The sequence below is a fragment of the Macrotis lagotis genome, chromosome 7 (genome assembly GCF_037893015.1).
Source record: "Macrotis lagotis isolate mMagLag1 chromosome 7, bilby.v1.9.chrom.fasta, whole genome shotgun sequence".
NCBI classification, from domain to species: Eukaryota; Metazoa; Chordata; class Mammalia; order Peramelemorphia; family Peramelidae; genus Macrotis; species Macrotis lagotis.
This window is the reverse complement of record NC_133664.1, coordinates 105360093-105504271: the sequence shown is the minus strand read 5'-3', so window position 1 is coordinate 105504271 and position 144179 is coordinate 105360093. Positions and strand designations below refer to the sequence as shown.

Here is a 144179-nt window from a genome sequence, read left to right as displayed (position 1 = left end):
AAGACTCTAGTTTCTAAACATGTATGTATTTAGATGGAATTCTATAGTGGAAAGAACAGTGAATTATTATAGGATGAAAGGGACTTTAGAGGTCATTTATTCCAGTATTCTTATTTTAAAGGAGGAAAAGGAAGCCCAGAGGAGTGAAATAATTTATAAAAAGTCACCAGGAAGTAAGTATTAGATTTGAGCTTTTTTTTTTAACCTATTCAGCAGCTTATTAGATATGTGATCTTGGGCAAGCCACTTAAACTTTTATACTTTTTTCACCCATTTGATAGTGAGACAATAATATTGGTATAACTCTTATGGCTGTTGGAAGGAACATTGAGATAAAATATGGGAAAATACTTTGAAAATGTGCTATACTATAATGTACAGATGCTTGTCTTGATGTATCAGCATGAATCATATATCCTTAGGGTTTGTAATATACTCCATAAATTAAGTTGGGATGGACCATTTTGAGGTTTCTCTTGTTCCTTCTTTCTAAGCCAATTTATGACCTTATCCTCCCCATCTTCTACTATGGTCTACTGCCACACCTTAGTTCCATGGGAACAAAAAGAAGCAAACCTCAAACTGGAAGATGTTGCACAGAAGAAGGTTCATTATTATCACTATCTCTGCTGCTTCTACCCCTTGCCCCTGGCACTAACATGTACTTAACCTCATGGGCATGACTTGTTTTTTTTTTTTTGTCATTAGGGATCAAAATCCTCCCCGCAGATAAATCACTAAATGTCTATGTAGGTATGGCAAGTAACATTCTTCAATTATCAAGGCTTCTTCCGTCTTTCCCCAACCCCACAACTCTAGAAGATGTCCCCTAGATAAAAGCTCTGATCATGTCACTGTCTCTCACCTCTCATATCCAAGATGTTTTCAAGATTTCCTGATTTCATCTTTGCAGCATCTCTCAAATATGCCCCCATCTCTCTTCTGATACCACTCTAGTGAATCACCTCATGCCTTGATTATAGCAGTTCTACCCATCTTAAATCTCTCCCCAATCCAATTCTTTCTTCATTCAGTTACTAATTTTTCCTAAAGCACAATAATATCACCATCTCCCCCCCCAAAAAAAGTCCAGTGGCTACTTGTTGCCTCTAGGAGCAATTATTCAATATTCTTCATAACCTAGCCTCTTCCTATCTTCCCAGTCTTCTTACAACTTATTCCCCCAAATGTTCTCTTCAATTCAGTAGCAATGAATTTATGACTGTTTTGTGAACAAAACACTCCATCTCTTGGCTCAGGGTATTTTCTCTGGCCATCCTCCATGTCTGGAATGCTCTCCTTCCTCTTCTCTGACTGCTGATCTCTCTCACAGAAATTATCCCAGCCAAAATCCTACATTCTATAAGGAAGCATTTTCCAACATTCTTAATTCCAATGTTTTACCTCTTTTCATTATACTCTTTTTTTATCCTGCATATAACTTGTTTCATATATATATATATATATATATATATATATATATATATATATTTGTTTGCATATTTTCTCCTCCTTATATTGTAAACTCATTGAGGGCAAGGACTATCTTTGGATTTTTTTTTGGTACCCCCTAGAGCTTAGCTCCCTATCAAACACATAGTATATATTAAAGAATATTTATTATTTTCTTGATTTCTTTCTCACATTCCTTTGTCAATAATATTTATATAAGTAACTGGGTGAATGTAATCCATGCTTTACAGGAATATTTACGGTCTTGTTGCAATTAAGGTATTCAAGTCTCCTACTACTTTCTAAGGTGGTGAATATCCATTTTGTATATGATGACCTGCCCTTTTGCCTTTTGATGTCTCTATCTATCTAACCTTCATTAGAACTCAACTTTTGTTCAAGTCTCACTGGGGAAACCCCTTTACTTTATTAGACTCACATATATTGTTCTCTTGGTTCTCCTTATTTTGAGGTTTTCTTGTTAAAAATACTAGAGTAGTTTTTCCATTTCCTTTTCTACCTTATTTTATAGATGAGGAAAGTGAAGCAAATAGGGTAAAGTGACTTATCCTGAGACACAAAGCTGATATCTGAAACTGAGTTTAAGCTCAGATCTTCTTGCAATTGGACCAGGCACTCTAACCATTGAAGCACCTAGTTCACATCCAGCCTCAAATACTTCCTAGCTGTGTGACTATGAGCAAGGCACTTAACCTCTGTTTGCCTCAGTTTCCTCATTTGTGAAATTGGAGTGATAACACTAGGATCTTTTTCCCAAGGTTGTTTTGAGGGAAAAAAATGATATATTTGTAAAGAATTCAGCACAATATCTGAAATGGTAGCTATTATTATCACTAACAAGCATGTATTAAGTACCAAACATTGTTTGGCTGTTCTGGGGATAGAAATGTAGGAAGTCCTCTCTCTGGTTTCTCTCTCTTTGGGTTCTAGTCAAATCCTCAAGCAATTTCTCTTACTAATGTTATGGCTTCAGTCCCTATTCTGGGTCTTTTTCTTTCATTGTTAACTATCAAGTCCCAGTCTGGACTTCTAGGTCTTGAAGCGATTAACTCTCCTGAGTTTTCAAAACTCACAAGATCATGGTCTATAATTTCCTTCAGCTAAAATAAAACAACAATAACAGCAAAAGCAAATATTGGGGGAAAAGACCAAGCCCTATATTTATGAAAACACAAGTCAGCCTCAGACAGAGGGAGAGAATCCAAAGTTTCTCCCTATACAGCATTGTTTCCCTTTTCTGGAACACTGACAGTTGGAAAGATGTCAGAAAAATTAATTGTTCCTGGTTAAGATGAATCCATATAGTAAAAATAACAGTACTACCTAATAATTTACTTAGTATTATATCATCCAAAATACCGAAGTATTCCTTTAGAAAGTTAGGAAAAATAATAACAAAATACATCTGGAGTAACAAAATATCATGAATGCCATGTTAATTTTTTAAAAAAGGTTGAAGTTTTAATGGGAGTTGAAGAATCTGTTAATAAAGAAGAGATTAGCATGTTTGAAGGGATAGAATGAAATCTATTAGAGTCCCCAAGCAGGTGAGGTTGAGTTGAAGAGAAAGGTTGTGATCTAAGGTTTGAACCTGAAAAACAGATAAGGTGAAGACCAACAGATTAAAAGAATCTGAACCAGTGAAATTGTGTGCTTACACTTAATCTAAGAGAAGAGTATATGGATTTAGATCTTTTTAGGTTAAGAGATAATAGCAATTGGAGCAGTAGATTTCCTTCACAAGCACATTTCTGATGCAAATCATTGACAAAATCAGGAAAACCTGAGTTCAAATCCAGCTTCAGATACTTACTAATGAAGTGATCCTATATTCCTGGACAATGTTCTTGAATCCCAATTTTCTTTGTAGGAGACAAATTGTTTTAATTTCCTAGGCAGTGTGATATCTTAATATAGTCATTCATCTAGAGATGTCACTCACCTTGGGGATTACCATAGATGACTCCAAGTTTGAGAATTCAAGAATCAGACCCTTTAGAGAAAAGAAGAATGTCCTCAAAATCTGTGAATGGCATCCATACAGTGGGTGGGTGGGAAGCATCATTCATGTGGTCCCTAAAGCTGAAGGACTAAAGCTATATCATATGGAGTGGGATATGGGAATGGCTAAGAGACATTTCCATGGAAAGAGTTTTGCTATTTGAGTGCTACAAAAATTATGTTTTGTAAGTTCAAGTTTTCAAAGGGTCTATTGGAAAAATGGAGGAGTCATTTGAAAATCAAAACCTCTGTGACTGCTCTGAGTATTTTCTGTATCTGTTTATGGAATTTTTCAGAACATTTTTGGATCCCTTAGTCATTTTTTTGTGTATATTAATTGATTCCCATGAATCTAGCAGCTATATGGCTCAGTGGATAGAATGCTGAATCAGGAGTCAGGAAGATCTGAGTTCAAATTTGACCCCAGAAACTTATTGGCTTTGTGATGCTAGGGAAGTCACTTAACTCTGCCTCAGTTTCATCTTCTGTAAAATGTTCTGGCAAAGAAAATGGCAAACCACTCCAGGATCCCTGATAAGAAAACCCCTGGTGTGCTCCGGTCCATGGGGTCATGGAGAATCAGAAACAACAACATTAATAAATCTTTCATTTTCTGTGAAATGATATACAGTATTTAATTAAGTCCTTGCAATGAGGTTTCTAAATATATTCTGTAGCTAACATCTGCATGAAGATTCCGAATAAACCACAAAGTAATGGCATAGACAAAGATTAAAAAAAAAAAAACCGTTGGAGATTGACCACCTCTCCTTTAGATTATCAGGATCAGGGGACCAGCTAAATTTGGGCTATAAATAAGATGACTGCCAAGCAGCATAAAATCCAATTGCAATTAGTTAAATTTGTAGGAAAACTAGTTAGCATAAGGTGGATGAATGAAGTGATTTAATTTTGGCGATTTGGCTGTGCTAGATTAGGACAAAGGGTGAGTGTATGAGTGTACAGTGGAGGATAAAGTATAGCTGAGTTGACTAGTTATATTAGTTATAGTTTCAAAAAAAGGGAAGAAAAGTGAAATCAAAGTGGTGGGCTATGAAAATGGGGAGAGATGAAGGGAATGAGAAAATAGTTCATGGGAATCTGAGAGAGATGAAAGGACAGGAGATTATATTCAGAGAGGAGAATTTCAGAGTTCAAAATGTTTTTGATAATAGGTCATTGTAAGAGTCCTTGTGGGTGACTGGGGTAGGTTGAAGTTTTAAGAGTAGAGGAGGTTGTTAATAAACAAAAGATCAGGATGTTTGAAGGGATAAGATCAAATCTATTGAAGTCACCAAGCAGGAGAGGTTGAGTTGAAGAAAAAGTTTGTGATGCACTTGATGAACTTCAAAAGCAGGTGAGGTGAAGACCAACAGATGAAAAGAATCTGGACCAGTGAAATTTTTTCTCTTTTTTGAATAGCTTGAGCAATTAATATGCCTGTTAGGTCAATTATAATATTTTCCCCCATATGATGTTTATTTGTGCAACAGGCAGCTAGATTAGTACTGGATAAACCACCAAGTCTAGAGTCAGGAAAACCTGAGTTCAAATCCAGTCTCAGATACTTACTAGCAATATGACTCTAAGCAAGTTACTTGATCCCTTTTTGCCTCAACTTCCTCGTCTACAAATTTGGGATAATAATCCCTACCTCTCAAGGTTGTGGGAAGGATCAAATGATCTCTGCAAAAAGTAACACACTATCTAGCACTTAGGGACTATTTAAATATTAGCTATTGTAATTGTTACTCTTATTATGGTTATTATTATTATTATCATGTTCACTCCTACTAGACCATAAGGCTGGCAAATAAGGGGCTATCTTTTCTTTCTTTTTCCCTCTCAGTAGGCAATAATGAAATAATTCTTGCTTTGTGTCTTCATTTTTCACTTTATACTGGTCCTTAATGAACTTCTCAACGAGCAAATTCTATAGTAGTTGACACTTGTCCTTTCACATTTACAAAGTATTTCACATAAATTATCTCATTTGATCTTTATGACAAGCTGTAAGAAAGATACCATTATTATTATTATTATACCTGTTTTACAGAAAGGATGAGAAAACTAAATCTAATTAGTGGTTATTCCATCAAATAACATTGTTGTTGTTAAGTGATTTCAATTGACTACATGACCACATTTTGGGTTTTCTTGGCAACGATGCTAGAGTGATTTACATTTGCTTCTTTGGCTCATTTTATAGATGAGGAAACTGAGGCAAACAGGGTAAAGTGATTTTTCCAAGATCACAAAGCTACGTAAGAGTCTGAGTCTGGATTTGAACTCAGGTACTCCTAATCCCACAATGGGTTCTCTATCCACTGTGCCACCTAGGTGCCCATTAACATTACCAAACCGTACTTTTGTTGGAAACCTATCTGAGTCAGGCTTTTCCTCAGAGTTTCTAGTCCTTTAGTACCTCATACCAGTCCCAACTCTGCCTGCTCTTCTCATCTCCTTGTCTTAGTGATAATGAGAAAAACTGTAGCAGTCTTGGGCATTGGATCAGGCCACTTGAGGCAAGGTAAGATCACTTTTGACCTTTTCTGGTCATTCTGAGTAGATGGTTCCCCTGAGTGGGGGTAGGCAATAGAGGAAAAGGTGTTCTACGATCTTTGTGGATCCCCTAGAGGGTGCTTTCCTTACTCATGGTTTGTCCTTGACCACTCCTGAACCAAGCTCACTTCAGCCTTAACCCTTGCCCTCAGCCATACATATGTTCAGTTCTCCCAAGCACTGAAGATCCAGTCTACTCCCTCATGGAAATCCAGATAAAGAGTTGGGAAAGGGAGTCTATGTCTTAGTGATTACAGTGACATGGGGTCCGAGTATCTGTGGCAGTGCACTCAACTCCATCCCATTTCCAGGGTCATCTACTTCCTTACCAGTCACAAAGTCACTGCCTCCATATTCCAACCCTTTTTCCAATTCTGGAACCATAGAGAAATCTAATCTGTCTTGCCCTTGGAAAGGGTATGCCAATTTACTTTGCTCTAACTACACCCATAATCCTTGTGTAACTCTCCAAACCAAAACATCCCTTCCTGGTCACCACTCCCTGATCTATTTTTGTTTCTCCTTATTAGAAAATAAGTTCCAGTAAGAGAGAGACAGCCTTCATCTTGGTATTTGTGTTCCTTGAGTTTAGCGCAGTACTTTGTATATTGTTATTGCTTAGTCATTTCATTCTTGTCCAACTTTTTTTGACCCATATGGGATTTTACTGGCAAAGATACTAGAGTGGTTTGCCATTTCCTTTACCATATCATTTTACAGATGAGAAAACTGAGGCAAACCTGGTTAAGTTACTTGCCCAGGGTCATACAGCTAGTAAATGTTTGAGACCAGATTTAAACTCCTCTGAATTCCACTGGAGAAGAAAATGGCAAAACATGACAGAATCTCTGCCAAGAAAATCCTCAAAAGGGGTCCCAAAGAGTTGGATAGGCCTGAAATGGCACAAATTAAAAGCCTTTAATGCATTTTTCATTCTTGTGTATGTTAGAGAGGGGAATGCTTATTCTTAATTAGGCTTTTAGAGACTGAAGGGATTAAATTCTCCACAAATTAAGCAGTTACTTGCAGAATATTGAATTAGGTGCTGGAGAGATGAATAGTTGAATTAATGAGATATAAAGCCTACCCTCAAGGAACCCATGATCTAGTGGGAGCAGAGAAAGATATATCCATAATAGATTTAAAAGACTTAAGAACTACAAAATGAAGTGCTATGTGAAGTACAGAGGGAGAAAGTTGTTATGGGAAAGCTGGGCATCAAAGATGTAAGTGGTTTATGAGTCAATCTCTATGTGATGGAGAAGAAATAAACCACAGAAGAGAGGGAGAGGAAGAGAAGGAACAGTAATTCATGTCTTTGGAACAGCATAAGTAGATCATGGAGACAACAAACTACCAGATTCTCATCTTGGAGATGAGAATTTTGCTAAAAGGTGAGTACATTGAATAAGTTAATATGAAAAAATCCAGAAGACAGGATAAAACCATATTCTGCAGGGCAGGAGGCTATAGAAAGTTAGCAAAGGTTTTAGAACAAAGAAATTACATGACTACATGTATGCATGAAGATTAGTCTGGGACTAGGATTTCTTATTAGGAACAGGAGTAGGAGGGAAAACAGGAGTCAGAAAACTTTAGACAGATCAGTTAAGTGCCGTCGTTGAGGGAACACTGGTCTGGTTACACTCAATCTGAACTGAGTTCAGATTTGCACTCAGACATTTATTGGCTGTGTAACCCAGAACAAGTCCAATATCTTTTAATTCTCAGTGTCTTCCTCTGTAAACGAGGATAACAGCCCCTACCTCCAAGGGATGTTGTGAGGATCAAATGAGATAGTCCATGTTTTACAAATCTTAAAGCTGTATATAAATACTATCTATTATTTCATTTGATTCTCACAACCATAATATTAAATAGGAATGACAGATACATATAAGACCCAGTCATTCTAAGTCAAATTTGTTCCTCTTTTTTGGACATAGATCAAGGAATAAGCTGGGTTCAGTACTAATTTTAATACTATTGTTTCATCCACTTCACTGTATGTGCTTATGTAATGAATCTTTGGCATTCAATTTTGCATATATGTCTCAATAAATAGAAGTCTCTCTATATATTGGATTGTGAATTCCTTAACAAAGAATATCCACACTCCCTGCCACATAATCAGACTCCCTCCCTACTCCTATTTCCCTGTGTGGTTCTCCACTCTTTCTTTTCTCAGAACTAAATTCCTAATATGGATCACAAGAGAAGTGAGGGGCTGTTGCACTAGGAAGTCTTGGTAGGATATTCCCATAGTGCCAGTACCATTTTGACTTCAGAAGGAAACAAAATAGAAAGTGAAGATGGAAAGATGAAGAATATATTAATAGTAATGCAACCTTATAGGCATAAAAACTGTCTTGTCTTCCCAAAAAGGTATAGTCCACAGAGAAAACTGATATTAGATATATGTGGGATGAGTTAGCCAGGATGAAGTAATAAAGACCAGATGGGGATATCAATTACACATTTTTATATATACACTTAATATGAGAAGTTACAAGTACTCATTCACACTTCTTAAATGCTAATGAGTATAGAAAGGGGACCATTCTTTCCTATTACAAACATACACCAATTCTACATAAGTTAGAAACCCTATTAAAGGAGAAAAGGAAATGGTGCATGTGTGCTTAGTGGGGGTATGAAGAAATATAAGGAAGAAGTGGAAGAGCTGAAAATCTACACCTGGCTCACATTCAGTTCTATGGAACCTAGCTGATTCAGTCAACTTCCATTCTTCTTCATCGGAGTTCAAGAGTGGATAAGGTAGGAAATCTAGAAGGAAAGAGTAAATTACTTCCCACATCATGGCTAATCCAAAACTTTAGTATCAATCCCCTCTTCCTCTGACTGAACTATAACTAAGTTATAGGTCATTTGACCCAATCCTTACTCCTTTGCCTAGGACTTTGGCAGAGGACTATTTCTTTAATCATTTCAGTATTTATTATATCATTTGCCTTCTATATTTGGTCAAAAATTTAATTAATTCACACCTAAAAAGTTCCTAGATTTATTGAATTTCAAGTCCTGCCTGTGGTTGTCATGGCAGTGCCAAATTGAAGGCAGACGTTATATGCCCCTGGCCTTAGGGACAGAAAGATCACTCTACATTGTTACAGAGGGATAAATTATCGAATGGGCTAGAATGACCCATATTCAACTGGTTACTTGGAACTCAGGATTAGTCACATTAAGATAAATGTTATTCTTCCTCTAGTCCCAAGTGTCCTGTGTCAAAAGTCCAAGAGTCAAGTATTTCTGAGTCATACATGGTAGATTTTCTCCTCTTCATCCCCATCTCTCAAATCAAAACCGTGGTTCACATGACCCAAGGTGTTTCTGCGAAGAACTTCCCAGCCCCAGTGACTAGAACTACTTTGAGATGTAGTTCGGGATAAAGAGGGTGTTGGGGCTACTAATGAGGCCTTTTTAATCTTTTTATTCTTCTGCTTGGATTGTATCTTCTCAGATAGATGTTCTTGTTCTGATTCATCTTGGTCAGATGATTTGAGGGCTTCCACATATCGGAGTACACGAAGATGGTTGTGATCCTGGAGGTTTTCAACCCTGCAAGGGCATGGGAAGAGAAGAGTCAAGGAACAAGCTATGGTGAAGGAATTAAGGAAGAAGGCCATCATGTAAATGAGGTAGAAAAGGACAGGAGGACAAAAGAATGAGTAAGTTTTAATACTAAGATTAGGGGGAAATGGCAACATAAAAAATGACATGGAAAATGAAAGGGAAATTAATTAGAAATATCAAAGAAAAAGATTGTGTGGAGTGAGATTTAAAGAACTGGAGAAAGGGAAGAAGACAGGAGGATTAGGGTATAGTGGGAAGAACAAGCTTAAGGGTTCAGATGAGTAATCTAGATAGCAGAGGATGATTGGATGCCCAGTTTTTGTTACAGACCATAAAAACTTAACATTATACTTTTATTTTTGGTAAGGCAATGGGGCCAAGTGACTTGTCCAAGGTCACAGTTAGGTAATTATTAAATATCGGAGTCTGCATTTGAACTCAGATCCTCCTGACTTCAGGTCTGATGCTCTATTCACTGCATCACCTAGCTGCCCCAAATAAATGAGGGCAGCTAGGCAGAGCATAGAGCCCTGGTCTTGGAGTTCAAATCTGGTCTCAAACACTTTACTCTTACTAACTATGTGACCTTGGGCAAGTTACTTAACCCTGATTGCCTTGCATCCAGGGCCATCTGGCCAACTAGTTGTCCTGATTCATATCTTGCCAATGGATCCAGATGGTTCTGGAGGAGAAAGTGAGACTGTTGACTTAGCACAGCACTCCCTTACTCAAATCCAATTCACATGCTTGTCATGGCATCATCTCCCTGATACTGTGGTCTTCTTCGAAAATGAAGGACAAACATCATCATCATCATCATCGTTATTATTATTATAAACCGTAAAGTAGAGACCAAAGAAAATGTTAACAGAAAATGAGTGATACATAAACACATAAAAATACACCTTTGCTCATACTCACATTCACACAGTCCTCACTCATATATTGACTATACGTTTTCCCCCCATTTCAGACTTCAGAACCCCAACTTTATAGAATGACTTCTCCCCCTAGTGGACCCAGGAGGAAATCTCATGAAAAGAACTAGGATTGTCAAAGACTGTAGGGAAAATGTGACTACCATATACACAGGCTCACCGCAAGAACCAGCGATCTCCAAGTCCAAATTCTCTCCCACAGATCCCTGAGCGAGGCCATAGACAACGTGGTAGTTTCTTCTCCAACATTACTGTGGTGGCCACAACCTATGTGGGGAGGGAAGAAAATTATCAGAAATGAACTAGGGGCGGCTAGGTGGCGCAGTGGATGGAGCACTGTCCCTGGAGTCAGGAGTACCTGAGTTCAAATCCAGCCTCAGACACTTAATAATTACCTAGCTGTGTGGCCTCAGGCAAGCCACTTTACACCATTTGCCTTTCAAAAACCTAAAAAAAATGGACTAGATATACTAAGAGAAATAACAGAAAGATGAAATGGGAATAAATAAAATTTCATAAGATAAGATGTTAAGAAATAGGAAAAACAGAAGATTATGCCTATTTAGAAAAGAATTTGGTAATCCTTTAGACATCATTAAAAGTTCATTTATAACAAATAATTTATTTTTCATGTTTTTTACATATGCTTAGATGAAGTAGTTGTGTGGATAATAGCATATTTTAATTTCAGCAAAGAATTTAAATTCTTTTTTTTTTGGCAAAGCAATGGGGTTAAGTGATTTGTCCAAGGTCACATAACTAAGCAAGTTTTAAGAGTCTGAGGTCCTATGCTCTAACTACTGTGCCATGTAGTTTCCCCTAAATGAATTCTTATGGGTAAAATAATTAATTGGAACTAGATAGAAATGATGTCAACTGCATTGGCAGGTGGTTGAACATTCAAACCTTAAATCAACAAATTTTTGATTAATGTCTTTGTTAATTTGAAGAAGGCTTTTCAGCAGTACCAATAAATTAGATGAAAACATAACAAAAATATTACAAGTAGCAAAAAAGTTAGAACAGATAACTAATATTAAAAAAAAAAGAAAATCACCCTGAGCAAGTCACTTAACCCCATTGCCTTGCAAAAACAAAAAAGAAAAAAAATCACAACCTGACTGAACTTCTGTTTTCTCAGCTGTCATATGGGGTTGGGGGTGTTCAGGATGATCTCTACAATAATAAGGTTATGGATTTAGAACTAGAAAGGACCTTAGAGGTCATCTAGTCAAAACCTGTTATTTTACACTCTGTTGTTATTGTTTGTCATTTATCTGGAAAAGGACCATGACATTGATAAGATGATGTCATGACTTGCAAATGAATTGGATTTAAATGAAGGAAGGCTGTGCAAAGTCACCAACCTTTCTCCTCCAGAGTCATCTTGGATCACTGGAATGGGGTCACAAAAGTGGCAAATATGGCATTTGAACCTGGATTCTTTAACTCCAAATCCAGCACCATGGGTCCCTTCAGTTTATATGTGTAAGTTATGGTGTTTATTAATTTGAGATTCTCAGTAGTTTGGCATGAACTAAAAATTGTAAGATTAGCTTTAAAATGGATCTATGTAAAATCCAATTGCATAAGTACAAGAAGTGGGAAAAACTGACCAAGTTGCTGTTGTGATCAAGATTTGGCAGTTCTCTGTAACTAAAAGCCAACAATATGATAAAGTTATGAAAAAGGATGTTAAAAACTTAGACTACATAAATAGAAGTAGGTATTAATGAAAGTCATCAATTAATGGAAAAAATAGTACAAATGATCTTACAACACTCTGTTCTGATCAGACCACACCTGAATTATTTTGTTTAGGTCTGGATGGAATTATTTAAGAGGGACAACACCTAGATGAGGGTAACCAGTAGAGTGAGGATTCTGTAAACTTTATTATCAGGAAATGATTGTTTAAAAAAGATGTATATTTAGCCTGAATGTTGTTGTTTAGTCATTACAGTTGTGTCCAACTCTTTATGACCCTATTTGGGGCTTTCTTGCCATTTCCTTCTCCAATTCATTTTACAGATGAGGAAAATAGAGGGAAATAGGGTTAAGCAACTTGTTCAGAGTCACATAGTACTTACTGAGACTAGATTTGAACTTAAAAAGGGGAGTCTCCCTGACTCCACGTCCAGCACACTATCCACTATACTACCAACTGCTCCTTTTAGTCTGAAAGCAAAATAGTTTTCCAAGTGTTTTCTATATGGTAGGTATTACGTTAAATTCCAGAAATCCAAATATGAACAAAATAAGACAGTAACCATCTTTAATATCTTCCTTTCTAGGGGCGGCTAGGTGGCGTAGTGGATAAAGCACCGGCCCTGGAGTCAGGAGTACTTGGGTTCAAATTCGGTCTCAGACACTTAATAATTACCTAGCTGTGTGGCCTTGGGCAAGCCACTTAACCCCGTTTGCCTTGCAAAAAACCTAAAAAAAAAAATCTTCCTTTCTAATGAAAAAAAGACAATAAATATAGCTATAACTGGGAATTATGTTATGGAGAAGAGTAGGAAGTGAGAAATGATGGGTGTTTTTAAAGATTTAAAGAGTTGCTTATTGAAGAGAAGTAGAATATAATGAAAGTCAGGGTAACCTATTGCTCCAAGGGAAAGAAAAAAGGCAAGGGAGTGCTGCAAGTTGTAGGGAGGTGGATTTTAGATTCATATAAAGGAAAAACTTTTTTAATAACTGAATCTGTCCAGCCACAGACTGATTCAAATTCATCAGCAGATAGATTAAAGTAAAAGTTGAATGAGCATAGAAATACTTTCTTGAAGAAGGAAATTGGATTAGATATCTATTATTTTCAACTTTTATATTCTGTAATGAATATGGACTTAGATACACCATAAGACAATGGTGAGAAATATGCAAACATATATCTCTTCTTCTAATTTAAAGTGGGGGTGAGGGTGGGATGACAGAGTAGAATATCTAAAAAGCTGTATGTCCAAGATGTAGTCAGTGTAAATTTGGGATAATTTAAGAGGTTATCAGTTTTCAAATTCTCTGCATTTTCTCTTCCATGTTCAGCATATCACCACTATAACTAAACTATTATTCTTCTAGTAGGAAGACAAATTCAAGGACAGGAAAAGACCTACAAGCAGTAAGACAGTTTTATTGTCCTCTCCTCTCATATCTTTCCATGTTTCTTTTCATCTTCTGTCCTTTTCTCCTTTTTCTTTTTCTTACCCTTTACACACTTTAGACTTATTTGGCAAATTTTATAAACAATATTCCTTTTTCAGTTGAAAGGTGTCATATATTTTGCTTGATACAACAGTGATCAATGTGTTTAGTCCCACTCTGGCTTTGAGATGCTAGAGGAATTTAGGAATTCCCTTTTATCCTTAAATCAGGTTTATTTAGAAACCAGTTTAAGGTGCCCTAAGAAACCAGAATTTACATCATGCTGAGAGCAAAACAATAGCAAAAATCAACCTTTTCCAGATTCTCCACCTGTTAATATGTTCTCTCCCCTCAATGATCAAGTATTTATTTCAAATTTATTCTTTTTTTTCTTTTTCTTTTCCCTTCTTCCCTCTATTTTTCCTCTCTCTGTTTGGTCTCTCTCTCTCTTTCCCTCCCTTCTTTCTCTGATCTTTCCCCTCTTACCCTCTAGTTCTTCTTCCTCCTCTTGCTCCTCCTCTTCCTCTTCCTTTTTTTCTCTCTCTCCTCTCACAATTATGTAAATATGTACATAAATAAACACATACACAAACATATATATATATATATATATATATACACACAAATGTTTGTGCTTGTATGTGTACTTACATATATTATCATCTCCAATAAGATGTAAGCTCCATCATGGCAATGAAGAGATTGAGCATCAGGAGTGTGGCAATGATGGCAAAGGAAAAGTAGATCACAGAGTACATGAAAGACAGATCCACATCATAGTTGGCAGGAGCTTACATCTTATTGGATATAGTAAATGCTATATACATTTATATAAATGCTTGCTATTAAGAGCAGAGACTATTCCATTTTTCTTCTTGTTTCCCTAGGACCTAGAATAATCTGATATAGACTAGTTACCTAATAAATGCTTATTTGTTAGTTTATTTAAAGTGACACCAACATCTTTTGTGTATGTCTTCCTCACCCCTCAAATACTGGGAAAACAAAGAGAGTCAAAAAACACAGATCTCACACTCAATGAACTCTCTTTCTCTTTTTTGTTTTTTGCAAAGCAATGGGGTTAAGTGACTTGCCCAAGGTCATGCAGTTAGTATCAAGTGTCTGAGACTGGATTTGAACTCTGGTCCTCCTGACTCCAGGGCTAGTGCTCTATCAACTGCACCATCTAACTTCCCCTCAATAAATTCAATATTCTAATTTTGAGGGTGAAGGTGGGATGACAGAGTAGAATATCTAAAAAACTGTATGTCCAAGATGTAGTCAATGTAAATTTGGGATAATTTAAGAGGTTATCAGTTTTCAAATTCTCTGCTACTTCCCTTCCATATTCAGCATATCACCACTATAACTAAGATATTTCATCACTCTCCCTTCAGTGTTTTCTGTCAACCAAGTACTTCTTGCTATTATGACTCATCTTATACAGGGGGCGGGGGCAGGGAGGAACTTACCTGGGCTCTCCAGAGCTCATCCCGTTCATGGGCCACTCGCCAGTGAGTATCACCCATCATGGCAATGAAGAGATTGAGCATCAGGAGTGTGGCAATGATGGCAAAGGAAAAGTAGATCACAGAGTACATGAAAGGCAGATCCACATCATAGTTGGCAGGGCCATCAATGATTGTAAGGAAGAGCTCAAAAGTGGAGAATAATGACATGGGATAATTGAAGAATTGGCCCAACTTGCTTGTATCCTCAGTCTGAAAGATGATATAAAACGCTGTCCCACCCAAGGGAAAAGGGTAGGTGAAAGGGTGGTTACCACAATTGTCACAAACTTGGGGTTAGCATTTTCCCAGTCCTTTCTCCCTTTGATATGGCTAATATTGGAACTTTCCATGACTGTATTGAGACATACTGCATTTCATACTAAAGACTATGCTAATATTAGAATTAGCATGGTATGGACTTTTGATATGATACAATCTAAAATGAGACATTGACTTGTCTTCACATATTAAGGAACTGAACAAGTAAAAATGACACTGTTGCATGAATAAATGACTAGATTCAACATGCACTAATCTTTGGGTATTATTCCTTTCCTCTATCTCATATTTGCATTTATGCATTTGTGAGTAAGTATGTATGTATTTATGGACACCAAAATTGGGATAAGAAAGACTAGAAATTACTGGTGGGTTAAAAAAAAATGATATTACCAGAGGCAAAGCCCAGGATAACCACAGCCATCAACCAGCAAAATCTTAATAGATCTCCAAAAAACATCTGCAGAGGACAGAGAAGAGAATGCAGGGCTGAGACAATCAGTTCCTAAATAGTTGCTTCTTCCTCCCCCAACACCATGGGTCTATCCCACCCTAAAGATCCACAGACTCCACAATAGTTTTTTTTTCATATTCCTTGTCTCCTAATCTCAGCAGTCTGCTCTCTTTGGAATAGCTTAAGCAAGAAGATCCTGTCCATACTAGAAGCTGGATGGAAGAAGACTCACCTTCTGGATCATGATGGTGAAGGGACCCAGCATCTGGAATCCTCTTGCAAAGTACATAACATTGCACCAGCCAAGCACCAAGGCAAAAGACATAGGCACCACTTCCCCAGATGTGCTGGTGAGCCGCATCACCATGGTCACTAGTACCATGCAAGCATAGATGATGCTTGGAAAAGAGGAGGGAATAAAACATATGTGAAAGGATGAACCAATAGAATGTTCTAGATCTTGCCTGCAATTAGTGTGTGACTCCCACTGTTCGCTTTTATTCATACACACATAATCACATACACAACACATATACATTCAAATTAAAGCACCCATAGTGCATCAATATAGACACATAGATTTTCTAGTGATGGGGTTCCTCAAATTGAAGCCTTGCTATGATGCAGAGTGAAGCAGCATTAGACTAGATGAATTCCAAGATAGGGAGGAAATAGAAGAGAAAGAACTCACATGATGACATGGAAAGGTCCTCCAAGGACAGTCTGTCCAAAGTATCGAGTGAACCCAAATCTGAAGATGTCTGGAATCTGAGGTGAACATAGATATAGTAGCAAAAGGGATAGCTTCTTTTAGGGATTCTAAAATTCCCCTGGAGAGTGGGGAAGAGGGGTTCTGCCTATTTTTCATTTTTCCCAATACCTTTAGTTTACCTTCTGAATCAGCATCAGTATTCTGGAGAGCCCTTATATCTACTTAGTCTCAAACTGTCAGGAAAGGATTCTGAGAAATGAATCAGGGACCCTCCCTAAAGGGAGAAATGAGGAAGCTTTGTCTAGGACCAATGAAAATATAAAAAGAGGTTAGAGAACCCTGATTCACAAGGGTCAAAATATTGGATGTAAATCTTAAAAGGAGGGGGATATTGGTAGGGAATATTTTTGGCCTTCAACATCCTTTGGAAACATATCTGTACATTCAGTTCTCTATCATTTCCCCTGCTATCATGGGCTCAAACTTGGCTCTCCTGACATTAGTGCCATTTCTTCTCCAGATCAAGTGGTTAAGAAAGACTTTTGATGCTTCTAGGACCTGGTGATACCATAAAGTGTTATCTGTCAATTTGCTTATCTTGATTTGAAGGGCTTCCTCATTTTGGTAAACAAAGGGTCAAGTCCTATCTACTCCTTGTCCTTATTTAATATGTGGGAAGGCTTTGCCCTCATTTTCTACCTGTTCTTGCCTAATGAGTCATTTGCCAATAATGATTCAGAAGTCGGGACAGGGAACAAGCCCTGGGTCACATAGAGCTCATTCTGAGAAATATCTTCATCCTTTTATCTAAGGATCCCCTACCTCTGAGAGTAAAATGGCCACCGCCCCAATGACAGACACCAGCTCCCCAACCAACCGAACATGATCTTCATGGGTCACATAGGATTCCTGTAGGGGAAATCAGGGTCAAAAGTTGGATGCAAAATGGGAATTGATCTCGGTCTATCAAACTTACCAACCTAGCTCCTCTCCCAACCACCCTTAATTATTTTTGCCCATTTGGCTATCTCTGTGGTAGAGACTTAATATACTATATATTCTATGTAAGCAAGTGCTAACCGAATTTTTTTTCTCATTTTTTTAAAATTCAAAATAACTTTATACATGATCCTGTCATGAGCAGAGATCATTCTAATCACAAGTTAACTATGAAGAACAAACCACAACGACTGGTTATATACAAACAAAGCTTCTTAGGGCTTGCATAAGAAGGTGAGAATCTCAGTTTTCTCTCCAAGTGAGAATGAATGCTAATCCAGGATGAAAGCTTGAGAAAGGGGACCAAAGAAACCATGGAGTGAATCATAGTCTGAATCCTAGTATAGTGAAGGATTGAAGCAGAGATCTGGTTTGGGAAAGAAGCAGAAGAGGCCTGAGATTGGGAATACATTTGGTAGTGGTGGTCATGGTGGTGGTAGTGGTTGGTAGATCAAATGATTACTATATGAGGAAGAAAACTGCTCCTAGGCCTCTGTAGAGAAAGCTCAGTCATTCATAACTTAGGGTGATAATTATAGCAGTATGGTTTTCTTATTAAGAGACTTAGAATTTTGAATGGGGTGGCAGAATCTTTGCCATTTTGATAAGAAATATCTTTGCTTACTCTTCTCCTACCAAAGATCAGATGGTTGGAAAACTACTTGTCAGAGATTCTGCAGAAAGTATTTATTCATGTTTTGGGTTGGGACTGCAGTAGATGATATCTAAGGTCCCTCCCAACCCTGACATCCTAGGATTCTATGAAAAACTCAGAGATCCAGAGATCTTAGAGATAAAGGCTGATGGTTTCTTTCTGAATATATACATACATACATATATATATATATACATATATATATATATATATATATATATATATATATATATATATAAAATAGTACTGAAAAGATTTTGCAGACTTACCAAATAACCAGAAAAAGTATGAATCTGTACCATGAAATGGATAAGGTGGACTTCAGTGGTTAGTAAACCACCTGGAGTTAGTCTCAGTACTAATTCTGTGTCTTTAATGACATTTTATATATTTTATATATCCTTAGCCTAATAGAGGAGTATTTCTCTAGGAAGGCAAGCAACTTAAGAATGTATTACTGTCATGTTGATTTGTTTACTAAGCAGAGAACAAGAAGAGGATGTAATAAAGGAAGGACTGTTCCTGAAACCATAGCTACAGAAAGCCGTTATGAGTATTATCCTAAGTCTCTTTTTGTTTCCTCTTTACTCTACCTGACATGGATGGATTTTACCTAACTCTGAGAGGAAGGAGAAAAAAAGAAGGGCTAAAGAAAAAAGAAGTTTAAGGCAGAGGCATGGAAGGGATAGAAAAGAAAAAATAAAGAAACCATTTGGAGTTCTAATTAGTCCTTTCAAGGAAAAGAAGGGTGCCCATGTAATTGGTTCTACATACTTTTGTCAAGGAAATATATCTGGTAATCAGCCCTACTTTCCAAAGACCAAAAAAATAAAAAAATAAAGAGATGAGACCCATTGAAAAATTGTGTCACAGTCTCAGGAATCAGGACTTTGTCCAGACCAATCAATACATCAAAACAGAATATATTCTCCCAAGAAATGTAAAGATATAGAAAGATGGAGTACATCTAGCCAAAGACTAACTCTTTTCTATGCCTTGATTTTCCTTATTTCATCTCTCAACTTCTCTGTTTTCCACATTCCCTTCTCCTTTACCATTTTTCCTCTAATCTTTCTCTATTTGGGGAGCTGTCTTTTGGCTATGGTAAAGAACAGAGACCTCCCCTCACCTTTTGTCCTCTCATGTAACAAACCATCTTCCCCTTAGACCAGGCTTCCTGAAACTAACCAAAGTTACAATACAGATCTGAGTACAGATCTGAGAATAAATAAAAAAAGAGAAGGAACTATATCTAGTTATCTAGATGTACAACACAGAGTTGATAAGGTACACAGTTTCGAATAGTTGAAGAAAAGTTTCCCTATGATTTTCCAATCAACCTAAACCTATTTTTGATTTGTGGTTCTTTTTTCAGTGATTAAAGTATCTCCAAAGTATTTATGCTCTCTTTTTGGGAGGAATCATTTTTATCTAATCATTGGCACACCTTTGTAAATTAGCTATAATCATTTAATATAATCAAACATCAACATGAGATGGTTGGAGAGGGGCATACCAGCTATATAAACATATTATCAATAGCTTCAATCTAGTTAATACTTCCATTCCCTTCCATTCATTCTCTCTGTTTCCATCTTTCTCTCTTCCTCTCCACTATCCTATCCCCTTCTCTTTTTCTTGAAGATTTCTACATAGGGAGAAGATGATAAAATCATAGAACCATGGAATCTTATAGTTGCAAGGGGCTTTAAAGGTCATTGTATCCAAACTTCAAGCTACAGAAGTCCTCCACCTTCATGACAAGTGGTCTGACAGGTGAAAAGTTATTGCATTGAGCTCATATTGACAGTATAGGCAGGAATGAATAAAGAACAATAGGTTATGTTTGTGTTGATTAGACGCAACAGAAGTGTACTCAAGCATGTCTGAATAGAATCTCCCTCCCTTGAAACAACAGAGTTCCCTTCCGACATCACAAAGGACTCAACCTCACTAAAGTGTGTATGAACATGCAAGTGGGACAGATAGGTGGTACAGTGGATGGAGCACTAAGTTTAAAAACTGGAAGATTCGGGGCGGCTAGGTGGCGCAGTGGATAGAGCACCAGCCCTGGAGTCAGGAATACCTGAGTTCAAATCTGGCCTCAGACACTTAATAATTACCTAGCTGTGTGGCCTTGAGGCAAGCCACTTAACCCTATTGCCTTGCAAAAACCTAAAAAAATAACCACAAAAAACTGGAAGATTCATCTTCCTGAGTTAAAATCTGGCTTCAAACGCTTAACTGTGTGACCCTAGGCAAGTCACTTAACCCTGTTTTTCTCAGTTTCCTCATCTGTAAAATGGCTGGAGAAGAAAATGGCTAGCTCTTCCAGAGTTAGCCATGACTGAAACATGACTGAAACAATCCAACAACGACAACAACAATATGCAAATGTAATACATTTTGCATAGTCATTTGAAACCATAAATGTTTCCTTATCTATTATCTCATGGAATCTGTCCTGACCTTCTGTTACTGTTATTCCTATCTCAGAGATAAGAAAATCAAAGTTTTAGGAAAGCTAAGTGATTTGTTCCAAGTCTACAAGTCATAAGACTAGATAATAAGTTTTATGGCTTCAAAGTCATTATCATTTACCCTACAGGAGAGAACAAGGGGAATGTAACAAATGTTTTATTGTGTCTTTCTTAAGTGCCAGTCACCATCTTTACTTCTATTATATCATTTAATCCTCTCAACAACCCTGGGAGATAGGTTCTGCTATGATAGTTACATGCTACAGGTGAAGAAACTAAGGCAAATAGAAGTTAAGCGATCAGGGTCACAGGGTTATACAGCCAACGATGTCTGAGGCTAGATTCAAACACCGATGTTAGTTCATCCAGTCCTGGTGCTCTATCCACCAAAGAAATATGTCCACATGTTTTTTCATCTGTAAGATGATGCGTGGGATAGACCAGATTTACTTTCATGATTACCTATAGCTATGTATCAATATCAGTAGTTCTTGGTTTGAAGAGGGTAAGGATGTGAGTGTAAAGACTTTCAGAAATAACAGGATAATATGTCTGAACCTATCATATATATATATATAATCAATTTTTTTCGTCCAGGAAGTTTTCTCAATCAAACTCATTAAGCTAGTTATCTTTCTACTTAACAGAGGTTATCCTTTAAGAATCTCCCTTCTTGCTAAGAACCAAACATTCTATCTGATATTATCCAGTCCTAGACCTTCAGTTTTTCTCTGGCTTTGTTCCATTTCTTATTCCCTCTCTTTAAGGCCTTCACTTTCATTATCTCTAATTTCTCTTTCATTTTTTCTTATTTTGATATTTTATCATTTAGTCATTGTCAGAATATGTTAGCATCCTCTAGGGCTCAATTATTTATTAGACCTAGACCTTTCCTCAACTCATACCTATGGACATGAGTGGTATGGACTGTTTAAGAGTAACTAGCTCAGAACATCTTGGGCTTAATGGGGAGACAGAATAGAAGAAAAATTATTGAACCTAATTTTTTTTAGGTAACTCCATTTTTTTTAATTGTCAGTACTCTGACCCCTTTTCCACATCTTTCCATCCCTCTCCCAGGGGCAGCAGGCACCTGAAGACATTTTTCTTGAAATATATTTATGTCTCGTGAACTGGTTTGGTTGTCTTTCCGAAGCTTGAGAGGACGGTAGATACAGCACATCGTGAAGCATATCATGTAGAGAACATAGATGGCAGCCAGCATATAGAAATATGGCCTCCCAAACTTGTTCCACTTGAGGCTCACCAATTCCTTCACAGGGGTCTGGTCCAGGATCTGGCGGGCCTGATAAGAAGGAGGAGGTGGGTCCTCAGGTTAAAAATATGAAGATCACTGACTCAACTCTAGGACTGTTCTTGTGGGGGAAAAACGAATAGACCATTATAAATGAGACTCATTCCTGCTTAACCCTACTCAAAATTTCTTTCAGGAAGTGTTCTCCATCCCTCCCTTTCTTCTCTCTTATTAATCTCCTTCATACAGAAATATGTCCTTAGTGTGCTCCATTTCATTTACACATCATTGATGTATAATTTTGTAAACATTCTTATGTCAGTTCAATTGAAAAAAAAACCATCATAGCAACATGGGTACAAGAGATAATAACATTATATGATAACTTAAGGCTTGCAAAGTATTTTTCACATTTGGTTCCCACAACAACCTATTTTATAGGTTTAGAAACTAAATCTTAAGAGATTTGAACAAGGTCCCTCAACTACTAAATATTTGAAAGAGGATCTGAATCCCCACCATTTGGTAAATAGAGCACAGGTCATAGGCTACAGAATCAAGGAAGGTGAGAGAGTGCTGACAGTTAGTAGAAGCAAGGGATGAAGATGTGGGGAGGGGTGTATTAAGCAGATAAGCAGACTTTACACAAACACTCATGTCATCAAGTTATATCTTCATAGCCTGCATTCATTGAGCTTTCTGACACTTTCTCACCACACTTGCTTATTTTGGTATTCATGTTGATGATTTCACTAACACCTGGCTTGGTTTTTGATTTCCTCAACTCTCATACTCTCTCTATTGCCATTTCACTTTAGACATCTATAACCATCATACCTTGGACCTTTTCATTCACATTTAAGAGAACTGAACCTTTTGATTTTCTCACATTCCTGTGCCCTTTCAGAGGTTATCTCATTATCCCTCTCTTGTTCCAAACCTTTCTCCCTCAACTTCTCTGATTCTCCCAGTCTATCAGTATCTTCCCAGTTTACTTGCCTTCTGACCAGGATGGACCACACTTTGATCAGCTTCTTAGAAACCTTTCTCTGCTTTAAACTTCTCTCATATTTGCCCCAATTCTGGGTAAATTACAAGACCCATTTTTTTCCCTACTTCCCATCCACAGCTACCAGTTGTTATAGGTGTTATTAGTACATTAAGTTAACCACAAATGCATGTTATTTAACTTCAACTAGGACTTAATAAACATCCAGGACTGTTTGACAATATTCTGTATATCACTAGTTGATTCTCTATTAAATTTTCCATATCTTCTAAAGTCAAACTTTTTCACTCTTGTTCAACACCCAATGAATCTTCATTCTATTTGTCAAGATAATATTCTTTCTATTTAACTAGGGTCATCCTTTAAGAGCTTCCCTCCTTTTTTTTGAAAAATTTTTTTAGTTGCTTTTTTTTTGCAAGGCAATGGGGTTAAGTGGCTTGCCCAAGGTCACATGGCTAGGTAATTATTAAGTGTCTGAGGCCGGATTTGAACTCAAGTACTCCTGACTCCAAGGCCAGTGTTCTATCCACTGCACCACCTAGCCACCCCACTTCCCTCCTTTCAAAGAACCACAAATTCCATCTGGTCTTCTCTAATCCTTGCCCTTCAATTTTTTTTCCTCTGGCCTCTTTCTATCAATTATCCTCTCTCTCTCTCTCTCTCTCTCTCTCTCTCTCTCTCTCTCTCTCTCTCTCTCTCTCTTGGACCTTCAGTTCCATCACCTTCAATTCTTCTTTCACTTTTACCTGTATTAGAATCATTCATAATTGTTCTATTATGTTATCAGAAGCGGCATCATCAATTCATTCCCTCAAGTTCCTCTTTTCTCATCTCTTTATTTTTGAAAAAAGAATTTTTTGAGGCCAAATGTTACAAAGGTATGCCCACCTCTCATTCACTCTTCAAATCTTTACAATCTGACTTCTCATCCTACCACTCAGTTGAAGCTATGAGTTCAGTGATTACTAATGTAACCACTTAATTGGCAAATTCAACTTCCTTTTTTGCAGTTGTCTTCCCTCCTTCAGGAAGTATTTAATGCAACTTGCCACCTCTTCTCTTCTCCTTGTCTCATGAACTTTTCTTCCTAGACTTCGTTGATGTGGCATTCTTTGCTATTAACTCTGAACAGATTTATCTCTATTTTTTTCCAGGGGCTCTTATTTCTCTTTCTTCCCCATCAGCGAAAATGTTTGGTCCTTGGGTATCTTCTGCCTTAGTAATTACTAGTATCATTTACTCTCCCATTTCAACTGTCCAGATTTCTAAATTCTCCAGAAATAATTGGCTTCTTCTTACATTCATTCCATTCTTATCCTCTTGAGACCTGATTAGGAAGACAATAATATATTTTCCAATTTTCTCCCCCCCCCATTTTTAAACATTTTTATTTAAAGTTTTGAGTTCTAAATTCTATCCCTTCCTTTCCCTCTTCCTGAGATGATAAGCAATTAGATATAGATTATACAAGTGCAATTATGTAAAACATTTCTGTAAGAGTCATTTTGTGCAAGAAAACTTGAATAAAAGAAATAAAAATGAAAGAATGAAAGTTAAAAAAATCACATGTTAAAAATAACATCCTTCAGTCTGTTTTAAGCTAACATCAGATCTTTCTCTGGAAACAGAAGGTATGCTTAATCATTAGTCCTTTGGGATTGTCTTGGTTCATTGTATTACTGAGAATAGCTAATTCTAATTCACAGTTCTTCATCAATCAATATTGTTGCTAACTGTGTACAAATGTTCTCCTGGTTCTGTTCACTTCACTATGCATCAATTTATATCAGTGTTTCTAGGTTTTTCTGAAATCATCCTGTTTGTCATTTCTTATAGCACAATAGTATTCCAGAACATTCATATATCATAACTTGTTCAGTCATTCTCCAATTGATGGGCATCCCTTTGATTTTCAATTCTTAGCCACCACAAAAAGAGCTGCCTTAAAAAAAACAACTTTTATACAAATAGGTTCTTTTTCATTTGGGGATGTTTTTGGTATGTAGAACAAGCAGTTAGCTACCAACTGCCCAAGCAAAAGTCCACAAGAGGAAGCCTTGCAAGCAAAGAATATACTAAATTTTTCTTCTTAAATGGTGAAGGTTTCCAGATAATCCTTCTCTTCCAATGAAAGGTCAAATTGTAATTACTTGTCTTCCCTGTTTAAAAACCTGATACAGCAGATTGTTGTACATACTTGTCCTAAAAGCAGCTACCTGGTGCAGTGGATATTGTTAGATGTGGAAACAGGAAGATGAGTTCAAATCTTCCCTCCCTTCATGACCTAGACAAGTCATTTAACCTTGCTCAGTCTCAATTTCTTCATCTCTAAAGTGGAGATAATAATAACACCTACTTTCGAGATTGTTATGTGAATTAAATGAGCTAATAATGGATAAAGAATTTTGCAAACTTTAAGTAGTATATATTTATATACTAGTTATTATTCTATTGTATAGGTTTGAGGAATAATTGAGGAGAGGAAGAAATAGGGAGCAATATAGGAACACCTTTTCCTAAAATATTTACTTATTACTTTAAAAAAAATTCAACATTTTTCAATGAAAAAGAGAAGCCATAAAAACGCTGTTTTCCCAGAAATCTTCATTTTTTTCTCCACCCTCACCCCTTGGGGATTTTTATATCTCTATTTCTTTTCCAATCCATTGTAGGCTTTGGCACGACATGGTCTCTCCTCCCTCCCCTCCTCCTTACTTCTGTTCATGACTTCCCCTCTTCCATCATGCCCCAGAGTCTTTCATTCCTCCCTCCCTCCTGCTTCACTGCTTCTCTGAAACATTTTAGCCTGCCAGGTCTGACAGCAAAGAAAGAGGCCCCTTTGTGTCCCTAGTAAGGAATGACTGGGGGCAGTTCCATACTCGGGCGCCCTTACTTGCTAAGGAGCTTCTAGGTTTCAAAAGATGGTTGGGGGTGGGGGAAGAAGAAAGTCAAAATCAACAAAGAGGCAGAGTCAGAAAAAATATCTCCTTCCAGATGAGCATGAAATCAACTGAGATCCCACCCCTATGCCCTAGAAAAGTAGGGATGGGATCAGAAGGTTTATTCCATGTCACCGAGTAGAAAGAAACGAAGGCATAGAAATAGGGCAAAATAAACCTTGGGTCTAAACCAAGAGAAAGATCGAGGAAAAAGGAGGCAAGTCCCAATTTTTGTCCAGTTTAGGTGAATTCACTTTGGCAAAAGAAAGTAAGTTCACTCCCTTTTAAGACCCTAAGTAAACTTGGAAACATATTGAGCCTTGGTATAATATTTCACTATGTTGTGATTGAGATCAGATAATTATAGCATTCTCTTCCCTTCTTTTCCCCTTCTGTGTGTCTTCTTTTAGGGAGAGAACCTGGATAAGAGACCACCTAGATCTGAGGGAGTAACAGTACCACCTGGAAGCAGAGATGTTGGCTAAGACAATGGTGAAAAACCTGAAGATACCCCATGACAATTAAAGGGGGCCACTCAACCTGGAAACAAAGTGGGGGATATGGTGTGGATCTGGATCCTTTTCCTTATAACGCCAGCTTTAGCCCATGAAGGTAAGAGAAATGAGCAAAGGATAGAGGGATAATTCCTCTCTCCTCCCCAAAGATAATAGGAGGAAGAGTTGGTGCTTATAGAGTAGGAAAGAGGAATAAGGGGATATTTTAAAACATGAGTGTTCAACCTTTTAGCTCTCTAGGCTGCATCATCCAACAAAATTTGTCAAGGTTTTATACAGAATTTAATATTTCTTCATGACTACAATGTAACCATATTACCAAGGAATATAATCTATATAATATAATAATGCCACATTAATAAGATTTGAGGGTTGCTAATGGCCCAAGGGCAGAGGGTTGAATATATCTGTTTAAAAGAAAATGAAGACATTGAAGAAATCTAGGAAGAAGGAAGAAATTTTATATGTGTGTGTGTGTGTGTGTGTGTGTGTGTGTGTGTGTGTGTGTGTGTAGGATTAAGAATAGTTTGGTATTTTACACCCACAAAATAAGATGCCAAACACTTGCTTAGAGAGATGTTTAATAACAAAAATCATATACAGAAACAAGGAATAGATACTTTCTTAAATGTACAACAGAAACAGAAAAGCAATACTAATATAGTAAGTAAAATGATTAATATAACTATCAATATACTAGAAAAAGATAAAGAAAACATCACCAATTTGGGGGAAGCACCAACTCGATATCAGTGGCTGGGGAATCCCAAGTGTCAGCCATTGAGTCCCCAATGGGAAAGTAGCCCCAGGCAAAGCGTCCTTTCCATGGGTGAGATTCTGAAGAGGGGGAGCTTAGCTGGGGATTTTTGTAGGGTCTTAGACAAAGAACGCATTCTGCCAGGGAACCGGGATAAGGTTCAATTAATTGATATGAATTATTAAGGATGTGTTCTCAGGAATTTAGCATGAAACACCACTATCTGGAGCAAAACATTCTTGTATTGAAATAGTTAGGCTCTGAGCAGATAGCCAGTCCCTCAGAGTTTAACATGGTCCAAGAATGGCTAGTTCCTGGAGTTCAAGGACTAGCACAGATGGTGAGGTTCATGTAAAGGACAAATCAGTTTATACGTTTTGTGGGCCTTCATGATATCATCCCTCAGAAGGATATTAATTTATCCTTCAATATGTTATGAGTGGGAATGATGATCTCTAGCTGGAATGGGATGTGATATGCCATGCTGGGGAAAAAGGGAGAATAGAAGCTTTATGACTGCTTATCTTTGGACAGAGGTGTTGCTGGACACTACCGGAGAGACATCTGAGATTGGTTGGCCCTCCTACCCACCAGGAGGGGTAAGTGCTTCCCTCTAACCCTTTTACCCACATGGTCCATCTTCCCAATTCCACCACATCTCCAGTTTATTCTAAAGATCTTTCTCCTGCAGATCTCATGGGGTCTGAGGAGATTAGAGATTTAGAACCATGTCCTCTGGGAAAAAGGTTAGGGGGATAACTCCAATGAGCAGGATGAAAAAAAAATGAATTTAATGAAAGAATGAACTAGCTATGTCCCCTCCTCTCTTGATTTCAATACTGATGAATTTGAGTATTCAAAGCTCTGACCTGAGCATACTTCAAGCTGTTTTCATTTTCTACGAGAAATGATAGAAGGCTAAAGTGCCCTATTCTACCCTTTGCCACTTTCCTTTCAGTGGGATGAGGTCAGTGTCCTGGACAATCAGCAGCGCCTAACTCGTACATTTGAGGCATGCCATGTGGCAGAGGGTCTAGGTCTTGGGCAGGACAACTGGCTGCAGACCCATTTTGTGGATCGGCAAGGGGCCCATCGGGCACATATCCGACTCCACTTCTCTGTGAGGGCATGCACCAGCCTGGGAGTGGGTGGAGGTGCCTGCCGTGAGACCTTCACCCTCTACTACCGCCAGGCAGAAGAACCTGATGACCCCAGTCCTGGATCAGACTGGCACCTTGGGCCTTGGATCAAGGTGGACACGATTGCTGCTGATGAAAGCTTCCCTGCTTCTGCCTCTTCCTCCTCTTGGGCAGGTGGGGCTGGGCTTCAGCTCAATGTCAAGGAGAGGAGCTTTGGGCCATTGACCCAAAGGGGCTTCTATGTGGCCTTCCAGGACACAGGGGCCTGCCTTGCCCTCGTAGTTGTGAAGATATTTGCCTATTCCTGTCCTGCTGTGCTTCAGGGCTTTGCTTCCTTTCCTAAAACACAAGCCAGTGGGACAGGAGGGGCTTCCCTGGTGGAGGCAGTAGGCACCTGTGTGGCACAAGCTGAGCCAGAGGATGATGGAGTGGGGAGCAGCCCTCCAAGACTTCATTGTAATGGTGAAGGCGAATGGATGGTAGCTGTGGGAAGTTGTCATTGTAGCCCTGGGTACCAACCTGCATATGGCGACAGAGTCTGCCAAGGTAAGACATAATCCCCTTCTCCATGATTGAACAAATGCCTAGAATTATTTGGCCTACATGAGATCTTCAGATTTAGCATCAACACTGGCCCCCCCAAAAAAGCAAACAAAAAACCTTCCATATTCTATAAAGTTCTGGTCCCCAAGAGATAGGACAAGTTCCTCTGAGTCTCCCATTTTGAACTATTTTCCCTGAATTCCATTCCAATATTACCTTCACCCACCACCTGAAATTTTGTTCTTGAAGACCTCCCACAGACCCATTTCAGTACTTCAAAACTGTGGAGAGACAAAGATGGGTACTGCTGTTGTTTGAAGAATGTAAGACTAAGGAAGATAGACACCAGACTGTCCAAACTTTGTTGGTTTTTGTCTTTAGTTTGTACCCTATTGGTGTAGGTTCACATACCTCGCTTTTTCCTTCTGTAATGTTTGGTAGAGAATTCCCTGGAATACAGGGCCAGAAAGAAGGAAAGGGTGTGACTGGGATGATAGTGTAGTGAAAAGAGCAATAAACTTAAAGATGGAGGAACTTGCAACCTAATATTTCTGCAATCTTGAGGATGCCATTTAACTACGCTGAGAATCTGTTTTCTCATTTGCAAAATGGAATTAATGATACTTGTTTTAACTCATGGGATTATTGAGAGGTTGATGAGGTAGTATTTGCAAGACATTTTTGCAAGGCTTAAAGAACATAAATAAGAACAAATGGTAATAACTGGGGAGACTGGAAGAGGGGATTGAGCACTGTGGCTTGGAGGAAGCAGTCTGGGGAGGCCAAGGAGACATAGGGAAGTAGTGAGGGGTCAAGAACAGCAGGAATCTCATAGGGATAGGTAATAGGATACCTAGGTTCTTTCTGTGGCCCTTCCCATTAACTGTGGGCTTCAGGGATGGTGAAACACTCTACTAGTTTGAAGGGTTGGGTATATGATTGAGTTGGAAGGGAAGAAGCACAGGAGAAGCATTTTTCCCAACTATAAGAGATTGTGTGGGGCAAAAAGGTGAGAGGGTAGCTATGGGAGAAGTGAAGAGGGTAGAGAAAGTGGGTAAAATGCCTTCACTGTCTTTTCTGTCTCACCCCAGCCTGCCCCATGGGCTCCTTTAAGGCTGTGGCTGGGAGCACCTCTTGTACACCCTGCCCCTCCCGAAGCCACACTCCCATGTCTGGTGCATCAGTGTGTCCCTGTCTTGGTGGCTTCTACCGGTCCAGCTCTGACCCCCCTGAAGCTCCCTGCACTGGTAAGTCATTTATCATTGAGGGGAGGGGTAGGGAAGTAAATAGAAGTGGGAATTGGTAATAGTAGGGGAGGGGAGAAGAGAGGATGAAAAGAGAATGGGGGAAAGGAAACAAAGAGAGAGGAAAGAAGAAAAAGAAAGAAGGAAAGAAAGAAAGAAAGAAGAAAGAAAGAAAGAAAGAAAGAAAGAAAGAAAGAAAGAAAGAAAGAAAGAAAGGAAGGAAGGAAGGAAGGAAGGAAGGGAAGGAAGGAAGGAAGGAAGGAAGGAAGGAAAGGAAGGAAGGAAGGAAGGAAGGAAGGAAGGAAGGAAGGAAAGAAAGGAAAGGAGGAAGGAAGGAAGGAAAGGAGGGAGGAAGGAAGGAAAGGAGGGAGGAAGGAAAGGAGGAAGGAAGGAAGGAAGGAAGGAAGGAAGGAAGGAAGGAAGGAAGGAAGGAAGGAAAAGAGAAAGAAGGAAGGAAGGGAGGAAAGAAGAAAGGAAAGGAAGAAAGAGGGAGAGAAGACAAAAGGATAGGAAGGGAAGGAAGGAAAGAAGGTGGCAGCTGGATGGCAACTAGATGGCTTAGTGGATAGAATACCAGCCCTAGAATCAGTAACACCTGAGTTCAAATCCTGCCTCCTTAATACTTAATACTTACTTAACTGTGTGACCTTGGGCAAGTCACTTAACCCCATTGTCTTGCAAATTCCCCCCCCAAAAAAAAAGAAGAAAGGAAGAAGGAAAGAAAAGAAAGAAAAGAAGGAAGGAAGGAAGGAAGGAAGGGAGGGAGGGAGGGAGGGAGGGAGGGAGGGAGGGAGGAAGAGTTGTCCCTTATTATCCACTCACCCTGTCCTCCCAACTTCCCATCCCTGCCTCTCTCTCACTTTGTCATTGGGCTTCTTTACACTGTTTTGATACCATAACCCCCCACATCTACTCCTTTCTCTTTGATTATATCCAATTTCATTCTTTCCCTGAATTCTACCTATGCCACTTGGACACCTTCAAATCTGTTTCCCCCCCACCCCAGCCTAGCCTCCAAATCCTCTACTGCTTCCACAAGCCCTGTTCTGTGTATCTCCTAGGGCCTCCATCAGCACCCCGAGACCTTTGGTTTGAAGTACAGGGCTCATCTCTGATGCTGTATTGGCGACTGCCCCAAGATTTGGGTGGTCGAGGGGATGTGCGATTCAACATCATGTGCAAGCAGTGTGGAGACCTACATGGTCCTGAGAGTGGGGCTTGTCACCACTGTGGAGATGAGGTGTACTTTGACCCTCGCCAGCAAGGCCTAACAGAAAGTCGAGTTCTGGTGGGAGGGCTACAGGCCCATGTGCCCTATATCCTGGAGGTGCAGTCTCTCAATGGAGTATCAGAGCTCAGCTTTGAGTCTCCAAAGACCTCATCCATCAATGTCAGCATTATCCATGAAGGTGAGACCCTTCTCTGACCTCCTACCCTCCCTTCTTCCGTAAATTTTACCATTCTCAATAATCTTTCCTTCCCACTCCTTTTCCTACTAGTTCCTCCGACCTATCACCTTCATTCACCCCATCCTTTCCCCCAACCTAGAGGTGATTCCTCTCCCTTAATCTCCCCATTTGTGAGATCACCAAACCTCTTCCTTAGACTCTGGAGGATTCTAGTTGTTAGTGTTGCCTACCCCTGGGAACTTGACTTTGTATGAGTTACTTGGTACTAAGTCATGGTTATTTCCTACCTCCTCACACTTTCAAGATTTTGCTCTAACTCCAAAGAGAAATTGGAAAATTACAGGTACTGGTTACAAGGTGGGAAAAGCAGGGATTTGGAATCAAAAGAACCTAAATTCAAATCTTAGCTCTACCACTTAACTAGCTCTGTTATCTGGGGCAAAACCTTTCTATCCTTCATTTTCCTCACCTATTGAAAACTGGGCATAATAATGGACTTGTATTACCTATCTCACAAAGGTGTTGTAAGAATATTTCATAAACCTTAATGTAGAGTCTAAATGTAGTTTATCACTGTTAATAAAACGAAGGTCTGGGTTATAAGAGCAAAAGGTCATAACTAAACTGGAGATGAGAGAGAGTATGTGGAGGGAAGAGGAGGAAAGGGTCATCGACAGTCTTGAGGCTCCTTTTCCCATATCATCCCCTGAGTAGCATTCTTACTTTCTCAGTCATCCGTTAGTCCACATAAGCCCAAGTCTCCTGAAGGAATCCACTCTCCCTAGTCCCCCCAGCCATCCCCTGAGTGATTCACCCTCCCCCTAGTCCCCCCGGCAGTTCCTCTGCTGCACCAGGTGAGCCGGGCATCTGACAGCATCACTGTGTCCTGGCCACAGCCTGATCAACGGCATGGACGCATCCTGGACTATCAGCTCCGGTACTATGATCAGGTGGGTAGGAAGGAGAGGGACAAATAGAAATAGAGCAGAGAGACCAGTAAGAAGAGATGGGAGAAGGGGGGGGGGGGGTCAGGGAGAATTAGGCTGTTCAGAGGAAAAGAGAGGTTGGGAATCCAGTTAAACCTTTGTTGGATGGGATGTACTGGGCTATCACAGTGTCTGTTGTCCCTAAATTGAGTTTAGCTCTAAGGCCAGGTTGATCTCAGACTAAGAGTGACTATTGTTTCCAGACAGAAGATGAGGCCCATTTCTCCATACTGACCAGTGAGACCAACACAGCCACTGTATCTGAACTGAGCCCTGGTCATGTCTACGGCTTCCAAGTTCGGGCCCGGAGTGCAGCCGGTCATGGCCCCTATGGGGGCAAAGTCTATTTCCAGACTCTCCCCCAAGGTGAAGGGAACATGAAATATGAGGTGGGGGGATTAGGGAAGGAAAGGCTTTAGAGAATTTTGGTCCATCCCCTTGATGAGAGAGGTGGTAAGGCTCTACTGGGGAAATAGGACAACTCTTGCATCCTCTTGATTAGGTCATTATGGATCCATGCATAAATGGATTCATGTCACCCTGATATCTGAATCTGGACATGTGTGACCTCCCCTAGTTTATGTGTTTTCCAGAGTTGTTGGGTGTGACTTTGACTTGGTGACTCAGGGGATGTGGGTCCATATTATTGGGTGTGTAGTGGATGCTACTGGGTCATCCTTGGGTGTGTTTCTCTCAGGTGAGTTGTCCCACCTGATCCCGGAGAGGCTCCCATTGGTAGTTGGTTCTGCCCTGGGTGCTTTGGCCTTCCTCGTGCTGGCAGCCATCACCATCTTTGCCTTCGTCTTCCAGAGGTGATGACTCTCCCTTTCCCCTTCATCTGAACTCCCCACCCCTTAACTCCTGCACAACTCTGGATCCAGAGCATCCCAAATATACTCCCTTCCCTTACCCCAAGGGGTGCAATGATACAGCTCCTCTTTTCCCTTAAACTCTTCCCTAAGATGTAAGAAAAGTTTGTGGAGGTGGGTGGAAATGTGGGAATCCCTAGTCACAGAACTGCCCCTTATACAGCTAACTGTTGACAAAGTAGCCAGGGAAGGGTAGGACATTGGAAGTAAAGAAATACTACAAGTTTCTTAGTCTGTGTCCACAGGAAACGTCAACGGACAGGCTACACGGAACCACTGCAACAGTACACCAGCCCTAGTGGTATGAAACGGAGTTGGGAAAGGGACTGGTTGGAATTGGGAAAGGGAGAGGTTTGTGGTGATGGGGTTCATGATAGGATCTTACTATCTACATGACCCTGGGCAAATTAACTTCTCTGTCTCAGTTTCCTCATCTGTAAAATAAAGGGGCAAGATTAGTTGCTTCTAAGGTCTCTTCCAGCTCAAAATCTTATGATCAATGACTCAATATATATTTATTAAGAACCAGACATTGTGCTAGTCATTGGAGTTGCACTTTCAATGTAACTATCCCATGACTCCAATATCGAAAGTTTTATGGTGTTACAGTTTTGAGATGGGTGGGCCTTAACCATGAACCCCAAACTGCAGGACTTGGAGTGAAGTACTACATTGACCCATCCACATATGAAGACCCTAGCCAAGTCATCAGAGAGTTCACCAGGGAGGTGGATCCAGCCTATGTCAAGATTGAGGAGGTCATTGGACCAGGTATCAAAAGAACTGAAAGGAATGGCAGGACTGACCTGACCTTCCTAAGATTCTCCCCTCCCTCAGTGAGTTCATATGTTACCAAGCCCTTCTTCTAATATGATTAAACACCCCTAATGATTGTCTTTCTAAAGTCATTCCTTATCTTTTTCCCCCATGCAAATCTGGTACAACCTAACTTACTTGCTCATTTTCCACTCAGGCTTCTTTGGTGAGGTGTGCAGAGGCTGGCTGCAGCCCCGAGGACGACGGGAGCAGGCTGTTGCCATTCATACTCTATGGGCCAGTGGAGTAGAAAGCCAGCGTGGTGCCTTCCTGGGCAGGGCTGCAGTACTGGGCCAGTTCCATCATCCTAATGTCCTTCGTCTTGAGGGTGTAGTTACCAAGAGTCAACCACTCATGGTGCTAACTGAACTTATGGAAAATGGCCCACTGGACAGTTTTCTCAGGGTCAGTAGAATCTAGAGGGAAGGAAGAAGGGCCTTGGGGACTAGGATGGGTAGGTCCCCCAATTGTCATGGGAGAGATAATTACAACTTTTTGGCTACTTCTCCCCCTCTCTCCTTGGTTTCTGAATTGCCTATCTCCTGTAGGCAGTTTTCTAATCTCAACCCCTAATATCATCAGACTTCTGGGTTAGTAGCTTTTTATTTCTTTCCTCTGCCCTATAGCTGACCTCTGCTCTTTACTCTTTAGCAACAAGAGGGCCAGTTCAGTAATCTGCAGCTTGTGGCTATGCAGCGGGGAGTGGCGGCAGCCATGCAGTACCTGTCTAGTTGTGGCTTTGTACACAGGGCTTTGACGGCCCATAGTGTACTGGTCAATGGCCACCTGGTGTGCAAAGTGGCCCACCTTAGTCATGGCCACAACTATCTGAGTCACAGCAGCCAGGTAAGAGATCATATCCTCAGGAAACCATCATTTTAAAGATGGGTCAGCAGTCGATGAACAGAAATTGGGAAAAGTTTACCATCCGGTGTGTTGAGGGTCTCTTGGGTTCATAAGGATTGAGTGATACATATGGCCACCAAGGGTGGAAGAAGATGGGAGCTAGCATTGAGGAATGATACTGGGAGATTTGGGGAGGGATAATAAAAAATCCTTGGAAGGTATAACTGAGTAAAGACCCAAGAACCAAGGACACTAATTGAAGATTTCCAAAATTCCAGTGTCTCCCTCTATTTCCCTCCAGGGTTCACAACCTCCACTCCGTTGGGCAGCTCCTGAGGTCCTAACTCATGGAAATTTCACAACAGCCAGTGATGTCTGGAGTTTTGGGATCCTAATGTGGGAAGTGATGAGTTATGGGGAGCGCCCATACTGGGACATGAATGACCAAGAGGTGAGAATGCCTACTCTGCTCCTGCTTGGGGGTTTATCTCTGAATATCTTAACTCCCTCCCATCCCCTCTAATCTGGTAGCCACCCCACCCCACCTAGCTTCTACTCTCTAATCCAAAGATTTCATATACCCATTTCTATATAAGCCTGATGTTATTTTTCTGTCCTTAATTCACTATCACCCAGTTTCATGTGGATTGACTGAAGTTGAAATTCTTAGCCTGGAGAAGAGAATGTATGGGAGATAGCAAAGCTATCTTGAAGAATTTAAAGAACTTACCAGTGGGGGGGGGGGGGGGGGAGACCTTAGAACTGTTCTGTTTGCCTCCAGATGAGAGAATTGTGAGGAATGGGAAATTGTAGAGACAAATGTATGTTTGATAGAAGGTAGTGGGTTTCCCCAAATTGTAGGTCTTGACATAGAGGCTAGTGTTAATGAGGCTATGGAGAGAATTTCTATTCAGATGTGGCTTTACTATGTGCATTCTCAAGTTCTGCCTCACAAGATTCCAATATTCTTTGATTCTCTGACATTCTATAATTTTTCTCCAGGTACTGAATGCTATAGAACAGGAGTTCCGGCTTCCTCCACCCCCAGGCTGCCCTGATGGACTGCACCTGCTGATGCTAGATACCTGGCAACAAGATTCTGCCCAGAGGCCTCACTTTGACCAGCTGGTGGCTGCCTTGGACAAGATGATCCGCAAGCCCGAGATGCTACAGGCTGGCGGAGTCCATAGGGGAAGGTCTGGGGAAGCTAGAGAGGGCTAGGGAGAACCAAGAAATAGAAATGGGTTACCAGTGGGAGAGGCAGAAACTCTGGGTAAATCATGGTATGGAAGTTGCTTATGAACTTTGAGCCTGAAGCCCTTGAACAGCCTAATCCCTTCTCCCACTAGACCATCACAGATCCTATTGAGTCCTGTGACCTTGGACTTCTCCTCACTGCAAACACCTCAGGCCTGGCTGGCCGCCATCGGAATGGAGTGCTATCAGGACAGCTTCTCCAAAGTTGGGCTCTGTAGCTTCAATGAAGTTGCTCAGCTTGGCCTTGAGTAAGCAGAATTGGGTAGGGAATATAGTCACCAAGAAGGGATTTGGGGAAGAAAGGGTTAAGTGTCAGGGCTACACATTTCTCATTCAACAGAGTATCTGGTCTACTCCCTCCCCTAGAATCCCTACTTTCCCAGGAAAAAGCAGCAGAAATAGGCATCTATAGCTCGAGGGAGGCAGGTAGAGAGGATATGTCCCGCATCACCCCCATTCCTCCTTTTCCCAGGGATATGCCTGCCTTAGGCATCACTCTGGCTGGACACCAGAAGAAACTCCTCCATAACATCGATCTGCTTCAGCAGCATCTGAGCCAGCCAGGCCTAGTGGAAGTCTGAGCCCTGGGCAGAAAACAGTTGTGGCTACACAGCCATTAAAGGATCCCAAACGGTGTGAGCCTTGATTTCAGGCGGAAGGACCTATTCCCTCCTCACTTCGCCATCCATGTCTCATTCTTTGGACTCTTTCCTCCATAATGGTTCTCTCACTGCCATATTAAAGGGGAAAAATGGGATTTTGCCATCATGGAGGTCTGATGAGGTCTAATGTAAGTAAGAAACTAGGAGACTAGAGAAAGGTTAAAGGGACTAGAAATATTTTTGGAGAAAGTCAACACGGAACACTTTTTAGAGATTAGGGCGCCGATTTTTTTGGAAGAAATAATGCCTTAGCAGGGTAGGTGTCTGTGTACCAGCCATAACACCCAAGTCTTTTTTTTTTTGTTTTCCTTGTTCACTTAATTGCACAACATTTACTTCTCATATCCTACAATTACCCAGCTTAGCAAGGGAAAGCCCATCCCAGATAAGGGATGAGGGGTACCTGAGAAGGGTGGAGAGAGGATGCTCAGCAGAACATCCTTAAAGTGCTTTGTTCTGGCAGTGTATTCAGCTGCTTGGTCTTGAGGAGAGGGAAAGTTTGCCACAGTGACTGGACATTTGGGGGATTGGGGGTAGTGAAAGGAAGGAATGGATATACAGTTTAAATCACCAGATGCCCAGTGAGACCTGGATGAGTTGGAATCTGGATCCTTCTGAGCCTAAACACCCTAAAAAGCATTCTCTCTGGCTCAATCCAAACTCCCTCAAAAGGACGAAAACCATGGCCTCCTTTCATTAGCACTGAGCAAAGGGGGTAGACTCATTGGGCTCCCATGGAAGATATTCAGACTTGATACACTCTTCCCTCCTCATCTTCCAGGCCCCTGTTGATCTCCCCTTTTAGGTTTAACCCCAGAGTCCCCCGGCGAAGTCTCTCCCAGTTGGCACTGCTTCGAGTTGTACTTCGGGAAATGGAAGGGTTGGGTGTTGTTAGTTGGTGATGACCACAAGAAAGGGTCAAGTCCATTTTGCTCAGTGAGTCTTTCTCTAAATCATCATTCCCCAAAGAACTGAAGGCATGGGCATATCGATGTATTCGTTGTCGACTTGGGTCTTGTCGATCCTCCAATCTATGGAGAGGATGGAAGAGACATCTAAGGTTTGAATCAAACACTTACTGACCAGTGGTCTGTCCTCAAGTTTGTGCCAGAGTTAAACACATAGTTTATTGGCTATAGAAAAGGAGTGAACTCTAGGATTCAGGCCCTCAAAAGAAGGGGGGGGGGGAATCCTATGTCTCAGGAAACCCAAGAATGAGGAAAAAACACAAAATCCCTGTTTTTAGCAGTGACCACACCCTTTTTGTGGGAGGTTGGGGGGATGGCTTTCCAAATAGATGCTTTTAGAAAATTCTGTTATCCAAAACACTTAACCCTCTATAGACCCAAGGAGCTGGATAGAGAGAAGGACCCACAAAAGTATTGACATTCCTACAGGCACATGCTCATACACTTCAACTCACCGAAGATACCAGCGGTCTCCCAGCCCATAATCTCGACCGCAGATTCCATATCGAGGCCAAAGACATCTGGGCAGCTTTCTCTCCAACATCACTGTGGTGGCTACAATCTGGAATGGGGGTGGGGGGGAAGGAAGGATTACTGTCAAAAGGGTTGAGAGGAATGCTAGTATAGAGAAAAAGATGGAAGACAAGAAATAGAAAGAACAATAGCTAGAAATAAGCAACCTTTTTAAGTGCAATAAGGAAAAATTGGGCATCATTCATGTTGGTAAGAATTCACCATCACTTAATACCATTCCATCCCAATTCAGAATCCAGAAATGAATTCTTATAATATCACCCAGCTATTACTTCTAATTGGATGACATGGGGTTACTGCAAAGCAGGGCACTTTGCATACATTATCTAATATATTCCAACCACAGCTCTTTGAATTAGTTAAGGCATTTTAACTCCTATTTTATCAAGGCAGACATGAGGCTGAAACTGAATTCAGAACTCTAACCCACATCTTTTGGCCAGTAGCCTTCCCTAAAATTTGTGCCAGAGTTAAACACATAGTTTATTGGCTATGAAAAAGAATTCATGGACCTCAAAAAAAGGAAAAAGTACCATTTTTCAGGCAAAAATCAAGAATTGGAGAAACAGAATGAAAAACAAAACCCCTCTTCTTAGCAGTGATCAAATCCTTTTTGTGAGAGGTCCAAGGAATGCCTTTCTAACTAGATGCTCTTTTAGAAAATTTTGTTATCTAAGACCTTAACCCTCTATCTAGACTTAAGGAGCTGGATAGAGAGAAGAAATCTTCTGCTCTTGCAAATTGATGCAGGAGAGAAGGCTGATTTTAGAATTCACAAGACCTGAGGTTAAAGTCTGGCTTTACTATTTACTAGCTGGATAACCTTGGACAAGGTCCCTAGACCTCTGTTTTCTTGGCTCTAAAATTAAAGGATCAGACTAGATAGCCTCTAAAACCCTAAATCATCTTTAAATCTATGACCAGAAGACTTCCAAGGTCCCTTCTAATTCTCTGTTCCAAATTGTCTTTTACAGGAAAACCCTCTAAAATGGAAAGGAAATAGAAAAATACTTCCTAGGAAATCATATTATCCCTTTCCCAAGGGTCTGAACCTATACCCAAATGTGCTGGTGGTTAGAATGAAGTTCGTATATCGTGCAGGTTTAGAGGAGGAAAGGGGCAACTAGGAAATGATTAAGGTGCCTGAGGTCAAAAAAGTCTAGATAGAAGGGGACAGACACATCTTCTACAAAGGAGCTCACCTGAGCCCTCCAGAGCTCATCTCTCTCATGGGCCACTCGCCAGTGGGTATCACCCATCATAGCAATGAGCAGGTTGAGCATGAGCAACGTGGCAATAATAGCAAAGGCAGCATATGTGATGCCATACATGAAGGGCAGGTCTACATCATAGTTGGCAGGACCATCGATGATTGTGAGGAACAGCTCGAAGGTGCTGAACAATGCCATAGGGTAGTCAGAGAAATGGCCCAGTTCATCTGGGTCTTCCGTCTGGAAGATGATATAGAACGCTGCTCCGCCCAGGAAGAAGAGACAACTAGATTCAAGCAATCATCAACCAATTTCCTAGGTGACCCTTGCCAGTCATATTTCAATTTTAGGCCTTTAACTCTTTATCTCTGATTATATTAACTTTCCATAAGATGGCAACCCTGCCCAACATCCCTATCCTTCCTTATCTCCCTGTGCATTTTATTCTTATTCCAATCTTTCTAACCTACTGGTATCTAATTGATCTCACCTTTTGTTTCATTATCTTTCTAACTCTCATGGTCTTAGGATCAAAACTATGCTCTCCTCACTGAGTCAGTCTTTTTGGATTCTTCCCTTTCCATCATTTTTCCTTTTATCCCATTCTTACTTAAAATTACCCTGATTCTACTATTGCCTATTATCGTTGACCCCTAGAGTCTCTCTCTCTCTCTCTCTCTCTCTCTCTCTCTCTCTCTCTCTCTCTCTCTCTCTCCTTTTTCCCAATTCCTGAAATAAGTAGAGATATTACCAGAAGCAAATCCCAGGATAACCACAGCCATCAGCCAGCAGAAACGCAACAGATCCCCAAAAATCATCTGCAGGGGGCAGAGAATGGAAGGGAAGGATGAGACAATTTCTCCTTTCCTAATTATTCCTGATTAACTACCCCCTTCCTCCAATAACATGACAGGGCAGCACCAAATTTATCTGTCACCTGCATGAAATTCTAATTTATATAGTAGATGCTGAAACCAACCTCCTCAAATTCTCCCCTTTTCTGAGATAGCCAGATGTGATAGGGGAGAAAGGAGATGCTGTCCAGCCCAGGAGTTGGAGGGAGGAACACTGACCTTTTGGATCATGATGGTGAAAGGGCCCAGCATCTGGAATCCTCGTGCGAAGTACATAACATTGCACCAGCCAAGCACAAGGGCAAAAGACATAGGTACCACCTCCCCAGATGTGCTGGTGAACCGCATCACCATGGTTACTAGCACCATACAAGCATAGGTGATACTTGGATAGGAGGAGAAAAGAAAACAGTACACGTGTGAAGAGATGGTTGTACCAGGCCTCGGCTGTAATGTGTGTGTGTGTATGTGTGTTCACATATGATCATATACACATAATCACATACACACAATACACATGTTTTCAAATTCAGGCACCTATATTTCATCAATACAAACAGATAGATTCTCTGAAGATGGGACTCCTGGACTTGGGGAGTAGTTAAAGCCCAAAGGTCATTTTTGGGAGGGAGGGCTTGGTGGAGAAGGGGAAGTTGAAATTAGGGTGCTGGAGAGATTCCTGTGGTCACTTACATGATGGCATGAAATGGCCCTCCAAGAATAGTTTGTCCAAAGTACCGAGCAATCCCAACTCGGAAGATGTCTGGAATCTGAGTATGTGAATGAATTAAAAGAAGAAACAGAAAACAGGGATAAGGGATGTACAAATGATATAGAACTCTTGATAGGAGACCAACTCCAATCATCCCCCCCCATCTCACTTCAAGAAGTAGGATGGCCACAGCTCCAATGACAGAAACCAGCTCCCCCACCATTCGGATACTGTCCTCCCGGGTCATGTAAGACTCCTGCTAAGAAAAACAGAAGTTTAAGGAAAATGGAATGTGCATGCATGTGTATATTATACATATGTATACACATATAGAATATCAGAATTAGCAAGGGTTTTGTGGTCCACCTAGCATATAATTTAATTTACCTCTGCAAAAGAATCCTCTCTACATCAATCCCCAACAAACAGTTATCCAATTTAACTGAAGACTCTTAAGAATAGAGCCCTATCTACCCATTCAATAATATTCTGTAGACCTAGCTAGTCTCTCTATTATACTCTGGAGACCTATTTACCTATTCTAATATATTCTGAAATAGCCATAATCAATAGGAAGTTCCCAAACCAGCCTCTCAACTCTGTCCTATCTTTCCCATGCTTGGTTCAATACTTTTATCTTATTTATTAAATAGTACTCCAAGGAGTGTGTATATATGTACCTTAGAAATTGTATATACATTTGCTATACAAATTTGTTATACAAGTTATATTTGTTATACAAGTTTGCCTGTGCATGTGGAAATATAAGCACATATAATCTTTTATCTGGGAGAAGGGAGAGCCAGTGATGTATCATCCTTTGATTCTCTGTTCTCCAGAGGCAATCATCACCTGCAGGAGCTTTTGTTGGAGAAGTGTAATGTCCCGCAGGCTGGTGCGATTGGTGTTCCGTGGCTTGAGAGGCCGGTAGACACAGCACATGGTGAAGCAGATCATGTAAAGGACATAGATGGCACCCAGCACACAAAAGTATGGTCTCCCAAACCTTCTCCACTTGAGGCTCACCAGCTCCTTCACAGGGGTCAGGTCTAGGATCTGACGGGCCTACAAGGAAGGAGAATGGAAAACTGGGTGTGTGTATGGGGACATGTGAACATAGAGATACTCTTTCATGTCTCCTTTCCTTTCCTCCCCTCTGGACTACCACTATACCTCTCTCTTCTTGGTTGTGACAATGAGTTCAAGCAATGATTGCTCATCTCCCCAGGAGTCAATCTCTGTAAGATCATACAGAGTGGAAGTCAATGGTCCATAGGTCCACTGGACATGCTTCCTTTTTTGCAGCAGGTGCTGGAATATCTAAAGGACAGGGGATAAGAATCACTGAGTCAAAGAACTCCTGAAGGTCAGCCTGTCCATCCTTGACATCCCCAAAATGGTCATAACTTCCCAAACTTTGAGATGGGCAACAAAGAAACAGGGTGGAAAACAGGAAAGAGAAAAGGAATGAATTGAGGAAGAAATTTAAATTTAGGCTTACAGCTAAAATCTATATTCCATAACTATTTTTCTCTTGATAAGCATCAAGGGGTTGTTCTTGCCCATGTAGGCACAGGTTTGGGGCCCTGATTTTGAGGGGGAGCATCTCTTACCACAGTGTTCCCCTCGACACCAGCCAGCTTGAAGGGAGTGAGGCCTTGGTGGTTAGGGATGAGGTCTAAGGACTTCATGTGACCACTCCGCTCATCATAAGCTAGCAAAGCATTATACATCTGGCAGGCAAACATTTTGTTGGGCTGGAATACTAGGATGTGAAGCACTGTATTTCCTGGAGAGAGGATATGATATGGGGGGGCGTGTCTTAAAAGCCACTGACCTCTTGTTAATCCATTCCTCTTTGTCCCATGTGGTTTCAGTTGTGTCCCAGTTCTAACACGGCCTTCAAAATCCCACCACCTCTTTGCTTATGCCAGTTCTTACCCAAGGAGTCCTGGGCCCGGATGTCAGCTCCAAATTCAATAAGTAGCTGAACAATTTCTTCATTGCCCACACAGGCAGCAAAGGACAAAGGGTGCTCTCCTGGGCAGAAGAGGATCACCACAGTAGAGATTAGGGATGGGAATGATCACAGGCATCTAATTGCTTTATTTCCATTATTAAAATTTGAAAAATAGGGAATCTCTCTTCCATCAGACAAGTACTTCCCAGAAAGAAAAACTCCTTCCTTTTTACAAATGAGGTTCAGGACTCTTGTACAAAAGTGCAGAAATTATGGCAATGATTGGCTAATAGTGGGAGATTAGAATTGGTGGAAGGGGGGAAGGGAAATGGAATTACATAAAGGAACAAGGGAGATAACAGTACATGGGTAGAGAGAATACAGAGGAAATAAAGGGCTCTTCCAAGGAATCTATGGATCCATGAAGACTGACCCAAGGCTTGACCTTCCCCAAGCAAATGAAATTAACCTCCTTCATAGCATTTTTCCTTCCCAATCTTCTTTGTACTTCTCCTTCATCCTTGCTTGCATCCTTTCCATTGCCTTCCCTGTCCACCCCCATCCCTGTTCACCTCCTTCACCACCCTGGTTTTCACTCTCACCAAAGTAGATGAGGTTGTGAGGGTTCTGGCGAAAGGCCATCCCAGTGGCTCGGGCAGAGACGCTGGCACCGCAGGTAAGTAGAATTCGCACCAAGTTCACATTCTGGTTCACTATCGCTATGTGAAGCGCAGTTTGGCCTGCACCCCCCCACACAAGGAGATCATCTTAGATATGGGAACTGACCTCCATGTTACCCTCCCAGATAAGGAAAATTTTCTCAAGAAATGCAGAAAAAAAAACATTTCTTCCCAAATCATCCCCCCCCCCCTTTTGAACCTCAGACAAGGGGCACTGAGTCTCAGCAAGGAAGGCTTAGCAAAAAGGAGAAGCAAAGGATGTGTTAGGGAATACTGTACTAAGGAAAGAAAATTAACTGACACCACCCCATCTTCTCCCTCTAAGAGACTCTAAGGTCTCCAAGTAACCTAACCTAGTCCCTTCCCTAGCCCCTTTTCTTTCCCTTTTCCTACCTGATCCCCAGCCCCTTGACTTTTCAGCGGAACACAATTAGGAGAGATAGCACCTTCATTACTGGATAAGGGCATTGGAAGGGAGAACAAAGTTTAGACACTTCAAGAGGAAATCACTGGGTTCTAATGGAATGGGGAGGCATGACAATGGTCATAGTATGTATAGCTCCAGATTCTTGATTGTCCCCCCTCCTCATTTACCCCATGCCCTCTCACCTTCATATAACTCAGATGTCATAGGTTCAATCACCAGGTCAGGTGCAACTTCTATCAATAACTTGGCTGCCTCCAAATTGTCATAGAGGGCAGCAACATGTAATGCTGTCTCCCCAAGGGCTCCTGAGGTTGGAGAAGAGAAGTAGTGTCATAACTACCTCAGGACCTTTATGTTAGCACATAAGATTGGGGTTACTGAGTCAATAAGTTCAAGTTAAGATTCATTAAAGGGAAGTCAGGGAGAAAGGGTTGTTCTGGGTGGGCAGGGGAAGATCAAGGTCAGTGAAGGGCAACCAGTTCCTCACCTCTCTGGTATATATCACAGACTTCATACTTGAGAAGCTTGGTCAGTGCTCGAATATCATTCTCCTTGGCAGCTAAGAGCAGTGGAGACTCCCAGATCCTATAGGAATGGCCATTTAGAAAGATGAGACTAAGATTCAGTGAAGGAAGAAGTCTGGGTATGACTTTAATATGACTAGACTACATATATATAATATATATAAAATATATGTAAAATACACACACATATATATATATATATATATATATATATATATATATATATATATATATATATCAGTTGTCCTAGGATCCCCAACATCATTCAATGAGGGAAGAGGGCAAACTTCTATGAAGCAAGTTATCCAATGAGTCAATATAGTCAGCTTGTCTTTACCACTTATCTAAGGAGTAAGGTAGTCAAAACTTTATGTCTTCTATCATTTTGAACTAACATGGCAAAGGAATTATTCCAAATTCATGTTCACTTATAAATCTGCCTTGTTAGATGAATTGTGTCTCAAAACTAATTTTTTCCTTTACCATAAAGATGCAACTAGTGGCATCATAGAGCATTGAACTTGTACTCAGGAAGACCTAAGTTCAAATTTGATCTTAGCCATTCATTTACTAACTGTATCATCTGGCCAAGTCCCCTAACCTCAGTTTCTCCAGTTGTGAAATAGAAATGATAGTATCTACCTCTTGAAGTATTATGAGAATAAAATGAGATATGTGCAAAGCACTTTGCAACCTTAACAAGCTACTTAAATGCTTGCTAGGATGATGAAGATGATGATAATGATTATGGATAGAGTGCAGTGGATAGAGTGACAGGCCTGAAGTCAGGATGACTCATCTATCTGAATTCAAATTTAGCCTCAGACACTTACTAGCTGTGTGACCCTGGGCAAGTCACTTAATCCTATTTACCTCAGTCTACACATCTATAAAATGAGCCAGAGAAGGAAATGGCAAACCATTCCCATATCTTTTCCAAGAAAACCCCAAACAGAATCAAAAAGAATGAGACACAGCTGAACAACCAAGCAACAATCACAGAGGTTAGACACTATCTTATGTATGTTCATAGGCTATCGTTGGCCAAATCTGCAAGTTGGGTGAAACTAAAAAACAGGGTTTCTTAGCTCCACTTTACTGAACCTTCTTGTTTGTCTTCCTCTTCAAACATTGATCCTTTACATGCTCTCCTTAGAGGCTAGGGTAGCAAACGTATGAAGGAAAGAGAATAATGGAAGGGGTGGGGAGAGAAGATCATATGGTCTTAAATTTAGAACTGGAAGGGATGTCAGAAGTCAACTGATCTCGATGTGGCAAACAAACTGTTTACAATACTCCCAGCTCTACTAGCATCAGGTGAAAATATCACTGGAAAATGTGTAGCAAAATAAAAAGTCAATAGAATACAAATAAAATAAGTATGTCATTTCTAAGCCGATCTGCACCTGCAGAGATCCTTATGTAATCTGAGTCCCCAGTTTAGTGATCCTGTATCTTTTGAGTTTGACACCATCGATAGACTGCAATTCTCTCATTTTATACATGTGGAAACTGAGACCAGGGCAGATCAACTTGCCTCACATCACAACAGATAGAAAATGCAGAGCTGGGAATGGAATCCAGCTTCTCTGATCCCATATTTAGTGTTCTTTCTGCATCTTTTCTACTCAGGTATCACTTATTTCCATAGCAAGCCTTTGCTATTTTAATCTTTCACTAATTACCACCTTAGAATACCTTGTAAATCTTTATCTCTAGGAAACCTCTACCACACAATTTCTGTTTCTGCTTCAGGGCTACAGAAAGTGGTTAAGAGAAAGTCATGACCTCAATCTGATTTCAACTTTTATAAATTCACACTGTATCACCCCAGCTGCTCTGCAGCTCTTCAGAAAGCATTCAATTCTAATGTTACCCATCACCACACAAAAGGGTCCTAACCTTTTTTTCTCTTGGCCTTTCCCAATTGTCCTTGCTATTGCCTAGACTTAAAGTAGATAAGCTCGTGGCAGCTAGATAGATCACAGGCTCCATAGGTGGCACAGTGAATAGAGTACTGGACCTGAAATAATCCTGGGCAATTCACTTAATGTCTGTCTGCCTCAGTTTCCTCAAATGTAATGTGGGGATAATAACAGCACCTACCTCACAGACTTGTTAGAAGAATTTTTTTATATAAAAAGAGCTTAGTAGTCTCTGGCACATAGTAGATACTGTGAAAATTTCTATTCCCTTTCATATTTAAACAATTTTAGAAGCAGCTAGGTAGCATAGTAGATAAAACAATGGGACTGATATTAGGAAGAACTGAATTCAAACCCATACTCAAAATACGTAATAGTTGTTTGACCCTGGGCAAGTCATTTTATCTCCTGTTTGCCTCAGTTTCCCATCTGTAAAATAGTGTAATAATAGAACCTACTGCACTCAGAAGGATATTATGAGAATCAAATGATAAACTATTTGTAAAGCTAGGCTTTTAAAAAAATTCTTTTTCCCTATGGGTCTCAAAATCTCTCTGCATTCATTCCTCAAAGTTTAATATCATCATCTTCTCTTTCGTTCTTTCCTCTGATCAGAGAAGGAAAAGAGGCTTGGCAAGCAGAGCAATCATCTTGAGCTGATAGCCTCAAAAACATAACCTTTCCCCCTTTCCCTTCCGGCTACTAAGTCACCAGCAAAACACACTTAGAAAAACAATGCAATGAGTATTCACTGCAGGAATGAAAAATGTTTATGGGTAATAATATGGCCAGCCCAACTAAAGCATCAGGATACCCTAAAGGGCAACACACAATTGGGGGGGGGGGGGAGTTTGCCATGCAAGTCATGTCCCCACCACCATCTTATTAATCATATCCACCCCTCTGACTCTGAAGAAGATAGCCCAGGACTCTGAAAGCAAAAGCCTTGAGAAAGATGATGCCTCCTGGAATCACTGAAGATACTTCCAACCCAGTCCCTGTGGTCCTTACTGAAGGAGTATGTCATTAGGGGAGGAAACTTCTCCTCTCACCAACACAGACCCTGACCAGTTGTTACTAATAAGCATATGCATATGGAAGTTATATAAGTAGCATCATCACCCAGAACACATTCTCACATTTATCCTGTTAGCCTTGACATCATTGCTGTGCAAAAAAAGGTTAGCTTTCCCCACCACTCCCTGAGCAGTTGCCACCACCTACAAAAGGCAGGTCTGGCTGTGTGACAGTGGGGTTCATTGAGGAGTGGTAAATGAAAGGGGCCAACATTGCCTGGCAGCTTAGACCATCACAACTGCAACCATTTTGGCTACCATGTCTCCTCCAATTGTAATAAGGACAGTCTGGGTCCTTGAACCCAGAAGTCTTGGGAACAGCAAACCTTTCATGCCGGTGCTCTCAGACGTGACCCTGGAAGAGTGAAAGAATTCTCCAAAAGTGAATTCTTTTCACAGGCAACCCCTGTAGTAATACAGTCTGGCAATAGCTATCAAAAGGTTTACAGGCACCTGCACTGAATATTCAGGAAAACAAAGCTTTGCCACCAAAGTCCTTGGACCTGTCAGATAGTTCAACATCAGGAACCGAAAGGATTTTATCATTGAAAATGGCATTAAAGAATAGATATTAACGTTTGCTTTGTTTTGCTTTGCTCCTGAACTTATAGCTGAAATCTTACATTCATATGTGTGTTACACATATATATGCATGTGTGTGTGTGTGTGTGTGTGTGTGTGTGTGTGTGTGTATATATATATATATATATATATATGCATTGTCTCCCCCATAAGAATGTGAGCTCCATGAGAGCAAAGGATGTCTTAATTTACTATTTGTGACCCCCAGTGATTACCACAGTGCTCCACATATACTAAGCTCTTAATAAATGCTTTATCCATTAATTATTCATTCAATAACTATATTTAGGTACTCAATTACAGATATACAAAGTATATTCACATTCAGATTTGCACCCATTAGTAGGTACTTCCTATAATTCTCCCAAATTCTAGATACCCCCGTCTATCCCTCTCCTAATCATTTTTAGATTGTACCTATTTTGTGTCCAAGGCTCATTTTTCTATTTCTAGAAAAGTCTAGAAAAAGACTTTGCCAAGTTCAAATCTGTATCTCCTGGTTCAGGCTAAACTTTCCTCTCCTAGGGAAGACTAAAAACTATTTCCTTGAATCCTATTCTTTTTATAAATTAAACTTTCTCTTTTCTCCAGATTATTTTCTTTCCAGTTTACCTCAATCTAGTTTTTCTCTCTTCTGAGAAACTTGGTCTTTTCTACAGGAGTCAAGACTTTATTGATAGCTTATTACAGACAATTATTCATATGGATAAAGACATTGGTCCTCCTGATTTTGTGGCATATAAGGTAGTTATATACCTACCACAGTAGACCTGGCTCTGGAGTCAGAGGGCTGGATTCAAATCTCACCTTTGATGTTCACTGCTTCTCTGATTAACCATCCCTAGTCAATTAACCTCCCTAGTTTTTCCAATTATAAAAGGAGAAAGTTGTACTAGTTCTCCTTTGAGGTTCCTTTTAAGGCTAGATCTGTGATCCTCATCTTTCTTTTAGAAAGATTTTTTAATTTATTTTGAGTTTTACAATTTTTCCCCTATTCTTGCTTCCCTCCCCCCACAGAAGGTAGTCTGTTAGTCTTTACATTGTTTCCCTGGCATACATTGATCTAATTTGAATGTGAGGAGAGAGAAATTATATCCTTAAGGAAGAAAATAAAGTATAAGAGATAGCAAAATTAAATAAGATAATGGGTTTTCCCCCCCTAAATTGAAGGTAATAGTCTTTGGTCTTTGTTCAAACTCCACAATTCTTTTTTTTTAGGTTTTTTGCAAGGCAAATGGGGTTAAGTAGCTTGCCCCAGGCCACACAGCTAGGTAATTATTAAGTGTCTGAGACCGGATTTGAACCCAGGTACTCCTGACTCCAAGGCCAGTGCTTTATCCATTACGCCACCTAGCCGCCCCTCCACAATTCTTTCTCTGGATACAGATGGTATTCTCCATCATAGATACCCCAAAATTGTCCCTGATTGTTGCACTGATGGAATGAGCAAGTCCATCAAAGTTGATCATCACCCCCATTGTTGCTGTTAGGGTGTACAGTGTTTTTCTGGTTCTGCTCATCTCACTCAGCATCAGTTCATACAAATCCTTCCATGCTTCCCTGAATTCCCATCCCTCCTGGTTTCTAATAGAACAATAGTGTTCCATCACATACATATACCACAGTTTGTTAAGCCATTCCCCAATTGAAGGGCATTTACTTAATTTCCATTTCTTTGCCACCACAAATAGGACTGCTATAATATTTTTGTACAAGTGATGTTTTTACCCTTTTTCATAATCTCTTCGGGGTATAGACCCGGTAGTGGTATTTCTGGATCAAAGGGTATGCACATTTTTGTTGCCCTTTGGGCATAATTGTGACCTTCATCTTAAATCAATCACATTGTGATATGGGGAAAAGGGGAGTGATAATGAATTCTTGAAAAGATTCAGGTATGGTCCAGGAAAAAATGTCTCCAAATTTGACTGCCATTTAAAGCATCCTAAGGGCATCCTAAGGCCAATCTAGAGATAGGTCACCAAATTAATATTTTTCTTTCCTTTTTTTAAAATTTGACAATTCAATGAATATAATATACAAAAGTTAGGATTTTCAGAAAACAATGGGCAATAACTTAAAATACTGAAATAACAACATTATCCTAGTTATACCAGATACCTACAAAAGGGAAAAGAACAAAAAAGAGAGAGAAGAAACAACTTCAAAATTTCTATTTTCCTCATCTAACCATGGTATCATATCTAAAATCAAGTCTTAAATCTATCATAGTTCCTTCCTATTGCTTTCTGGGGATGGACATCATGGCATGATCTGTTCCCAATTGAGTATAGCTGCCATTCAGATTCCTTCTTTAGTTTATTCATTCAAGTTGTTTTCCCCACATTTCTGTCCCCTCCTTCTCTCAGGACAGAACAATGTAAAGAAGTATCATTGGAAAGAATAAAGAAAGATCTTAAGAGATCAGTTAGCCTAATTATTTTACATTTGAACTGGCTAGTTGCCCAATTAAAAGCAGATCTTTCACTAAAAATGTACACCTCCTATCTAGCCTAATGCTATTCTATTATGACCTGCTAGTCAGACACTACAGGAGCATGTTCTGTGTATGGATATCCAAAGGATCTAGTCATTTCTGTCATCTCTATCCAGGTCCTCTCCAGTTTCCCTGTCCCAGGATATATAAGCCCCTTCCCAATTTACAACCATTATTATTATTATTAGTGGAGGAGGGAGGGAATGTGGGGAAAGAGAACCTAGTTCAGGGGACCTGGAGCTTGGGATGAAAGGGTCACTGAAAATTTAGTGTGGGAAGGGATTGAATAATAATGTTTTCCCTTCATTCTGGAAGAAGACTATGACATCAGGGAGATAATACCATGACAAGTGAACTGGATTGGAATGAGGGGGTGCTGTGCTAAGTAACTTTCTCCTCTAGAATTATTTAGGTCCAATGGTCAGATATGAATCAGAATGACTGGAGATGACCCTGAATGTGAGGTAATCAGAGTTAAGTGACTTGCTCAAGGTCAACCAGTTTCTGAGTTGGGATTTGAACTCCCATCCTCCTGATTCCAAGGCTAGTATTCTATCCATTGGACCAATTAGTTGCCCTGCTAATGGTAGCTAGTCCAACTTCTTATTCTATCCCTAACAGGTGGTCTAGCCTCTGTTCAAACATGTCTGTTGACAGGGAAGTCACTGCTTCCCAAAAAGCCTGCTGCATTATCAGATAGCCTCTGACTTATTAGAGCTGCCTTATCCTGCCATGAAATTTGTCTCCCTTTCAATCACTTCCCTCTGAAGCTATATAGAATAAGTCTAATTCCTTTTCTAAATGGTGCTCTTTAAAATATCTGAAGGCTGTGATCATTTATCTCCCCCTCAATGTAAAATCATCTCCTTTCTTTTCCCCAAGTTATTCATCCCTACTCAACCTTCCCCATTCCTATCACTGTGTAGGAGTAATGTAGCTTATGATTACCTTCATGATGATGTTTGAGGGAGGAATGTTTCATAATTTGTCTCTGTATCTCCAGAACCTAATGGATGCTGAATCCATAGTTGTAGATTGGTTAATCATTCCATATGTTTTCAAATAAATCACTTTTCTGGTCACCTTTCCCTTAATAATTGTCCCATATTCCTTTTAAAGTACACCATCACATACTGAATATAGTCTTCCAGATGCAGTCTGACTTGGGCAGAGTACAATGAAGTTTCCTTGTTCTGAGCACTATAGTTCTATTAACAGAGCCTACAATTGCAGTCGCTGTTTTTGGCAACCATATAACATGGTTGAGTCACATTGAGCTGGTTAAAAGTTGTTCTTGTGTAAGACTATAGTTTCGAGGGAAGAAGGAGGGAAAGAAAGTAAGATTGAAAATTTGGAATTTGGGAGCTTTAAAAGATTGGAACTAGAGGACACTCAAAGTGGAGGGGTGAGGCTAGGCAGTGTCACAGGAACAACAACCTATTTGAATGTGGCCTAACTCTCTTAAGATATGAATGAAATGAATTCATTGAATGAAGAGCAAGAAAAAATGCAGGGATAAGTATCAAAATAGTATTAGAGGCTCCTAAATTCTATTCTCCATTTAACCCCTGCTCCTTCTTGATTGGCCATATCTTGCTTTAGGAGACAATAGACTCACAGAAGAGAATATCTCTCTACTCTTTCATGACCCATCTAATGGCTGGGGAGGGGTGGTATCAAATAAGTAAATGAATAAAGTAGTTTCTTTTTAAAAGAATGCAGAGGCAGGTTCAAAAATGGTTCTAAATGCTACTAACTTTTATTCTTTACTTTGCCCCAACTCTCTTGGAATGACAGAATATTTGCCTCCCTCCCTCTACCACTGCCTAGCCTTTCTTCTTGGTTGCCTTGAAGGACAGAGGAGGAGTAAGTATCCAATGTAAAGCGATTATAATTCTTAAAGACTTATGTGTTTTATAGATTATTATTCCCATTAACAGTGAAGCTAGGTAGAATTTCTCTTCTGGGAGACAGAATCAGTAATATTTCAAACCAACCAAAAGCCCTATCCATTTAGCTTCTTTCTGGTAAATCTGAAAAATCCCCAAAAGAAGGAAATTTAGGATGGTAACTAAGTTCCCTTCAATGACCCAATAATCAGCTCCACAGGGATTCTGAAAATGACAAGGGTACTAACATTATGAAATTTATTTCATTCTATGAATTTTCATGGATGAAAGAAATATGAAAGCAGAAAAAAAAACAGAACTGGATCTTGGAATGAGCTTATCTTAAATAAGTTGCAGTATAGTTCAGTAGAAAGAGTGTTGACTTTGTAATCGGAGGATCTGAATTCCAGTTCTAACTCTGACACTTATTGCCTTTATGACCATAGGCAAGTAACTTAACCTGTTGTTCCTTAGTTTCCTCATTCATAAAATGAGGGTGTTGACCAGATTATTTTTGCTAACCTTTATAGATAGACATCTAAGATCCTGTGTACAGAGCTCCCACCCTGCTCTCTCTGGAGCCTGTAGAATCATATTATCTGAGCACTAGAAACCTGTCTTAGAAATCACTCCCATCTCATCGCCTTCCCCAAAGTCCAGTTAAATTCAAACCAACAAATACCAAATAGTTATTAAACACTTATGTCCAAATTCACTATGCTTAAGTGCTGGGGATACATAAAGCCAAACCATATTTACTACTCCTCAGGAAACTTTTTAGAAACTAGTAAGGAGTAAAGCTTACTATTATCTCCATAATGATGATAATAAATAAATTGCCTTCATATAATGCCTTTAGTGCCTTCCTTTAAATGACTCTGTGTGATTTATGGTAAAAATGTTATTAGTATCATTTTACAGACAAGGAAAAGGAGCCTGAGACAGATTGAATGATATGCCTGGGTCATACAATAAGCAAGCTACCCAGCCAGAACATGAATCCAGATATTCTGACTTTTAATAGCCGTGCACTTTCCACTTCACTATGTTGGGTAAGACATAGAATGTTCTTTAGTCCATTCTTGACCCTAATTAAACACCTTTATTTAATTAAACACTCTTTCCTTCTTCCTAAGAAATGGGAGTTTCATCTTCCATAAAACTGAGAAATCTTAATAAATCACTTCACATCTTCTGTTCAAACTCGGGGGTCCTGTCCCTTAATCTCCTGGGGCTGTGAGACCTGGCACCTGAACACCTGTGACCTCTTCCCTATGTTCCACTTTGCTTTTTTCCATCTCAGTTCTTAGGAAAGTGTGATGTTCCGTGTCATTGTGTCCAACAGTGTAATGTGTTTATTCTGTTGCTTGGAGACAGGGCAGAATATAGACCCCCATCAATTGGGCCTAGGTAAACAGGACTTGTAATGTTAGTGGGTATATGTATGTGAGGAAGGAAGGGGTATATATGGTCTTTTAGTTCAAAGTATGGGCAGGGAATGATTAGAACACAAGAAGGTGGACTACTGGGGCCTCCAAATAGGGACTGAGATTATTATTAATAAATACTACACAATACATTATACATGTGATAGAATTAATATGATCAATAGCATTATTGATAAGACTTTATATTTACATAAAATTTAGCAGTTTAACTGTGCAATGATCAACTATGACTTAGTTCTTCTTAGCAATATAGTGATCCAAGACAATTCCAAAAGACCTGTGACAGAAAATGCTATCCACATCCAGAGAATGAACTATGGTGGCTAAATGCAGTTAATACTATTTTCATTTTTTATTTTTGTTTTTTGAAGTTTTCCCCTTTTGTTCTGTTTCTTTTACAACAGGACCAAGGTGGAAATATGTTTAACATGAATGCATATAGCCTATCTCAGATTGCTTGCCTATCTCAGATTGCTTGCCTTTCTGGGAAGGGGGGGGGAAGAAAGGGAGAGAGAGAGGGAGAAAATTTGGAAATCAAAATTTTATTAAAAAATGAATGCTAAAAACTATCTTAACATGTAATTGGAAAAAATAAAATAAAATTTACTAAAAAAATAATTAACAATTTACCAAGTAATTTCATCTTCATTATCTCACTTGATATGATGGCTCTCTGATGTTGGTAGGGTACATATTATTCACCTCATTTTAAAGATAAGGAAACTGAGGCTTCCATAACTAAGTTTAAGGTCACATGGTGATCATGTAATTAGAACTGGAAAGTAACTTTATAGATCATCTATTCCAATCTCATCATTATACAGATAAAAAAACTGAAGTCCAGGGAAGTGCAATGATTTGCCTAAGGTCCCTAGTGGCAGACTTCAAGAAAGAACTGTTTCTAGCAGCCCATACTACTCTAGTAGTTTTGATTCTCACCTGACTGAGAACTTTTTGTTTGTTTTCTTGAGGAAGGAGCAGGGAGAGGTGTTGGGGGCAGAGTACCATCAACTTCAGCTTCCGTACAGACTGTTCTCAGAGATTAAGAAGGAAAAATGAAGAGCCATAGGTAAACAGCTTTTCCAGGACACTAGTATCTGAGACTGCATTCTGAACCTCAGCTCATTTTCCCAAGACATAGATAGAGACATTGAGACATTGTAAACATAAATCAAATACAGCGTCATCTGAATTGGGTGAGAAGACAACACACTGGGAATCACAGACCACCCCCCTATGGACTTAAACAGAAACATGCAAAAACATGCATGAGCCCATCCCCATTACTAGGCCACCAACAGAGAGAAGTTAAAGCAATGAACTGAAGTGACATCAATCCAGTAGGAAAAGGAAGTATCTAATCCAAGAGAATGTAGCACATTCATGTGGGGGAGAATCTCTGGTGTCCCTTGTAGCTCTAATTCTATGCTCTTATGGATCATCAGGTGGAACAGGGAAGCTCAAAGAAGTGAAGAGATTTGTTCAAGGTGACCCAGCCAGATAAATTTGAATGTATACAAACATGTTATTAAGTGTAGATGCTATTCCCTGGCCCTACTCAATAAAGAGCTCACATGCATTCAATCTTTTGTTTCTGTTTATTTCAGCTATCCTTAATAAAGGACCCAGGAGGAGGGTAGAATCAGAAAAAATTATGGAGCTCAAATTGAATCCCACTAGACTAAAGGTAGCTGATGGGGCCAGAGTTAGTCTAGAAGGCTGATTTCCCATTCATTCAGCAAATGGGGGAAGACAACATAAAGAATATTGATTCAGAGGTCCTGGGTTCATATCCCACCTTTGGTTATTGATTATTCCCTGTGAGACCTTACACAAATCACAACTTCCCTAGGTCTCAGTTTCCTCATCTGTAACATGAAGTGATTAGATTAAGTGACCTTGGAAGTCCCTTCTCACTCTGAATTTATATTCATATGAATATAGGTCATAATGATAAGAAAGGGGCGATTAGGGGCGGCTAGATGGCACAGTGGACAGAACATGGGTCCTGGAGTCAGGAGGACCTGAGTTCAAATCAGGCCTCAGACACTTAATTACCTAGCTGTGTGGTCTTGGGCAAGCCACTTAACCCCACTGCCTTGCAAAAAACTAAAAAAAAAAGGGTGGGGGGGCGATTGGGGAAATTAGGAAGAGAAGCTTAAATGAAATAAAATGAAGTCTTTCCTGCTCTACTAGAGATTTTTCCCACTTAGAATCTCTGTTTGAGATCCTAGCTCCTAGTTTCCAGTCTTAAATACTGGGATTCTGTTTCAGAGGTCCTTCCTAACATGTGTGAAGGATACAAAAATGTAAGCAGGGAAAAATACTTTGTAACAACCACAAATCATTATGGAAATGTTGATTATATATATTATATACTGATATATTAAGTAGTATTCCTTTATTTTGATAGATGAAGAAGGCACTATCAGTGTCCCATGATATAGTAACTAAAATAGAGGGATTAAAGTTTACAGTGCTAAGGTAGAAAGCCAACAAAAAGGGGAAATAGAAAAGGACATGAATGGTTGAAGTGGGTGTTCAGGTTGAAGAAAAGACTATCTCAGAAGGGGCAAAGTTGTGGTCTCAGAAGTTTTACCTATTACTCTCCTCCAGAGGCTCACTAAGGTTATTCAACAGGTAATGTGATTTTTAGATAGAAAAGGAGGCAGAGAAAGATCCAGTGAGTGTACCTTTCCTCAAAGTCTTCTCCATACCAGAATGGAGCTATAGAAGGAAATCAAGTGACAGGCTCTATATGCTTCAATTCTGGTCTCACACACTGCTTTCAACCAGAACTCAGGAAATTAAGGCTCCCCACTCTAAGCCCTTGGGACTTTCCGCTCCCATTCTTGGGGGGGGGGGGGGGAGTGTCACACCAGCTCATGGATAGACCATGGAACTAGTGATCACCTGTTCCCCAACAACAGCACCCCTGTGTCAACCCAAGATCTCATCCACAAAACATCTTCTCCCCCACCCACCCTTCCAGCCCAGGGGGAGAGATCTGGGTGGAGTGAGGTGAGAGAAGAGGAAGTACAAATAAAAAAAAGAAGGTAAGCCCACCCAACCCTACTATCTGGTGATTAACTAGGGAGAGGGGGATTCTGCTTCAATTGCCCAGTTTCCTTCCTGACTATGACAAGTTTGGAACTAAAGAGACACCCAGAGTCTAGGGGGAGGGGGAAGAGGAGTCAAATATTTCTATTATGAATAGAAACATTTTATGACTTCTTAGGGGTCTGGGGAAGTCCCTATCAAATAGGGAACGTGACTAACTCCTGTTGCCTGGTTGGGAGGAAGATTAGGGTGTAGGAAGGAGGTAGTAAGGCATTTGAAAGATCACTTCTTTGGAGTCCAATATCCCCTCCCTACACACACACACACACACACACACACACACACACACACACACACACACACACACACACACACACACTCACTCACAGAGAACCACTCCTCTCCTTTCCTTCCAGAGCAGGGAGTCCCAGAGGTCCCCAGAGGAGAGGGGGTGGTGGGTGGAAACAATGGTGGGAAAGCCTCAGGGATCTGCAAAAGGATCAAAGCTAACTGAAGGCAGACTCCAGACTGCCAGAAATTCTATCTGGGAGTATAAAGAATATAAAGAGAGCTGAGAATAATAGTAGTTTACAACTAGGAAGTGATTTCATATTAATTTTTTTTCATTTGTTCTCAACAATCCCTAGAGTTAGGGTACTGAAAATATTTTTTCCCATTTTATAAATAAGGAAACAAGCGACTGAGGGACATAAAGTGAATCACCCTTGGTCACACAGCCAGTAAATAGAAAGGACTTGGACCTAGGTCTTCTGAACACATAAGTCGGTTTTATTTCTAGTTCAAAAATTTGTTTAAAAGCACCTACTATGTGCAAGGATATACACACAAACCTAAAGTAGCTTGGTTTCTGTCCTCAAGAAGCTCTTCAGGAGACAGCTCAAGCTCCTTTACACCATTCAATTCCACTTAACACATATTTGTCTAACTTGCAAGGTGCCAGCAAGTGCCAAGCAGAGGAGATCCAGAAGGAAGCCAGACAGTCCCTGCCCTCAAGGAATTTACAGTCTAAGAGGCAGACCACATGCAAACAAATATCTACAAAGCTAGCAACAGAGGGAAGTGGGAAATAATGAAAAGAGGGAAAGCACTTGAATTATGGGGGTTAAAGAAAGTATCCGGGAGGTAGGATTTTTTGGGGGGGGAGCTCTGGGAGGAAGAGCGGGAAGTCGCTGGTCGGGAGCAGAGAAGGGAGATAGTTCCAGGAATGGGGGAGAGCCCGTCCGGTGGCCCTCCAGGGCAGCTGGGAGTCTTGGCCCTCTATAATGATCAGAGGCTGGGACTGTGGTTATCCATCGCAAGCCTCCCCTCCCTCCCTCCCCACCTCTGACCAGAGCATCTTGTCTCCCCAGAGCAGAATGTTCCTAGTCCGAGGTCGGAGGAGATGCCTTCGGGATGCAGCCCGAGTCTTATCCAATCGGCGGGGCGGTTTCTACTCCACCTGGACTTCCAAGGGCTCGGAGACTGACTTTTCGGGAAACTTTGGAGCTTCCTTGCCGCCCCCTCAAAAATAAATACTCCTTCCAAGAACTGAACTGAAAATCGCGGTTCGGGGCCGGCTCCAAAGCAAGCTCATCAGTTTGGGCATCGAGAGGGTGGCGGCTGAGGAAGACAGAGAGCAGCAGTGGCGGGGGCCCGCGGGGGCCGAGCGTCACCTACCTCTTCTGCTGCAGCAGGTTCAGCTCATCCAGGCGCCGGTCCCACGCTTCCCGTCCCTGGAGGTACTGGCAGATCTTGCCCCACAGGCTGGGGAGCAGTCCTAGCTCCTTGGGGAGGGGCACCCCCATGGGGTGCGGGGCTGGCTCCCCGGGGGCTCGGGCCCGGGACCCGGACCGGGGCCAGATCGGGGCAGGGCTCAATCGCGGGGCCACATCGCCGGGACGGAGGGCGAGCCGGCCCCGGCCCTCGCTCTGCAGAGGTCCCGTCTCGGGTGCGGGGCTCCGCCTCTCCCCGCCGGCCGCAGGCTCTCAGCGCCCGCCCCGGGAGCTTTCCCCAGACCGCTGGGCCCGGGCCACCCGAGGGCTTCGGGACCGTCCCCCCTTGGCAGGAGCTGCGGCTCCGACTCCGGCTCTGCTGGGCCCGAAGCTGCGAGCCCGCGGGAAGCAGGGCCGACACACCCTCCGCCTCCCAAATTACCTGAGATTTAAAGAGACAGGCTGCCGGAGGCCGGCCCGCCCGCCCGCCGCTGGTCCCTGAGGCTTGCGCAAGCTCCCGCCCGGGGCCGGTCCCTCTCCCTGCCCCCAGGCCCGCCCCCAAAGGACGGAGAGGATTGTTGGGAGCTGGGGAGCCCTCCCGAGGAGTCGCCGGAAAAGTCCGGGACGCAGGGAAGGGGGCAGGTAGGGCGAGGGGGGATGGCCCGGGCCCGGGCAGCCGGGGGCCACCAGGGGCCATCACTTCTGTCGGAGCCCCTTCTCCTCCGTCCTCTGCTCCTCTCGAGCTCCTTACTCCCTCTCTTTCTTCTCCGGTGACTGCTGCTGGCCGCCCGCTCCCGCCTGCTTCTCCAGGACTGGAAGCAGAGAACGTCCACGCCACGAATCCGTGGGAGCAGCCGCTCTGACCATGGAAAGGGGCCCACGGTCCGGAGCGGGGGAGGGGCAGCCGAGATCAGCTAGGCTGCCCCCTTCCCCCTCCTCACTTTGCAGATAAGGAAACAAGTCCAGAGGAGGGGGGAGATGGCTGCGGTGAGGTCACACAGCTGGTAAAGAGCACATGTAAGATTCAAACTCATGTTGTCTTCCACCAAATCCGCGACTTCCCCCCCACCCCAGTCCTCCAAGAATCCTGAAAGTTGAAACCAAGGGGGCGCAGGATCCTCTGGTCCAATCCCCTCATTTTCTACATGAGGAGACTGAGATTCAAAGGGGGCAAGAAATTTGCTCCAGGTCTCATAGAGGGGGGATTAGAACCGTACTTCGCCACTGGGCATTGCGCCTCAAACCTGTCTACTCTTTCTCTCTCCATTTAATATGTTGTTTACAAGAAACACCTTTGAAGCAGAAAGATACCCACAGAGTAAGGGGAAAAGGTTAGAGCAGAATGTATTATGTTTCAGGTGTAGTAAAAGCAAACAAAGAAACAAAACAAAAAGGGGGGGGGGGTTTCGATCCTGATCTCAGAGAAATATACCATATATGTGATATATATAGACTGGAGTCAGAGGACCCGGGGCCAAATTCCATCTCTGATTCCCTTAACCTGCCTGGATCTCCATTTTCTCATCTAACAAGTTGACATCTTTGGTCTCAACATCTTCAGATGGCCTTTCCACTTTTAAAACTATGATCCTATGAAAGCCAGGAGTTGGGCATTTTGTTGTGGGATGAGGCATGAATATGGAATGAGAGGAATTGTGTGTGAATCTTGATTCTATGAGACATTAGTCACACATAACTTTCTTTTTCTAAGGTAGTTTTCTCATCTGTAAAATGAAAGAGTGGGATTTTTGTTATTCAGTTGTTTTTTCCAATCATGACTCCATTTGAAGTCTTGGTAAAGATACCAGAGCGGTTTGCCATTTCTTTCAGCTCATTTTACAGATGACAAAACTGAATCGAACCAAGTTAAAAGGTTTGTTCATTGTCATACAGCTAAATAGCGTCTGAGTTGAGTTAGAAGTCTAGTACTCCTTCCAGTTCTAATCTTACAGATCAGCTGATCTGTTCTACAAGTGAAGACACTGAGACCCAGAGGACATAAAGGTATTCTTGCTCAAGATCACATAGCTAGTTACTGATAATTGTGTTTGTATACAAATGCCCAGAACTTTAAGAAAGCTATTCTGGATCTCTCTTCTCATATTTTATCTTTGTCCTTATTTGTTCAGTATGTTCTTCATGAATAAAAGGCATTTTTTAAATCCTTGAACTGAAAAAAAAACACCTAAAGGGGCAACTAGGTGGCACAGTAGATAGAGCACTGGCCCTAGAGTCGGGGGTACTTGAGTTCAAATCTGGTCTCAGACACTTAATAATTACCTAGCTGTGTGGCCTTGGGCAAGTCACTTAACCCCACTACCTTGCAAAAAATTAAAATAAAATAAAATAAAATCCTTGAACTGAATTGAAATGTCCTTCCTGGACAGTTTCACTATCAGAGATCGGGGGAGGGGACAGTTTTGGCTGAAGAAGAAGGCAAGAGGGCAAGGAATAGTAGCGTCCATGGCAGAGACCTGGGTGCCATGTCTGATATAGATCAGAGGGGACAGTCTTCAGTACTAATGAGTCCAACCCAGGACTAAAAGCTATTACAGTTCTGGCTGATGGGCTCAAGGCCAGGGCCAAACACCCTGAGCAAACAATGTGGTCTGATTAGGAGAGGAGGGACTGTCAGTCCCACCCCCCCCATCCTCTAGGGTCAGGGGGTTCAGGAAGAGGGGGTGGAGTTTAATCCCAGACCTTGAACTCAGGACCTTTGTGCCCATTACCCTGGTGCTTGGTCCACCTTTTGACCAACGTCATACCTCCTGTTTCTCTGCAGCTCCAGGCAGAGCCCCAAAGAACTCAGACAAGGATGGGGGTTAAAAAACAAAGAGATATTTGAGTTGGGAATGGAGAAATAATGACCCTCCTTGCTTCTTTTACTGGGTTTAATCCTTCTCTAGACACTGATGCCCTCTCTGTGAGGAGAAAGAAAAAATGTTAACATTTTACTTTTTTCTCCTCATGATGGTGACAATTGTCCTCATACAAGTCACTGGGGGGGGGTGTCTCTCATAACCCCCACCCCAGTACATCACCACTTGAGAACAATCTGTGTGGTTTAGAACCCAGGTAAGGTTTGACTATAAATGGAAATTGGGGTCTGTTGAAATAAAACTGGGAAGGCTGGGGCAGGACAGAGGGCTCCATAGCCTCAGGGAATGTCCAGTTAGTATTTGTTCAAACCAGTTCTTCCTGCCCCTGTCTTGCCCATCTGACCTCAGGCCTTCAGGGAGTAAAGTTGAGGGCTCCCCCCACACACACACACAGCAGGAAGAGCAGAAGAAGCACCCAAACTCTGAAGATTGCACTCCAGCAGGGGGCTAAAAGCAAGAAATGGTAGGTTTATGTTCCTACTTAATATATCTCCATGTGTGTTTTAAAATATTCTATTATCTTAAGTATAAAGAGTACCAAGATCTAGCTTTGGTTTGTTTGAGATGTCTGGCATAGGTATACTTTTGCTAGCTCTTTGTGAACATTGTTACCCTGTCTATGGGCTCTGTTTCAAGATTTCTCTTTCTGTCTTTACCTCTGGCCCTCTGTCTGTTTTCCTCTGACTCAATCTCTGTCACTGTGCATGTGATTTACCTCTTTTGTATCTGGGATTTTGTCTCTCTTGACCTTATTTTTCTGTTTTTCATTCTGTGGCAACACCCTCCATCCCCATCTTTCTCTACTCAGCTCTCCTCCTACCACTCAGCTACTCCCCATTCACAAAACTACTACTGATTCTGTATTGGAAAACATGAAGTAATCCCCAGGTCAACTGACATGGGCAGTCATGGGCAGCTGGATGCTTGTGAGAATGGAGCAGGAGCTCGGGAGAGTGAGGACAGACTAATAAGCCAGTGCTCACTCAGCTTGGAGTTTGCTCCGGTCAGTGGGTTCACCAGCACCAGTATGAACTCATAAAGCCTGCGAGGAATAGGAGTGACAGGTCAGCAGGTGTGCCTATGTACATAGTCACACATAGTCATATACACAGAGCTTTCGCCTATCAGGAATTTCTCCTAATTGCTTCTAGACATCATCACTCATCTTTTCAGACCCCTAGACATCCTTTTCACTACCCAATACTCATCTCCAGTTGAATAGAAAACCATTTTCATGTCCTACCTCCTACATTCTAATTCTCAATCCCTCCCCCCAACTCTTCTCCCCTTCTAAACTCCTTGGCTTTGAAGTGCAGGGTGGGGCCTGGGTAGGTAAGAAAAAAACATTTCAAGTTTGAGATAAATATGACTTTCCTTAGAAAAAAAAAGCAATTGGACAAGAGCCATGAAAAAGGAGGGTGGGATTGGGATGGGATTAGATATTATTAGTGCCCGGACTGTTTACTTTGAATAAGGATTAAGCTAGAATCCAATAAATATTAAATATTAAAACATCAATATTTTATAGAAATTATATGACCAATAAAAGGATTGGTCCATATTCAGTATACTTTCACTCACATATTACATAGAACCCAAATTCAGTGTCCTCTAGTCCCTGAAATTTGAATTGAACTCAACTCCCCACCCCCAAAATCCTTCGTCACAGAGTATTCCTCTAGGCCTCTTCATGATTCTTAGTGCCTAGTTTCCTAGGGTAAGCAGGTAGCAGATGATGGGAGAGGGTCCAATCCAAGCTTTGTTCCTGTTAAGCCTTTTAAGTTTAGTGGGCCCTGCATTTTCATGAGACTAGACCCTGAGCTGATACTGTTCTTTCCTTGGTTCTCAACCTGCTCCACCCTAAGTTTGACTCCTGACCTCCCATCATTCATTTGAGGTTCCATGAGTCTCAGGACTCTGGTCTGAAGATATTGGAGATTTATTATAATATATCAAAGTCTGAAAGCTCTTCTAGATTCCTTTCTATAGTTTCTAAACCACTGAAACCTTCACCCCAATCTCTTTCTCCCCACATCAAGCTCTTTGGATTTGGTCATTGTTTTATCTTCTGCATATAAAGATACACACACACACACACACACACACACACACACACACACACACACCATTGTACTATATCTCTACCTATCCTACCTCAATATTTCCCAAATGTTCACAAGTTAGCTCCCTAAGCAGTCAAGGAAAATCCTATTTTCTGAAGTCACTAAATCTTTTTGGTTTTTTGGCTCCTGGAGAAGAAATGAGAAAGATGGGAGCTAGTAGTTGGAAAAATTTCTAACATTTCACAAACTCCCTCATCATCCAGAGTAACAGGGCATGATCTAGTCCCTTTCTTCTGTAGCTATTACTTCCTTTATCCTATATATATTGCTTGTTTATCTTCTCTTGCATGCATGTCTTCCCAAATAGATCATGAACTCCTTGACAGCAGGGACTGCCTTTTGTCTTTCTTTGAATCCTCAATGCTTGCCTGCCACATAGGAAATACTTAATAAATATTATTGACTATCTGCATGTAGAATGCAAGTAAAATCATCCTTTCTCAAGGTCATCCTTTTGGAATTAAAACCCTTCAGAGTCAAGGATGTGACAGGATTGAAAGTGTACTCTTAGGTGAGCGAGTTGCTTGGTAATGAAATATAAGGAGAAATCAGGACTGAAGGTGGGTGCTTAGGGGGGCAAGAAGGGAGAATAGAACATGTGCCCGAAGGAGGACTTTCCCAATCACAGGACACCAAACACCTTGACCCCACCCAGCTTTGAAATGTACTTGACTTTGAGGGAAGAGAATGGGGAAGGCGGGAAACTGCAGGCTAAGTTATCCAAGACTTGTTGGGGGAGGAAATGAAATTGAATATTATCCCTACCCTGACCTCCAGTCAGAGGGATGTAAGCAGGTGGGGCATCCACACCCTATATCCAATGCTATGACTCTGGAAGGCATGTCTGAGATGGTCTTGAAGCTATAAGCATGGGGGTCTGGAAGAGAGAATAGAATTCTTAAAATCTAAAAAGATAAGGAGTTCAAAGATAGGAGTTCAACAAGTCCAATCACCTCGGTTTATGTTCATGAGAAAACTGAGAACGGAATTTTTATTGACTTCTCTAAAGTCTTGAGAGGGTTCTTCACAGAGCCCTGTCTGGGCTCTTTTCTTTTTCTAGTGTTCTTTGCAGCGTATGTTGAAATGATGGATATTAGTCTCTTATTTGAATACCCATGAGATTATCCTATCCTTCACCTTCACTGAAGTTTTCTAATTTTCATCTTACATCAAAAAGACTTTGAGTGGAAAAAAAAAAGCTGAAAGATGGAACTTAGGGGTCCAGAGTGGGTAACAGAATCTATCAATGGATACTATAGAGTACTGAAAGAATACATGATAAACGCTTGGCTAAATAGCTTTTGGAATGAGAAGAGTTAAAGAACTTATCCAAAGATAAGGATTACCTCTTGTACTAGAAAGAAAAATAAATCATTTCTCCTTTCTGGGTATCAGTTTCCCCATAAGATAAAATGAAATGAAAATGGAAGTGGATTTTTTAAGTCCAATGATAATTTCATATCCCTTATAAAAGGAGATTAGTATCAGGAACCCTCCCCCCCAAATACACACACACATGCCCGCTTCCCTATCTCCCTTTTTACAATTCCAACTTTCAGGGGCAATGGGTCTCTCTTGCCTTTGGGTTAGTGGTTTTATCTCTAGGGCTTTAGGTTTAGGGTGGTAGATGGCAATTAGGACTTTCCCAGAACTGGCAGCAGCCAGGCTGAGGTGAAGGGGGATGGGACAAGTTCAGAAGCAGATACCTGAGCAGGGTGGGGTGGCAGGTTGGGGGCTGGGTGGGGAAGAGCTGGGAAAAGGGCATGGTGTTGTCCTAGCTGAATTTGCAAGAAGGGAATGTGTTGGGAGCCAGGGTCTCTAAGCTGTTTGACACAGTCACAGCAAGAAGACTCAAGGCAGTCACACTGCCTGATGGAACATTTCCTTCTTCAATATATATAGGGATTCTATGCAAACCAATATTTATAGGTCTATTATTGATTGCAATATTTACTCACCCTAATAGTGGAATGACTATAAAGGAAGGATTTCAGAAAAATTCCTTGAATAAAACAGATTGTAAACTCTGTCCAAATTTAACAGGACTGCCTCTCCCTGAGGTATACAAAAGGCTTCAACATTATGAAATCTCTGAAAAAGCCAACATTGGGAATTCCAAGTAGATGTCAGAATATATATATGCAGGGAAAACAGATACAAGATGGGTCAGATACAATTCCAGGGAAATTAATAGTTTTGCCACCCCCCCTTATCACACACAGGAATATATGAAAAAGAGGGTGAGAAAACAGTTTCTACAGGTGACTGATATGTGAACCCCAGCAGCCTAAGTTTCACAGGAAAAAATAAAAAAGTCACAGAAACCGTGGTTTCTATCAACAAGGCCTGAAAGAAAAATTGGTTATTGTAAGAGTTAATGGCTGGGTGGACAAGCATAAAGACTCTCACTATGGATTGTTAAGGAAGTGTATCAAAAAACATTACCTACACAGAAAATATAAAGAACTTTCTATTAAAAGAATTGCTTAATTAATAACTTTAAATGAATTAACAATTATACAATATAGTAATGAATAAGGTAACAGATAGGTTGAGGTCATCATGGTCTGAGTAGGGATAAGAAATCAATTAACTATATGATTATTAATTAAACTTGTAATCACATGATTAAAACTTGTAACCACATGAATTAATTATATGATTGATGTTGAAAATTGAACACTTTTGTAACCAAGGAAATGATCTTAGCTTGCTTGCTTGAAACATACATGATTCTGAGACTATAGAAATAAATCCAAGCAGTTGACAGTCAGTCAACCTGCTCCTGCCTTTACCCCCTTGTTGACTCAACTCATTTCGCAGAATTTATCCCTCCTGTCAGGTTCCAAGGACCCCGCGGAGGCTGGACCCCCGCAGGAACGGGGCCAAATTTGTGTGTTTCCCAGACACTATTGGGCAACTGGGGGCATGAGGTCTCTAGCTCCAGAACAGGAACTAGGAAATAAGGAGACCTCAGCTCCTTTTGCTGCCAGCTCTTTACTCCCCTCCCCTCTTTCTGACCCAAATACATTGGCAAATGAGTAAGGATTTAATTTAGATTGTAAATATGAATATATGTAAAACAAATGGAATCTTTGATATGTGGAAGGAGAGAGAGCAGGAAAGAGAGACTGAAGAAAGGAGATGAGGAGGTGAGCAGTTTTTTGGCAGGGATCCATCAGTTTTTCCTGATTCTAATCTATTGTAGGGGATATGAAATCATCACAGGACCTGAATATATGTGGGTCCTAGGAAAGGATCTAGGGAAGGTCCTTACTCTTTTATTTCTGACTAGACTCTTCATAATAACCATTCTCCTACTCCCTTCTTCCCATCTCTTTGCTTTTCTGAGTCTCTTAGTTCTAGGAGCAGACTTTGCTGGGAAAGATACCTTTTAGCCTTTGGAGAAGCCTGGGAGGCCAAGAAATTGTTTCTTCCTTGGGGTGGGGCAGAAGCAAGTCTAAGGAATTGATTCCATCTCTATAGGAGGTCTCCTTTCACTTTCCAAACCCCCAGAGTGAGTTATGTTCCTTTTGACTCTATGTAACCCTAAGTTTGGCATTGGTTGTCCATTCTGAATTTTCAGAAGTTCATGTCTTCTGAGTCCACTGTTACTGTATTTTAATTTGATAAATGTGCCTTTTATTGTCCAAATGGTAATGTAGGTACCTGGGCATCAGTGTGTCTGAGGAAGACTCTAGTTTCTAAACATGTATGTATTTAGATGGAATTCTATAGTGGAAAGAACAGTGAATTATTATAGGATGAAAGGGACTTTAGAGGTCATTTATTCCAGTATTCTTATTTTAAAGGAGGAAAAGGAAGCCCAGAGGAGTGAAATAATTTATAAAAAGTCACCAGGAAGTAAGTATTAGATTTGAGCTTTTTTTTTTAACCTATTCAGCAGCTTATTAGATATGTGATCTTAGGCAAGCCACTTAAACTTTTATACTTTTTTCACCCATTTGATAGTGAGACAATAATATTGGTATAACTCTTATGGCTGTTGGAAGGAACATTGAGATAAAATATGGGAAAATACTTTGAAAATGTGCTATACTATAATGTACAGATGCTTGTCTTGATGTATCAGCATGAATCATATATCCTTAGGGTTTGTAATATACTCCATAAATTAAGTTGGGATGGACCATTTTGAGGTTTCTCTTGTTCCTTCTTTCTAAGCCAATTTATGACCTTATCCTCCCCATCTTCTACTATGGTCTACTGCCACACCTTAGTTCCATGGGAACAAAAAGAAGCAAACCTCAAACTGGAAGATGTTGCACAGAAGAAGGTTCATTATTATCACTATCTCTGCTGCTTCTACCCCTTGCCCCTGGCACTAACATGTACTTAACCTCATGGGCATGACTTGTTTTTTTTTTTTGTCATTAGGGATCAAAATCCTCCCCGCAGATAAATCACTAAATGTCTATGTAGGTATGGCAAGTAACATTCTTCAATTATCAAGGCTTCTTCCGTCTTTCCCCAACCCCACAACTCTAGAAGATGTCCCCTAGATAAAAGCTCTGATCATGTCACTGTCTCTCACCTCTCATATCCAAGATGTTTTCAAGATTTCCTGATTTCATCTTTGCAGCATCTCTCAAATATGCCCCCATCTCTCTTCTGATACCACTCTAGTGAATCACCTCATGCCTTGATTATAGCAGTTCTACCCATCTTAAATCTCTCCCCAATCCAATTCTTTCTTCATTCAGTTACTAATTTTTCCTAAAGCACAATAATATCACCATCTTCCCCCCCCCAAAAAAGTCCAAAACCAGTGGCTACTTGTTGCCTCTAGGAGCAATTATTCAATATTCTTCATAACCTAGCCTCTTCCTATCTTCCCAGTCTTCTTACAACTTATTCCCCCAAATGTTCTCTTCAATTCAGTAGCAATGAATTTATGACTGTTTTGTGAACAAAACACTCCATCTCTTGGCTCAGGGTATTTTCTCTGGCCATCCTCCATGTCTGGAATGCTCTCCTTCCTCTTCTCTGACTGCTGATCTCTCTCACAGAAATTATCCCAGCCAAAATCCTACATTCTATAAGGAAGCATTTTCCAACATTCTTAATTCCAATGTTTTACCTCTTTTCATTATACTCTTTTTTTATCCTGCATATAACTTGTTTCATATATATATATATATATATATATATATATATATATTTGTTTGCATATTTTCTCCTCCTTATATTGTAAACTCATTGAGGGCAAGGACTATCTTTGGATTTTTTTTTGGTACCCCCTAGAGCTTAGCTCCCTATCAAACACATAGTATATATTAAAGAATATTTATTATTTTCTTGATTTCTTTCTCACATTCCTTTGTCAATAATATTTATATAAGTAACTGGGTGAATGTAATCCATGCTTTACAGGAATATTTACGGTCTTGTTGCAATTAAGGTATTCAAGTCTCCTACTACTTTCTAAGGTGGTGAATATCCATTTTGTATATGATGACCTGCCCTTTTGCCTTTTGATGTCTCTATCTATCTAACCTTCATTAGAACTCAACTTTTGTTCAAGTCTCACTGGGGAAACCCCTTTACTTTATTAGACTCACATATATTGTTCTCTTGGTTCTCCTTATTTTGAGGTTTTCTTGTTAAAAATACTAGAGTAGTTTTTCCATTTCCTTTTCTACCTTATTTTATAGATGAGGAAAGTGAAGCAAATAGGGTAAAGTGACTTATCCTGAGACACAAAGCTGATATCTGAAACTGAGTTTAAGCTCAGATCTTCTTGCAATTGGACCAGGCACTCTAACCATTGAAGCACCTAGTTCACATCCAGCCTCAAATACTTCCTAGCTGTGTGACTATGAGCAAGGCACTTAACCTCTGTTTGCCTCAGTTTCCTCATTTGTGAAATTGGAGTGATAACACTAGGATCTTTTTCCCAAGGTTGTTTTGAGGGAAAAAATGATATATTTGTAAAGAATTCAGCACAATATCTGAAATGGTAGCTATTATTATCACTAACAAGCATGTATTAAGTACCAAACATTGTTTGGCTGTTCTGGGGATAGAAATGTAGGAAGTCCTCTCTCTGGTTTCTCTCTCTTTGGGTTCTAGTCAAATCCTCAAGCAATTTCTCTTACTAATGTTATGGCTTCAGTCCCTATTCTGGGTCTTTTTCTTTCATTGTTAACTATCAAGTCCCAGTCTGGACTTCTAGGTCTTGAAGCGATTAACTCTCCTGAGTTTTCAAAACTCACAAGATCATGGTCTATAATTTCCTTCAGCTAAAATAAAACAACAATAACAGCAAAAGCAAATATTGGGGGAAAAGACCAAGCCCTATATTTATGAAAACACAAGTCAGCCTCAGACAGAGGGAGAGAATCCAAAGTTTCTCCCTATACAGCATTGTTTCCCTTTTCTGGAACACTGACAGTTGGAAAGATGTCAGAAAAATTAATTGTTCCTGGTTAAGATGAATCCATATAGTAAAAATAACAGTACTACCTAATAATTTACTTAGTATTATATCATCCAAAATACCGAAGTATTCCTTTAGAAAGTTAGGAAAAAATAATAACAAAATACATCTGGAGTAACAAAATATCATGAATGCCATGTTAATTTTTTAAAAAAGGTTGAAGTTTTAATGGGAGTTGAAGAATCTGTTAATAAAGAAGAGATTAGCATGTTTGAAGGGATAGAATGAAATCTATTAGAGTCCCCAAGCAGGTGAGGTTGAGTTGAAGAGAAAGGTTGTGATCTAAGGTTTGAACCTGAAAAACAGATAAGGTGAAGACCAACAGATGAAAAGAATCTGAACCAGTGAAATTGTGTGCTTACACTTAATCTAAGAGAAGAGTATATGGATTTAGATCTTTTTAGGTTAAGAGATAATAGCAATTGGAGCAGTAGATTTCCTTCACAAGCACATTTCTGATGCAAATCATTGACAAAATCAGGAAAACCTGAGTTCAAATCCAGCTTCAGATACTTACTAATGAAGTGATCCTATATTCCTGGACAATGTTCTTGAATCCCAATTTTCTTTGTAGGAGACAAATTGTTTTAATTTCCTAGGCAGTGTGATATCTTAATATAGTCATTCATCTAGAGATGTCACTCACCTTGGGGATTACCATAGATGACTCCAAGTTTGAGAATTCAAGAATCAGACCCTTTAGAGAAAAGAAGAATGTCCTCAAAATCTGTGAATGGCATCCATACAGTGGGTGGGTGGGAAGCATCATTCATGTGGTCCCTAAAGCTGAAGGACTAAAGCTATATCATATGGAGTGGGATATGGGAATGGCTAAGAGACATTTCCATGGAAAGAGTTTTGCTATTTGAGTGCTACAAAAATTATGTTTTGTAAGTTCAAGTTTTCAAAGGGTCTATTGGAAAAATGGAGGAGTCATTTGAAAATCAAAACCTCTGTGACTGCTCTGAGTATTTTCTGTATCTGTTTATGGAATTTTTCAGAACATTTTTGGATCCCTTAGTCATTTTTTTGTGTATATTAATTGATTCCCATGAATCTAGCAGCTATATGGCTCAGTGGATAGAATGCTGAATCAGGAGTCAGGAAGATCTGAGTTCAAATTTGACCCCAGAAACTTATTGGCTTTGTGATGCTAGGGAAGTCACTTAACTCTGCCTCAGTTTCATCTTCTGTAAAATGTTCTGGCAAAGAAAATGGCAAACCACTCCAGGATCCCTGATAAGAAAACCCCTGGTGTGCTCCGGTCCATGGGGTCATGGAGAATCAGAAACAACAACATTAATAAATCTTTCATTTTCTGTGAAATGATATACAGTATTTAATTAAGTCCTTGCAATGAGGTTTCTAAATATATTCTGTAGCTAACATCTGCATGAAGATTCCGAATAAACCACAAAGTAATGGCATAGACAAAGATTAAAAAAAAAAAAAAACCGTTGGAGATTGACCACCTCTCCTTTAGATTATCAGGATCAGGGGACCAGCTAAATTTGGGCTATAAATAAGATGACTGCCAAGCAGCATAAAATCCAATTGCAATTAGTTAAATTTGTAGGAAAACTAGTTAGCATAAGGTGGATGAATGAAGTGATTTAATTTTGGCGATTTGGCTGTGCTAGATTAGGACAAAGGGTGAGTGTATGAGTGTACAGTGGAGGATAAAGTATAGCTGAGTTGACTAGTTATATTAGTTATAGTTTCAAAAAAAGGGAAGAAAAGTGAAATCAAAGTGGTGGGCTATGAAAATGGGGAGAGATGAAGGGAATGAGAAAATAGTTCATGGGAATCTGAGAGAGATGAAAGGACAGGAGATTATATTCAGAGAGGAGAATTTCAGAGTTCAAAATGTTTTTGATAATAGGTCATTGTAAGAGTCCTTGTGGGTGACTGGGGTAGGTTGAAGTTTTAAGAGTAGAGGAGGTTGTTAATAAACAAAAGATCAGGATGTTTGAAGGGATAAGATCAAATCTATTGAAGTCACCAAGCAGGAGAGGTTGAGTTGAAGAAAAAGTTTGTGATGCACTTGATGAACTTCAAAAGCAGGTGAGGTGAAGACCAACAGATGAAAAGAATCTGGACCAGTGAAATTTTTTCTCTTTTTTGAATAGCTTGAGCAATTAATATGCCTGTTAGGTCAATTATAATATTTTCCCCCATATGATGTTTATTTGTGCAACAGGCAGCTAGATTAGTACTGGATAAACCACCAAGTCTAGAGTCAGGAAAACCTGAGTTCAAATCCAGTCTCAGATACTTACTAGCAATATGACTCTAAGCAAGTTACTTGATCCCTTTTTGCCTCAACTTCCTCGTCTACAAATTTGGGATAATAATCCCTACCTCTCAAGGTTGTGGGAAGGATCAAATGATCTCTGCAAAAAGTAACACACTATCTAGCACTTAGGGACTATTTAAATATTAGCTATTGTAATTGTTACTCTTATTATGGTTATTATTATTATTATCATGTTCACTCCTACTAGACCATAAGGCTGGCAAATAAGGGGGCTATCTTTTCTTTCTTTTTCCCTCTCAGTAGGCAATAATGAAATAATTCTTGCTTTGTGTCTTCATTTTTCACTTTATACTGGTCCTTAATGAACTTCTCAACGAGCAAATTCTATAGTAGTTGACACTTTGTCCTTTCACATTTACAAAGTATTTCACATAAATTATCTCATTTGATCTTTATGACAAGCTGTAAGAAAGATACCATTATTATTATTATTATACCTGTTTTACAGAAAAGGATGAGAAAACTAAATCTAATTAGTGGTTATTCCATCAAATAACATTGTTGTTGTTAAGTGATTTCAAATTGACTACATGACCACATTTTGGGTTTTCTTGGCAACGATGCTAGAGTGATTTACATTTGCTTCTTTGGCTCATTTTATAGATGAGGAAACTGAGGCAAACAGGGTAAAGTGATTTTTCCAAGATCACAAAGCTACGTAAGAGTCTGAGTCTGGATTTGAACTCAGGTACTCCTAATCCCACAATGGGTTCTCTATCCACTGTGCCACCTAGGTGCCCATTAACATTACCAAACCGTACTTTTGTTGGAAACCTATCTGAGTCAGGCTTTTCCCTCAGAGTTTCTAGTCCTTTAGTACCTCATACCAGTCCCAACTCTGCCTGCTCTTCTCATCTCCTTGTCTTAGTGAATAATGAGAAAAACTGTAGCAGTCTTGGGCATTGGATCAGGCCACTTGAGGCAAGGTAAGATCACTTTTGACCTTTTCTGGTCATTCTGAGTAGATGGTTCCCCTGAGTGGGGGTAGGCAATAGAGGAAAAGGTGTTCTACGATCTTTGTGGATCCCCTAGAGGGTGCTTTCCTTACTCATGGTTTGTCCTTGACCACTCCTGAACCAAGCTCACTTCAGCCTTAACCCTTGCCCTCAGCCATACATATGTTCAGTTCTCCCAAGCACTGAAGATCCAGTCTACTCCCTCATGGAAATCCAGATAAAGAGTTGGGAAAGGGAGTCTATGTCTTAGTGATTACAGTGACATGGGGTCCGAGTATCTGTGGCAGTGCACTCAACTCCATCCCATTTCCAGGGTCATCTACTTCCTTACCAGTCACAAAGTCACTGCCTCCATATTCCAACCCTTTTTTCCAATTCTGGAACCATAGAGAAATCTAATCTGTCTTGCCCTTGGAAAGGGTATGCCAATTTACTTTGCTCTAACTACACCCATAATCCTTGTGTAACTCTCCAAACCAAAACATCCCTTCCTGGTCACCACTCCCTGATCTATTTTTGTTTCTCCTTATTAGAAAATAAGTTCCAGTAAGAGAGAGACAGCCTTCATCTTGGTATTTGTGTTCCCTTGAGTTTAGCGCAGTACTTTGTATATTGTTATTGCTTAGTCATTTCATTCTTGTCCAACTTTTTTTTGACCCATATGGGATTTTACTGGCAAAAGATACTAGAGTGGTTTGCCATTTCCTTTACCATATCATTTTTACAGATGAGAAAACTGAGGCAAAACCTGGGTTAAGTTACTTGCCCAGGGTCATACAGCTAGTAAATGTTTGAGACCAGATTTAAAACTCCTCTGAATTCCACTGGAGAAGAAAATGGCAAAAACATGACAGAATCTCTGCCAAGAAAATCCCTCAAAAGGGGTCCCAAAGAGTTGGATAGGCCTGAAAATGGCACAAATTAAAAGCCCTTTAAATGCATTTTTCATTCTTGTGTATGTTAGAGAGGGGAATGCTTATTCTTAATTAGGCTTTTAGAGACTGAAGGGATTAGAATTCTCCACAAATTAAGCAGTTACTTGCAGAATATTGAATTAGGTGGCTGGAGAGATGAATAGTTTGAATTAATGAGATATAAAGCCTACCCTCAAGGAACCCATGAATCTAGTGGGAGCAGAGAAAGATATATCCATAATAGATTTAAAAGACTTAAGAACTACAAAATGAAGTGCTATGTGAAGTACAGAGGGAAGAAAGTTGTTATGGGAAAGCTGGGCATCAAAGATGTAAGTGGTTTATGAGTCAATCTCTATGTGATGGAGAAGAAATAAAACCACAGAAGAGAGGGAGAGGAAGAGAAGGAACAGTAATTCATGTCTTTGGAACAGCATAAGTAGATCATGGAGACAACAAACTACCAGATTCTCATCTTGGAGATGAGAATTTTGCTAAAAGGTGAGTACATTGAATAAGTTAATATGAAAGAATCCAGAAGACAGGATAAAACCCATATTCTGCAGGGGCAGGAGGCTATAGAAAGTTAGCAAAGGTTTTAGAACAAAGAAATTACATGACTACATGTATGCATGAAGATTAGTCTGGGACTAGGATTTCTTATTAGGAACAGGAGTAGGAGGGAAAACAGGAGTCAGAAAACTTTTAGACAGATCAGTTAAGTGCCGTCGTTGAGGGAACACTGGTCTGGTTACACTCAATCCTGAACTGAGTTCAGATTTGCACTCAGACATTTATTGGCTGTGTAACCCAGAACAAGTCCAATATCTTTTAATTCTCAGTGTCTTCCTCTGTAAACGAGGATAACAGCCCCTACCTTCCAAGGGATGTTGTGAGGATCAAATGAGATAGTCCATGTTTTACAAATCTTAAAGCTGTATATAAAATACTATCTATTATTTTCATTTGATTCTCACCAACCATAATATTAAATAGGAATGACAGATACATATAAGACCCAGTCATTCTAAGTCAAATTTTGTTCCTCTTTTTTGGACATAGATCAAGGAATAAGCTGGGTTCAGTACTAATTTTAATACTATTGTTTCATCCACTTCACTGTATGTGCTTATGTAATGAATCTTTGGCATTCAATTTTTGCATATATGTCTCAATAAATAGAAGTCTCTCTATATATATTGGATTGTGAATTCTCCTTTAACAAAGAATATCCACACTCCCTGCCACATAATCAGACTCCCTCCCTACTCCTATTTTCCCTGTGTGGTTCTCCACTCTTTCTTTTCTCAGAACTAAATTCCTAATATGGATCACAAGAGAAGTGAGGGGGCTGTTGCACTAGGAAAGTCTTGGTAGGATATTCCCATAGTGCCAGTACCATTTTGACTTCAGAAGGAAACAAAATAGAAAGTGAAGATGGAAAGATGAAGAATATATTAATAGTAATGCAACCTTATAGGCATAAAAACCTGTCTTGTCTTCCCCAAAAAGGTATAGTCCACAGAGAAAACTGATATTAGATATATGTGGGATGAGTTAGCCAGGATGAAGTAATAAAGACCAGATGGGGATATTCAATTACACATTTTATATATATACACTTAATATGAGAAGTTACAAGTACTCATTCACACTTCTTAAATGCTAATGAGTATAGAAAGGGGACCATTCTTTCCTATTACAAACATACACCAATTCTACATAAGTTAGAAACCCTATTAAAGGAGAAAAGGAAATGGTGCATGTGTGCTTAGTGGGGGTATGAAGAAATATAAGGAAGAAGTGGAAGAGCTGAAAATCTACACCTGGCTCACATTCAGTTCTATGGAACCTAGCTGATTCAGTCAACTTCCATTCTTCTTCATCGGAGTTCAAGAGTGGATAAGGTAGGAAATCTAGAAGGAAAGAGTAAATTACTTCCACACATCATGGCTAATCCAAAACTTTAGTATCAATCCCCTCTTCCTCTGACTGAACTATAACTAAGTTATAGGTCATTTGACCCAATCCTTACTCCTTTGCCTAGGACTTTGGCAGAGGACTATTTCTTTAATCATTTCAGTATTTATTATATCATTTGCCTTCTATATTTGGTCAAAAATTTAATTAATTCACACCTAAAAAGTTCCTAGATTTATTGAATTTCAAGTCCTGCCTGTGGTTGTCATGGCAGTGCCAAATTGAAGGCAGACGTTATATGCCCCTGGCCTTAGGGACAGAAAGATCACTCTACATTGTTACAGAGGGATAAATTATCGAATGGGCTAGAATGACCCATATTCAACTGGTTACTTGGAAACTCAGGATTAGTCACATTAAGATAAATGTTATTCTTCCTCTAGTCCCAAGTGTCCTGTGTCAAAAAGTCCAAGAGTCAAGTATTTCTGAGGTCATACATGGTAGATTTTCTCCTCTTCATCCCCCATCTCTCAAATCAAAACCGTGGTTCACATGACCCAAGGTGTTTTCTGCGAAGAAACTTCCCAGCCCCAGTGACTAGAACTACTTTGAGATGTAGTTCGGGATAAAGAGGGTGTTGGGGCTACTAATGAGGCCTTTTTAATCTTTTTATTCTTCTGCTTGGATTGTATCTTCTCAGATAGATGTTCTTGTTCTGATTCATCTTGGTCAGATGATTTTGAGGGCTTCCACATATCGGAGTACACGAAGATGGTTGTGATCCTGGAGGTTTTCAACCCCTGCAAAGGGCATGGGAAGAGAAGAGTCAAGGAACAAGCTATGGTGAAGGAAATTAAGGAAGAAGGCCATCATGTAAATGAGGTAGAAAAGGACAGGAGGACAAAAGAATGAGTAAGTTTTAATACTAAGATTAGGGGGAAAATGGCAACATAAAAAATGACATGGAAAATGAAAGGGAAATTAATTAGAAATATCAAAGAAAAAGATTGTGTGGAGTGAGATTTAAAGAACTGGAGAAAGGGGAAGAAGACAGGAGGATTAGGGTATAGTGGGAAGAACAAGCTTAAGGGTTCAGATGAGTAATCTAGATAGCAGAGGATGATTGGATGCCCAGTTTTTGTTACAGACCATAAAAACTTAACATTATACTTTTTTTTTGGTAAGGCAATGGGGCCAAGTGACTTGTCCAAGGTCACAGTTAGGTAATTATTAAATATCGGAGTCTGCATTTGAACTCAGATCCTCCTGACTTCAGGTCTGATGCTCTATTCACTGCATCACCTAGCTGCCCCAAATAAATGAGGGCAGCTAGGGCAGAGCATAGAGGCCCCTGGTCTTGGAGTTCAAATCTGGTCTCAAACACTTTACTCTTACTAACTATGTGACCTTGGGCAAGTTACTTAACCCTGATTGCCTTGCATCCAGGGCCATCATGGCCAACTAGTTGTCCTGATTCATATCTTGCCAATGGATCCAGATGGTTCTGGAGGAGAAAGTGAGACTGTTGACTTAGCACAGCACTCCCTTACTCAAATCCAATTCACATGCTTGTCATGGCATCATCTCCCTGATACTGTGGTCTTCTTCGAAAATGAAGGACAAACATCATCATCATCATCATCATTGTTATTATTATTATAAACCGTAAAGTAGAGACCAAAGAAAAATGTTAACAGAAAATGAGTGATACATAAACACATAAAAATACACCTTTGCCTCATACTCACATTCACACAGTCCTCACTCATATATTTGACTATACGTTTTCCCCCCCATTTCAGACTTCAGAACCCCAACTTTATAGAATGACTTCTCCCCCTAGTGGACCCAGGAGGAAAATCTCATGAAAAGAACTAGGATTGTCAAAGACTGTAGGGAAAATGTGACTACCATATACACAGGCTCACCGCAAGAACCAGCGATCTCCAAGTCCAAATTCTCTCCCACAGATCCCTGAGCGAGGGCCATAGACAACGTGGTAGTTTCTTCTCCAACATTACTGTGGTGGCCCACAACCTATGTGGGGAGGGAAGAAAATTATCAGAAATGAACTAGGGGCGGCTAGGTGGCGCAGTGGATGGAGCACTGTCCCTGGAGTCAGGAGTACCTGAGTTCAAATCCAGCCTCAGACACTTAATAATTACCTAGCTGTGTGGCCTCAGGGCAAGCCACTTTACACCATTTGCCTTTCAAAAACCTAAAAAAAATGGACTAGATATACTAAGAGAAATAACAGAAAGATGAAATGGGAATAAATAAAATTTCATAAGATAAGATGTTAAGAAATAGGAAAAACAGAAGATTATGCCTATTTAGAAAAGAATTTGGTAATCCTTTAGACATCATTAAAAGTTCATTTATAACAAATAATTTATTTTTCATGTTTTTTACATATGCTTAGATGAAGTAGTTGTGTGGATAATAGCATATTTTAATTTCAGCAAAGAATTTAAATTCTTTTTTTTTTGGCAAAGCAATGGGGTTAAGTGATTTGTCCAAGGTCACATAACTAAGCAAGTTTTAAGAGTCTGAGGTCCTATGCTCTAACTACTGTGCCATGTAGTTTCCCCCTAAATGAATTCTTATGGGTAAAATAATTAATTGGAACTAGATAGAAATGATGTCAACTGCATTGGCAGGTGGTTGAACATTCAAACCTTAAATCAACAAATTTTTGATTAATGTCTTTGTTAATTTGAAGAAGGCTTTTCAGCAGTACCAATAAATTAGATGAAAACATAACAAAAAATATTACAAGTAGCAAAAAAAGTTAGAACAGATAACTAATATTAAAAAAAAAAAAGAAAATCACCCTGAGCAAGTCACTTAACCCCCATTGCCTTGCAAAAACAAAAAAAGAAAAAAAAATCACAACCTGACTGAACTTCTGTTTTCTCAGCTGTCATATGGGGTTGGGGGTGTTCAAGGATGATCTCTACAATAATAAGGTTATGGATTTAGAACTAGAAAGGACCTTAGAGGTCATCTAGTCAAAACCTGTTATTTTACACTCTGTTGTTATTGTTTGTCATTTATCTGGAAAAGGACCATGACATTGATAAGATGATGTCATGACTTGCAAATGAATTGGATTTAAATGAAGGAAGGCTGTGCAAAGTCACCAACCTTTCTCCTCCAGAGTCATCTTGGATCACTGGAATGGGGTCACAAAAGTGGCAAATATGGCATTTGAAACCTGGATTCTTTAACTCCAAATCCAGCACCATGGGTCCCTTCAGTTTATATGTGTAAGTTATGGTGTTTATTAATTTGAGATTCTCAGTAGTTTGGCATGAACTAAAAATTGTAAGATTAGCCTTTAAAATGGATCTATGTAAAATCCAATTACATAAGTACAAGAAGTGGGAAAAAACTGACCAAGTTGCTGTTGTGATCAAGATTTGGCAGTGTCTCTGTAACTAAAAGCCAAAAATATGATAAAGTTATGAAAAAGGATGTTAAAAACTTAGATACTACATAAATAGAAGTAGGTATTAATGAAAGTCATCAATTAATGGAAAAAATAGTACAAATGATCTTACAACACTCTGTTCTGATCAGACCACACCTGAATTATTTTGTTTAGGTCTGGATGGAATTATTTAAGAGGGACAATCACCTAGATGAGGGTAACCAGTAGAGTAAGGATTCTGTAAACTTTATTATCAGGAAATGATTGTTTAAAAAAGATGTATATTTAGCCTGAATGTTGTTGTTTAGTCATTACAGTTGTGTCCAACTCTTTATGACCCTATTTGGGGCTTTCTTGCCATTTCCTTCTCCAATTCATTTTACAGATGAGGAAAATAGAGGGAAATAGGGTTAAGCAACTTGTTCAGAGTCACATAGTACAGTACTTACTGAGACTAGATTTGAACTTAAAAAGGGGAGTCTCCCTGACTCCACGTCCAGCACACTATCCACTATACTACCAACTGCTCCTTTTAGTCTGAAAGCAAAATAGTTTTTCCAAGTGTTTTCTATATGGTAGGTATTACGTTAAATTCCAGAAATCCAAATATGAACAAAATAAGACAGTAACCATCTTTAATATCTTCCTTTCTAGGGGCGGCTAGGTGGCGTAGTGGATAAAGCACCGGCCCTGGAGTCAGGAGTACTTGGGTTCAAATTCGGTCTCAGACACTTAATAATTACCTAGCTGTGTGGCCTTGGGCAAGCCACTTAACCCCGTTTGCCTTGCAAGAAAAACCTAAAAAAAAAATCTTCCTTTCTAATGAAAAAAAGACAATAAATATAGCTATAACTGGGAATTATGTTATGCGAGAAGAGTAGGAAGTGAGAAATGATGGGTGTTTTTAAAGATTTAAAGAGTTGCTTATTGAAGAGAAGTAGAATATAATGAAAGTCAGGGTAACCTATTGCTCCAAGGGAAAGAAAAAAGGCAAGGGAGTGCTGCAAGTTGTAGGGAGGTGGATTTTAGATTCATATAAAGGAAAAACTTTTTTAATAAACTGAATCTGTCCAGCCACAGACTGATTCAAATTCATCAGCAGATAGATTAAAGTAAAAGTTGAATGAGCATAGAAATACTTTCTTGAAGAAGGAAATTGGATTAGATATCTATTATTTTCAACTTTTATATTCTGTAATGAATATGGACTTAGATACAACAATAAGACAATGGTGAGAAATATGCAAACATATATCTCTTCTTCTAATTTAAAGTGGGGGTGAGGGTGGGATGACAGAGTAGAATATCTAAAAAGCTGTATGTCCAAGATGTAGTCAGTGTAAAATTTGGGATAATTTAAGAGGTTATCAGTTTTCAAATTCTCTGCATTTTCTCTTCCATGTTCAGCATATCACCACTATAACTAAACTATTATTCTTCTAGTAGGAAGACAAATTCAAGGACAGGAAAAGACACTACAAGCAGTAAGACAGTTTTATTGTCCTCTCCTCTCATATCTTTCCATGTTTCTTTTCATCTTCTGTCCTTTTCTCCTTTTTCTTTTTCTTACCCTTTACACACTTTAGACTTATTTGGCAAATTTTTATAAACAATATTCCTTTTTCAAGTTGAAAGGTGTCATATATTTTGCTTGATACAACAGTGATCAATGTGTTTAGGTCCCACTCTGGCTTTGAGATGCTAGAGGAATTTAGGAATTCCCTTTTATCCTTAAATCAGGTTTATTTAGAAACCAGTTTTAAGGTGCCCTAAGAAACCAGAATTTACATCATGCTGAGAGCAAAACAATAGCAAAAAATCAACCTTTTCCCAGATTCTCTCCACCTGTTAATATGTTCTCTCCCCCTCAATGATCAAGTATTTATTTCAAATTTATTCTTTTTTTTTCTTTTCCTTTTCCCTCCTTCCCTCTATTTTTCTCTCTCTCTGTTTGGTCTCTCTCTCTTTCCCTCCCTTCTTTCTCTGATCTTTCCCCTCTTACCCTCTAGTTCTTCTTCCTCCTCTTGCTCCTCCTCTTCCTCTTCCTTTTTTTCTCTCTCTCCTCTCACAATTATGTAAATATGTACATAAATAAACACATACACAAACATATATATATATATACACACAAATGTTTGTGCTTGTATGTGTACTTACATATATTATCATCTCCAATAAGATGTAAGCTCCATCATGACAATGAAGAGATTGAGCATCAGGAGTGTGGCAATGATGGAAAAGGAAAAGTAGATCACAGAGTACATGAAAGACAGATCCACATCATAGTTGGCAGGAGCTTACATCTTATTGGATATAGTAAATGCTATATACATTTATATAAATGCTTGCTATTAAGAGCAGAGACTATTCCATTTTTCTTCTTGTTTCCCTAGGACCTAGAATAATCTGATATAGACTAGTTACCTAATAAATGCTTATTTGTTAGTTTATCTAAAGTGACACCAACATCTTTTGTGTATGTCTTCCTCACCCCGCAAATACTGGGAAAACAAAGAGAGTCAAAAAACACAGATCTCACACTCAATTGAAACTCTCTTTCTCTTTTTTTTGTTTTTTGCAAAGCAATGGGGTTAAGTGACTTGCCCAAGGTCATGCAGTTAGTATCAAGTGTCTGAGACTGGATTTGAACTCTGGTCCTCCTGACTCCAGGGCTAGTGCTCTATCAACTGCACCATCTAACTTCCCCTCAATAAATTCAATATTCTAATTTTGAGGGTGAAGGTGGGATGACAGAGTAGAATATCTAAAAAACTGTATGTCCAAGATGTAGTCAATGTAAATTTGGGATAATTTAAGAGGTTATCAGTTTTCAAATTCTCTGCTACTTCCCTTCCATATTCAGCATATCACCACTACAACTAAGATATTTCATCACCTCTCCCTTCAGTGTTTTTCTGTCAACCAAGTACTTCTTGCTATTATGACTCATCTTATACAGGGGGGCGGGGGCAGGGAGGAACTTACCTGGGCTCTCCAGAGCTCATCCTCGTTCATGGGCCACTCGCCAGTGAGTATCACCCATCATGGCAATGAAGAGATTGGAGCATCAGGAGTGTGGCAATGATGGCAAAGGAAAAGTAGATCACAGAGTACATGAAAAGGCAGATCCACATCATAGTTGGCAGGGCCATCAATGATTGTAAGGAAGAGCTCAAAAGTGGAGAATAATGACATGGGATAATTGAAGAATTGGCCCAACTTGCTTGTATCCTCAGTCTGAAAGATGATATAAAACGCTGTCCCACCCAAGGGAAAAGGGTAGGTGAAAGGGTGGTTACCACAATTGTCACAAACTTGGGGTTAGCATTTTCCCAGTCCTTTCCTCCCTTTGATATGGCTAATATTGGAACTTTCCATGACTGTATTGAGACATACTGCATTTCATACTAAAGACTATGCTAATATTAGAATTAGCATGGTATGGACTTTTGATATGATACAATCTAAAATGAGACATTGACTTGTCTTCACATATTAAGGAACTGAACAAGTAAAAATGACACTGTTGCATGAATAAATGACTAGATTCAACATGCACTAATCTTTGGGTATTATTCCTTTCCTCTATCTCATATTTGCATTTATGCATTTGTGAGTAAGTATGTATGTATTTATGGACACCAAAATTTGGGATAAGAAAGACTAGAAATTACTGGTGGGTTAAAAAAAAAATGATAATTACCAGAGGCAAAGCCCAGGATAACCACAGCCATCAACCAGCAAAATCTTAATAGATCTCCAAAAAAACATCTGCAGAGGACAGAGAAGAGAAATGCAGGGCTGAGACAATCAGTTCCTAAATAGTTGCTTCTTCCTCCCCCAACACCATGGGTCTATCCCACCCTAAAGATCCACAGACTCCACAATAGTTTTTTTTTCATATTCCTTGTCTCCTAATCTCAGCAGTCTGCTCTCTTTGGAATAGCTTAAGCAAGAAGATCCTGTCCATACTAGAAAGCTGGATGGAAGAAGGACTCACCCTTCTGGATCATGATGGTGAAGGGACCCAGGCATCTGGAATCCTCTTGCAAAGTACATAACATTGCACCAGCCAAGCACCAAGGCAAAAGACATAGGCACCACTTCCCCAGATGTGCTGGTGAAGCCGCATCACCATGGTCACTAGTACCATGCAAGCATAGATGATGCTTGGAAAAGAGGAGGGAATAAAACATATGTGAAAGGATGAACCAATAGAATGTTCTAGATCTTGCCTGCAATTAGTGTGTGACTCCCACTGTTCGCTTTTATTCATACACACATAATCACATACACAACACATATACATTCAAATTAAAGCACCCATAGTGCATCAATATAGACACATAGATTTTCTAGTGATGGGGTTCCCTCAAATTGAAGCCTTGCTATGATGCAGAGTGAAGCAGCATTAGACTAGATGAATTCCAAGATAGGGAGGAAATAGAAGAGAAAGAACTCACATGATGACATGGAAAAGGTCCTCCAAGGACAGTCTGGTCCAAAGTATCGAGTGAACCCAAATCTGAAGATGTCTGGAATCTGAGGTGAACATAGATATAGTAGCAAAAGGGATAGCTTCTTTTAAGGGATTCTAAAAATTCCCCTGGAGAGTGAGGGAAGAGGGGTTCTGCCTATTTTTCATTTTTCCCAATACCTTTAGTTTACCTTCTGAATCAGCATCAGTATTCTGGAGAGCCCTTATATCTACTTAGTCTCAAACTGTCAGGAAAGGATTCTGAGAAAATGAATCAGGGACCCTCCCTAAAGGGAGAAATGAGGAAGCTTTGTCTAGGACCAATGAAAATATAAAAAGAGGTTAGAGAAACCCTGATTCACAAGGGTCAAAAATATTGGATGTAAATCTTAAAAGGAGGGGGATATTGGTAGGGAATATTTTTTGGCCTTCAACATCCTTTGGAAACATATCTGTACATTCAGTTCTCTATCATTTCCCCTGCTATCATGGGCTCAAACTTGGCTCTCCTGACATTAGTGCCATTTTCTTCTCCAGATCAAGTGGTTAAGAAAGACTTTTGATGCTTCTAGGACATGGTGATACCATAAAGTGTTATCTGTCAATTTGCTTATCTTGATTTGAAGGGCTTCCTCATTTTGGTAAACAAAGGGTCAAGTCCTATCTACTCCTTGTCCTTATTTAATATGTGGGAAGGCTTTGCCCTCATTTTCTACCTGTTCTTGCCTAATGAGTCATTTGCCAATAAATGATTCAGAAGTCGGGACAGTGGAACAAGCCCTGGGTCACATAGAGCTCATTCTGAGAAATATCTTCATCCTTTTATCTAAGGATCCCCTACCTCTGAGAGTAAAATGGCCACCGCCCCAATGACAGACACCAGCTCCCCAACCAACCGAACATGATCTTCATGGGTCACATAGGATTCCTGTAGGGGAAATCAGGGTCAAAAGTTGGATGCAAAATGGGAATTTGATCTCGGTCTATCAAACTTACCAACCTAGCTCCTCTCCCAACCACCCTTAATTATTTTTTGCCCATTTGGCTATCTCTGTGGTAGAGACTTAATATACTATATATTCTATGTAAGCAAGTGCTAACCGAATTTTTTTCTCATTTTTTTAAAATTCAAAATAACTTTATACATGATCCTGTCATGAGCAGAGATCATTCTAATCACAAGTTAACTATGAAGAACAAACCACAACGACTGGTTATATACAAACAAAGCTTCTTAGGGCTTGCATAAGAAGGTGAGAATCTCAGTTTTCTCTCCAAGTGAGAATGAATGCTAATCCAGGATGAAAGCTTGAGAAAGGGGACCAAAGAAACCATGGAGTGAATCATAGTCTGAATCCTAGTATAGTGAAGGATTGAAGCAGAGATCTGGTTTGGGAAAGAAGCAGAAGAGGCCTGAGATTGGGAATACATTTGGTAGTGGTGGTCATGGTGGTGGTAGTGGTTGGTAGATCAAATGATTACTATATGAGGAAGAAAACTGCTCCTAGGCCTCTGTAGAGAAAGCTCAGTCATTCATAACTTAGGGTGATAATTATAGCAGTATGGTTTTCTTATTAAGAGACTTAGAATTTTGAATGGGGTGGCAGAATCTTTGCCATTTTGATAAGAAATATCTTTGCTTACTCTTCTCCTACCAAAGATCAGATGGTTGGAAAACTACTTGTCAGAGATTCTGCAGAAAGTATTTATTCATGTTTTGGGTTGGGACTGCAGTAGATGATATCTGAGGTCCCTCCCAACCCTGACATCCTAGGATTCTATGAAAAACTCAGAGATCCAGAGATCTTAGAGATAAAGGCTGATGGTTTCTTTCTGAATATATACATACATACATACATACATACATACATATATATATATATATATATATAATAGTACTGAAAAGATTTTGCAGACTTACCAAATAACCAGAAAAAGTATGAATCTGTACCATGAAATGGATAAGGTGGACTTAAGTGGTTAGTAAACCACCTGGAGTTAGTCTCAGTACTAATTCTGTGTCTTTAATGACATTTTATATATTTTATATATCCTTAGCCTAATAGAGGAGTATTTCTCTAGGAAGGCAAGCAACTTAAGAATGTATTACTGTCATGTTGATTTGTTTACTAAGCAGAGAACAAGAAGAGGATGTAATAAAGGAAGGACTGTTCCTGAAACCATAGCTACAGAAAGCCGTTATGAGTATTATCCTAAGTCTCTTTTTGTTTCCTCTTTACTCTACCTGACATGGATGATTTTACCTAACTCTGAGAGGAAGGAGAAAAAAAGAAGGGCTAAAGAAAAAAGAAGTTTAAGGCAGAGGCATGGAAGGGATAGAAAAGAAAAAATAAAGAAACCATTTGGAGTTCTAATTAGTCCTTTCAAGGAAAAGAAGGGTGCCCATGTAATTGGTTCTACATACTTTTGTCAAGGAAATATATCTGGTAATCAGCCCTACTTTCCAAAGACCAAAAAAATAAAAAAATAAAGAGATGAGACCCATTGAAAAATTGTGTCACAGTCTCAGGAATCAGGACTTTGTCCAGACCAATCAATACATCAAAACAGAATATATTCTCCCAAGAAATGTAAAGATATAGAAAGATGGAGTACATCTAGCCAAAGACTAACTCTTTTCTATGCCTTGATTTTCCTTATTTCATCTCTCAACTTCTCTGTTTTCCACATTCCCTTCTCCTTTACCATTTTTCCTCTAATCTTTCTCTATTTGGGGAGCTGTCTTTTGGCTATGGTAAAGAACAGAGACCTCCCCTCACCTTTTGTCCTCTCATGTAACAAACCATCTTCCCCTTAGACCAGGCTTCCTGAAACTAACCAAAGTTACAGTACAGATCTGAGTACAGATCTGAGAATAAATAAAAAAAGAGAAGGAACTATATCTAGTTATCTAGATGTACAACACAGAGTTGATAAGGTACACAGTTTCGAATAGTTGAAGAAAAGTTTCCCTATGATTTTCCAATCAACCTAAACCTATTTTTGATTTGTGGTTCTTTTTTCAGTGATTAAAGTATCTCCAAAGTATTTATGCTCTCTTTTTGGGAGGAATCATTTTTATCTAATCATTGGCACACCTTTATAAATTAGCTATAAACATTTAATATAATCAAACATCAACATGAGATGGTTGGAGAGGGACATACCAGCTATATAAACATATAGTCAATAGCTTCAATCTAGTTAATACTTCCATTCCCTTCCATTCATTCTCTCTGTTTCCATCTTTCTCTCTTCCTCTCCACTATCCTATCCCCTTCTCTTTTTCTTGAAGATTTCTACATAGGGAGAAGATGATAAAATCATAGAACCATGGAATCTTATAGTTGCAAGGGGCTTTAAAGGTCATTGTATCCAAACTTCAAGCTACAGAAGTCCTCCACCTTCATGACAAGTGGTCTGACAGGTGAAAAGTTATTGCATTGAGCTCATATTGACAGTATAGGCAGGAATGAATAAAGAACAATAGGTTATGTTTGTGTTGATTAGACGCAACAGAAGTGTACTCAAGCATGTCTGAATAGAATCTCCCTCCCTTGAAACAACAGAGTTCCCTTCCGACATCACAAAGGACTCAACCTCACTAAAGTGTGTATGAACATGCAAGTGGGACAGATAGGTGGTACAGTGGATGGAGCACTAAGTTTAAAAACTGGAAGATTCGGGGCGGCTAGGTGGCGCAGTGGATAGAGCACCAGCCCTGGAGTCAGGAATACCTGAGTTCAAATCTGGCCTCAGACACTTAATAATTACCTAGCTGTGTGGCCTTGAGGCAAGCCACTTAACCCTATTGCCTTGCAAAAACCTAAAAAAATAACCACAAAAAACTGGAAGATTCATCTTCCTGAGTTAAAATCTGGCTTCAAACGCTTAACTGTGTGACCCTAGGCAAGTCACTTAACCCTGTTTTTCTCAGTTTCCTCATCTGTAAAATGGCTGGAGAAGAAAATGGCTAGCTCTTCCAGAGTTAGCCATGACTGAAACATGACTGAAACAATCCAACAACGACAACAACAATATGCAAATGTAATACATTTTGCATAGTCATTTGAAACCATAAATGCTTCCTTATCTATTATCTCATGGAATCTGTCCTGACCTTCTGTTACTGTTATTCCTATCTCAGAGATAAGAAAATCAAAGTTTTAGGAAAGCTAAGTGATTTGTTCCAAGTCTACAAGTCATAAGACTAGATAATAAGTTTTATGGCTTCAAAGTCATTATCATTTACCCTACAGGAGAGAACAAGGGGAATGTAACAAATGTTTTATTGTGTCTTTCTTAAGTGCCAGTCACCATCTTTACTTCTATTATATCATTTAATCCTCTCAACAACCCTGGGAGATAGGTTCTGCTATGATAGTTACATGCTACAGGTGAAGAAACTAAGGCAAATAGAAGTTAAGCGATCAGGGTCACAGGGTTATACAGCCAACGATGTCTGAGGCTAGATTCAAACACCGATGTTAGTTCATCCAGTCCTGGTGCTCTATCCACCAAAGAAATATGTCCACATGTTTTTTCATCTGTAAGATGATGCGTGGGATAGACCAGATTTACTTTCATGATTACCTATAGCTATGTATCAATATCAGTAGTTCTTGGTTTGAAGAGGGTAAGGATGTGAGTGTAAAGACTTTCATAAATAACAGGATAATATGTCTGAACCTATCATATATATATAATCAATTTTTTTCGTCCAGGAAGTTTTCTCAATCAAACTCATTAAGCTAGTTATCTTTCTACTTAACAGAGGTTATCCTTTAAGAATCTCCCTTCTTGCTAAGAACCAAACATTCTATCTGATATTATCCAGTCCTAGACCTTCAGTTTTTCTCTGGCTTTGTTCCATTTCTTATTCCCTCTCTTTAAGGCCTTCACTTTCATTATCTCTAATTTCTCTTTCACTTTTTCTTATTTTGATATTTTATCATTTAGTCGTTGTCAGAATATGTTAGCATCCTCTAGGGCTCAATTATTTATTAGACCTAGACCTTTCCTCAACTCATACCTATGGACATGAGTGGTATGGACTGTTTAAGAGTAACTAGCTCAGAACATCTTGGGCTTAATGGGGAGACAGAATAGAAGAAAAATTATTGAACCTAATTTTTTTTAGGTAACTCCATTTTTTTTAATTGTCAGTACTCTGACCCCTTTTCCACATCTTTCCATCCCTCTCCCAGGGGCAGCAGGCACCTGAAGACATTTTTCTTGAAATATATTTATGTCTCGTGAACTGGTTTGGTTGTCTTTCCGAAGCTTGAGAGGACGGTAGATACAGCACATCGTGAAGCATATCATGTAGAGAACATAGATGGCAGCCAGTATATAGAAATATGGCCTCCCAAACTTGTTCCACTTGAGGCTCACCAATTCCTTCACAGGGGTCTGGTCCAGGATCTGGCGGGCCTGATAAGAAGGAGGAGGTGGGTCCTCAGGTTAAAAATATGAAGATCACTGACTCAACTCTAGGACTGTTCTTGTGGGGGAAAAACGAACAGACCATTATAAATGAGACTCATTCCTGCTTAACCCTACTCAAAATTTCTTTCAGGAAGTGTTCTCCATCCCTCCCTTTCTTCTCTCTTATTAATCTCCTTCATACAGAAATATGTCCTTAGTGTGCTCCATTTCATTTACACATCATTGATGTATAATTTTGTAAACATTCTTATGTCAGTTCAATTGAAAAAAAAACCATCATAGCAACATGGGTACAAGAGATAATAACATTATATGATAACTTAAGGCTTGCAAAGTATTTTTCACATTTGGTTCCCACAACAACCTATTTTATAGGTTTAGAAACTAAATCTTAAGAGATTTGAACAAGGTCCCTCAACTACTAAATATTTGAAAGAGGATCTGAATCCCCACCATTTGGTAAATAGAGCACAGGTCATAGGCTACAGAATCAAGGAAGGTGAGAGAGTGCTGACAGTTAGTAGAAGCAAGGGATGAAGATGTGGGGAGGGGTGTATTAAGCAGATAAGCAGACTTTACACAAACACTCATGTCATCAAGTTATATCTTCATAGCCTGCATTCATTGAGCTTTCTGACACTTTCTCACCACACTTGCTTATTTTGGTATTCATGTTGATGATTTCACTAACACCTGGCTTGGTTTTTGATTTCCTCAACTCTCATACTCTCTCTATTGCCATTTCACTTTAGACATCTATAACCATCATACCTTGGACCTTTTCATTCACATTTAAGAGAACTGAACCTTTTGATTTTCTCACATTCCTGTGCCCTTTCAGAGGTTATCTCATTATCCCTCTCTTGTTCCAAACCTTTCTCCCTCAACTTCTCTGATTCTCCCAGTCTATCAGTATCTTCCCAGTTTACTTGCCTTCTGACCAGGATGGACCACACTTTGATCAGCTTCTTAGAAACCTTTCTCTGCTTTAAACTTCTCTCATATTTGCCCCAATTCTGGGTAAATTACAAGACCCATTTTTTTTCCCTACTTCCCATCCACAGCTACCAGTTGTTATAGGTGTTATTAGTACATTAAGTTAACCACAAATGCATGTTATTTAACTTCAACTAGGACTTAATAAACATCCAGGACTGTTTGACAATATTCTGTATATCACTAGTTGATTCTCTATTAAATTTTCCATATCTTCTAAAGTCAAACTTTTTCACTCTTGTTCAACACCCAATGAATCTTCATTCTATTTGTCAAGATAATATTCTTTCTATTTAACTAGGGTCATCCTTTAAGAGCTTCCCTCCTTTTTTTTGAAAAATTTTTTTAGTTGCTTTTTTTTTGCAAGGCAATGGGGTTAAGTGGCTTGCCCAAGGTCACATGGCTAGGTAATTATTAAGTGTCTGAGGCCGGATTTGAACTCAAGTACTCCTGACTCCAAGGCCAGTGTTCTATCCACTGCACCACCTAGCCACCCCACTTCCCTCCTTTCAAAGAACCACAAATTCCATCTGGTCTTCTCTAATCCTTACCCTTCAATTTTTTTCCTCTGGCCTCTTTCTATCAATTATCCTCTCTCTCTCTCTCTCTCTCTCTCTCTCTCTCTCTCTCTCTCTCTCTAGGACCTTCAGTTCCATCACCTTCAATTCTTCTTTCACTTTTACCTGTATTAGAATCATTCATAATTGTTCTATTATGTTATCAGAAGCGGCATCATCAATTCATTCCCTCAAGTTCCTCTTTTCTCATCTCTTTATTTTTGAAAAAAGAATTTTTTGAGGCCAAATGTTACAAAGGTATGCCCACCTCTCATTCACTCTTCAAATCTTTACAATCTGACTTCTCATCCTACCACTCAGTTGAAGCTATGAGTTCAGTGATTACTAATGTAACCACTTAATTGGCAAATTCAACTTCCTTTTTTGCAGTTGTCTTCCCTCCTTCAGGAAGTATTTAATGCAACTTGCCACCTCTTCTCTTCTCCTTGTCTCATGAACTTTTCTTCCTAGACTTCGTTGATGTGGCATTCTTTGCTATTAACTCTGAACAGATTTATCTCTATTTTTTTCCAGGGGCTCTTATTTCTCTTTCTTCCCCATCAGCGAAAATGTTTGGTCCTTGGGTATCTTCTGCCTTAGTAATTACTAGTATCATTTACTCTCCCATTTCAACTGTCACCTCTTTGCTGAACTCCAGATTTATACTTCCAGCTGCCTATTTAACATCTTCACCTGTATAACTCAAATTTATCATGTCTCAATTTGAACTAATCATGTCTTCCTTCCTACTACCCCCCCAAACCTACTCTGCCTTTCCTATCTCTGTTACCAGCATCATCAGTCACCTAGGTTTTAACCTTTCAATGGTGTTTTCTTCTTCTTTCTCCCTTATTCCTACAGCCAATCATTAACCAATTCCTGATTCATACATTTGAAGCCTTACCTGACGCTTCTTGGTGCAGACTACAAGCTCCAGGAAGGACAATTCCTCTCCCCAGGAATCAATGTCCGTGAGATCATATAGCGTGGAGGTCAGTGGGCCATATGTCCATTGGATATATTTGCGCTTTTGCATCAGATGCTGAAACATCTTATAAGGGTAGGTATAGCATGAAGGTCAGATTTGGAGAAAGAGTTGAAGGGACAGTACATTGAGAATTATTTGAAGAACAGTAGTTGCCCCCACCTTTGACATCTGGGAAGAGATGTCTTACATAGAAATCTTGGATTCCTTTCCTTTCTCCTTTCAGAGATGCCCTCTAAATCTCTGGAAGAGGAGAGGAGAGGAAGGGATGGGAAGACAATAGCTTGCCCAAGACAGGCCCCTAGGTTACTAAGGTTTAGGGATTTGAAGTAAAAGATTAAGAATGCAGTATGAGATCTTTGTAGAAAGTAATCTGGGGAGAAGTTTCATTTGCAAGAATCAGGATTGAGGGGTGAAGATTCCTCACCACAGTGTTGCCTTCCACACCAGCTAACTTGAAGGGTGTGAGGCCCTGGTAGTTAGAGATGAGCTCCAGGGGCTGCAGTTGACTCCCATGCCCATCATAGGACAGCAAGACATTGTACATCTGGCAGGCAAAGTTCTTTCCAGGTTGTAGGATTAGGATGTGCAGCACTGTGTTTCCTGGTGGTGAAGATATGGGACATTTAGAAAATCACTAAATGTTCCACTGCTATGTGGTTAAAGTGGATTCAAAATCAGAATTGTTAGGATATCTACTTTACCTGTCCTGCTCTTTCACTATCCATTTGAAAGACACTGAACTTGTCTCATCCTCAATTTTGTCATAAGAAGTACCAGAGAATTGACCTTCTCTGACCTTAGCTATCCCTAAATCCCCTTTCAGCAAGACATAGCAAAAAAGCTTTTTACCCATCCAGCCCCTTCTGCCAAACCCATCCCAGATTCTCAGCTGTGAAGTGAGGTTAAGTACCTACCTTGATTAAGTATCTACAATGTATTGGACTACTATATTAAGTGAATCCTATGATTCTCTCCAGATACTTTTCCCAGCTTCTGCCCAGGTTTCTTTCATTGTAGACTTCTCCCCAGCCTTCATTTTCTATCTGCACCCCTTACCCAAGTAATCCTGGGCTCTGATGTCAGCTCCAAACTCAATGAGCAGTCGCACGATCTCCTCATTGCCCACACAAGCAGCAAACGACAAAGGATGCTCCCCTAGGGTGGGGGGTGGAGGGGAAGATGGTTACAGTTGTTAGCACCTCAGGAGACAGAGGAAAGATGTGAATAGAGGTATTTAACTGTTTTGGGATAATTTGACCCTCTTTTGTGTATTTCTCTTTGATGCTCTGTGTATAACTGCTAGTGGGGGAACAGATTCAGTGGAAACCAGGGGTATAGGATGGAAGAGAAAAATGAGAGTGGAGATCATATCCAGTAACATGGATTGCAGAGAGAATAAATGGTGTTCATCATTATTTCTCTTCCAGAGTAAGAGGTTATGTCATATTCTCCCTTTCTCTAATATATTTTCCACATTCCACATTTCCTACTTTTATTAATTGTGCCTCTTACCAAAGTAGAAGAGTTTGTTTTGACGAAAAGCTCTTCCAGTGACTCGGGCAGAAACACTGGCACCACAGGCCAACAGAGCCCTCACCAAGTTCGTATTTTGATTCACAATAGCCATATGAAGTGCCGTCTGGCCTAAGAAACAAAAATACTTCATCAGGAATGAAAGAGATTTGAATATGGATTTTTCCCCTCCCAGTGGGGATACTCCCATGAATAGCCATTTCACTCTGAGACATTTTCAGACATTTACAGAATGCTTTTAATCATGAAGACAAGCTATCCCTACCTCTGGATAGGGATAAATAAATAAGGGATAAATAAAAGACCCATTATCTTATCCTGAAGAAAAATGTCATTTCTGACCTATGAGATCTCTTCATCTGATATTACAAAGAGGATTAGCTTTGGGAGAGTCCCAAGAGGATACAGTGGTGATTTCTTCTAGCCTCTTGACTCTTCAACATGTAGGCACAATGACTGGGGGAAATGGAAGATAACTGAGAAGGTGAAATCCCAGCAATCCTGAGGCTGCTTCCAAGACTTCCTATTCCTTTATTTCACCACTCCGCACAATTCCAGTTCTCAGAGGTCTTTTTTCAGGACAAGCCTAAAAATGTTTTCAACATCATACCTTATAAATCCCCCATTCTGGCCCCATAGCTTTCTGGTCCCTCCCCATAGTTCTCCTTTGCTCTGGCCCTCCTTCTTACCTGCATACAGCTCAGAGGTCATTGGCTCATTCACCAGTTCAGGAGCAACATCCATCAGCAACTTGGCTGCCTCCAGGTTGTCATAGAAGGCAGCAATATGTAGTGCTGTCTCCCCCAGGGCTCCTGGGGTTAGGTGGGGGGAGAGACAGGAAGATCAAACATGTCTTAGGTAAGGGTCCCATGCTTTCAGAGATAATGTCTAGGTGGGGGTCACTAGGATGTTCAGCTCAAGGTCAATAATTAATTCTCCTGTCCCCTTTCCCATCCTAGGTCTATCCCCTCACCTCTTTGACGAATATCACAGGGACCATCCAGAAGCAGATTTTTGAGGGTGCAGAGGTCATTCTCCTTGGCTGCCTTAAGTAGTGGGGAATCCCAGATCCTGAGGCAAGAGAAATGGGGAAAAAGGGGAGGAGGGCAGGAAAGAGAGAGGTAGAGAGGGACAGGGAAGTTGAACAAAGAGAAATAGAGAGACAGAGACAGCAAGATTTGAGAGGAAGAGACATAGAGACAAAGAGATAAACAGAGACATACACACAGAGAGATGTAGAGACAGACAGAGACAAAGTGTTAGAGAGAAAAAGATAGCTGAACAGAGAGATACATATCCTTTTCATAAACTTACATGTATATACACACCTACATATCTAGGTATAACCAGACACTATTTCTGTGAGCGGTTATATAGTCAGGTTAAGTGAGTGGGTGTTTTTTGTTTGTTTGCTTTGTTTTGTATTTTTTTTATTAGGTTTTGTCTTTTAAAAAATATTTATTTATTACTGAGTTAACCAGATTAATAGGGCCTCATGCTTTGGGGCAGATCTCTAGAGTAGACCCCTGAAGCATACCCAGCTCCAAAGTAGGCAGAAAAAATCCAAGGTGCTTTGTCTTTAAGAATTCAAGGATGTGATTTATTTTGAAACTGAGACCTTTAGATTATAAAGGTAAAGGAAAAGGAGACTTGATGCCTAAGAAGTGTTGAAATGATTTTCTGAAACTTTCAGAAAAAAGATGGTGTGTGTGTGTGTGTGTGTGTGTGTGTGTATTTCTTGAGAGGGGGGTGCTATTCCCAGTCCTCAAAGCAAGATTTCAATCAATGTTGGTTAATCATTTTTATTATAGGAAGTGGATGCTAGGGGTGGGGAGGAATTTCAGGCTAGGGAGTAAAGGTCTAGATACTAGGTTCACATCTTAGGTTAGAGAAGTCTTTTGTCTATACTACAGTGTGCTTTGAAAGATTATGTAGGCGAATGCTGCACTACTTGCAGACTAACCCTAATCACTAGGCCTGGATGAATTCATGTTGGCCAGAAGACTTCAATAGTATGATTCCAGTTTGGACTAGATAATCTTTGAGGTTCCTCCTAAAGCTGAGCATCTATAAGCCTATCAAACCTCTGAAGTTAGGAAGACTGACTAGGGAATTGCTTATTCGGTATCTCCTTTTTGTTGAGTCCTTATAAATATGATAAAGTCAGCTTTAGTGGAGTTAGGACCAGTATCTTGCCAAGAAAACCCCCCAAAGGGTCCTGAAGAGTCAGACAACAACAGAATCCCTAGGTTCAAATCCTGCCTTTGATTCTTTTATCCTTGTGGTAGACAAGTCACTTAACCTGGCTAGGCCTCAGTTTTCTTCTCTGTGATAGGAAGAGTTAGTTGGGTGATCTCTGAGATCCCTTTCCATCTTTAAATCAATGAATGTATGACTCTGGAATCTATCTCCTATGACTTTATGATTGTGACAGCTAACTGACCAATGGGAACCCAGCCCTAATGAAAGGGTGTGTAATGAATATGCCCAAATATTCTGTAAATAAATCACTAGTCAATTCCCTTTGCAGTTCTAATTTGGAAAGTAACTTTAAATTAGTTTTCTCATCTGCAAATCCATTAATTAATCAATTGTTTATTTAGCACCTACTTTTTTTCAGGTACTTGATTGGAGATAGGGGTGGAGAGGTGGCTAGCTGAGCCTGGAGTCAGGAACTCTTCCTGAGTTCAGATCTGGCAACAGACACTTACTAGCTGTATGATCCTGGGCAAGTCATTTAACCCTTATTTGCAAAATGATCTGGAGAAGGAAATGGCAAACCACTCCAATATATTTGTCAAGAAAACACCAAATGGAATCGCAAAGTGTTGGACATGATTGAGAAAAAAGACAGACATACATTGAAGATACAAAGACAAATTCCAAAAAAGACCCTGCCTTCTAGCACCTTCTCATTCTAATGGGAGAAATAATATATAGATGTGCATAAATTATTGTTATACTACCTACCAACCTTCACTGTGGGAAAAGTAACCATAAAGCACCATATAAATGAACTGCAACTATTATTATTATTAAACTATAAAGCACTAATATGGCATGATCATCATCATCATCATTAGTATTATTATTATTATCATTTTAAAATCAGAAATAGTGCTGCCTAGTACACAGTGAGGCAGCCACCTTTTACTACATTCTAAGAATGTGACCCTGAATAAATCACTTAACTCCACTGTAGTCCCCCAGGCTACAATTCAAGTAGTTGTCACTGGGAAGTTTTCTGTACAAATGGAATCAGAGGTCTGGTCTTTATAAAACAAAAACAAAAAAAGAAAGAAATTAACACTGAATGCGTAACTAACTATTCAATCCAGCTTTGTGACTTTTTCTCGTTCCTTCAAGAATTTTCTCGATTGAGAGCAGGAATCCTCTCCTCCTTTCTCCCTTCTCCACTCCCTTCCTAAACTCCCGTAGAGTCTTGCTCTGCTTGCTGGGAGTGAGAGGAGTTGCTGGTGGTGGTATACTGATGGTGATAGGAGTGGTTGGATTTGTGGTTATGGTGAGAAGTGAGCTCTTCTCTCCCAGTGGAGGGTGTCTGTGCCTCTTAATCTTTGTTTGTTTCTCTCCCAGCCTGGAGTTGAGACAAACAAGGCAAGACCACAGCTTGCTCACCCAGATGAGGTGAGACAGTGGTGGGCTTTGAAGACAAATATTGACTCTGGCAGCAGGAGGGGCACTTGGTTGACCAGACAGATGAGGCGGCTGCTGCCTGCCAGCTTCCAGGGAGAAAGGGCTTTTCAAAATCAGCAGTTCAGGGGTTAAGACCTACCCCCCCCCCCCAGTTATCTAGAAACAAGAGATCAGATATAAAGAAGAGAGGATCATGGGACTTTCCTTCTTTTATGAAAAAAGAAACACCACTCACCCCATGCCTTCCCCCATATCTAACTATCTGGCCCTTCCTTCTTTACCTGTCAACCTAGGTCAGCATAGTCCCCTCTCTGCTAGTAGCTAGTCCCTAGCTTAGAGGTTGTTTCCCCCTCCTTGGTTAAGACATAGAGAAGTCTGAACAAGCTTCAAGCCAAGATCACCTCCTAGCTTTAGGTTTCATTCTCAGAATTGAGTCTGAACTGAAAGATCCAGTCCCTGGGAACAGGCAGGGTGGAACCTTCTAAGTGACAGATTTGCCCAAATATCAGCATCTCTAGGTTGGCCTAAACTTTCTATACCCCTTTAGCTAAATAAACACTCAGACAATACCCTTTTAATAAATAAACACTCAGACAATCAAACACCTAGCTTAATACTATCCTGAGATCTCAAAACAAAGACTCTTTATTGTTCTTTTACACTGTAGATCAACATTAAGTGACTAGGAAATCTGTGCCTCTACTAGTCCCCACTCCTCAGGTCTCTGAGGAGCCAGGGACAACTCTGGACCTTGAAACGATGTGTTCTCTCCCTTTCATACATCCACACAAACATGCGCTCATCCCCATCACACACACACACACACACACACACACACACACACACACACACACACACACCTGTCTTACCCAAACATCTTGTGTACCCCATTCTTCCATATAATACCCTGTCCCCTCTCTTTTCCTCCTTTTCCACTTCCTGACCCACATAGGGAACTACCACCCCCCCCCAGTCTCTGCTCCAAAGAAGCCCTTTCTCCCCGGAAGCCCGGCAGGCAGCAGCCAACTCTGCTGCCTGGTCATCCCAGGGACCTTTCTGCTTCCAGAGTTGGTGTCTGTCTTCATAGCCCATCATTGTCTCACCTCAGCTGAGTGAGCAAGCTATGACCTTGCTCTTGTTTGTCTTCAGGATGGGGCACTGTCCCGGAACTCAATGTCCAAGGTCCCTCATGCAGCCCCTAAAACCTGAGCAAACACCTCCAATCTGTCTCAAGAGGCAGAGGATAAGAATAGTCCTAGCCCCCATCCACTTCCAGAGACTTCCAGAGGGAACTGACCCAGTCAAAAGTGGAGGAGTGGGAGATCAGGGCAATGGCAGTGATGTGGTCCAGAGCCAATTTCTCTACTGACAGTAGCAGGGGATATTAGGGTTGACAGGAGGATCAGTTGGGTTAAATCAGAGGGGAGCTTACCTCTTCTGCTGAAGCATGTTGGCCTCATCCAGGCTCCGGATCCATATCTGCTCTTTAAGCATCCAGGTTCTGAGAAGCTCCCTAAGATGAGTCCAAGTTCCCCTCATCTTGAACAGAACACCTCCCATGTTCCTTCTGCTCAGACCCCAAAGCTTGAGGTAATGTCTTAGGCAGAATGAACCAGAAAACTCCTGGGTGGGGGAGGGGGAAGAGCTGCTGGTGGGGGACCAGAATAGGGTCAGGGGCCTCTGATCTGGGTGCCCGAATGGGATGACTTCAGCATGAGGCTGCAGCTGTACAGCTGGGAGACAGGGAGGGAGGAGCTGGAACTCTTTATAAGGCTGAGCCCCCAGTGCCCAGAACCTAGCCCTACACCTGAGGCAATTGTGGAGGGAGAGGGAGGGGATCAGGTGTACTGGCCGAGGGACCTAGGCAAGGAGAGGGAGAAGGTGGGAGGGAGATGGTAATAACGGGGAGGGACAGACTTTGGGAGTGGCAGACTTTGGGAAAAGATAGACAAGATTAAGGAAAAAAGGAGCAGAGAAAAGGGCAGGGTGGAAGTGGACCTTCAGAAGCATTTAATTCAGCTACCTTTTACCTTTTATCATCATTGCTTGCACCCCTTCTCCTTTGTCCCTACCTTTTATTGTTCACTTTGTTCCACTCCTCTCCATTGCTTTTCCTCTATTATTCACATTTTTTTTTTCTTAAGTCAAAATTCAACTCTGATTTTGTTACTTTACCTATGTAATTGGAGACAAGTTATTTCAACAGTCTCTGCTTGAATTTCTTGGAAAAGCAGAGGGTCAGACTAGATTATCATTAAAATCCCTTCCAGGTCTAAGTCTCCAATTCTATACTTTTCCTCTCTCATCCTCTAGTCCTTTGAGAGTCAGACATGGGCTAGATCATGTTTTCACATGCCTAGAATCAGAGGGAGACAGCACCTACTCTTTTCCCTGCCAAGGAATGGAGAGACCCAGAAGTCTGGGCAAGGTCAAAAGGGAGGGATAGAGTTAGAGAAGAAATTCAACAAAATTTGTTTCTTATTTGTTTGTTCATTTTAAATCTTAAATTTAATTTATTTTTCCACTGACATGCAAAAGGTAGTTTTCAACATTCATCTATTTGGTGGTGAATAAGCTGATAAGAGTTGCACATGTATGGTCTGTTTAACATTTTCATATTTTAACAAACATTAATAAAGCACCTACTAGATATAAATTCAAGATACCACGAATTCAGTGACAAAAATTGTATAGCCCCTATCCTCAAGAAGCCTGCATTCTATTGGAATAAAAACGTGGGATTTGAAGTTCAAAGAGATAGAAGAGAAGACTAACTTTCTTGTTTTATAGATTAGTTAACACTAAAAGCAAGGAAGATTAAATAACTTGCCCAAAGTCACAAATGGCAGAGCTGGGATTCAAACCCAGTGCCTCTGATTCCATTTTCCCCACATTGCATCAGGAGTCTTGAACCCTAAGAAAGTTGATTTCCAGAAGCAAGAAATACATGACGACAGCAACAGCAGGAGGGATTGATGTTCAACCCTACTATATCATTTTAGAATAATAACATCTTGCACCTGGGTAACTTTTTGACCTTTTCAAAGATCTATAATTTTATTCTAACAACAATCCTGTGGATGGTAGGTGAGGCTGGGGGGAGGAGAGGGATAATAGTTCACTGAATTTTCCAAATGTGAAAACAAAGGCACAAGAGAAGCATGGAAGGAATTACAGGATCTGATGCTGAGTGAGTGGAGCAGAACCAAGAGAACAATGTACACATTAACAGCAGCATTGTGAGATGATCAACCTTGATGGAAACAGCTGCTCTTAGCAGTTAAGAGAGCTAGGTCATCTCTATTAGATCAGCTATAATGACGCTATCCCTATCCAGAAGAAAAACAAAACAAAACAAACAAAAAAATCCTTCAGAACCTGAGGAACACTGCATTCACCTTTTTTAAAAAAAAATGTCTCATCTGTATTAAATTCCTTAATCCTAATTCCTCATACCGAATATGGCTAACCTGTAAACATGCTTAACACAAATGTGTAAGTGCAATTTTTTTTTGTTTTTTTTTGCAAGGCAATGGGGTTAAATGACCTACCCAAGGTCAAACAGGTAATTATTAAGTGTCTGAGGTTGCATTTGAATTCAGATCCTTCTGACTCCAGGACTGGTGCTCTATTAACTGCGCCACCTAGCTGTCCCTTGTAAGTACAATATTAATCTGATTTTACCGCTGAGGAGAGGGGGATGGGAAGGGAGGGTGGAAGTAAATTTTGTAACTTAGAAATATGCATGTGTATATGGATGATTGTTTAAAAAAAATGAAAAAACTTTCATAGCGTATTTGGAAAAGTAAAACATCAATAAAAAAACAAGGGCACAGAGGTTAAGTGCTTTAAATGAATGACAGAACTGGGATAGCACTCATGCTTTTTTTGCCTCCCTTTTCAAGGTTCTTCTGATTGTGGTATTAACTTGAAACTTTTGGACTGAAAATTGTGAGACTTAATATGGGAATTGCAAGGAAGACTTTATGACCAGAAGAATTCTCTTTGGTGGGTTGTTCTGGGACAGAGCTTTCTGGTCTTTCCCAAGTAGAAGGAACAAAGGGTATCATTCAATCAAGAGAAGGTGAACCCCGATTCACCTTAGCAGATCTGGACTCAGAGTCTAGATGAGGTCAACTTGCTTCACAGGACCCTTGGGGAGGGGTTTTATCACTTAAAATTATAGGGGATTACTGAATTGCTGAAAGAGAATCAGAGAGCCTTCCATCTGGAGGGACCTTAATGATTTATCTTATCCTGCTCCATCATATGAGAGTTGAGAAATATGAGACCTAGAGGCATTATCTGATTTGGGGGCATGAGTGTTTGGATTACCCCTTCCTACCTCATGCTCATTTTGAGTTTAGATTTTCTATTATTATCTCTTTCTTCCTGAGAAGTAAATTTCACCTGTCTCTTATTACTTATGGGTCTGTGGGCAAGTTACTTAACCTCTCTTGGTCTCCCAACCTTTCTCTCTTTGACTTATCTGCAGAATAAGGAGGTTGTCCTTTATGGTTCCTTTTGAGAAGCTTATGAAGAAGAAAGAGTTTCTAGGGAGGAGATTATTGCAAGAGCCATGACTGATTTTCCTACTACTTGTCCATAACAAATTATCTCCCTTGGAGGGTGAAGGGGTGGAGAGTAAGAAAATGAAGGGTGGCCTCCGTGGGATTTTTTTTCCTACCTTGTTAGAGGCTGAGGCAATGTTGGGGATTGGTGAATAGTTCTGTAACCTTAGGGACTGTCTGAGGAGATGGAGGGCCTGATAAGGTTGGGGGGGTGGGTAGATGGATTGATAAGCAGGAAGCAGGGAAAGGTAAGGATCCCCTGCCAAGGAAACATGAGGCCCATAAAATTAATCCTTGAGGGGTTGGGAGAAAGTGGGAGGGGCAGGCTCAGAAGGAGACTGGCTAGGTCAGTCAGAGCCGCATAGGACAGGTGAACCAGGGGTTTGGGGCACTAAGAGAATTATGATCCGGCTTCCCCACAATCCTGGGAGGCAGGACTACCTATTGTACAAATCAGGATATTTGCCTCTTCTTTCTGGAATACTTGCTCTGACCTTCTGACTGACCCTATTCTTATTTTCTTCTCTTTGCTTCCTCCTCTGTAAGGGGAGTATGTGCATCTGGGAGAAGGGGGAAGTATGTAGTGTTGGAACAACTCTGTTCTTCAGGAGTCTCATAGACACTTCAACTTGACAATCATTCCAATAGTGGCCCTCTTTTACTGTTTTATTCTTTTCAGTGGAAGAAGCATCAGCGTTGAAGTGAGATTTGAATTTGAGTTCCAAAACTTCCACTTAACTAGTTAAATGATTTAGCTTCTGCAATCTCAGTTCATTTCTCCAAAAAATAGGAATAATATTACTTAATAATAGCTGCCTCATAAGAATATTGTGAAAATGAAATGGAATGGGTACATAAAGACTTGTATTCATAAATTCTATTTAAATTATTATGATCGGTTCTTCCCCCTGCTTCTCTTCACCTTATAATTTTCTCTTTTTCTTTGCCTTTTTCTCCTTCTACAATTTTGTTATTTTCTGACCATTGTGCAAGTACCTCCCAGGTCTTGATTAAATATACTAGCCCCTCACTGAATACTGACTTTAATCATAAGATCAAAGATCTTAGGTATCATTTAGGTCAATATTCTTATTTTTTATGAATAGAGTGACTTGTGCTCAAAGTCATTGGAAGGAAAGTAGTGGATTCAAATTGGGGTGGACAGATTCCAAACCCATTACCATAGGATCGATTGACACCAGGGACATGTTGTCCTGTGTCCTAGATTAGATAGGAAGTGAGGGGTGGGGTTGGAAGTGGTATATACCATATCTTCTTTTTCTGTTCTTTCCAATTCTAATCTGTTCAACTTGACATTATTCCCTTCTTCCCAAAGCAACATGACTTTTTTGTCTGCTTATGAGGAAAGGAAAGAAACAGAATATCTGGAATTTTCAATTTTGTCCCAGGGACTTTTTCTTTTAAATTTGTGGAATAAAACAAACATTCCATAATTGGCATCTTTTGTCTTTCAGGGTTCAGGGGAATTAAGCAGATTTGAGGCAAGGAAAAGAGAAGCTCAAAGGAAAGGAGAAGTTAGTTCCCTTCTTTTTGTGTGACCCCTCTTCTGCTCAGTCAATAGCATTGTAGATAGAGGGGAAGACTTGAGGACATATATGACTAACTTTGTGGTTATAGTTGGCTTCTGCCTGTCTCAGTTTCCTCAGCTGTAAAATGGGCATGATAGTTATCCCTACTTCTCATTGTGAGGATCAAGTGAGATAATATTTGTAAAAGTTTCCAGCGCAGTTTCTGGAGATAAGTAGGAGCTCTAGAAATGTTTCTTTATTTCCTTCCCCCTTGTTCAGTCTTCCCTTTCTCACCATGCCCCACAACATCCCACAAGGAAATAACTTTGTCTCCTTCAGCCAAGCAGTTAGAAAGGCCCCACCCCCACCCCCCTGAAGCCTGGAGGGGCCCTGAGTATTTTTCCACCTAGCCATCTGCTCCCAGTACCAGCAGGGTCATTGGGTGCAGGAATGGGGTTATCAGGGCCATATAGACACTCAAGTTTTATCCACCTCTCCCAGCAGCCAGCAGTTACTCCTTCTTCTCTAACCCAATCACCAAGCTATGATTCCTTTTCCTTCCTTCCTTCATCTGACCCTGTATGAGTCTCATGAGTGTGCTAAGCCATGTGTCTCTATTTCTGTGACCATCAATATCCAGAAAACTGTGGCTATGAGTCTAAATAATTTCATGTGAGCCTAGTGAATGTTTTTTTTTTCCCCTAGAGGTGTTCTTGTGCAAACTGGTTGTGCTACCCCAGTAGTCAATAATATTCTTTGCCTAGGATGGCCCTTCTTTTCAGACAACAGTCTCTGATGACCATCTAGTCTTTTCCAGTCCTTTCCAGCCCAGGCCCTAATCCTCTTCCCTGCCAAACCTCTACTCATGCTGATTTTCTAGATGGGGTGGGACATCTGGAAGCAGATAATTAGCTACTGCTAATCACTGGTAAGAGACTGTCTGAGGGAGTGCTCAGGGATTTTAAGTCTCCCTGCAAAAGTCTGGGATAAATAACAATTCACAAGAGGCATGCTCCACTTCAGGCTAGGAAAGACTGTCTTATAGACATTCCACAATCCTACCAGGACAAAATCTAATCCCTTAGATGATTCCTCCTTCCTTCCCTATAACTGCTCCTTTCTACTCCTCTTTTCCCTGTCCTTCACTTTCTAAACCATGAGCTCTTTGGGAAAGATCCAGGAGTGTTGGCTTCCCAATGTTTGTTCTCTGTGCCAAAGTTTTTTCCTTCTTAAGTTTTGAGAATGTGAATTTAGAGATACTTTATGAGAAGGTTTCCTAGTTTGTGAACATCTGAGGATAAATCAGTCCTGGAGAAAACAGTATTCAATGGGAAACCCAGAGATTAGGAATAAGACCATAAGAATTGAGTGAATGAGAGGGAATTGAGCCCTAAGTGGACCCAGAATCTACTCCATATACAAAGACCAGGTATGTCCCTTCCACCTCCACCATCTAAGGTCTTTCCCTCATCTCTAAATGATATTTTATGCAGAGAGAACTGCTGAGTTAAGAATTCTGTGTGTTCCATTCTGCTGAATCTGTTTTTCTATTCTTCCTTTCCCCTCCAACCCCGACTAAAACTGTGTAAGATGCCTGAAGAAAGTCCCTTCTCGTTTGGGGATTCCATATTCCTTCTGAAAGTCCACGCTGTCCTTTGGTGTCTATTCTTCTCTGTCCTTGTAAGTGGGAATCAACTGTGGGGTTGGAACATGGGTCAGAACTAAGGCTATGATATCATAGAGCCCATGAGGTCACAGATTCTTCAGACAGGAAAATAAGGGTGTTGGGGAGGGGCAGGGGTAGGGGAAGGGGCAGGGGCAGGCCGCTGCTCCCTGAGCAGGTGGAGGCCCATAGTCAGAGGGCCATTAAATGGACGGATGACTTCTCTGGTCCCTAAGCTCCACCAGGCATCGCTCCTGGTTTGCCTCTTCCTGTTGCTGCTGCTGGTTCAAGGAGTGAAGCCCCAAAGTGGGGACCCAAATGGGGATGGGAAAGGCCAAAAAGAAAAGGAGGCCTCCCCAACAGGTAAGGGAATGGGGGAATAAAGTAGACTGTGGTAACTCTTCTTTGACCTCAGCCCCAAACTAGTATAAGCAGTCAAAGATGTTCTTGGGAAGCCCCAAACTGGTGTAAGCTAATGGTCAGAGATGTGCTTAAGATAAGGGTTACTCTCAAGACTGGGAGAGAGGCAGCTTGGGTTCCTGTTAGTAGTGTGGGAGCATTACAGTGTAGGGTCTGGTAGTATCAAAGGTAGAGTTGTAGTAGTGTGATAAAAGAGAAGATTAGGAACCCTGATTAGACTTGTGATGATAATAGCATATGTTTATGTTCCTTTGAGGTTTATAAAGCAATTTTGTCATGAAGACATGAGGTAGGCAATGCAAATATGATGAGAAACTGAGACTCAGTAACTTACCTATAGTCACATGGCTAATAAGTGTCTGTGACAAAGTGGAAGATGAATTCTCGACTCCTAAGTCCAGTGCTGGCTTCACTTTAGTGTGCCGCCTCCTGTGATTCCTCCATATATTCCCTTCTGATTTCAGGTAGGGAAGTAGTCAGTTCAGAATTGATTGGGGTCAGAAAACAACTCTTTAATCCCCACTTCTTTCCCTGATTCTAGTTGAGGGTGAAGAAGAGCTAGAGGAGAGATTTGTGGCTTCATCAATTGGAGAAATACTACAGTTTCTGAACATGGAGCAAACAGAAGAGGAAGAGGCAGAAGTAGAGGTGCAGTCAGAAGAGAGCACAGCTGTTCAGGACCACCTCTTTGATCTGGCCTTTTGCTTCAACCTTGCCAGCATACTGGTTTTTTTATGAGGGACCTAGAGGCAGAGATCATCGCCTGGTTTCTGGATGAGGAACTGGACATCTACCTCCGCTTCATGATTGCCTACTGATTTCCCCTGAACCTAGAGTTACCACACTTCCCAAGGGGATATCTGCACTGATTCTTGCTAGCTCCAGCCCTCTGATTCTAAATCTTGGCCTCTTGTGGCACTTGGGAACTGGAGTGTATCTATTTCTTAAACCACTGCCTATTTTCTGCCACTAAGCCTCCTGGACATCACCACCCTGGGCTAGGGACATCATATCTCTCTCCTTCTCTGCCCTGTGATGGAGATGCCCAGAGGGTTGGGGATGGGGAGGGAAGCAGCAGCAACAACAATAAACCCCCCAAAACAAATGGAGGTAACTCTCTTTGTCTGAACCAAAGCCCTAACTATCTACCTGTTCACCCTCCTATTTGTTTTCATAATGATGATGTTTGTTCTTCATTCTCTAAGTAGAGCATGATATCAGGGAGGTGATGCCATGACAAGCAAGTGAATTGGATTTGAGTGAGAGGGTGCTGTGCTAAGTCACTAGCCTCACTTTCTCCTCTGGAGTCATCTGGATCTAGTGGCCAGATATGAATTAGGATTACTAGAGATGGTCCTGGATGTAAGGCAATCAAGGTTAAGTGACTTGCCCAAGATCAAACAGCTAGTATTTTTATAACTATTTATTCCTCCAATTCAATGGTCATTAGACATCAATATCCTTCTATTCTTCTGTTTAAGCTTTACCTTATTTGTGTGAGAACCCAAATTTGGGCCCCCATGGAATATTTTTATTTTTTTTTAATCATATAGGTAATGTAGTGCTCTCTTTTTTTCCTATCCTGGATTTTGGACACAGAGCACAAAATAGGGAAAGACAGTAAGGAGAGAGAACAGAACCCTTCTTTATTTCTAGAAGTAGGAAGGTAGGGGATGCCTTAGTCCTCATAATTTAATGCTTGATTCATAACTAGACAGCATCCTAAGATAGATCACCAGAGTTGACAGTGGTTACCAGGGTTCATAGGGGTACCCCTGGGGCAGTTGAAGTATCTGGCAAAGGTTGGGGTATTGCTGAGTGGTCCATGGACTCGAAGGATAGGAGGGCTATGGAGGTCTTGAGTATTCTGAAGTTTGGGACTGCCACACATAACCTGGGAGGAAGGAGAAGTCAGCCAGGTTAAGATGATATGCAAAGCAAGTCTGTTAAAGGGTCAGATGGGTACAGTGAAAGGGTAGGGTAATCACTGGGTTGAAGATTAGTAACATAATGTTTTAGGGGGCAGAAAGGAGATAAGGCAAAAGGCGGAGGGATTGGAGTAAATCAGTACTCACAGTATAACAGAAGAGGATGGCAATAGTTTTTAAAAAGGTAGATTTAGGGGCGGCTAGGTGGCACAGTGGATAGAGCACCAGCCTTGGAGTCAGGAGTACCTGAGTTCAAATCCGGCCTCAGACACTTAATAATTACCTAGCCATGTGGCCTTGGGCAAGCCACTTAACTCCATTGCCTTGCAAAAACTGAAAAAAAAAAGAAAAAAAAAGGAAAAAAAGGTAGATTTGGTGAGAGGTAGTATTAAGGGAATGTTGTATGGTAACTGAGGTCTGCTGCAGAAATTTCAAAAAATAAGATTAGTGGAGTGATTTTGGTAAAAAATAATCTATTCACTAATGTGTGGCATGAGAAATGGACTATCTTGGCATCATGTCCTATAGCACCTGGGATGAATAAGGCATCATTATTGTTGTGAATGTGCATTTATATATGTGTGTGTGCATGTGTCTATGTGTGTATGTGTAGATGTGTAGTATGTGTGTAGAATTGAAGAAGGCAGAATGAGAGAAAGAGGAGGAAGAAATGGGAGATATTTTAGTGAAAAAGTGGTGGGGTTAGAGTTTATAATGAAAGTGACTGTAGGGATCTATGAGGAGGATTAATTTTGAGGTAGTGAGGACCCTGATTTACAAAAGAAAGGTTATGGCAGCGGGAGTCAGAGCATAAATCTTAGGAAGAATCTAGGTTAGGAGTTCTGAGAAACATTCAGTAAGAAAGATTCCAGGCAAGGGAAGCATCTGGGAAAGGCGTTTTGAGGTGGGGTTTTTAGAACTAGGGAATTTTAGTTGGGCAGAGTAGGGAGGTGTCTGTGTTGGGTATAGGTCCAGCTCCTTCACCTGAGCATAGCTTTGATAGAAGAGTTGATAGGGGCTGAGGCCTAATCTAGGAAGGATGGTCTCTCCAGTATGCTTCTGTTGCCACTTCCTGTATGCCTGAGGGTGATGATGATGATGATGGTGGGAAGAAAAAATAGGATCATGAAAATTAGAGGGTGGAGAGTCTTAGAGATAGAAGAGAACTCAAATGTCCTCTAGTCATACTTAAACCAGAGTGCTAACTTTACAATATACCAGACCAATGGGAATCCACTACCTCCCTATTCTGCTTTTGTATAAACTCTGAATAGAAAGCTGTTCCTTAACCTAGGTTTTCCCAGTTGTGCCTTTCCTCCATCATTCTTTAGCTCCACCCACCCAATGTGGGCGAGTAGAAAAAGTATAATTCCCACTTTCATATGAGACCTCTTAAAATTCAAGAAAACAATTGTCATCTTCTCCTACTACCACACTCTCTCCTCCCAGTCTTCTCCAGGCTTACTGTCCCCTGTTCTTTTAATTGATCATTATATGGCATGATCTGATGACTCTTAACCACTCTCCCCAGGTATCAGTGCCTTTCTTAGAAAAATGGTGTCTAGCAATTGGCACAATACTACTAATTTGGTTTGACCAGAACAGAATATAGACCCAGACATTATGCACTTCAAAATCATATTCACTTGTTTGACCTCCATAACACTCTATTGATTCATATTAATCATTAGACTATAGAGTTCATTGAAGTTCCCATGTAATTTTCATCGCTATCTAACCATGATTTTTACTCCATCTTGTATCTGTGAAGTAGATTTTATGAATTCAGATGTAAGAAATTTGCCCTTATTAAATTCTGTCTTATTGGTCAGCCTATTATTCTACCATAAGAGATTTTTGAGTCCCAACTACATCTAGTGTTAGTTATCTCAACTTTGTGTCATCTGTATGTTGAACAAACATTTTATCTAGACCTTTAACCAAAACTGATTAAAAAAAGAGCCAATGTCCTTATTTAAGAAATTGAGGCCCAGAGGTAGTAAGTTAAGTAACCAATTTTAAATTCAAGGTCATCAGATTCCAGATCCGTGCTTTCTGATTTGGGTTTTGACTTCCCCATATCTCTATGAATATACCTTGTGAATATACCCCTTCATGTACAACCTAAATTTCTCTGCTCGAGAATTTACTCTTACCTTTCCTGCTATCCTCAAACCTAGAGAATAGAAGTTAAGGCATTAATTAAGGTCAAGAAAGACAGGACTTAGAGTTTGTTTGGAAAAGGAGGCTGAGGAGATAGGTAGCACTGGAGGCTTGGGTGAACTTAGATGTGCAGTGGGAAATAGGAAGAATTGCCTAAAATGGCATCAGATTCAATGAGGATGGGAAGGGTGTACTCAAGGAGGGATTTTATAGACAGTGGAGAGATAAGAACCTGAGGGCAATGTAGTGTATTTTAGTTTTGTTTTGTTTTTTTGCAAGGCAAATGGGGTTAAGTGGCTTGCCCAAGGCCACACAGCTAGGTAATTGTTAAGTATCTGAGACCGGATTTGAACCCAGGTACTCCCGACTCCAGGGCCGGTGCTTTATCCACTGTGCCACCTAGCTGCCCCAATGTAGTGTATTTTAAAGAGAACAAGCTTGGGGGCGGCTAGGTGGCTAGGTGGCATAGTGGATAAGGCACCGGCCTTGGAGTCAGGAGTACCTGGGTTCAAATCCGATCTCAGACACTTAAAAATTACCTAGCTGTGTGGCCTTGGGCAAGCCACTTAACCCCCATTTGCCTTGCCAAAAAAAAACCCCCAAAAAACTAAAAAGAGAACAAGCTTGGAGTCAGAATACCTTGGTTCAAAGCTGCCTCTGAAATTGAGGGACATAACTTTAAGTCATTCAGACTTCTCTTAAGTCACTAAGAGAGCTCTACAAAATAACTTCTGAAGTCCCTTCTAACTCTAGAGATCGACATCTTTGGAATCCTGCTGGAGTTCCCTTCACAGGTATAAGAGCACAATTACCTGCATTGCAATAACCAGTGCACCTGTATCAGCAGCATTCTCCAAAAGGGTGTGGGAGCTATTGAATGTACTCCCCGCTGGCAGTGACAGGGACTCATAGTGTTGTTGCAAGCAGAGTAGCTCCCCATGCAGGGTGGGGATATCACAGGCTGGGCAGCCTCCTGGGACCACTGTAGTAAGTAGAGGAAAATCTTAATAAGTGTATCTGAAAAAAGTGAGCAGGTAGGGGAGGTCCCAATCAATACTTGGGACCAGGCATGTAATTAGAATTGGGAGAATGGGGATTTGCTGCAAGGTGCTGACAACCCAAGGGTTGTCCTCATGGGACTAACCTTTTTTTTTTAGATTGGCCAGGATTTCTTTCTATAATGATCTTGTCACTAAACTTTGATTCACTCTAGCCCTAACCACCATGTGGTGCCTCTGTCCTGTCTTATCTCCCAAATTCCATGCATGAGAGGGCTGGATTCTTTTCTTTCCTATCCAAAGCTGAACTATTATCTTCTGCCCTCCAATGCTACTTTTCCAACAATAAAATGTTCTTGGTGACAGCAAAGCCCCTCTTCAATAGATTGAAGTCCTCCCTTAAGAGGGAGGACTATCATCTACCTTTGTCTCTCCAGTATTTAAAATGGTGCCTAGCATGTAGTAAGCATTTAATAAATGTTTTTTGACTGACTTATTCCCCCAACCCATGCATGGCATTTACCTGCTCAAGTTAAAATAGCCATTGTCCTACTGAGGATATTGTGTATATAGTGGTTGAAGAGGAGGTAGTGTATAAGGGGGAGTGTGACAAATTTTCCTATTCACCATCAACTCCTTGCCCTAATGCCCTGATTCATTAATGTTCCCTACTACTTCAGATCCTTAGCGCTCTTCCGTTGTTTTGGAAATCCCCAACTCATATTCAGAATTTCCATCCCCCCCCCCCCCCCCGTACCCATCTGTTACCCACAGTACTGGTTGATGATATGCATTAATTCATGGGCCATCATACTGCCTGCAGCTCCAAAGTTCACAGCACTAAGAGAAAGAGGGTATGGTTAGGGAGAAAGACCTTCTCCAAATGTTTAATCTTTCCATTGGCTCCATACTCCACCACAAGACCTGTGACTCTTATCTACAACCCTCCTTCCTTCTTCTCTCAAGACCTTCCTTCCCTCCTTTTCTTATCTCCCTCAAGGACTCCTGTCCTTCCCAACAACCATCCTTTTACCTTTCTGATCCAGCCAAATGACGCCATACCTTGGATAATCAGGGTAGAATAATGGAGGCTGTAGGAGGCCAGCAGGAAAAACAACCACATTATCAGACATGGAGTAATAGGCATTGACCTCCCAAGGGGGTACCTTCCAACTGTAAGAAGAGGAGCAGAGATGAAGCTCCAAGCCATATACAATTAGCCACATCCTTCCCTTAATATCCAAGGTCCAGGGAGTTAGCCTCAAACAACTCCTGGACATTCTACCTTGTTCTTGTTTGCATAAATTTCCAAGTTTCTCTCCCTAGCATCCAAGATAAAGGTTTCTCTGATTCACTATCTCTTGTTTGTACCTGTGACTGTGGGGAGGCCCCAGAAAGCTTCTCATGGTCCTTTCTCGGAGGGATCTGGAACAACTCAGGAATGTCTGAAGGAAACTGGGGCCAAATTTGATCTGGGAAGGTAAGGCAATACTGAGACACACACACTGATGCACAAACAGCATGCTGCCCATAGAAACAACCAGACTGCAGCAGATATATAGTCTGATAGCCTTCCAAGGACTGGTGGTCTCTTCCATAGAAAAGTTCACAAAGCTTCTGACACAATAATATAGAAACCAAACATACTTAGGTCCAGTTTTTTAAAAAGTACACTCACAACTAGATATAAAACCTAAAAAGGGTTTCATGTTCCTCTGCCACCTCATTTTGCTTTAATATTCCATGGTATAGGGGCAGCTAGGTGGCATAGTGGATAAAGCACCGGCCTTGGAGTCAGGAGTACCTGGGTTCAAATCTGGTCTCAGACACTTAACAATTACCAAGTTGTGTGGCCTTGGGCAAGCCACTTAACCCCATTTGCCTTGCAAAAAAAAAAAAACCTAAAAAACATATTCCATGGTATAGAGCAAGCTTCCTAATCTTTTTTTTTTCCACTGTGGCATAGTCCCCTTTGACAATCTGGAGGAACATATTCTCAGAAAATTGGTTTTTAAACACATAAAATATCGAGAATTGCAAAGGAAACTATATGAAATATATATACACATTAAATGTATTTAAATACACATATATATTATTATTAAAGGAGACCTGCTTCTCTCTCTTTGTATACATTATATATCTTTTAATAGCACTTTGACAATAAGAGGTGGTAGAAGGGAAGGAAAACATTAGACTGTATGAGAGAAGTAGGAAAGACTTTTGCAGGGAAATCAGGGAGATTTAGGATAAAGAAAAAGTTAGGAAAAAAAGTAATAGAAGGGAGGGGGCAGGAAGGGACTGAGAATAATGGGAAGGCTTCCAGGGAAGGCACAAGGAATGGGGGTGGGGATGGGCAAAGACAGGGAAAAGCAATCAGAATTGGGGATAAGGGTAGGGGTCAGAGTTACTCACATTATGGTAGTCTTGTTTGACAGGATCAGGTTTCAATATCTTCTCTGAGGCCCCCATTTCTACTTTTATCTGGGATAACTGGAAAACATGATAAGGTGTCAAATATTGGATTGGAATTCAATATCATAAGGTAGATACTTTTCCTAAGTCTAGTGTGTATATGTCACTTTTCACACTGCTTACTGATCCCCATTAGATTGTGAACTCTCTAAGGGAAGGGGCTGTCTTTTTGCCTTTCTTTGTATCTTCAGTACTTAGCAAGTGACACTGAATGTTTATTGACTATAAATTTGCTTGTGTGTCTGGGAACTGTATCTGAACAACTCCTCTAGTCACTTTATCCTTCTTGTCACTAGTACAATATCTCCATCCTCAGTAATATCCTGTCCTACATTCCCCAGTCTCCATTCCAATACCTTTACCATCCTTCTCTATGACATACCTTGACCTGGACTTCTCTCTGACTTCCTTCATCCATCCAGGGAAGTCTTATCAGGTGTCTGCTCAAGGCATTTTGGATCTCAGAGAAAAGTTGAGTGGCCTGGTAATTGGTGGAAAGGAATTGAATCAAATGAAATAAGCATAAATCCCTAAGTTCTATTTCTGGGGTCTTTAACTGGGGAAGGACTTCCTGGGAGTTTGAATGTGCTGAAGGTTGTGAAGCTTGGGTTACTAGAGTTATCAGGAACATTTGGTAAATGGTAGGGGGAGTTTGGGAAAAAAGATAGAAAGTAAAGAAAATGTATTAGTCTCCTGATGGTGTACCCCAAGGTTCACTTCTCTACTTTCTATGGCAGTGAAAAGGAGAAAGTGAGGTACACAATAGATATGATCTCTTTTTTTTTGGCTATTTGTAAGGCAATGGGGTTAAGTGACTTACCCAAGGTCATACAGCTAGGTAGTTATTAAGTGTCTGAGGGCTGAATTTGAATTCAAGTCCTTCTGACTCCAAGGCCAGTGCTCTTTCCACTGTATTATCTAGCTGCCCAATAGATATGATCTCTACCCTCAGGGACTGTGCTATTTGATATAAGAAATAAGGTCCTTGCTATTATGGAATATCTTGCTTAATGGATGAAATACAATCCAATAACACTGAGCATACAAAAAAAGAGAACACAAAGAAACAAGAGGACAATGTCAATAAATACAGTGACATTTTTTTCAAGAAGTCATTCCCTTTTTTTTAAAGAATTCTAGTGAACATTTTATGAATTCTTTTTCCTCCCTATTTCCTCATCCCTCAAGAAATCTTGCTGCCATGCTGATGCTCTCCCTAGACAATGTCTTCAGTCTCTTCATTCACATAGTCCATTTCCTTTTTACCTTCAAATATTCTGAAATCCTCCTTATCTTAAAACAATAACAAACAGTTTGCTTTTCCATTGCTGCCCCTCCATTCAACCATCTGATTGATTCAAATATGTGTTGAGGGATTCAATAAAAAAAAATTCTGGAAGAAGTTGGGCTAGGGAAAGAAGGAAATGGATTGAATCAAGTGGATTGTAGAAGAAGCCTGTCATACAGCATCTCTGCTGCCATGGCTGAAGGTTTCCTGAACAAACATTGCTCCCAGTGTAGGCTCAAAGAAGGTCCCTGTCTCCTCAATGCATTTCTTCCACCGAGGAATGTTGAATGCCTGTGAAGTAAAGAGGAAGTAATGACTCCTTCTGTATGGTCCTTCCCACCCAAATCCCAGAAAACATGGTAAACTTACATTTCCATAGTCTATAAATTGCTTTTCTTATAATAACCTTGTGAGGTAGTCAGTTCAAGTATTATCACTTCTCTTTTTAAAGATGAAGAGATTAAGGCCCTGAGAAATCAAAAGATTCACTCAGATTCATGTAGCTAACAAGTATCAGAGTTTGAATTTGAATATAGGATTGCAGTGTCTCTGTGAGATGATCCTTTCAATAGATGGCATCAACATCAGGTATAGTAAGAGCTTAGAATTAGTGAATATTGATACTGACATTCACTTCCTTAAAAACAAGAATAACAACAAAAACTTTCCAACATGGTATTCCTTTTGAAGGACCAATAAGTAAATTAAAAAAAAAAAATTTTCCCAACAAGTAAATTTAAATGGATGAATTTCATGCTTGGACATTCATGGGTCTCCAGCTCCTCTGAGATCTATTTATCTCCTTTGACTTCTAGTCCACTGCAGGAATGGTTTAGTCTTATGTTACCAAATAGTTTATATTTTAGACCTTTATTGAAATTTCTGATGCAAAGACTTTCTCCCCATTTGATAGCTTCCCTTCTTTTCCTAGTTTCATTTTCTTCTTGCAAAAGTCTTTTGATTTCATGTAATCAAAATCAGGTTTTGTGGCATGAGTCACTTGTTTCTTAGATGTATTATACCTTTGGCCAGGAATATCAGAGTAGGAATATAGTTATAGAGACAATCTGCTTCTCACCTCACACAAATATCTATTCTTCTGTAGCAAATGTAAAGGACTTCTACAAAAGGGGAGAACTAATTCATTAATATCCCAAAGAAAATGTTTTCAGGTAAATTGTAGAGTTTTCACTGTGTTCTTGTTGGCCACACTGACATAGTGGTAACATTGATGACCATAAAACCTTGGAAATCTCAGGGAAGAAAGAGCACCCCCCCAACACACACAATTTACAGTATATGTCACACTTCAATAAACCATGCATGAATGCATTTAACAAACTTCTATTATATGAATCAGGATATCCACCATAAACACTTTGGAACTGGAAGTTAATGATATCTGACATTTACATAACTTCCTTTTACTTACAGACCAAGTCCCTATCTCAATGAAGGTAGGTATTATGGGTATTCATTTTGCATTTTGCAAATGAATAAACTAGAATTCAAATATATCTTAGCCACAAATGTCAGATGTGGAACTTGAACCTAGAACTTTCAAATCCAATCACTGATCTACTCAACCATGCTGTCTCACAATATGGAGCAAATTAGTGAACTTTTAAAATTGGGATGCTCAAAGTGAATGATGTGTCAATATGAAACCCGATTTCTCATTGACCTCCTAATTTAATAACTAATGTCTAACTCTGAATGTCTAAAACTAATGACTAAGCTTTGGGAAAAGTTTCTATGCCATAAAATGATTTGTAACTATGCAGACAACTTCAGAATCATAGGGAAGAGCTATCTGATCTCATTGGTTTTAGTATTTTAAATCTAATCAAGCTGAGACTGGAGAAGCACAGACCAGCACAGGGGTGGGGAAAAAAAAGTCTGGTGATTCTCAATAAAAGTTCACACCTGGTGGTTTCTCTTCCTTCATGTGGCCCTAGACTCTCAGATAAATTCTATTATGCCCAGTAAACACCTGTTTTGAGGTAGTTCAACATAAGGAAAGGAACACAAGTTGAAATAGAAAGACTGAGGTTTGAGTCTTATCAGCTATGTAAGGATAAGGAAATCATTTGCTTTTTGAATATCAATCTACTAATTATAAATAATGATAACTACACTGCCTACCTTATAAGAACTTTATAAAGCAACAACTCCTATAGAAATGCATATACTATTATTATTTTCTTTTTAGGTTTTTGCAAGGCAAATGGGGTTAAGTGGCTTGCCCAAGGCCACACAGCTAGGTAATTATTAAGTGTCTGAGGTCAGATTTGAACTCAGGTACTCCTGACTCCAGGGCTGTTGCTCTATCCACTGCGCCATCTAGCTGCCCCACTACTGGTATTTTCTGACCTGTTTATTTCCATTGATGGTGGTAAGAAATATCCTGACCCCTTCCATTCAGGATCTTTCATTGCTTACTAGCTGTGGAGTAAACCCAGGCTTGGAATAAGGGACTCAGGGACTGCCTAGCTCTGTGATGACTTCAGTCTCTAACTATTGTTTGCAATAAAATGAAGTCTTTTAATCACTGTAGGATTATTGATAGGATCACATAGGATCACTGGAGGTTCTTTCTTCAACTTGACTTTTTCTTTTTTTCCTTCTAATTTCAGCATGTTCTCCTGCTAAGTAGTTTGCAAATCCCACCCTCACCAACCCAGAGAGAGGGGGTATATCAAGTTTCCTCACAGAAGGAGGTTGTCCTGCCAGTTCCTGAAGTCTCTGTCTCAGATTCCTCTGTGCATTCTGGAAGTTACTGTCTAAGGCAGGGATGAGTGTTGAGACCAGCCCTAGGATCATGTGGCTTTGAAGGTAGCTTCTGGAAAAAGAAAACACAAGAACAGGTAAATGGTCAAGTGGAGTCAGGAAGACTCATCTTCAAAACTGATCCTAAAAACTTAGTGTGATCCTAGACAAGTCACTTAACCTTGTGTATCTGTTTACTCATCTGTAAAATGAGTTGAAGAAGGAAATGGCAAATCACTCCAATATCTTTGCCAAGAAAATCCCATTAATAACTAAGAGTCAGATACAATTGAAACAGCTGAACAGCAACACAATACTCAAGAAAAATATAGAATAAAGGGGGCATATGGATAATCTAGGAGCAAACTAAATATCTCCTTAGTCTGAGTGGTCAGGATGATTATAAATGACTGTTTAAATATGGAAATCAAGACCTGTACTAACATTAGAATGATGGCCTAGAGCAGTTAGCAAGTGCAAAAATAAATCAGAAACAGGGAGGAACCTAGATATCCTGGTAGGAAAGAAAGAACAGAAAAGAGAGGGAGTGATGCCTTCAACAGACTCATAAAACGTCTAGGTCAGCTAGACAGTGCAGTTGCTAGAACACTAGCCTTGAAGTGAGGAGGCCCTGAATTCAAATCCAACCTCAGACACTTACTAGCTGTGTGACCTTGGGCAAATCACTTAAGCCTGATTGCCTCACATCCAAGGCTATCTCCAGTCATCCTGATTCATATCTGGTCATTCCACCCAGATGACCCTGGAGGAGAAAGTGAGACTGGTGACTTAGCACAGCACCCCCTCCTCACTCAAATCCAATCCAGTTGCTTTTCATGGCATCACCTCTCTGATGTCATGGTCTTCTTCGAGAATGAAGGACAAAACATCTAAATGTTAGAACCCAAAGGGATGTTAGAGATTATCTGTTCTGACTCCTTGAGGAAAGTGAGGTATGGTGAGGTTAAGAGACTTGCCTTAGGGCCCACAGATAATAAATATCAGAGATAAGACTTCAAGCAAAGTCTGTCAGACTTTAAATACAAATTTTCTCTACTATCCCACTGGGAGAACCAGATTGTACTGTCCTTCCTATATACAACAAAATTAGTTCTAAGTCTGTGGCTCATCTAGAGCCATGATCCACATAAGGAATACTATAGTTATCTGTTTTTTTCCTGGATGAGCAGAGAAGCTTGGGGGGGGGGGGGATTCAATCTGGGAAAATGTTAAGAAAAAAAGAGGCAAGGCTAGGGTTGGTTGAATAGAGAAGATAAAATTTTTTACATTATCAGGGAGAAAATGAGTCTAAGCAGGTAAGATATAGGCTGGAATGAATGAGTGAATGAATGAAAGAATAAAAAAGCGTGTATTGAGAATCTATGTGCTAAAGGTACATATAGCCTATACTAAAAGCAGGAGATAAAAAGATAAAAGGGAGAACAATTTCTTTCCTCAAAGGACTAGCATTCTGATAAAGGAGACAGCACCCTTAGAAAAATGTTGATCTGAGGAACATTTTGGTCCCAAGTTGAGGGGCTACTGGGCAATAGTTTGGCATATCTTTTCCAAGAACAATGGCAGAATGTATTTCATCATGCTCCAGAATGGGGATCTGGGAGTAAGGGGTAATGAAGGGAAAAGGTATGTAGGAATCAGCAAGTAGGCCAGAATCAGATAACACAGTCCAGGGTGGATACAGTACAGTGGAAATAATGCTGTATTTCATCACAAGACTTGAGTTTGAATTCCAGTGATCCTCTCTAGGCCTTACTTTCTCAATCTATAAAATGAAGGGATTGGATTACATAAATGACTTCTAGGATTCCTTCCAACTCTAAATATGGGATCTTGTGTACTTTCTAAGTAATATTCCTTTGTTATTTCACAAGTTTTTGATCTCTGCCAACTTGAGGCTATTCAGTCTCTTAATATAGTCCCAAACCTGGATTGAATTGTTTGTAGTGCCTTTAAGACTGGCATAAATGATCTGTGTCACTCTGGATAATATATGAAAATGAGGAATTATTGGAGAGAGGAGACAGTTACTTCCCTAAGAACAGTGCCTGGAAGGAACTCCAGAATTCTCAGGTAGTAGCAACAGAAGTGACAGTGAAGGCAGATAGCCTGATTCTAGAATTTCTTCAGTCCTACCCTCACATCATCACCCTCCCCAGCATATTCCTCTTTGTTGCTGCTATTCAGTTGTTTCAGTCACGATATACTCTTTAATGACCCCATTTGGGGTTTTCTTAGCAGAAATACTGAAGTGGCTTGTCATTTCTTTCTCCAACTCATTTCACAAATTAATAAACTGAGGCAAACAGGGTTAAGTGACTTGCCCAGGGTCACATGGCTTTTGAGGTTAGATTTGAACTCAGACCCCAGAGCAGGATCCATTTTACCACCTAGCTGCCCATATATTACCCATTAGTGCTAAATTGATAAAAGGTAGACTTCCTAAAGCTGTTTACCCCAGGTTCCTCCCACCCAATCTTTTTATATCTGTCATGTAAATCTATCATCCCTACCTAAAAAGGCTGCATGAAGATCAATTGAGATAATGTATGTAAAACATTTTACAACCCTTAAAGCCTTGAATTCATGCTAGCTATTATTTTTATACCTAACACCTAAGTACCCATATCATTTGTGTCTCCCCAGTTCTCCAATGTTAAACTGACCATACTTAATCCTATTTCTCATGAACTTACATGATGCTCGTCCCTCCCCTTTATTGTTCACATCCTCTGCCAACTTCATCTATCCTTTCCCTTTTTTTTTGTATTCAAAATTCTCTCCTATTTCTCCTAGATTTCTCCTTGTTCCTATAACATGTTTTTGCTCAAGGTCACTTAGTACATACCTGGTGATCTGTCCTATCACCTGGGACATGCCTCGTATGTATTCCAAGTCATCAACCATGACGGACTGAGAGGAGTTGAGGGTCATTGGGGAGAATATTGCTCGCAAACAAGACAGCCAATCAATGGAAGGGGCCACTTCCTTGAGGGACACAGAGAAGGCATTAAGGATAGGAAGAGAAGGACTGATCTTGAGGAGGTTTCTATTTTGAACTTATGTAATGAAGAAAAGGTACTGAACTCAGGGCACTATAAGAGACTCTTGAGGAACTATGGAAGGGATAGCAACAGACTGGGCAAGGGAAATTAAAGCTGCTATGGGATGAGCTAATTAAGGGGAGAAGACTAAAGGAAAGAAGATTTTGAAGGAAATTATATGTATTATTTAGAAGACCTTGGTGAAAGAGAGAGAACCAAAGTGTAGAGATATGCTATTTCTAATATTATTGTTCCAGTACCCAGGTACCTGCAGCTGGGCAATGGTAGTCTCTTGGAAGAGTTTGCCCTCTCTCTTCCTCTGGTCCAGGGATTTTGCAGCCAAGAGATTTGAACTTATGCTTATGGATACAGAGACATGCTCCAACAGAACCATTTGGTCTCCCCCCAGGAAGGTTCCTAGTTGTTTTAGGTATGACAGGTATGCCCTCAATATCTGGGGATGAGAAACAGTTTTGGACATGTTCCTGTCATAACTTCCATCACTTATGTGCCTAAGCTAGGATCCCCCCCACATATGCCCCCCAAATACTTCCATACCTCAAGGTAGTTCTTCTGATCAGGTCGAAAAGGTATCTGAAACTCCGGTTGCACAATCTGGACACAAGAAACACTAGAGAGAAATGGGGTGTATGGGAAGGGAGGAAAGGAAAAAGGAGATAGATGTGGGGGAGACAGTAGTGTACTAGGGAAAAAAAGTTGATACAGGGAAGAGCCTATATTGGTTGGTTATTTGGAAGTAGAGAAAAGAGACAAGACAGAAATGGGGCAATGAAGTTTGGGGTTTGTTCTCTGAACCAGGGAATTTGGAGAGGCAATTCAATAGGAAAGATGTTCCACCTTCTCTCCAAAGATAATACTAGCAACTCACATTTATCAAAAACTAAGATTCACAGATTATTTTCATCAGAACAATCCCATAAAGTAGGGTGACATAAGTATTGTTATTCTCACTTTACAATTGAGTTACCTGAGACTCACTGAAGTTTTGATGGACCCAAAGTTATATAAGAAATTACTCTTGGAACTGGAATTTGAGTCCAAGCTTTCTGACTCCAAGTTCAACTTTCTTTCCAATATTTTGTATTTATCCTACCCACTATATCCTTCATTCCATTCTAAGAGTTCTGGCTCCTACATTTATACTCTGACTCTAACATCTTCAACCCTCTTCACTAACTCATTCTTTAGCTTGAAACATCCAGAAGTCTTCCTATATTTAGAAGGAAAAGAAAAAGAACAAACTACCCTCCTCCTACCTACTATTCTATTCCTTTTGGTTTTAAATAATCTCTGTCTGTTACCTCCATTTTCTTACGAGTTAGTACTGTGACCTTGGGCAAGTCACTTAACACCCCCAGGCCTCAGTTTCCTCAACTGTAAAATGAAGGAGTGAGAATAAATGGGCTCTGGATTCCCTTCTAATCCTAAATTTATTATTTAGTCTAACATTTTAATTTTATTAATGATAAAATCAAGGACACACTTGCTCAAGGTCACACAAACAGTGCAGAGCAGAAATGGCATTTGAACTCAGGTATAATTTTAAATTCAAAGTTCTTTCTACTATGTCATAACACTCTCTGTCTATTCTATGCAATTTAGCAACTATGCAACATTTCATATTATTTACTATTTTTTTCACAATCGTCTTGCAATTCACATTGCTCTGGAAACTTCTTGAGGTTCCAGTCAAAGCATAGGGTTTTTTTTTTTTTGTATATTCATGAATACTTTGTATTTTATCAAAGGGCTAAAACATGATGTTCATAAATACTCATTAACTGATTAAAAACTAAGGTTACTCTGGATTCTGAAGAGGGAAAACAGAGAGATTTTTACTCCAAGAATCCTTTATATTATATTGCCCGTCCCATTCCCTATCCTTAGAACTCTCTGACTTCCAGAATACTTCAAATAAGGCTCCTCCCATTGCCCATTTATTCTTGCTCCCCTCCCCACAAAAATCTCCTTCCTCTTCTCCTCAGTTGACAGGTAAGGAGTGATGGGAGTGATGAACACAGGCAAGTCTGAGGTTGCCATATGAGACTCACCTGAATGACAGGCATGTGTGGAGGTCTTGATTGAGGTCTCAGGTAAGCTTTGAAGAATGGGAAACTGCCATACTGACTCATTAACAACTTCAAAGTGTGGTTAAAGTCAGGGAGTGTCCAGTTACCTGTGATATTCCAGCCTCCCAGCTATGGCAAAGGAGATAGAACTAAGGGTGATTGACATTCATCATCCAGACTATTTCTGACTCTTTCAGTGTTCAACTCCTTTTTTCCTCATTGCTCCTCCAAGTTCTAATTATGGCATAGATCCCTGCCACCTTCAACTCCCTTCTGGGGCCTCAAGGTCTACACACACACACACACACACACACACACACACCACACACACACACACACACACACTGCCATTTATGTTTTGGGTGAATGTCAGTTCTGAGTAGAAAAAAAAAGACATTTGTGTTCCGCAGATACAAGCACCTGCTGTCTTAAGGTCTCACCTCTTCAATGACCTGTGTGAGGGGCTCTGCCCCTGAAGCATCAATTGCTTCTGTATCCATACAGGCTTTATAGAATCTCACAGTCTTCTCCTCTGCAGAGCCAGGAGACCAGGGAACTGAGGCTTCTAAAAGTAGGGAGACATGAGGGAGTAAAGAGATAAAAAAAATTGGAAGAGATGAATGAGCATAGAGAATGTGGGTGAAAGAAGAGACAAAAGAAAAAAGAAACAGAGACAAAAAAAAGATAAAGTAAATGAAGAGGCAGAGAAGGAAGGAAATGAAAGCCTGGCACAACTGGTGGGAAAATTAAAAAGAAGTGACATGAAAGAAGGAATTGAGGTAGACTGGTAGTCCAGAAAATGGGGCAGAGAGAAAAGTAGACTAGAAGACTTAAGTAGTGGAGGAGATGAAAAGCAGAAAGGGATGGAAAATGAGAGAAAAGATGGAGATGGAATGAGCAAGACATTAGATGAGTTGAGGATACTGGAAAGAGAGAGGTGGTGAGAAACGAGAGAAGAGGAAGAATAAAAGGATGAGAGAAGGGGAGGATCACCACAAATTCCAGTCAAAGTCATTGCTTCCCACTATCTTTGCCTGTAGTCTTCTAATTACTATGGTATAATAATAGGCAGTATTTGAATAGGACTTCAAAGTTTGCAGAGCTTTTACATGTATTATCTCATTTATGAAAACTGTTGGTGGTTAACAGTTCTCATTTCTCATTTCTAATTCAATCAATCCTTCTATACTTATATCATCCACTAACCCTTCCTGCCTGGCATAAAGTATATGTTCAATGACTTCAGGTGGCAGAAAAGGAAGATTTGGAAGAAGGGAAAATTTAGAAATAGAAGGGAGTTTTAGGAAGGAATAAGTAAGGGTGGAAGAATTGGGAAAGAGGGGAAAAACTGGGAAAGCTAAGATAGATGGAAGAGTGGAGAGGGAACCAAGGCAATAGAATGTAGTTGGAGATCCAAAAAATGAAGAAATTATAAATATACAGGCAAAAGGTGAGAGGTAGAAATTGGTTGAGCTGAGGATCTCATAAAGAGAGGAAAACTGGCAGGAGATAATAAGAGAAAAAGAAACTGCGAGACCTGAGATTTGAATATTAGAAAACTAGGGTTGGAAGCCTCAGTGACGGTCACTCATTTATATTCTTAAACATAGTCTGAGGCAATTCTCCCATAATTACCCCATCACACAAGCCCTGTCACAAAACTGACATATGCATATCCTGTCCTTCATTCCATTTACCCAATATCCTCCGGAGTCGATTCTGGTTCTTCTCTTTAAGAACTTGAAGTACGCTCCTGGAATCATTGGTCCACCCAGAGGACAAGTTCCCACAGACAAAACTGAAGAAGTCTATACAGGGCAGGGCGCTGGCATTTCTAGTGGTCAAATAACTTGCCACAAGCTCCAGACACACAGGGTGCTCACAGGGGCCTGTGGATATAGGATAATTGATGGGAAAGATATAGGGCTATAGAGACTCCCTCCCCAGTCTCATCTGAAGAGGCAGGTACTAAATCTGAGATTATGAATAAGATCACACAGATGATTGGATGACTGGGCTTTGGGAGCCAGGACAAATTTAGGGGACTAATAGAGTGACAATGGTTAGGAATCCTTGGTAAGGAGAATGACTGAGAGATTATCAAGCCATTGCAATGGAAGTCAGGAGAACTGGGAGCCGATATCTTCAGAACAGGGAGAAAGAGAATGGGGGTCAGGATGGGTAGAGGGTTAAAGGGTTCAGTATCTTGCATACCAGGTCCACAGGTGTAGAAGGTATAGAACAGGAGTACAGAAAAGGCTATGAGCAGGCTGAGTAGCAGGACACTTATCAGCCCCAGTCCCAGCAAGGTCCTGCGGTTACTCCATTCTTCTCTAGGTCCCTGTGGACAAAATTCAAATTTAAAAGACACCAGGATCAAATAAAAAAGATACAAAGATAGATGGACATAATGGAGGATAAGGGATGGGACCAAGAAAGAGGGAAGAGACAGAGAAGAAGCAATAGTGAAAGACTTGGATATTATAGGCACTTAGGAAATGACTATTAAAAAGAGCTCATCAGTGAGTTGGATACAGAAAGAAAAATAAGGGAAATATTGGGGTCAGAACAACTTCATATGAAAGAGGTAACTTTCCCTCCCCTTTTACTCACCAAAATCTATATGGCTTAAAACTTAAGTTGGGAAATGTAACAATGCTAAAAAGAATGGGAGGGTTGTTTGAGGAGAGAGAATTTCAGAATATATAGAGAAAAAAGAGTGGTGAAAATGAGATCATTCCTTTTGTTTAAAGACGAAGCAACTGAGCTTGAGAAAAGAAGTTATTTGCCTCAGTAGCCTGACTCCTAGTCCAATACTCTCTTCACTATTACCAAGCTGCTTTTATTTCTTCTCCATAACAACTCCAAGGGACAGACAGGATTTTGTTAGGATTCTGAGTCAACTTAGGCCCAAACCTAGATGAACACGAAGAGAGGGAAGCTATCAGTCTGTCTATCTTGCCTTGGGAAATTGTGGAGGAGGGATTGAAGAGTCTCTGGATTGAGGAAGATTGAAAGAGAAAAGGAAGGAAAAGGGCAGAGGAGAAGAGGCAAAAGGGGAAAAAGAACAGAATGGGAATCTGAAGAGAAGATAGAGGGACAGTCCCTTACCTGCTGGGTCCAGACAGTCTCCATTTTGCTTCTGGTTTGTCCTAGAATAGTGTTACTCTCTACTTCTTCTGGTCTCCACCCTCCCTGAGTGGGTGTGGGAGGAGGGAGGAGCTGGTTTAGGAAATGGGGGAGAAAAACAAGGTTCCTCTTAAGATACAAGGTCTTTTCTCACCACACAGCTGAGTCTTCTGACAATGCTTTCACAAAATGTTTCAGTTTCTTATTAAAATTCCTGTGTACTTTCCCTCCATTCATACTACTTAAGAACATTTCCCCTCTCCTATCTTCTTACCCTACTAGTCTCCTAGTTCACAAGATACTTCTTTCATTTTTTACTCACAGTGCCTTAAATTTCTTCTCCCCGGACCAGATAGTTCTGTTCCATGATGCTAAAGTCCTGAATTGGGCGTTCTTTTTTCCCCTAAATGTCTTTTTCTCAATCTCATGGTTCCTATGTCTGCATCTTTCTCTCCTATCTCTATCTCTTCTCCATTTTTTTCTGTGTGTTGAGTTTTCTGAGAAAACACCCTTACAAGCTCTTTCCCCTACAATTTCTGATTCTAGAAAGGGACCCCCCCACCCTTCCCCCACCTCTACTCCTAGGTTTCCTGGAGGTCTGTTTATCTGTGGGCCTCCTCCTTCCTTATCTCAGGTTCCCAGGGAGAAGCTAAGAAAAGCAAGCCCCAAATTCTTGTTATTAGACTGTTTTTTCTTTCCTCCCTCCCAGCAACCCTTGTTATTCTTAGTAAATCCTTCATCTCCTTTCTCTATTCTGTTCAATTTAGAATCTCACAGGTTCTTCAAAAAGTTTACTTGAGTTTCAGGCTCTGTCCCCTGCTCTCTTGCTCCATGTTAAAAAAAATGCATATTTAGAAGAGGAAAGAAGTAGAACTGTGACTCAAAAACTATTGAATTTGAAGTCAGAGGACTTAAACTCAAAGGCTAGCTCAGCTATTTACTACTGGCAGATCTTGTACAAGTCATTTCTCCTTTCTGGGCCTCAGCTTTTTTAACTGCAAATTGAGATAATTGAACTAGATATTTTTATGGATCTGTTGTAGCCAGCTCTAATTCCTATACAAATAGATCATCAAATAATCACTGAACATCCCTTACAGATGATCCAAAATCCAATTGCATCATCATCATCATATGGAGGTGACCCTAGATTCTCCAGTGGAGTACTCCAAGTTCTGAAAAGTCTTCCCATAGTAGAAAAATATAAAGGCTGGAGGCATTTCTTTCCACCATAGTCTTAGTCCTTGACCCCTTGACCTGTTCATAGAGCCAAGGAAGATAAATGCTAGAGTGGAGAAACCATCTGAATTCTCCTCAGTTCTGACTCTATGTCCAGTCAAAGAGACTACTTGTCTTTACTATAATATTAATATTTAAGAATGTGCATGCTACAATGTTCAAGTTGGGGGTTGCATCAGTTAAGTATGCTATACATGCTCTTAAGGACTGAGCTCATTGCCATTTTCCCATAATATGTATCTATCAGTCAAGGTTTATTTGAGAATTTGTTGGACAGCAAGGGTGTCAGACTAATTAGTTGATACTTGAAGAAATTGATTCAGGTTATTCACTTAAAGGTCAAATAATGAAGCTGAAACTTAAATATTTTGGATCCCTTTTGGGGGTCACTGGTAAAGATCCTGATGTTGGAAAAATTGAAGGTAAAAGAAAAAGGGAAGAGCAGAGGATGAGGTGAATAGATAGTGTCATGGAAACAGTGAGCATGAATATGGACATATTTTGAGAGATAATACAGATCAGAAGACCTGGTATACTATGGTCCATGGGATCAGAAAGAATTGGAGACAACTAAACAACTGAACAAAAGCAACAACACTGTGTCAAATTTTTTTTTATAGTCATCAAGCAACAAAGTGACCACATCTGAACTCAGATCTTCCTGTCTCTAATTCCAGTGTTCATTCTATAGTACCAACTAGCAGCCTATTTAGAGCACTTTGTAATTGCAAAGCACTATATGCATGTTATCTCTGAAGAGGTCTCAAAATTTAGGCAGTACTTTAAGGTTTCTAAAGTGTCATCCTGGCAGCTGGGTGACTCAGTGGATAGAGCACCGGCCCTGGAGTTAGGAGTGTGTAAGTTCAAATCCAGCCTCAGACATTTAATTACCTAGCTATGTGGCCTTGGGCAAGCCACTCAACCCCATTTGCCTCGAAAAACCCAAAAAAACCCCCCCAAAAACAAAAGAAAACAAATAAAGTGTCATCCTCTTATCTAGTCTATATTGTAAGTCTATTTTATAGATGAGAAAACTAAAGATTAAATGAGGGTAAGAGGATTACCAGTGGGTATATCATGTGGCAGAACCATGATTTAAACCTGGGTTTCTTGCACAATCTACCTATCAAACAAAGTATAGATTTTTTTGGGGAAAGCACCAGTATTTTGGAGGATCAGAAAAAAAAATCATACAGGAGTTAACACAAGCCAAGCTCTGAAGGAAAATATGGAGGGAATCCTAGGCATGGGTTTAGTAAGTGAAAAATTAAGGAAGATGGGAATGAGAAGGAAGAAACAAGAAGAATTCAGACACAAAATTATCAAGGGCTAAAAGGAAAAATAAAAGCAAAAATATCAGAAGAAAATTATAATCATATAAAACCAACAGAAAAATAAGACTTTTGTGGCAAAATAACTAACACAATACATTAATTAGAGGAAGAAATGAAATTAGCATTAAAAAGTTATGAGATTAAAAAAAGAAACTGAGATTAAGTAGTCTAAAGATTATAAAGAAACTTAGTCTAAAAGTATCCATGGGAAATAGAAACAAGATAAAAGAAATTTTAAAAAGATGAATATTTTCACTAGAAGACAGATTGGTGGGAAAAAAGAAATAGTGACCAAATTGGCTCAGAAATTAGTGAAAGTGTTTTAAAGATATCATATTAGTCATAACAATAGTGAGTAGTCAATGCAAATGTTAGGGCTCAAAGTTAGACCATATTAATTGTATAGATCAATCAACCAATGTTTATTAAGTATATGCCAGACATTGGGAGATACAATCTCCCTGATAATATCAATCCAATTAAAAAATAAAAAAAGTTCCTGATTTCAAGGAGCTCAGAGTTCAATGAGGTAGACAATATGAGAGCAACTATATATAATCACACACACACACGTTTGTGTTTATGTATGTGTTAATACACAAACATATATGTATACACATGCTTGTACATACATACATACATGTGAAATATAAGATGGTCCCTGAGCAAGGATACTAAGATTAAGAAACCAGGGAAAGTAGGAGGGGAAGATGATGAGTAAGTTAAAGCATTGAGTTTGGAGATGAACTATCTAGCGAGACTATCAAGGAACAGCAAGGAGGTCAGTGCTCCTGGATCTCAGAGTACATAGTAGGGAATTATGTGTAAGAAGGCTGAAAAGATAGGAAACATCTAAGTTATGAAGGCCTTTACAAGCCAAAGGAAAGATTTCATATTTGATCCAGGTGATAATAGGAGGACACTGGAGCTTAATGAATAGGGGGAGTGATATGGTTAGAACTGTGTGTTAGGAAAATCGTTGACAGCTGGTTGAAAGATACATTGGTGTAGACTAGGCGACCAGCTGGCAGGGTTTTATAATAGTCCAGTGTGAAGTGATGAGGGCCTGTACTGGGATGGTGGCAGTGTCAGAGAAAAGGGAACGAACATAGAACAGAGATACTGTTTCTGTGAAAGTAGAACTGATTGCTATTCGGGGCTGAGAGCAAATAATGAATGAAGGATGGTATCTAAATTGTGAGTGTGGGTGGAAGGAATGTTAGGGGTCATCTAATCTAAACCCACTGAGATTAAATAATTTATCCAAAGTTATAATTCTCAAACCAAAACTCAGAACTATTGATGGCAAATGTACTCTTTTTATTCTACCTCCTCGTCCCTCATTTCCCATCTCTAATTGAATATTGCACCAAGCCTAAACTTCTCTGTCTTTCTCAACCAACCAGGCTCTTACATATCTATATCATCTATATCTATATATCTATATCTATCTCTATCTCTATCTCTATCTCTATCTCTATCTCTATCTCTATCTCTATCTCTATCTATCTCTATCCCTATCTCTACCTCTACATCTACGCCTATATCTATATATATGTATCTAATCTACCTCTCTCTCTATCTCGCTATCTAATTATGTGCATGCATGTATATATATGTGCATATGTATATATGTATGTGTGTATGCATACCATATTATTTTCCTCACATAATGCACATTGGTTTCCTAATAGTATCTCCCACAGTGCCTAATAGTATATACATGGATACATGATGCATATATATATATACCATATGTATTCATGTATATATGTATGTATGTCTGCATACATACCATTTTATTTTCCTCACATAATGCACATTGGTTTCCTAACAGTATCTCCCACAGTGCCTAATAGTATATACAGGGATACATGATGCTTCACTAGCACTGATGTCATCTATTTGCGTACTTCTTTTGTGGTTCACATGGCAATATTTATTCCTAATTTTTTTAGAAAGATTTTATTTATTTTGAATTTTATAATTTTTTCCCCTAATCTCGCTTCCCTCCCCCCCACCCCCCACAGAAGACATTCTGTTAGGCTTTACATTGTTTCCATGGTATGCATTGATCTAAGTTGAATGTGATGAGGGAGAAATCATATCCTTAAGGAAGAAACATAAAGTACATAATAAGATAATTTTTTTAAAAATTAAAGGTAATAGTCTTTGGTCTTTCTTTAAACTCCACAATTCTTTGTCTGGATGCAGATGGTATTCCCCATCTCAGATAGCCCCAAATTGTACCTGGTTGTTGCCCTGATGGAATGAGCGAGTTCATTAAGGTTGATCATCGCTCCCATGGTGCTGTTAGGGTGTACAACGTTTTTCTGGTTCTGCTCGTCTCACTCAGCATCAGTTCATGCTCATTCCTAATCTTTTTAAACCTCTTGTTCATGTCCTTCTACAGGATTTCCTTCAATATGCTGGAGATCTTTCTTCATCGCTCTTGATACTGTCTCTTTAACAAGAAGCAATTGGTGCACCAGTCTTAAACACTTATTAAATATTTACTGTGAGTAGGATTTGTGCTGGGGATACAAAGTAACAGTCTCTAATCATGTAGAAGTTACAGTCTTATGGAGGAGGCAACATGAAAACAGCTATATGCATACAAGCTAATAGACAAGATAAATTGAACTTATATCACTTTTTTTTTTTTTGCAAGGCAATGGTGTGCCCAAGGCCACACAGCTAGGTAATTAATTAAGTGTATAAGGTCACATTTGAACTCAGGTCCTCCTGACTCCAGGGCTGGTGTTCTATCTACTGCACCATCTAGTTGCCCCTTGTTGTGTCATTTTCAATTGAATCCAACTTTTTGTGGTCCCATTTGTGGTTTTCTTAGTAAAGACACAGGAGTGGTTTACCATTTCCTTTTCCAGCTCATTTTCCAGATGAGGTAACTGAAGCTATCTGAGGTCAGATTTTAGCTCAGGTTTTCTTGAGTCCAGACCTGGTGCTTTATTCATTGTACCACTTAGCTGTCCTATAATTGTACTTGAACTGAATCTTACAGGAGATTAGAGATTCTAAATGTAGAAGGGAGGTCATTCCAGGAATGTTCGTGGGGAGGGGGAGGCACTATGCTCCCAGTGAAGGTCTTTGAGCTAAGTCACTTGTTAGGGATGATTCAGAGGGGAAAAATTGCCATTGGTTAAACAAAATGACAGCTAAAAATCATTTCCATCTCTGAGAGTTGTTAGTAACTTGAACAATATGAGAAGACATCAGAAGTAGCATTCAATAGTAAAACAGGAAAAAAAAGCCTTAATGAGATATGTCGATGTTTGGTCATGCAGTTGTGTCTGACTCTTTGTGACCCAATATAAGGTTTAGTTGGCAAATAGGTTGAAGTATTTTTCCATTTCTTTCTCTAATAAGACAAAAAGAGGACAAGTGATTTACCCCAGGGTCACACGGTTACTAAGTGTCTGAGGTTGGATTTGATCTTAAATGTTGATTCCAGGTCAAATGCTCTGCCCCCTGAGTTACCTAGTTGAGGTAATAGACCTATGCTAAGACCAATGGGTAGAAATTATACATATGTATATACATATATATTTTAGATAAATATAAAAAAGAGGGTTTTTTCCCTTTCTTATTTCCTTTATTTTTCTTTTGTTCTACCTGGGCTTGCCCTTTTCCCACTGTCACTGCTATGGAAACTGGGTGGGTCAAGACCTACCTACAATTTCCCATCTTCCTATAACTTTTGTTGATCTGGAATGGAGTTCTGAGAAAAAGATACAGCAGGAATGCTGAAGAGAAGCATGGAAGCCTGGAAGAAGCGACAGTTGTGTTTTGGGTTGTTTCCATTTTGGACTATCTGAGCTGGATCCAAATAATGATGAATGACAATTACTTGACTGACAGATTAAAATTAAAACATGGGTATCAAGGTGCAAAAAGCAGTAAGTCAGAGTATGATTCATAATAGATGAGTCAGGTACAAGAAGAGTCAGGAAATTTTGGAGGGGACAAATGAGATATACACACAGAGGCAAGTTTCTTCTATGCCTTCCTTCTTGGAAAAAATTACATTACAAGTCTAAACCAATTCTTATTGCTTGCACTCCAACCAAATGGAGGTAGAAGAAAGAGGGAAAAGATAGTCAATTTTCCCCCTATCATGTGGAAAAAATGGGCAAATTATTCCCCCATTGCTTACTTTATTTTCTATATTATTTGTTATTATTAAGAATAATAGATCTACATCAATCATCAATTCAGTTTGATAACTGAATGTGTAGGGTAAGGTTGAAGGAAGGAGTAAATTAAGCCTAATGCAATAGAGTATGGAGAGATGGTGATGGACAGGAGATTTTTAAAAATTCTTTTACCAGTCGATCTTGATAGGGTTGGTTGGTTGATGTGCGTTTGTGTGTGCGCCTTTGTGTGTGAGTGTGTGTGTGTGTGTTTATGTATGTAGTTGGGGTGATGGTGAACTGATAAGAAACCATCTTCCAGAGTGTACATGAGCCTTAAACATTCACAAGACACTGAAGCACCCATAAAGCCTGAGAGCTACAAAGAACTAGTCCATATATTTGTCTAAAGATCCAAGGCACACTGGGTACCTTACCTGATAGTACAAGGGCAGGGAAAATGAAATGGTTGTTCCCATAGGATTCCTTGCCAAGACTATAACTGGTCTCACCTGAGGAGGTAGATACTTGTTAGTTTTTTTCCCCCAAGTCAACAAGCATTTTATTAAGAGTTCATTATATAATGACATCCTGAAAAATCCTGAGGATACAACAAAAGGCAAAGGTAAGCCCCAATCTTCATGGGACTCCCATTCTAAAGGGGAAGCAACATGCAAAAAAATTGTACATAAAAAGATTTATGCAGAGTCAATGGAAAATAATCTCAAAGTCCCAGAGAGATGGAACTAGTTGTAGATAAGAAGGGAGATGAACTGACTGGAAAGGTATCTTGGGAAAGGCAGGATTTGAGCTGTCTTTTTTTTAAGTGATATTTAATTTTTCCAAATATGTGTTATGAAAGTTTTTGACATTCATCCATATGCAAATGTATATTATGTATTTTTAAGTTGCAAAATTTCCTTTCACTTCCCCTTCCCACCCTCTTCCCCTCAGTGGCAGTCAGGTTAATATTGTACATACACATTTGCATTAAACATGTTTACAGATTAGTTATTATTGGTGAGAGGAATTAGGATTAAGGGAAAGAAATATATAAAAGAATTTTTTTAAAAAAAGTAAATGCTGTGTTCATCAGATTCTGAAAGGGTTTTTTTGTTTTGTTTTTCTTCCTCTGGATGGGAATAACATTGCCAATAGTTAGTCTAAAAGGGTTGTCCTAGTTTTCTGAACTATTGAGATCAGCTGCATTCATCAGGATTGATCATCTCACAATGTTGTTGTTAATACGTACTTTGTTCTCTTGGTTCTATCCCCTTCTCTTAGCATCAGATTCTATAATCCATTCCAAGCTTCTCTGAAGTCCAACAATTTATGGTTTCTATAAGAACTTTCATAATATTCTTATAGAAATTCCATAATATTCATATATCATAACTTGTTTAACCATTCCCTAATTGATGGGAATCCCCCCAATTTCCCATTCTTTGCTACCACAAAGAAGAGCTGCTATGAGTATTTTGGAAATGTGGAACTTTCCCCATTTTTTATAATTTCTTCTGGTTATAGGTCTAGAATTCGAATTGCTGGGCCAAAGAGTATGAACAGTTTTATTGCTGTTTGGTCATAGTTCCATATTGTTCTCCAGAAAGGTTGACTCCATTCACAACTCAACCAGTAATGCATCAATGTCCCAGTTCTTCCACCACTTCTCCAACATTGATCATCTTTTCCTCATCTGGGCTAATCTAGTAGGTGTGAGATGATATATCTCATTGTAGTTTTAATTTGCATTTCTCTAATCAATAATGATTTGGAACATTTTTTCATATGATTATATATAGCTTTAATTTCTTTATTTGAAAACTATCTGTTCATATCCTCTGATTATTTATCAGTTGGGGAATGACTTGTAACCTTATAAATTTGATACAGTTCTTTATAAATTTTAGAAATGCTGCATTCATCAGAACTCCTAGTCGTGAAGATTGTTTCTGAGCTTTCTGCTTTCCTTCTGATTTTGACAGCATTGATTTTATTATTGTAAAACCTTTTTAGTTCAATACAGTCAAATTATTCATTTTGCAGTTTGCAATGGACTCTATTTTTCCTTTGGTAATAAATTTGTCCCCTTTCCATAGATCTGATAGAGTATTTCTTTTTTTTTTTAGGTTTTTGCAAGGCAAATGGGGTTAAGTGGCCTCCCCAAGGCCACACAGCTAAGTTATTATTAAGTGTCTGAGACCAGATTTGAACCCAGGTACTACTGACTCCAGGGCTGGTGCTTTATCCACTGCACCACCTAGCTGCCCCTGATAGAGTATTTCTTGGTCTATTAAATTATTTCTGGTGTCCCCCTTTATGTCTAAATCCTCTACCCATTTTGACATTATTTTGGTATAGGGTGTGTGTGTCTATGTCCAGTTTTTGCCATACTGTTTTCTAATTTTCCCAACAATTTTTGTCAAATAGTGAGTTCTTATCTCAGAAGCTAATGCCTTTGGGTTTGACAAACAGTAGATTACTGTAGTTATTTACTACTGTTTCTTTTGAATTTATCTTAATACACTGATCCATTACTCTTTGTTCTCTATTTTATTCATATAAGCATTTAGAGATGTAAAGTTTCCCCTCAAAACTGTCTTGGCTGCATCCCATAAATTTTGGCAAAATGTTTCATTATTATCATTTTCTTGTACATAATTATTGATTGTATGGTTTCCTATTTGATCCACTCATTATTTAAAATTAAGTTATTCATCACTTGTACAAAAATATTCATAGCATCCCTGTTTGTGGTGGCAAAGAATTGGAAATCAAGTAAATGTCCTTCATTTGGGGAATGGCTTAGCAAATTGTGGTATATGTATGTCATGGAACACTATTGTTCTATTAGAAACCAGGAGGGATGGGAATTCAGAGAAGCCTGGAGGGATTTGCATGAACTGGTGCTGAGTGAGATGAGCAGAACCAGAAAAACATTGTATACCTTAACAGCAACATGGGGATGATGATCAACCTTGATGGACTTACTCATTCCATCAGTGCAACAACCAGGGACAATTGGGATTGTCTGTGATGGAGAATATCATCTGTATCCAGAGAAAGAACTGTGGAGTTTGAACAAAGACCAAGGGTTATTAACTTTAATTTAGAAGAAAGAAATTGATCTTATTGTCTGATCTTGTTATGCCTTATACTTTGTTTCTTCCTTAAAGGTGTGATTTCTCTCTCATCACATTCAACTTGGATCGATGTATACCATGGAAACAATGTAAAGACTGGCAAATTGCCTTCTGTGGGGGTGGGGGGAGGGAAGCAAGATTAGGAGAAAAATTGTAAAACTCAAAATAAATAAAATCTTTAAGTACCCAAAAATGTAACTGGAAAATATTTAACAAAATCAACAAAAATATAATGAAACATAATGATGTTTTTAAAAATAAAATTAAGTTATTTAGTTTCCAATTAGTTTTTGGTTTCTCTTTCCATGACCCTTTAGTACATATAATTTTTATTGCATTATGGTCTGAGAAGTATGCATTTATTCTTCATGCCTTTCTGCATTTGATTATAAGGTTTTTTAATGGCCTAATACTAGTTGATTTTAGTGGTGCCATGTATTGCTGAGAAACAGGTATATTCTATTCTATCCCCATTGTTTTCTCCAGTCTGTCATCTCTAAGTTTTCTAGGATTTCATTGACCTTCTTAACTTCCTTCTTGTTTATTTTGTGGTTATATTTATTTAGTTCTGAGAGAGGGAGGTTGAGGTCTCCCATTATTAAAGTTTTGCTGTCTATATCTCCTTGTAATTCACTCAGCTTTTCCTCTAGGAATTTGGATGCTATACGTCTAGATGCATACATGTTTAGTAATGATATAGTTTCATTTACCTATGATGCCTTTTAAGAAGAAGTATTTTCCTTCCTTATCCTCTTTAATGAGATCTATTTTTGCTTTTGCTCAAACTATTATTAAAGAACCTTCACAGATTGATTGATTACTTGACTGTTTGATAAGCAGCATTGTCTCAGAGTCACTAAGTACCCTCCCCTCTTCTGTCTCATTAGAAATACACTTTTCAAGAGCTTTGAATTACATCAAATGTAATCTTTTTTACTTTACCCCCCTTTCAAGGACATACAATCCACATGAGTCAATGTAACATCAAAAACAAATCATTTCATGAACTATTTGTACTCTTCCCCCCAAGCATACTTCCTCCCACACTTTCCCCCACCTATAACACTTAGTTAAGTAAAGTATGGTTTAACTCCAATTCTGATTTAATTAACTACAAGAATCTCGAAGTGCTCAATGTACTTTACAACTTTACAATTAAATGTAAGTGGGAGACTGACTTAGAACCATCCAACTGGTAAGGCTCTCATCAGAGAAAGTGCTAAGCTTTGTGAGCATGGTAGAAACAAAGTAGGTCAAAGGAAACTGAGACACTTTAGAGTAAACACCCAGGACTTTTTGTCTCAAACACAGTGATGTCATCTTGGATCTCTTCTATGGAGAGACAAGACCTAACCATAGCCATGTCGTCTAACACCAAACTATTCAATTATATCCGACCCTTTAATTATCCTAAGAGAAGTAAAATTCTCAAGAGTTATATTTTTCCCTTTTAGGGTCACATATAATTTTGCAGTTTTGACTAACATTTGTTTTGGTTTTTTTCCTTCTCCTTTTTATTTACCTTTTTATGCATCTCTTGAGTCATGTATTTTGTGATGAATTCTCTGTTCAGTTCTGGTCTTCTTTTCAGGAAATTTTGGAAGTCCTCTACTTTGTTGAACATCCATCTTTTCCCTTGATAGTGTATACTGAATTTTGCAGGGTAGTAAATTTTGGGTTGTAATCCCAGGTCCTTTGCCCTCTGATATATGATATTCCAGGTCCTCCAATCCTTCAGTGTTGAGGCTGATAGGTCCTGTGTAAGTTTGATTGTACTTCCTCTGTATTTCAATTGTTTCCTTTTTTTGGTGCTTGCAGAATTTTCTTCTTTATTTGAGAGTTCTGGAATTTGACTATTAGAGTCCTTACAGTTTTTATCTTGGGGTCTCTTCCTGAAAGGGTTCTGTGTATTCTTTAAATGGCTATATTGTCTCTTTGTTCTAGCAGATTTGGACAGCTTTTCCTGATAATTTCCTACATCATGTTTTCCAGGTTCTTTTTTTGATCTAGGCTTTCTGATAATCTGATGATTCTCCTGGATCTATTTTCCAGGTCATTTGTTTTTCCTAAAAGGTACTTTATATTTTCCTCAGTTTACTCTACCTTTTTATTTTGTTTGATGGAATCTTGTAATCTCATAGATCCATTGCTTTCTATTTGTTCAATTCTAACTTTTAGGATTTTATTTTCTTCAATTAACTTTTTTTAGGTTTTTTTTTTGCATGGCAATGGGGTTAAGTGGCTTGCCCAAGGCCACACAGTTAGGTAATTTTGAAGAGTCTGAGGTCAGATTTGGACTCAGGTACTCCTGACTCCAGGGCCGGTGCTCTATCTACTGCACCACCTAGCCACTCCTTCAATCAACTTTTGTGTTTCCTTTTCTACTTGGTTATTTTTACTTTTTCAAAGAGTTGATTTCTTTGGTCAATTTTTCATAATTTTCCTGCATGTCTCTCATTTCCTTTTTCCATTTTTCTTCTTCCTCTCTTGCTTTTTAAAAAAATTTTAAATCAATTATATATATATATATTCTTTAAAAATTTATATTTTTATTTGTTTACACATTACTAGTCTTGTTGTAAGAGTAAACATAAATAAATATAAAATTAAAAAAATTTTAAAAACCCCACAAGAAATAAAATGAAAGAAAGAGAAAAAAATGTGCTTCAATTTATGTTCAGATATCATCAGTTCTGTCTCTGGGGTGGATCACATTCTTTATCATAAGTCCTTCAGAGAAGTTGCTTCCATATTTTTCCACAGTTGCTGTTGCTGATTGTAATTCCCTCCATCTATTCTTCCCCACTCCCATTTATTATATTTTCTCTCTCCATTTACTCTGTCCCTCTTCAAAAGTAAGCTATGGGGCAACTGAGTAGCAAACCAACAGAGCACCAGCCCTGGGGCCAGGAGACCCCAAGGCTACACCCCACCCCAGACACCAAGCAACCATCCTGCCACATGGTCCCAGCCAGACCATCCAATCCAATTTCCTTGAAAAAAGTAAAAAAAACAAAAATGTTTTATATCTGATTACCCTCTCCCATGATCTACCCTCTCCTTTATCACCTACATCCCCCTATCCCCTTTCTCTCATCCTCTTTCTCTCCTTTTTCCTCTAGATTTCAATAACCTATTACGTATATATGCTGTTTTCTCTCTGAGCCATTTCTGATGAGAATGAAGGTTCCCTCATTCCCCCTCACATTCCCCCCTTCCACTCCATTGAAAAAGTTTTTTCCTTTTTTGCATGAAATGCAATTTTACATAAAATATGTTAGCCCATTCTACCTCTCCCTTTTTCCCATCCATTCCCTTTTCACCCATTAACTCCATTTTTACAATATATTATACCTTCAAATTCAGCTCCCTCCTGTGCCTTGTCTAAATATGCTCCTTCTAACTGTCCTAATAAATGAGAAGGTTCATATGAGTATTATCAGTGTCATCTTCTCATGCAGGAATACATGCAGCTCAACATCATTAAGTCCCCTCATAATTTATCCTTCTTATCTACCCCCTCTACACTTGAGTCCTCTACTTGAAGATCAAACTTTCTGTTTAGCTCTAGCTATTTCAACAGGAAGATTTGAAATTCCCCTATTTCATTGTATATCCATCTTTTCCCTGGAAGAAGATGTTCCTTTTGCTGGGTAGTTGATTTTCCATTGCATTCCAAGCTCTTTTGCCTTCCAGAATATTATATTCCAAGTACTATGTACCCTTAATGTGGATGCTGCTAAGTCCTGTGAAATCCTGACTGTAACTCTGAGATATTTGAATTGTCTCATTCTGGCTACTTGTAGTATTTTCTCTTTCATGTGGGAGTTATGGAATTTGGCTATAATATTTCTGGGAGTAATTTTTTTGGATCTCTTTCAGGAGGAAATTGGTGGATTCCATCAATTTCTATTTTACCCTCTGCTTCTAGGATACCAGGGCAATATTCCTGTAGAAATTCTTTAGAAATGAAGTCAAGGTTCTTTGGGTCAGTTGTTTTTCCAATGAGATATTTCACATTTCTTTCTAGATTTTTATTCTTTTGATATTGTTTTATTACTTCTTGATTCCTCCCAAAGTCATCAGTTTCCTTTAGCTCCATTCTATATTTAAAAGAGTTGTTTTATTCAGAGAGCTTTCTTATCTCCTTTTCCATCTGGCCAATTCTGCTTTTTAAGGCATTTTCTCCTCATTAACTTTTTGGACTTCTTTTTTTTATTTGATCTAAACTGATTTTTAACATATGGTCTTCTTCAGTATTTTTTTGGATCTCCTTGACTAAGCTGCTGACTAGGTTTTTATGGTTTTCCTGTATCTCTTTCATTTTTCTTCCCAATTTTTCCTCTATCTCTCTTACTTGAGTTTCAAAATCTTTTTTTGATCTCTGCCATAGCCTCAATCCAACTTCTATCTTTCTTGGAGGCTTTGGATACAGAAGCTTGGACTTTGTCATCTTCTGAACATGTGTTTTAATCCTCCATGGGACCAATGTAAGTATCTAAGATAGGCTCCTTTCTACTGTTTACTCATTACCACAGCCTGTGCCCTGGCTTTTGGGATGTTTTCTGAACTTTGAGTTGTTATTGGGATACCCCTGCAAGGACTTCAATTCCTTCAAGGTCTTATGAGAGGCTCTTACTGCTCTCCTAGCCTGTGCTTTGGTCTGTAGATGATCACAAGCACACACCCCCTGCCCTGCAGTTGTGAGGAGGATTCCTGCTTCGCTATGGTAGTATGGGGCCCAGTCTGTGACCAGGGTCTTCATATGGACAAAGCACAAGGGGACAGGGACAGAGGAGAGACCTCAACAGTCCTCCCACCCTCCCTTACCTTCCTAGGGCTGAGTGCTCTGGGAGCAGCTGCTGGGCAGCTCCCTACTGGGCAGCTCTGTAGACCTGCTTCCTTTTCCTGGGATCTGGTCTGTGCTAAGGGCCATGGATGTGCTGAGGGCTGCAGCTGCCCTGAGGGCTATGCTGACTTGGGCTCAGTACTCACTCTGGCAGAGGTTTCCCCATTGATCTTCCAAGTTGTACTTGGTGTTCCTTGGGTTGGCAGATCAGGAAACTGCTTCTGTTGCCACAAGCTGGCACTCCCAGGGACCCAAGTGCCCTGTGGGCTGTTCCCAGAAGACTGGAGCTTCTTCATTCCTGCCCGGTGATCCTGGCTGTGCTGCTACACTCCCCCCCTCCCAACCCCATGGAAAAGAGCCTTCCCATAATCTTACAGATTAGCTTGGGCTGGAGAATTGCCTCATTGGATCTTTCTGTGGGTTCTGTCTCTTAAAAATTTAGTTAGAGTCATAATTTTAAGGATTTTGCTATATTTTGGAAGAGAGCTCCTAGAAAATCCTGTCTTCACGCTGCCATCTTGGCTCTGCTTTTGTTTGGTTTTTAAATTCTTTTTTAAGCTCTTCTGTGAATTTTTTAATTTGAATCTAATTCATAGACACTTTTGAGACTTCCCCTCTGGGTAATTTTTCATTGATTTCTTCTTCTGAAATGGCATTGTTATCATCTTTATTTCCAAAATAGTTTTCTATAGTGAGTGTTTCCTTTTATTATTTTTTTTTGTTCATCTTTGTTGTTTTTAGCTCTGCTCCTGGGATATAGGGAGTATAAATCTAAGCTTTTTTGCTGAGGTCTCATCCCTGATTTTTCATTGATCAAGATGTTGTCTATACATCCCAGACCTTGCCTTTGTAGAGGTTTATTTCCTCCTTTATGTCCAGATTCTGCCTATGCAGTGGTTTGTTCCCAGCCCAGTCCAGGGTGTTCCCAGGGTTCAGACTTTTTTTTTTGTGGCTGTGACCTCCCAGCTGGCTTGCTATCCAGCTGCCAGGACTTTTGCTGTTGTCAAGCTGTCGGGACCTGGACTGCACTGTGGCTTCAAGCCTCCTGCTGACTTTCCTGTTCTCCCACCTCCCTTGGCTTTACTTCCCCTTTCTCCCCAAAGAGACAGACCTTCACTGAAGATCCTCCAGTATGTCTGCCATTGAAAACTTATTTGGATCTTCTCTTTTTCTTGGTGGGATCTGTAGCTTTAATATTAGTGCAGAGGCTTCATTTATCTTCGGTAGAGAAAAAGCTTCCCACTGCCATATTGGCTCCACTCTAGAAGTCTAATGATACTTATTTTGTTTAAATTAGATTTTCCTCTTAGTAAATTGCAAGCTTCTTGAAAGCAGAGACTTGTCCTTTTTCATTTATTTTATCTCTTACAGGTATCTCTAGGGTCTTGCACAGTAGATGTCAAAATTTTTTTTTTAACTAAGATGAGAGATTTTTCTTGTCTATAATTGAAATGGCTTCCTTTGTGAGGCAAGAGCTCCCTGCCACTGGAAATGTTCAAGCAGAAGTTGGATTTCAATTGCAGAAAGAGTGACATTATAAAGGATGTTTATATTAGATAGGAAGTTGGATTTAATGACTTTTAAAGTCCTTTTTTCATCTTAAAAATCTAAGATTCTAAGGTTGAATTTCTGGGAAGAAGACTCTGAGATGAGGAGAGAAATGAAGACACAAATCAGCTAGCTCCAACTGTATTCAGAACTAATAGCTGGTATTTATTAGGAATTTATAGTTTAGAAAACAGTTTACTTACCAAAGTCAGTGTTTAAAATGATGGAATGTCACAAAGCTGGGAAGCTTAGCTGAGTTGTTTTAATAATATTATTTTATTAATATATGGCATTTAATAATAATTCATAACTATTTAGCACATGAAGAATCACAACTCACTGAGTACAAATACCACTTTCTCCATTTCATAGATGAGGATATTGAAGGTCTGAGAGTTTAATTAAGTTGATCATGATCACAAAGTTCATAATTCTCTAAGGAAGGACTCAATCTCATTTCCCAATTCTGTGGACAATATTTTACCATATAACCTCTCCATTTTTAGTAAATCATCTGATTAAGTCTCTAATTCTATCCATGTGTAAAAGCTGTATAGATGTTGACTAGATGATAATGAATTTAGGTAGATACAGGGTTGATAGAGTGATTACACTCAGAAGTAGTCATTAATGGGTCCATGACAACTTAGAAGGAGTTCTCAGAATGGTTCAGTGGAAGAAGTAAAGTTAGAGATAAAAATCAGAAGACATAGAACTAAGAGGAATAGTTAACACACTGAATTACAGTTACAATTTTAAAAAATATTCATAGGCAAGAAGGAGGAGTCAAATCTAATAAGATATATTCAATTAAGGTAAATTAGATTCTCTGTGTCCATCGTAGAAAGCTAGAAAAGAAAGAGGAAAAGAAAGAAATTCTTGAGTTAAATAAAAATAAGAAAATCATTTATGTAATTTAGAGGAGATTGAATTAGTAAATTAGCTTAGAAGTTAAAATTGGGGAGGAAAAAATTAGGAGAAATTAAGAAATATTTGAAGAAGAATCTTCATTCCTACTGATCCAAAACCTGCTTATAGGTTTTTAAGGGAATATAGATAAATTACAATTAATAAGGATATAAAAGGACTAAGACCCTAAGCACTGGAACTTGAATAAACTTAAGAAAGATAGGAGAAGGTAATCAGCAAGACAAATCAATTTTAGTAAGAACAAGTGAGACATTTGGAAGGTTAAAGTAATCAAGTGAAATAGTGGGTGATACAAAATCATGAAAAAAAGCAGGAGATTGGTATAAGGTTGTGAAAAGAGGATAGATGTAGCTGTGGCTATGGAAATATTGAGAAAAAATTAAAATTTGTCAAGATGTTTTAAACAATGATATTTGGTTTAAACAAAACAAAGCATTTTAACCAGGTTCTTGAGATGTAAATATCCACAATAAGTTTTCAGAGTTAGACCTAAAATCACAACCATTATGGAAAAGAAGGAAAATTGAGCAGTGAGTTGCATTATTGTGTGATGTCTTTAGTTCTGCCCTTTCTGAATAACTTATCTGTATTCCACCTAGAAAGTAATTTACCTCTTAGAAGAGGTTAAGGGAATATATCTCCACATTCCACAATGTTAGGAAAAAAGAAGATTGATGAGAGAATGAGAACCAAAGCTTTCTTTGGGAATGAAGAGATAGGATGAGGGCATGGACTCTGAGGTAGAGGAGAAGAGACTCAACACTTTTCAACATGAGTGAGAATGTTTAAAGGAAAGGAAAAGAATAATTGTACAATTAGGTCTCAAAAACAGAGTTTCACCTTCTGAAGAAGAAAAAGCTGGATGCTCTAAGGAGGAAGAAGTGATTGTTTTCCTGAGACTAATATGATAGCACTGCAGAAACTATCTTGTGAAAGATCATCCAATAAGAGGCAGAGGAAGAAGAGAAGAACAATGGTTGTTGGTGAGTGCCTGCTCAGATTTACTTAGGAAGACATAATAAAGAAAAGACAGTGATCTCTTCCATTTTTTAGAAATGTATGAAAAAACCAATTAGATAATTTCTCAATACTTATCAAAGTGCATGATAGCTGTCAATTTCTGGTGATTTATGTGGGC

At 39.8% G+C, this 144179-nt stretch overlaps 4 protein-coding genes, 1 long non-coding RNA gene and 1 pseudogene across 15 annotated transcripts; 3 read left to right on the top strand and 3 right to left on the bottom strand.

The window, feature by feature from the left end:
• Positions 1–26362: 26362 nt before the first annotated feature.
• LOC141492834 (ephrin type-B receptor 6-like) lies at positions 26363–38590 on the top strand. Of its 2 annotated transcripts, none has more exons than XM_074193524.1 (16): positions 26363–26617; positions 27812–27876; positions 28470–28962; positions 30051–30206; positions 31265–31612; positions 32438–32562; positions 32802–32964; positions 33296–33410; positions 33713–33768; positions 34119–34238; positions 34441–34688; positions 34935–35129; positions 35431–35580; positions 36132–36325; positions 36479–36634; positions 36859–38590. In XM_074193524.1, exons 1-16 carry the CDS (start codon positions 26566–26568, stop codon positions 36965–36967), a joined length of 2745 nt encoding a protein of 914 aa, XP_074049625.1. In that variant the 5' UTR covers positions 26363–26565; the 3' UTR covers positions 36968–38590. The 2 variants fall into 2 exon arrangements, with proteins under 2 accessions (XP_074049625.1, XP_074049624.1); XM_074193523.1 differs by having other exon boundaries at positions 26367–26617; positions 28236–28962.
• LOC141492835 (transient receptor potential cation channel subfamily V member 6-like) lies at positions 37721–59215 on the bottom strand. 4 transcript variants are annotated; one of them, XM_074193528.1, is made up of 15 exons: positions 59073–59215; positions 44882–44979; positions 44577–44699; positions 43890–44027; positions 43269–43367; positions 42941–43116; positions 42501–42647; positions 42180–42392; positions 41497–41583; positions 41309–41385; positions 40835–41000; positions 40513–40579; positions 39753–40021; positions 38472–38578; positions 37721–38079 (listed from the first exon to the last, which is right to left on the bottom strand). In XM_074193528.1, exons 1-15 carry the CDS (start codon positions 59198–59200, stop codon positions 37794–37796), a joined length of 2181 nt encoding a protein of 726 aa, XP_074049629.1. In that variant the 5' UTR covers positions 59201–59215; the 3' UTR covers positions 37721–37793. The 4 variants fall into 4 exon arrangements, with proteins under 4 accessions (XP_074049629.1, XP_074049628.1, XP_074049626.1 ...); XM_074193527.1 differs by having other exon boundaries at positions 41497–41586; positions 59073–59200; XM_074193525.1 differs by having other exon boundaries at positions 41309–41586; positions 59073–59200.
• On the top strand, positions 38602–43396 carry LOC141492836 (uncharacterized). Its single transcript, XR_012470060.1, has 3 exons — positions 38602–40080; positions 42167–42693; positions 43205–43396. It is a non-coding gene; the product is annotated as an uncharacterized LOC141492836 (long non-coding RNA).
• A 17952-nt stretch (positions 59216–77167) lies between the features above and the next one.
• On the bottom strand, positions 77168–107413 carry LOC141492830 (transient receptor potential cation channel subfamily V member 5-like; annotated as a pseudogene).
• On the top strand, positions 105663–107072 carry LLCFC1 (LLLL and CFNLAS motif containing 1). Its single transcript, XM_074193522.1, has 2 exons — positions 105663–105888; positions 106487–107072. Exons 1-2 carry the CDS (start codon positions 105741–105743, stop codon positions 106681–106683), a joined length of 345 nt encoding a protein of 114 aa, XP_074049623.1. The 5' UTR covers positions 105663–105740; the 3' UTR covers positions 106684–107072.
• Positions 107414–107563: 150 nt separating the features above from the next.
• KEL (Kell metallo-endopeptidase (Kell blood group)) lies at positions 107564–126380 on the bottom strand. 7 transcript variants are annotated; one of them, XM_074193515.1, is made up of 19 exons: positions 126170–126380; positions 125830–125940; positions 124933–125059; positions 124416–124607; positions 123159–123283; positions 122701–122847; positions 121187–121243; positions 120897–121082; positions 120433–120572; positions 117510–117639; positions 114975–115088; positions 113892–113990; positions 113450–113527; positions 112406–112506; positions 112097–112207; positions 111807–111874; positions 110849–111018; positions 108858–108953; positions 107565–107839 (listed from the first exon to the last, which is right to left on the bottom strand). In XM_074193515.1, exons 2-19 carry the CDS (start codon positions 125851–125853, stop codon positions 107678–107680), a joined length of 2127 nt encoding a protein of 708 aa, XP_074049616.1. In that variant the 5' UTR covers positions 125854–125940; positions 126170–126380; the 3' UTR covers positions 107565–107677. The 7 variants fall into 7 exon arrangements, with proteins under 7 accessions (XP_074049618.1, XP_074049619.1, XP_074049616.1 ...); XM_074193517.1 differs by lacking the exon at positions 108858–108953 and having other exon boundaries at positions 107564–107839; XM_074193518.1 differs by lacking the exon at positions 120897–121082 and having other exon boundaries at positions 107564–107839.
• Positions 126381–144179: the final 17799 nt, after the last annotated feature.

What these genes read in the sequence shown, in the direction of transcription:
- LOC141492834 (XM_074193523.1), top strand. Translation starts at nt 26,566, where the DNA reads ATGGTGTGGATCTGGATCCTTTTCCTTATAACGCCAGCTTTAGCCCAT. An exon ending in AGCTCCGGTACTATGATCAG is followed by an intron (nt 32,563 to 32,801) that starts GTGGGTAGGAAG and finishes TATTGTTTCCAG; the next exon opens with ACAGAAGATGAGGCCCATTT. An exon ending in GGCGGAGTCCATAGGGGAAG is followed by an intron (nt 36,326 to 36,478) that starts GTCTGGGGAAGC and finishes TTCTCCCACTAG; the next exon opens with ACCATCACAGATCCTATTGA.
- LOC141492835 (XM_074193525.1), bottom strand. Translation starts at nt 59,200, where the DNA reads ATGGGGGTGCCCCTCCCCAAGGAGCTAGGACTGCTCCCCAGCCTGTGG. An exon ending in TCCAACAAAAGCTCCTGCAG is followed by an intron (nt 41,587 to 42,179) that starts GTGATGATTGCC and finishes TGTTTTTCTTAG; the next exon opens with CAGGAGTCTTACATGACCCG. An exon ending in TCACCATCATGATCCAAAAG is followed by an intron (nt 40,580 to 40,834) that starts GTCAGTGTTCCT and finishes TGCCCCCTGCAG; the next exon opens with ATGATTTTTGGGGATCTGTT.
- LLCFC1 (XM_074193522.1), top strand. Translation starts at nt 105,741, where the DNA reads ATGACTTCTCTGGTCCCTAAGCTCCACCAGGCATCGCTCCTGGTTTGC. An exon ending in AAAGGAGGCCTCCCCAACAG is followed by an intron (nt 105,889 to 106,486) that starts GTAAGGGAATGG and finishes CCCTGATTCTAG; the next exon opens with TTGAGGGTGAAGAAGAGCTA.
- KEL (XM_074193516.1), bottom strand. Translation starts at nt 125,853, where the DNA reads ATGGAGACTGTCTGGACCCAGCAG. An exon ending in GCCATGGCAGCAGAGATGCT is followed by an intron (nt 113,991 to 114,974) that starts GTATGACAGGCT and finishes ACCAATTACCAG; the next exon opens with GCCACTCAACTTTTCTCTGA. An exon ending in TCTATCAAAGCTATGCTCAG is followed by an intron (nt 107,840 to 108,857) that starts GTGAAGGAGCTG and finishes CCTTCCTCCCAG; the next exon opens with GTTATGTGTGGCAGTCCCAA.